At 46.4% G+C, this 136,037-nt stretch overlaps 2 protein-coding genes across 5 annotated transcripts; one reads left to right on the top strand and one right to left on the bottom strand.

The window, feature by feature from the left end:
• The first annotated feature begins 19,428 nt into the window (after positions 1–19,428).
• Positions 19,429–83,524, top strand: CLSTN1 (calsyntenin 1). Of its 4 annotated transcripts, XM_055001204.1 has the most exons (19): positions 19,429–19,771; positions 41,305–41,427; positions 52,587–52,616; positions 54,184–54,379; positions 59,841–60,049; positions 61,941–62,090; positions 62,200–62,385; positions 64,537–64,785; positions 66,756–66,877; positions 68,107–68,269; positions 69,606–69,656; positions 72,650–72,807; positions 74,299–74,447; positions 75,534–75,760; positions 76,048–76,218; positions 77,173–77,318; positions 78,751–78,889; positions 79,798–79,982; positions 80,818–83,524. In XM_055001204.1, exons 1-19 carry the CDS (start codon positions 19,699–19,701, stop codon positions 81,013–81,015), a joined length of 2,925 nt encoding a protein of 974 aa, XP_054857179.1. In that variant the 5' UTR covers positions 19,429–19,698; the 3' UTR covers positions 81,016–83,524. The 4 variants fall into 4 exon arrangements, with proteins under 4 accessions (XP_054857179.1, XP_054857180.1, XP_054857181.1 ...); XM_055001205.1 differs by lacking the exon at positions 52,587–52,616; XM_055001206.1 differs by lacking the exon at positions 69,606–69,656.
• A 1,101-nt stretch (positions 83,525–84,625) lies between these two features.
• On the bottom strand, positions 84,626–121,084 carry PIK3CD (phosphatidylinositol-4,5-bisphosphate 3-kinase catalytic subunit delta). The gene is made up of 23 exons (XM_055001955.1): positions 121,004–121,084; positions 115,842–116,005; positions 114,595–114,823; positions 112,432–112,661; positions 109,870–110,049; positions 108,461–108,610; positions 105,814–105,903; positions 105,034–105,255; positions 100,844–100,940; positions 99,518–99,648; positions 99,153–99,212; positions 98,411–98,578; positions 97,137–97,258; positions 95,690–95,833; positions 95,302–95,401; positions 94,255–94,433; positions 93,430–93,539; positions 92,583–92,661; positions 90,631–90,798; positions 88,952–89,075; positions 88,354–88,499; positions 87,808–87,940; positions 84,626–86,681 (listed from the first exon to the last, which is right to left on the bottom strand). Exons 2-23 carry the CDS (start codon positions 115,980–115,982, stop codon positions 86,544–86,546), a joined length of 3,141 nt encoding a protein of 1,046 aa, XP_054857930.1. The 5' UTR covers positions 115,983–116,005; positions 121,004–121,084; the 3' UTR covers positions 84,626–86,543.
• Between the last annotated feature and the right edge of the window lie 14,953 nt (positions 121,085–136,037).

The raw sequence follows: 136,037 nt of genomic DNA, 5'->3' as shown, positions 1-136,037 counted from the left end.
GAGATGAGGCAGGGGACTGTTGATGGAACGAAATGGCAGCTGGTCTTCACTGCTGACTCTGCATCTGTAATCCAGTTCCAGCTTTGCAGAAAGCCACTTAATTGAGGGTGTTTAGAAAATGGCCTTGCTCACAATGAAAAATAAGGAACTTGGATTAAAGCTTGTCCTTTCCTGCCTTGTGGCCTCTGGTGTCCCTTTGCAAAAGGCTGCCAGTGCTAGCAACAGACTCAGCAGCTCCCTACCTGGTTCTCCAAGTGATAGATTGCGGTGGTGAATTGTAGTGTAGCACTTCCAAAAAGAAAGAGAAACCATACAATGCAGCATAATTTTCTTTGCTGCTTAGAGGGTGTTTTTTAAGGACTGGAAATGAGACTGCAGGAGGGTAGTGGGGCCGGTCACAGACAGAGAACCAGCTGGAAGAAAGGGGCTGCACTACTTCGGAACGCAGGTGTAGGGTTCTGATTTGACCACATTCTAGAAGCCCTACAAGTTGAAAACTAGCACAACAAGGAGAGACATCCTACCCCTTTTCTTATTGTGCTAGTTTTCTGCTTGCATGTTTGTATGTTTTTTAAACAAAGGTCACAGTGCCTTCTAAAACACTTTGTTCTCTTGCTGGTATGAATCAGACCTGAGCTATTTTTCTACCATGTTCTAGGGAACCCTGGGCTTTCAGCTTCCTTGATGTTACTTTGTAACCCTTACAATAGCCATGGAAGGTAGGCTTGTTTCTGATCCCCATATTGTAGATAGAGGGGAATGCTAAGGGGATTTCCCTAAGGTGTTCTATTCATGGATCACGGCCTGCTGTGCTATACTGGTTCCTTGTGCAGCTCCTGCCTTCAGTTACTTTGCTAGCAGCTGATAAAAATTGGATTGGTTGTAAAACTCCTTCCATCCCCCCACAGGACTTTTCATATCACCTGTTAGCCCACATGATTCAGACCCCTGAATGGCCTGCAGTGTGAAAGAGCACTTTGCAGCAGGGGCTTGTGCTGCAGTAGCCAGCAGTCCAAGGCAAGGCAAAAGGCTTGCTTTGAACACGGTTCCCCCACCTCTTTGGCAGACCCAGTTTTCCAAATGGAGAGACGGGGCTGACTTGTGCAAGTACCTCATTTTTAATGTTCCCCTGTATTAAGAGAAAATGTACACCCAGAAGTAGAAAACTAGCACCGCAGGAATTTGACTGGGCTACCACCTTTATCCCTCAAGCACTAGGTATTTATTTGTAGGGAGTGAGATACTGGAGCATAACAGTAAGCCTCAAAAAGCTACAGTTTGTTGTTTTCCGTTCCACCGCGTTCCTGCTGAAAAAAAGCTCTGGGCATTCCCATTTTGAAAGTTTAAAAGCCAGCAGTTAATTAGAATCCCTCCAGCTTTTCCTGAAACACACAGTTCCCTTGCAGCACAGAAAGTGGCAAAAAAAAAAGTGGGAAACCTTATACATGGTAGCCATAACAGTAAACAAAGAATATGGCATCACCATCTAATAAGATAAAATCTGCTGCATAAAATAAAAACAACGCCCGGCCAACATCTTGTCTGTATTGTTGTCATAGCAGCCTTAGGTTAAGACAAAATTCCCCAATCTGAAAACTTTTAACCAATTTTCTGAAAAAGACATGGAAGGGGGAGATGCCTCATGAGGTATAGAGTTCCACAGACTTCACCATGCCTTCAGATCTTTGCACATGTTCTGGGGCCCAGCGATTTTGTAAGCCCTGGGTGGAGTTAGTTAACATTCCATTAAGAGAGATTGAAAACAAAAATGTATCCTTTTTTCTTCTGGTGTGCTTTTTTTCGCACATTTCATAGGCGAGTAGCCAATTATTTTAAAAAGAAGGCGGAAAAAGTAATCCCAGATGGTGTTTTTCTAGAAAAGGCAGTGCAAAAAAAATCTTTTTCCCTCTTTCCCTGCTGGTATTCTGTTCACCTGCTGGGCCTTCATTTCTCTCCTTCCCCGGGGGTTATTTTCATTTTAAAAAATTTACTTCCCAAGGACATTGCAATGGCATCATAAAGCGAACAAGAACACAGTGATCTCCCACCACACAAGACAGCAAAAAACAAAAACAGAGCTGGAGATCACAGCGCAAGCGAGAGATGCCAGTGATTAAGTCACACCATTTATCGATGACATTTATTTCTCTTGAAAGAATAAAATTAATTTTAAGACTGATACACAGAAAGAAAAATAGAGGAGGAGAACTGACAGAAAAATATTTCTGCCAGTCTTTGGAGGATTACTATGTCTATTCCAATAAAGACAAATACAGCTCCCTTTTCTCCCAAATGGACTGGAGAGATGTGCCAGTTTCTTGGATGATTTTTTTCTTCGGCTAAGCAGCGCACGCATCCAGATTAGTATCCCAGGGAGCTCTTGGGGATCCAGGCCTTGGGCGGGCCATCTGCTGTGCAGTAGAAGCTCTTGAAACCTGTCCTTTTTCTCTGGGGGGGGGAGGAGGTGCTTGGGAGCACCCTGAAAGACTTGCCCCAGATCCAACTATTAGCACACTGAGGTGATCACCTCTAGCACCAGAGGTGCAGGGTACCAAAATCAGCTCTATCACTATCCCACTGGGCAGTGAAGTCATTTGACTGCAGTGCCAAAAATCATTGGTTCAGCCTTGCCTTGGCTTTGCCCTGTGTAGGATTAGGCCTGTTTCCCATGACCAGATAGTCTGAGGGCCAGCAGCAGCACTGGGATGTTCTTTGCAATTGACCACCTTTTGCTCTCTTGTCCGAAAAAGCAGCAGAAGGACGGATGGGTGAACAGCTGGTGGCTGCTCCTTCGAGCAATATCAGCAACTAGTTTCCTTGGGCAGGAAGCCAGCAGCTAGTAGCAGCGGCTAATCACACGCCTGCCCTCTCTCACCCTAAATCTGGGCAGCATCTCACCAAGAATCCCAGCCCTGTTTGTTTGTGTGTGTCTCATCTCCGACATCTCTGGGATGTTAATCAGCCGCACATCTCTTGCAGGCTTTGCTCATGTCTTTCAATATCAGGCTCGCCAAATGTGGCAGCCAGTTCAAGTTAGCAAAGCAATAACTTGCTGACAAATGCCCAGACGGTTCCACAGGACAGTCTGTGGGCAAGCCCTCAGTGTGATGTTTGATTGAGTCTCCCCACCGTGAAGTGAAGAAGAAATTTCTGTGCTCCTTTTCCTCCAGCAAGTCTTACATAAGGACTGTCTTATTTTTAATGACACAGCAACCCTGTAAGGTAGAGCTGGCATACTTAGGCCTGGTCCACATTATGCACTAGAACTGCCGCCTTTTTGATGTACCTTTAGATCAAAAACTGTACAAGTAGACAACGAACACAGTAGTGAGAAAGGTGACATAGAACCCTTCTTGATATCCTAGTTTTCTACCTAAAGGGAGGGATTTTTAAAAATATAATAGAGCATTCAAAATGGCATCTTCTACCTGTACTCTGAAGAGATAGTTAATTTTATTTCTGCTGCAACTGCAGCTTAATTATAGAATTTAATTATAGAATTTAAGCCCCATCTCTCGAAGTTCCTGGGCAGCTGTGTGAATGAACGCCCCCTTAGCTGTACCTGAAATACAACCCATAAGCTTCCTCGGGACTGCAGAGCGCAATTTCGACGGCATAAAAAGCCAGGCATGAGGGAGGAATTTGGAAGGGTGTGTGAAAAAGACTTATCATTGTGCTAATAAGCAGTACAGCAAAGCGTGCAATTAATATGCCAACCGAAGAAAGGGCACACATGCTAATAATAACACATAATTGGGTTTAAACGGCACTCTCGGTCACGGGCTGTGTGACAGGGCGATGGTGTTTATGCTCCTTTTCGAATTAGCAAAATGGAATAAATTAGCACCCCCCCAAAACAAGCCACTCTCGTCAGCAGGGCAGGAGAGACAAAGCCTCCACGTTCCAGTACACCTGCTGCAGGCAGCACTCCTGTCCAGGCATGCTTAGTAAATGTTTCTCACTGCTTTTCAGGGGAGACGCGGGAGTGCTGCAAACAGGGGTTGGCACACTTGGGCTCCCACTGGAGTACCAGAGCCCTTCCTAATACCCACTCTGACCTCCTAACCAGATCCCCTGAGCTGCGTTCTTCCGCAGCGTCTCAGAGAGTGGGGGCAATGCAGTTTCCTGCTTGGATGGACACCTGGGAGGAAAGAGCAGTGCATGACTGTTGCCCTGAGACCTACAGACCCTGAAAGCATGCAAAGAAATTCAGTTATGTTCCCTCCTCTGAGAAGGGAGTATGGATATGTGTGGCATTGCTACTGAAGTTCATTGTCCTTGGAGAGAGGAGAGGAGAAATGCAAGGAAGGACAGGTGAGAACCAAACAGATTTCTAGTTGAAGCAGCAGGACCTCTGTTTGGATTCCCAAACAGAAGTCTCCGGTGAGGACATAAACTGGACCTAACCCAAGTAGGCAAGAAACAGGCCAAAACTTTGAGGGCCTGGCTTGGCATTCAAGCTACAAGTTGGAGAAAACAGGTTGCAAGTTTTCTACACATCTCTTTTTCTGTTATCATCACTGTCCCGTTGCTTGTACAAAAAGAGTACCTTTAAAATGGTATGCCTCATAACATTTCAAAATACAGTCTACTTTCTTGCCTACTTTTCTTGGGAGGGTCAGTACATAAATCTCATGGAATGTTCCCTTATCAAATAAAGGGTGTAATCTGGAGTGCTGGAGACCCAAAGAAGTAACAGGATCCCACTGTTGGCACCATGCAATGTTCCCTTCTGCTTGCAAGTCAGGAATAGGGTATTCGCTCTGGTTCCTGCTCTTGGTTCACACAACAGACACAACAACAATATCTTAACAAGAAGCTACAAGGATGGAGGCAACTGATTTCAAGACGAGAGTGCTCGTACAATCTACCATTCCAGCTAGCGAACCAAACCCAGCAGGGCCTCCACATCATGAGACCAAACCAATTCACACAAATATCAGAGGGGAGAAGCAGGCTGTTCCATTGTAACATATGCATCTGCATGTTTCAAATCTGCCCCTCCATGGCCAATGTAGGCAGCTTTTTTGGAGCACTTCCTTTCTTGTTCTTTTTGCAATGCCTAAGGCACCACATGGTAACCTAACATTTCCTGCTATCCATTTGACCTCTGTTGCTCCTGTTAAATTGTGTCCTGCAGATTGCCACTGCAAACAAAAAAATGTGGTGGGGGGGACAAGAGCTTTTCCGGAGCTGTCATCAACTGCCCTTCAGAGAATCTCGGTTGCCCAGGAGCAACAGCAGGGAGTATTTCTGAGGAACGCAGAGCCTCGCAGGTGACACATTGTGGCTCGGAAGAAGCTTCCTATTAATAGACACCATATGGATCCTCCTTGGAGTTGTCGATGGTTTATTTAAGAGATGCAGGTGGGGTATTCTCCGAAGAACCAGCTGGGAAGGAGACGAGTTCCAGCACTGATGGAAGCCTGCCTGGACTGGATTTCTTTCTGCCAGGGGCCTTATCTCTGCCTTGCACCTTTTGTCCCCCTTGCTCCTTTTTATCACTATTCTTCTCCAAGGTCTTATGAGAAGGGCTTTTCCTGCTACCTGAGATCATTGAACATGAGATGCCAACAGCAGAACTTGGGTGTTTCTGCATGCAGAGCTTATGCTCAGTCCGTCAGTGATGGTCCTGCAAAAAGAAAAGGCATCTAGATTCAAGTCTTTGGATAGGCAATTTGAATATGAAACTGCATTCTACCAAGTTGGCCTGTCAGGTAACTTAGGCCATTTCCACACACCCTTAAAAGGACAGCCCGCTCACAGAACACTGGCGACATCTTTGTTTGCAAAACGTTTGTGGACCATTTGGCTTCTGTTTTTCCATGCTTTTTTTTGCGACTATGGAAAGTGCATTCCCAAGAAAGGTGCTGAAAAAACGGAAGCCAAACAGCCCACAAATGTTTTGCAAACAGACTCCTGGACTCCTGGGGAAAAGCTGCCAGCATTCGGTGAGTGGGCCGTCTCTTTAAGGGCGTGTGGAAATGGCCTTAGAATTGTGTCTTCTGATGGACAGCAGCTCTCCAGAATATCAAGTAGATAAAAGAGTTTCTGGCCTCTCGCTGCCTGAACTCCCTTAACATGGGACTGCCAGAGTCTGAACCTTGGACCCAGGTTTGAGCCCTAGTCCCCCAGCTGCTAGAAGTCCTACCCTTTGGCTTCTGGATCTTCCTTGCAGTTGAGATTTTGCTGGACAGCTCCCATGCGTTTCCAAGCTTTTGAGGACTAGCAACTTGCTGATGATGTTAAAAGAGCATATGGGTGCCTCAGGATGACAGTTTCCCACATTCTGTCCTTGCGTGTTTCTGCGCTCTGCAATGCAGCATGTGGGAAACAGACTGAAAACCTGAAAACTGGAGAAACACAAAGCAGGATTCGTTGCTGTGTTTTCCCCCATGTCAAATGCTTCTCTGTGTTCTGTTCTTTGTTGTCCCTGTCTTCTTGAATTTTCCTGTTTTCTCTTTCCATTCTCCCCCCACCCCCTTCTTCTGATAAGCCTGCACTTCAATGGCTTATTGAGAATTCCCCCAATGCTCTCCAAAACGTCAAGGGAGATGATTTTCATCTTCCGAATTGCAGAGGCCTTCATTTGCATCCCCTAAATCAGTCTGTGGAGATGATCAAAGCACAAGATGGAACGTTTCAAACGGGTGGGCGGTGAGGAGGGACTGGACTAATCCTCTTAAACGCAGCGCCCACCCCCACCCCCAGTAACACATGGAAGAAATTTTAAAGAGTAAGAGAGGCTAACGGACCGACTGTCCAAAGGATCCAAGCACTTTGCCTTCCTCTGCTTCAGTTTGCACTTTGTCAACACTCAGCCAGAACAATATGCATCTGTGAAGTCACTGGGCCGAGTCCCCTCCCTGTTCTAGGAAGGGTCTAAAACTGACCAACTGCCCTTTAAAACATCCGACTGTCCAAAGGATCCAAGCACTTTGTCTTCCTCCGCATCAGTTTGCACTTTGATAGCACCCAGCAAGAACAATATGCATCTGTGACATCACTGGGCCGAGTCCCCTCCCTGTTCTAGGAAGGGTCTAAAACTGACTGGCTGCCCTTTAAGACATCCGACTGCTACAGTTTAAAGTGAAAGAGTTTTATCCTGTTGGAGAAGCTGCATTCAGACATCAAGATAAATTGTAGCTTGATCAAGCATCCTGATATCTGAATGCAGGAAATTAGTGTTTCAAACTAGCAGGTTCATTCACTGCCGATTTTATGAACGGTGGTTTCTTGCTATATCTGACTTCCCAAGCCATGTTGTGTTGAGCTGCAAAGCTCCTTGCACACATTTGGCCACCCAAACAACTGTTAGGAGCAGATGCCCTCTTTGCCGGGAGGCAGAGAGAAGCAGACACACTGCTTACCAACCAGACTAGCCAGAGCTTGTCTGCACACACTATGGTTGAAAACAAACCACCAATTACTGAGGGATTTTTTTTTTAGCACAACCACAGTGGACACAAATGGCTTTGTTGGAAAGAGGGAATCTATGCCACTGTGACCCACATGGGAAGCAGGTCCTCCATCCTTCCGGAGCTTCAATGCCACCCTATCTCCTCCTTCCTGTCTTAGCAAAACAGAGTGGTGGAGCATATGTTTTGCTTGCTGGTTCAGTCCTTGGTCTCTTTGGCTTCTTTGCCAGAGACCTTTTGCATATCAATGCAAAAATGAAGTGACCTCAGTCTCTAGACAAAACTACAATTAGGAGAGACCCCCACTGAGGAAATACCACAATTAAACCATGTACAACTTATCATGGAATGTGCTAAAGTGCTCTCAGTGCAACCCCCCCAATACACTAAATACCCCAATAAATGCCTATAAATATTCCAGTTTACAAAAATGTCATTCAATAAATAAAGTCCAATAATACAGCAGTTAACATCAAATATGTCCTTTTTTTACAATCTTAAACACCAGAGAAATCAAGTCCCTTTAACCAACAAGGTAGGTGTGTAATAGACAAACCAACAGGTAAGTCTTTGATAAGTGCTCTTCTTCTTTTTTACTGTTGTGGGTAGACTTTTTCAATTTTTTTTTTTTTTACAGAAGTCAAGCTTCACAATGCAACAGTCTTCACTAGAATGCCTTCTACATCCACTGTTTTACATGCCCTATCACACACTCTTATTCAGTCAATGCTTCTCAAAACCTTGTTGGTCAGTTGCTGATGGAATTTCCTCGGTGGAGGTTTCTCCTAATTGTAGTTTTGTTTAGAGACCTCTTGCAGTCAGAATAGATTCCGGTCTAAGTGGTGTGATTCTCTCGGAGACAGATACGTGTACAATCTCACACAAGGAAGCTAAATGGACCCTTCACATTCAGAGGTGATAATAGCCCCAAACACCAGACTTTGGCGCTACTCAGTGAGGGAAGGCTGTTTGTTTCTTGCCTGTCTGTGAACTTCTTGGCCACTGTTGAAAAGAGGATGCAGATCTCAATGGACCCCTCGGTCTAATGCAGCAGAGCTGTTCCTGTTCTTATAATCTTACATATCACTGGTTATTTGCCAGGACATGTAAATAGAACCTCCATGTATAGAAACAGTCTACCTCCAAATACCAGGTACAGGGTCCAATCAACAGGGGAGGTCTGTCACTTTCTTGGCATGCCCATGGGTTTCCCAAAGGCACGTGGATGGTTACTGTTGAACACAGAATTAAGGACTAGATGCATCTTGCATTGGGGTCAATAGAGGTGGTCTTAGGTTTTATTTCTCTGCAGAAGATTCCACACGTAGTAGGGACCAGTCTCTGGGACCCTGGTTGTTTGATTGAGAGGTTATGGGACAGAGTGAGGGGGCACTTTTTAAAGCCCACATGTGAATGGAGAAGGGAAAAGAGAGTTACCTATTGCTTTTGTCAGATGGTTTATTTCACTAGAGGATGAGATTCATTGGGAGGACAGCTACAGGAAGTTTTCTGTTCCATTGATTTTAAAGGCCAGGCTGCCTGGGGGCGCCTGCCATTCCCCAGTGTGAAAAAGAGGCCATGTGACATGTTTAAAAATAAAATCAAAGCTGGAAACAATAGTATCCCAGAGGCATCACCGTGTGTTTTTTGTTTTTGTTTTTTTCCCTCCAAGGGAGGAAAATGTCTAAAGATGTGCATGGAAAGAGAATAATAGTCAAGGAATAATTTTTTGGCAAATCTTGAAGCATCCCAGGTCATCTGCTTTGCGACATTCCGTCATAGTAAGATGGTGGTTGTCTATCAACAACTATCAAATGCCTAATTGATCCCCCTTCCCCCCCACCTTTGCTCATTATAGAAGACCGGGAGACAAAGCGCTCGTTTGCTAATGAACAAGTTGGAGGCACTTTAATTATTTATACCAGCAGGCTGGTGGAAGTGTGCAAAACACATCGTGCTTTCCACTGAGAGGACCCAGCAAGAAGCCTTTGCAAGAATGCAACTGGCATCCCTATGCAATTGCTTCTTTTCTAGGCCTTCTGTTCTGGGACGTAGGTCCCATACAGTCAGAAGGGGCTGTGGCTCAACAGTAGCTCGGGAAAAAGAAGACTGGATGAGCAAAGAGGCAGGAGAAGACTGGTGTTGGAGGAGCAAGGGCTTTGGACAACATTTGACCAACAAAGGACCTTTTTGCACCATCTTGTGGAACGAGCGATGGTCACGAACCGAAATACAAACCAAAGTTTGTCACTAACCAGGCCAGTTTTTGGTTCGTGAACTGGTGGTTCGTCGGAGCTCATTTCTGACAAACCATGATGAACCGCTACGATTTTTAGAGCAGTTCGTATGATTCGTTTTTCGGTTCGTCACTGCCGACAGCCAGGCGCCGATCAATCTGTTACCTAGGCAACAGGGGGGTAGGCTTTCTGTAGACTTTCTGCAGCCCGGGAAGTGACAAATCAATGTCCCAAACGAACCGGTTTGGAAATGCGACTAACCACGAACTGCAATGAACTGCCATTTCCACAATTCGTGCCTGCCTATGTGGAACCCACAGCCACTGGAGAGGAGGGAATGTGGTTCTCTGGCAGAATATCTGCTTGGCGTGCAAAAGGTCCCTGGTTCAATCCTTGGCATCTCCAGTTAAACAGACCAGGTAGTAGGTGATGTGAAAGACTTCCACCTGAGGCCCTGGAGAGCAGCTGGACATCTGAGTAAACAATACTGACCTTGATGGACTGATGCTCTGATGAAACTGATAAGGCAGTTTCATGCATGATGTGCAGATGGATCCCGAGCTAGAGGGCTTTAAACGGGGGCTTAGACAAATTCATCTAGGAAAAGTTCATCAATAGTTATTAAGTTTCAGGGCTAAATAGAGCTTCTCTGTTCTCCAGGGAACATACCTCCAAATATCAGTTGCCCAGGGACATCAGCAAGGGACAGTTATGGCTTCTGTGCTCTAGCTTGTGGGCCCAACTGTGGCAATTGTGAGAAATAAGGCTGGCCAGTAGTCTGATGCAGCAGGACTTTTGCCTGTCCTGAGTCTTACTGTCCACCCACTGTATGAGTGACCCTGAATTCTTTATTACGGAGAGGGACAAAAATTCTCTGTCTACTTTCTCCACACCATGTATAACTTTATACACTTCTATCATGTTCCCATCCACCCTCCCTCCCAATAGTATACCTGGTGTGAAAAAGTAGATGGGGATTTTCTAAAATGCAATAGGCTTTTTAGTTTCCCCTTATAGGAAAGCTGCTTCAGTCCTTGAATCTTTTTGGCTGACTTTCCCCCCGTTCTACAGTATCTTTTTTGGAGATGGGATGGCCAGAACTGTGGACAGTGTGCAGGTTTAGAGTTCATGACTGTGCATTTCCACACGTGTGCGCTAGAGACCAGAGACATACATCCGTCAGAGAATTAACTTCAGAAGCTCAGAGGACGGCACTGAGACGGGAAGAATGGAAATGCGCATTACAAATATCCAAGTCTGAAAATAGGGACATATGCCAAAGAAACACGGACTGTCCCATGGAAATAGGGAGCATACAGAAATTTTCCACTAGCTGCATTTGTGAATTTTAAATGCCACGCAGGCTGGATGGTGGCACGCATCGAGCGCAAAGTCAGCTGCGTGTCTTTTTACACAGTTGACTGCAAACGCTGAATTGGTGATCTTGCATCCATTTCCTCTGCTTTGTCACTTCTTTCTTGCTCTGTGTGCCCAACTGTGGCTATCTGTCTATTTAAAATGTTTCCATGTCCTTTCCCACACAAATAGGGTCCCCAAGGCAGTAAGCATCAAGGCATTAAAACAGTTAAAACAGAATTTAATAGGTATATGTAAAATATTTAACAACACAAAAACATGTAGAGATACAAATACAACACAACCAGGAATGAGGGCCAATAAGAGTTTACTGGGGGTACGCCAACCAAAAACGGACAAGTCTTCACCCACTGACAGAAGACAGACAAATCTTCCGAAGAAGAAAGTTGGTGCCACAACCAAGAAGGCTTTGTCAGATAAGCCAGGGTTTTATGGCCACATTCTCTCACATTCTGGTATCTTGGAGGTTTTCTTATGATGATGATGATGATGATGATAGATCCAGAGAAGTTATCATAAAATCATAAGGTTGGAAGGGATCTCTAGGGTCATCTAGTCCAACCCCCTGCACAATGCAAGAAATTCACAACTACCCCCCCCCCTCCAACTGCCCCCGTGACCCCTGCTCCATGCCCAGAAGATGGCAAAACACCTCCAGGATCCCTAGCCGAACTGGCCTGGGGAAAATTGCTACCTGTCCCCAAGGCGGCGATTGGCATTACCCTGAGCATGTAAGAAGGCCGTGAGAACTAAGCACTGATGGAACCCATTCTGCCCTCCCCCTCATGATCTGCCCAGGTTCCCAGAATCAGCATTGCTGTCAGATGGCCATCTAGCCTCTGCTTAAAAACCTCCAGAGGAGGAGGGCCACCACCTCCCGAGGAAGCCTGTTCCACTCAGGGGCCACTCTAACTGTCAGGAAGTTCTTCCTAATGTTTAGCCAAAAGCTCTTTTGATTTAATTTCAAGCCGTTGGTTCTTGTCCGACTTTCTAGGGCAGCAGAAAACAACTCTGCGCCATCCTCTATACGACAGCCCTTCAAGTACTTGAAGATGGTTATCATATCACCTCTCGGTCGTCTCCTCTCCAGGCTAAACATACCAAGCTCCTTCAACCTTTCCTCACAGGACTTGGTCTCCAGACCCCTCACCATCTTCGTTGCCCTCCTCTGGACACGTTCCAGCTTGTCTATATCCTTCCTAAATTGTGGTGCCTAAAACTGACCACAATACTCTAGGTGAGGTCTAACCAGAGCAGAGATACCATTGCTTCGTGTGAACTGGACACTATGCTTCTGTTGATACTGCCCCAAATTGCATTTGCCTTTTTAGCTACCATATCACACGGCTGACTCATGTTCAGTGTATGGTCTACTAAGACCCCTAGATCCTTTTCACACATACTACTGCCAAGACAAGTCTTCCCCATCCTATAATTATGCATTTGATTTTTCCTTCCTAAATGCAGAACTTTGCATTTATCTCTGTTGAAATTCGTTTTATTTGTTTTAGCCCACTTTCCCAGCCTGTCAAGATCACCCTGTATCCGTACTCTGTGTTCAGCCGTATTTGCTACCCCTCCCAATTTAGTATCATCAACAAATTTAATAAGCATTCTCTGTATTCCTTCATCCAAATCGTTTATAAAATGTTGAACAGAACAGTTAGTCATGTTAGCCTGTAGTTGCAAAATAGTAAGGAGTTCAGTAGCACCTTTAAGACTAACCAACTTTATTGTAGCATAAGCTTTCGAGAACCACAGCTCTCTTCTTCAGATGCATCTGACGAAGAGAGCTGTGGTTCTCAAAAGCTTATGCTACAATAAAGTTGGTTAGTCTTAAAGGTGCTACTGAACTCTTTACTATAATAACAACAACAACAACATTCACTTTATATTCCGGCCTTCAGGACAACTTAACACCCACTTGGAGCTGTTTACAAAATATGTTATTATCCCCACAGCAACAATCACCCTGTGAGGTGGGTGGGGCTGAGAGAGCTTCAGAGAACTGTGACTGACCCAAGGTCATTTAGACAGAGGAGTGGGGAATCAAACCCGGCTCTCCAGATTCGAGTCTTAACCACTACACCAAAATGGCTCTCTTGTGTCCTGTAACCTCCTGTCTGAGCCAGAGAAGGACATCCTACCTAAAGTGTAATTAAATAAAAAGTTAGTTACAGCAGGAAACAAAAGGCTCAAACAGAAATGCCCAGCAAATGTACACATGGTGCAAATATCCCCCAAGGGCTGGTGTGTGGAGTAGTGATTAGACTAGGACCAAGAACACCCAGGTTCGAATCTTCTTCACTTGGCCATGGGAGCTCACCAGGCGACCCTGAGCTTGTTCCAGTCATTCAGCCTTATCTACTTCACAAGGTTGTTGGGAGGATTAGCTGAAGAAGGGAAGAATGATATGAAAAGCCGCTTTAGGTCCTGATCAGGGAGAAATAAAAATAAATTTCTCCATCCTCTTGAAGGAGACTGCGATTTTGAGCAGATATGGGGCGGATTGACTTCATCTTGAGCCTTTGCAAACTTGCCTCTAGAACCCTGCAAGGGGAAGCACAGGCTGTGCTATGTGTGCGGAATTGCAAGGAGGAGAAAAAATTGGTGGAGAAAGGAGGTATAGCACACACACCCCCTCATTTGTCCAGACACTACTTGCAATTCTAAAAAAAAAGTCAGGCCTTTGTGGCACATAGCAGCCTGAGCTTTGCCTCCAAGGATACTGCAGTGCAGCATGACTGAAATGCATCCAAATTTAGCAGCCCCCTTCTCCAACATCATCTATCTAAAGAGAATTTTGGAATGCTATTGTTATTTACAAGGAGCTGTGTCCCCTGGGCCACTAGCTGTAGCTTGACCCACATCTTGCATAATGGGGCATCTGTCAGCCTGTGTTACTCTACCCCTCCATCAATGCAAATATCACATGGGCTCCTGAGGGCCTGCCAAACTGATGGAGCACCAACCGTCTCCCTCTCACCTGCCTTCCTTTCTCCACCTTTCTTGGCAGCCTGCAGACCAGAGATTTCAGATTGGCAAGTTGAATGCAATGTAGGGCGGGGATCAAGTTATCCTCCTTTGAAACAGCAGCCCAGCATTTATCACAGCCTCTCCGAAAGCAGAGGTGTGCCCAAATTGGCAGCCCCTGGAAGGGAAAGGGAGGGCAGGGGAGACGTTGAGAACAGCAGTGCAAATGCCTCCACACTACAGGGAGGTGATTTCTTCTGTGCAGTCATCTCCCCTCCCCACAAACAGAGAAATCTTCCTCTGTCCTCCCCCCACGATCCATTTTTATTTTCTACAAATCTAACCCCCCCCCCGGCCTGGATTACCAGCTATGGATTTCACATACCTGGAAGGGGGTAGACACTTGAACTGGGCAAGGGAGAGAGATTCCAGTTGAGCAACAGCTTCCAGCTTGCCGTGTGAATTCCTGCATGGGGAAAAGACACCGCGCACAAAACGAGATGTCATAGCAACCCCCACAGATGCCAGGATGCCACATGGCTCTGCCAACACCAACCTTGCCTCTATCGGCTCAACACTTGGCTTCCATCGGCTCTGTGACTCACTTGGCAGCAGAGGCAGGGTGAACGCAGCTGTCCATGAAGCAGGCTGCGCATTGGTGTGCCTGGGTGAACGTTGCAGCCTGGTGCCTAAGTGTGCCGGCTGAACACACTGAAGTTCAAGCATGTTGGATATATGAAGTTGCCTTCTGTTGAATCAAAGCACTGGCCCATCTAGCTAAGGACTCTGACAGGCAGTAACTCTTCAAGGTTGAAGGCAGCTGGAGTCACCAGTGGTTGCTTCCAGGAGGCTTCTTAAGGGCTGTCTAGCTGCCACATTTGTATCCCACCTTTCTCCAGGAAGCTCAAGACAGAGTACCAGGTTCTCCCTCCATTTTATCCTTACAACAACTCTGTGAGGCAGGTTAGGCTGAGAGAGAGAGAGAGGTCCAAGGTCAACCCAGGACTTCCATGGCTGAGTGGGGAATTTTAAAGTTGTCAGCCTTGCTGGTCCCCAAAAACAAAATCTCCAAACCCAGGACACAGTCCACGAGCTTGCCTTCTGTTAGGACCAACCAAATGACATACAACAGTGAGCAAGCTTTCAGCTTTTCCAGAACTCTTTGTCAGGCTAGATGTTAAAATGGGAAAATTAAGAAAATAAGCTTTTTCTTTCTGGACGGGGCAAGGGAGAGCGAGGGAGTCCATGCTACACATGGAATTGCTCCGACACTGGTAAGAGTTCAGCGAGGTTCATTGATGGTGTAGCTATGTATGAAACTTAGATCCCTCAGGTTCCCCCTGTGCCCAGATAAGAGACTCCAGACGGTAGTTCCATCACTCCTATCCAGCTTTTTCTCTTTTTTCCTTGGTCTGGCAGAGTCATTCCCCAGGGCTCTTCAGACAGGGTAGCCTTCCTTTCCCCCCTTCTTCTCCATCCTCCCCTGTTCCGGACCCATCTACCTTCCATGCCCACCTCTCCCTTCTTCACGTTCAGTCTTTGCCAGTCTTGGTTCCTCTCCTTTGCAGAGCACAGCCTTCCTGCATTGTGTGTGTGCGCGTGCGTGTGTTTGTTTGTGCGGGGCTACATCCCCATCACTGCATGGGCCAGAATGAGACATGCCTCACCTGTCTGACTTCTTGGGTCTTAGTCTGCTATTTCTGCCTACCTGTTGTTGCATTCACTTCTGCATGTAATGGGGCTTCTTGCCTATCCAAAGAGTCTGTGACCAGAGGGCAACTAAAACCCCACTCCTGGAGGCTGGGACTGACAATGGGCCCAGGAGTCAAGTACCAACTTTATTGTAGCATAAGCTTTTGAGAGCCACAAGTTTCTTCATCGGTTAGTCTTAAAGGTGCTACTGGACTCTTTACTATTTTGCAACTACAGACTAACATGGCTAACTCCTCTGGTTCAATCACCGTGCCATCCTAACTCTTGTAAGTTATGCTAGTTTGCTCCAGTTTTTAAGACTAGCCAGTTGACTATGGAATACATTTCTGTGGATTAAAGCTTACTTTGTCTGATGCAGGCTCTGCTAACCATAGAAAAGCACAGCCTCTTTTGCTGTCTACCAGATTCTCTTTACCTTGCCATGTGAATTCATCAACAGGGATCACTAAATGGGAATAGGTTACATCAGTTCGGATTACATCCTGCATTCATTTGTGTTCTGCATAGTCATTTAACCTACTGCTTAACTGTTGCATTGGTGGTGGTGGATCTCACATGGTAAAAAGAAAGGAGACTTCCCCTTTTCGTCTTCATTGTGCCCATTGTACATCTACCTGGTCAGTCAAGGAAACATGTATGGGAAGGGTTTTCTGGGCCACAATATATTGGTTAGTCATAAAGGTGACACAAGACCTTTTCTTGTTTTTGCAGCAATATTCACAAGGCTCTGGAAGTTTGCCAGTCAAAGGATCTCAAGGCAACAGGGCTGGACAGGATTCCTCCTGCGAGACTTTGCAGAGCCGTTTGCCAGCCAGGGAAGATTATGCTGGGCTAGACAGATTCAAGGTCTGACTCAGCAAAGTGCAGCTTTTGAATTATAAACATGCATAGGATTGGTGCTGCAATCTTATGTGCATGCTTGCATGCAAATAAAACCCCTTGTGTAGGTTTTACTTCCCAATCAAATATGCATAGGATGAGACACGCTTTACTTGTGAGCAAAAACCTCATGAAAAACACATTTGGATGAAAACTGTGCGGTACCTACAATTCTTAGGTGTGCTTACATGGGAGTAGAGGGCCCCCCCCACACACACACTTTTGAACTAACACGTCTATAGTATGTGCTAAAAGTCTTGCTTCTGAGTAAATACACATAATAGGGTGGCAATCCTAAACATACTTGATTTTTACTTGTGTGGAAAAAACGCCTGTCCATCATCAGCAGACTTCAGATTGTTTCATAATGATGACAGTCTTTGCCTGAGCAATCAATTAGGCATTTTATTTGGCTGTTCCTAACAAGTTTCATCAGACCATAACCTTGTTAGGTTATCAGTGAATTTTCACTTAAAGATCAGACTACTCCTTGAGTAAACTTCATCCCCTTGCTTATCTTGTCTGCACACAGAATTTACACCTGACTCATGACAAAATTCATACCCAGCCCTTCTGACTCAACCCATCCTCACCTCTATGTAATTATCCCCATAAGAGAAATGTGTAAGATTAGGCCTGGGGTAGAGAAAGTGGATCAAGAGAGCTTTTCTCCCACTCCCATAATACTAGAACTTGGGGGCACCCGTATTACAAAAGATGAAAATTTCATCAAATAGCAAAGATCTCTCTAATGAACAGAGGAAAGCAGTGGGGCTAAGACTGAAGAACGGGAAAGCAAACGGATGACTACAAAGATCTAAGGCAGCAGCAAAGTAACCAGTGTAGGCAAAGAACTACCTAAAGCAGCAAAACTGTCTAAAGTTTGACATACCATACAGAGTTAAAAAAAACTAAGGTGAGAGTGGGGGATGTGAACCTCCAAATGACAGAAAGTAGTTGGGGAAAGGTTTGCTTTCCAGAGTGGATTGTATGGCATTATCCCACACTCAAGTCCACCCCCTCCTCAGGCTCTGCCCCCAACTCTTCCAAGAATTTCCCTACCCAAAGTTGGCAACCCAAGGTGACAGCATTAGCGTAGTGTTTAGGGTGTTGGAATAGGGTCTGGGTCACCCACCAGGGTTTCAATCCCCACTCTGCCATGGAAGTTTGTCACACTCAGCGTTACCTACCTCACACGGTTGTTGTTGTGAGGATAAAAATGGAGAAGGGGATAATGCTGTAACGTTGGGGAGAAAAGTGGAGTTTAAGTGAAGTAAAATAATATAAAGTAAAAATAATAAGATAATAATACTTTATGTATGTATAATGCTTTATTATTTATTTATGTATTTATAGTCTGCCTTTCTCACTGAAACCCAAGGCGGATTACATAGTGTGAGATTAGTACAGTTAGTAGCTATATTGTACAGTTACTAACTATATTATTTTTACTTTATATCATTTACTTCACTTATTACTTATTATTATTAATATGTAATATTATAATCCAGAATATTATCATTTTATTATTTTACTTAATATTTATAATGCTTGTTAAAATGTTAGAATAATAATATTCAGTATTATATGTATGATTAATAGTAACAATAGTAAGTCAGGTGTGGGGGATCATTTATAGGATCGCCATAGGACAGAGGTGACTTGATGGCACATAACACTCTGAATGTTAAAATAATATTCAGGATTATACTATTAAGTATTAATACATTTTATTTATTATAATATGATATAATTTTAAGTATTATGTTATTATTCATAAAAATAAGAAAATAATGTTAAAATAGTATTAAGTATTATAATATGAAGCATTATCAATAATATAACATGAAGCACTATTAATAGCATTATTATAATATGGCATATGATTAATAATATGGCACGTGATAATATTGAGTATTATTAATAAGTACTATGATATTAAGAATTATCAATAATGTTAAGATGGGTAGCCATGTTAGTTGGGCTGTAGCAGTAGAAAAGAGCTAAAGTCCAGTAGCACCTATAAGACAAACAAAATTTGTGGAGCTTTTGTGAGCCACAGCTCACTTCTTCAGGTACACTTCTTCAGGTATCCAAAGAAGTGAGCTGTGGGTCTAGGGTTTCCAGCTGCAGGTTGGGAAATTCCTGGAGATTTGGGGGGTGGAGCCTGGAGAGGGTGGGGTTTAGGGAGAGGAGGGACCCCAGCAAGGTAGAATGCCATAGAGTGCACCCTCCAAAGCAGCATTTTCTCCAGGGGGAACAGATGCCTGGAGATCAGTTGTCATTCCAGGAGATCTCCAGCTACCACCTGGAGACTGGCAACCCTAGGCTCAGGAAGGATCATACTCTACCCCTAATTTTGTTAGTCTTATAGGTGCTCCTACTGGACTCTGGCTCTTTTCTGTATCTGAAGAAGCGAGCTGTGAGTAACTCATGAAAGCTCATACCCTATCACTAATTTTGTTAGTCTTATAGGTGCTACAGGACTCTTGCTCTTTTCCAATAATATTAAGTATAATATGAAGAATTATTATTAAGTATTGTCATATCAAAAGGAGTAAAATAATCTTCAGTGTTTTAACAACATTTCGTGAAGTGAAACAGTCTTGTCATCCATAACCTGAGGCAAGCGGGGGCGGGGGAGCGGGGAGAGGGTTCCTCCCCCGTCCCCAGAATGGTCTCTCCCGCCGCCGCCGGCCCCGCCCCTCTCCCGAGAGGCGGCTCCGCTCGCGGCTCCCCCCGCCCCTGCGATGGTCTCTCCCTGGCCGCCCCCCCCCTCCCCGCGCCGCTTGGTCTCTCCGCCTCGCCTGGCAACCGGGGCGGGCGGGCGGGCGGGCGAGCAAGAGCCGCGCAGGGCCGGAGCGCCGCCATCTTAGCTGGCTGCTGCCGCTGCGCTCGGCTGAGGGGAAGGCGCAGGAGGCGACCGGCGGGCGAGCGAGGGAGGGAAGGCGGCGGAGTCGGCGTCGCTCCCCGGCCTCTTCCCCCTCAGGGCTGCGGTCCCCGGCCGGCGGCGCGGGAGAGCCCCCTTCTTCGTTGCGCGGGGGTGGGTGGCTCGGGGGGCGGCGGTGGGAGGGGAGGAGAAGCCGCTGCCCGGGCCGGAGATGCCGCGCGCCCCGCTGGCCCCCGCCTGCCTCCTGGCTGCGCTGCTCTGCGCGGGGATCCGCGCCGCTCGAGGTGAGGAGACTGGCCGGCGCGGGGAGGGGCTGGGCTGGGCTGGAGGGCAGGGGGAAGCTGCCTCGCCCCCACTGCGGTGGCCGGGCATGCCTTGCAGCCGCGGGAGGCGAAGTCATGAGCCACGAGAAGAGGCATGCCGTTGCTGCCCTGCATTGTGGCTGTTATTGTTATGAGCAAGAAGATGCAATCTCTGTAATGCATTCTTATTATTTATTATTATTATATGCAGGCGCTGTCATGCGTTATAAGAATGTGCAATGGTTCTAATGCATTGTTATGATGAGATGCAATCGCTGTAATGCATTATTATTTATTATTGCTGTAAAGCGTTATTAAGAACAAGAATTTGCAGTTGGTCTAATGCATTATTATATGCAATCGCTGTAATGCGTTATTGTTATCATCATCATCATCATTATCATTATATGTAGTCGCTGTAATGCATTATTATGAACAAGAATATGCAGTGGTTCTAATGCATTCTTGTGAGCAAGAACATGCAGTCGCTGTAACGGGTTATTGTTACTGTTATGTGATGCTATCCTGGTCCACCAGATGTTTGGGCTGGAATCTTTGGGTCCCTCACCAGCTCAGATTTTATCCAACCATCTAGGAGTCAGTGAGGTATCGCTTTAGTATGTTGCATCTATCTACCTACCTTATCTACCTATCTGTCTGGTTGTTGTTGTTATGAACAAACATATTGCAGCGTGGTGGTGGCGTGAGTGAGAGGCATTGAGGGTCTCGGGAGCACTGCAGTCCACCCCAAAAATGTGTTGCTAAAACTGGCTTCGGTGTGTGGCTACTGAGTCGATCTGGTGTTCATGCAGCACATTTATTTACTGGCTTGAGGCAGTGTGGTGTGATGTTGCTGATGAGGAGCTTTCAAAGGAACGCAACGCATTCGTTTTATTGACAAGTGTCATGGCCACACAGCACGATAAGTCCAAATTGGACAGATGGATAAGTTCAGAGCAGCAAAAATAAAGCAGGAGTCCGCTGTCTACGTAAGGTTGCTGACAACGATATCTGGTATTAATGCAAGACATTTACGTGGGTTTGATGCAGTGCATTAACAATGCAACCCTGTGCATAGTTATTTCAGTCTAATCCCATTGATTTCAGTGGGATTCGACTGGAGTATTTCTGCATAGGATTGCACTGTGAGTGTGCTAGGGAAATGAAGATATTTAATATTAATGCAATACACTTATTTGGTATTAATAGGTTTATTTACTGGCAAGGTTGTGATGGCTTGATAATGCTACTTGCAGGGATTTTGTAATTGAGTATCATTCATGAGAACTTTGTCCATGCTTTTCACAATAAAATCACATTATTAAGTGAACAAAGATGATATGATTGCCCTAATGTTGTACTATGTAATATCCTTGTTAATAACATTGATATGGTATTATACTATTACTACAGCATTGAATTATATCTTTGTTAGTGACACATTAACATCCTTGTTAATAAATAATATTGATAGCTTACTATTACTAGGACACATACAGTATCTTTAATAGCATTACATGTTATTAAAATTATGAACATTTTAAACTTCTCCACAAGGATGTTAGCATTTAGCAGTCATCCTTATAAAAATATTCCAGTACATTGTTAGTACACATTAAAGAAACAATAACTTAATGTGACATTTTTAAAGAGGATTTAATCTTAGAATTTATTTTAATGTATCCTTGTGCATCATTATTAACAGTGTAATGTTATTCTAAAATATTAAATGTATTGTAATATGTTGTTACTTAAGGCACGGTTATAAACACATCTCCTTAGGGAAGCAGGAAAAATTACCCCCGTCTCTTGCTGTGTGTGGTTTAATTACCTCGCTTCTCCCTGTTCTCCAAGCTTCACTCCAGAGAACCATCCTATTGGCACACCAATCCCCTTCCCACAGAGGGTATCTTATTTATATATAGATCTGTCTGTCCCTGCGCAGGCCAGGGCACTGTTTCTGCCCCATGTTACACTCCCCCCAGTAGCAATTTTCCAGTTTTAACCTCCCCAACATCCTGATATTCAACCCTATCCCAGGATAACATTCTGATATTCACCTACTTCTGTCTATTTCTCCATCCCTCCCAAGGGAAAGAGCATCTTCTTACATGCCTCCATCACTGACGTGGTATCTCTGGGTATGCCAGAAGGAGCAGTCGTCCCCTTCCTCCTTTCCCTTTAGCAGCTGGTCCTCATAACCTCCCCTCTTGAAAGCTACACCTCTCTTTCTGGCTCCCCCCAATAACTTCCATCCCAGTCGGATGATTCCTCCCTTCCCAAATCCTTGCACTTAAACCAGAGCCTGTTTATTCATACTTCTGTTTTAAACCTGCATCCTGCTTCTTCTTCCTTCTAATATTTCATCTTAGGCGCTAGCCCTACCACTTTACCCCTAAATACTCTAGAAGTTGGTTTGTGGGGCCAGGGGTCTTTATCTCTCTGCCTCTCAGTATTTATTGCTCATTATCCTCTCGGGTAACCTTGTTCCCCAAGAGATTAAGCAGTCTCTGACCAGCACGTTTTTCCCGACTGACCGTGTGCCCTTTTCAGGGATTTTTCCTCCCATAGGCTTGCTAAGCCCTTCATCCAAGGGCACCTCTTCTAAGAGGTTGGCCGCCTTGGAAGATCTCCCGCCCCTTCCTCCTTTCCAGTGGCGGAATGCCTCCCCTGGCTGTATGTTTCTGTGGCACCTGCCCCCTTTCCCTCCCTTTCCTTTAGTGTGTTTTTGACAATCCTCATTTTCCTCCTCTGTGCCCACCAGGAAAGGGCCTTAAATTTAACCACCAGCACCCCTTCAAGTACATCCCTGCTTTTAATCCTTCTCTTCTTGAAGGATGCACTCTTGGATCCATGTTTAAGTTCCCTGTTGGGATTTAATTCGACACAATGGTGTGTCGTCGTTCCCCCCCCCCCCCCATGAGATGTCCTCTTCTGCTAGGTCAGTGCTTAAATGGGGAGAGGATTTCTGCTCTCCTTTCTGAGTGCTGCCATGTGGCGGAAATGTATGTGATCCCCACCCCAACAAGTATCTCAGATGCACCCCCAAATATGTGTGTGTGCACACTGTCCCACATTAAGAGATGCTGTAGGCGAGGTGTTTACACGCACAACATGGGCAGTTAACTCCCCACTCCTCTTGCCTCTCTGCTCTCCCCTCCGTTTGCATCAGTGAAGCTGAACCCCCCCCTACATTGTTGGGTGCTGGGCTGTGGTGTTGGGCCAGAGGGATGTTCCACTGCCAGTCTGGAGGAGGTGCATTTTGGGGGGAGGGAAGACTATTTTCTGGCAAAAGCTTTGATCTGTTCTTGGGCAAGTCAGGCTAGGGCCTGCAAGAGTGTTGGTCGTTTTCTGGGATTGGAAGGCAGTGTCCTTCACTGCTGCCCGCTTTGGCTGGAGCTCTGCATTATTAGGGAGGAATGGAATGTGTGCGCCAGAATGCTTTTTGGGTGATGGGGAGTCTGCAGCAGCCACACATGAATTGCATTTTCATGCACAGATGCAGGCTTGCACTCATGTTTTCTTTGTTTGGTTCTAGAGAAACGGGTTTCTCGCCCTCTCCTGACCCACATTATCTCTAACAAGGGTTCCTTTTCTTTTTGTCCCTTTGGAGACCGAGGGGGAGAGGTTGGAACTTGTCCCGTGAAAAGGTTAAACTTTACAGAGGCAATAAGATTAGCCGCTGAGCTTCTCTTGCACATTGTGAATGCTGCCTCTCTTCTTCAGGTGCTTGAAAGATTTCCGTGTACGTGTTAAGATCAATTCCCCCCTCTTCTCTCAAACAGTGATGGTATTTTAGCTGGTGGAATTGAGTTTTTGATCCTCGGCTGTGAATAGATTCAAGAAATCAGATACCTCATTGAGTCCTGGCCACCTTTTAACCTGTGTGATTTCACTGAGAATGCTTTGTGGTGTTCTCAAAGTAAACATAGGTTTTCCTCGCGCCATTAAGCTATTTAACCTTTGAAGGACTGGAATGTAGCTTGGCCTTGCAAAATGGGAAGACTGTAGACAGTCGTTTCTTTCCTTTTGAGTATGGAGCTGGAAGCTAAAAATTTCCAGCCTTGCAAAAAAGTTTAATTTGCTTCGCTGGTATGGTATTTAAAATGACTGTATTGATTTTTAACTGATTTGTTTTTAAGAGGGCATAGGCGAAGGTAGGTTCTTGAGGTGTAGTTTCGGCAGTGGAAAGGCTTTTTGTTCATAATTGGAAATGTTTGAATTTCACCCCGGTTGATTTAAAAATGCTTCAATTTCTGTTTTTTCCTATCTGCGTGTAGAATAGTTGCCTCTGTTAATCCTTTTTCATAACCAAAACTTACCTCAAAGTGCTGCCCTTTCTTCTGCCTGACTCCTGTGCATGCTAAATTGGATGCCTTATCTCTTTTGAAGCTGTAGTAGAACTGTGCCCTCTGTTAAAGGTTATGGATGTAATAAAGACAAAGACAATTGTCTAGAAAAGTGCTTAGGTTTTGCCTGTGACAGTGGTGGGCATAGTCAAGGAAGGTCAAGGAATATCAGAAATTACTTCTGTCGAAGCAGCCATGTGCTAGGAGGGCTCTTGAATGCCACATGCACAAAATCTCTGGTTCCCATGATCCATGATAATTGAGAATACCAAGTTAGTAAATAACCTTCCCACTAGAGATCAGGCAAGTGTCAGCCGCGTACACAAAATCATTGCAGGCAAGCCTGGGGGGTTGGTTTTTCCCCTACTTTAATAGTCTTATTTGTATCCCATAAGTGATTTAATGCTAGCATATGTGGAAGGCAGGCTGGGAAAGAGTAATGTGGACTATCAATTTTTTGTGGTGGTTTTATTTTCAAAGCTGAAATAATTATTGCTTTCTGCTGGCTTTGAATCTATGTGAATTAAGACTGTACCTCATGCATTTAAGGTTCGGAGAATCCCATACATCGTCTTCGTCCTTCTGTGCAGCCCCACATTGGGACTGCGCAGGCGCAGGCCAGCCGCGGAAAAGATTTTTCTAGCTCTAAGAGATGTGAGGGGGACGTTCGGATCCACCGCGCATGCGCGCCGGTGTTCCCGCCAATTTTGAATGCATATATATCCGAACGTCCCCGGCATTCCCTCAGTTCCTTTTTCGCCGCCGTCGAAAAGGTTCTTATTGTCTAGCGTTCGTTTCCAGCGTCTCTTCGGAGTTTTGGATCGTTTCTTCTGCTGGTCGGTATTTTCCCCTTGTCATCTGTCGGGAGATACCGTTCATTATGTCGCAGACATCTTTGTTTAAAAAGTGTCATAAATGCGGCACTAAGATGACCCATTCGGACGGCCATGAGCTCTGCCTCATCTGCCTGGGCGAGGGGCATGTTGTCGAGCGCTGCTCCATTTGTATGTCCTTCACTCCGAAGGCAAGGAGTGATCGGAAGGCCAGGCTCCGTGCCTTCTTGTGGGATGCCAACCTTCTCCCCCCCAAGCCATCGGGCTCTTCGGGAGATAGGCCGCGCTCCGCCGCTCCGTCACCGGCGCCGTCTCGTAAGTCGCCAGAGCCGCTCCCCTCGGAACCGACGGGGCAACCCGTTCCGGAGGCCCGACCTGATTCCGGTTCCGGGGATCGTCCTTCGAGCCGGAAGGCCAAGAAGCGTTCCGCTCCCAAGCCGAAGTCCTCCTCCAAGCCTTCGGTTCCGGAGGCTGTTTCGGAGCCCCCGTCCAAGAAGGCCAAGGCGAAGTCGAGGGCCAAGGGCCGTGCATTGTCCCCAGCTCCGACTGTGCTGCCTGGTTCTCCGGCCGAACCAGTCCTGATACCCGACGATGTGGTGAGTCTCCACACCCCGTCGCCTCCTTGCACGCCTCCTCCGTCGGTTCCCGAGGAATTTATGCCGTTTCCGCCTTTCCCGGAACCGTTCCAATCTTTTGAGCGCTCCCTGCCGTCCGCCCCGGCGCCTTCAGAGGCCTCCGTTCCACTGCCGTCTACCTCGTCGGTTCCGATGCCTCTTCGCTGGCCTGCCCCGGTGCCTGCTCCTCTGCCCCCTTGCCAACCGGTCGCGGGGGTTGGGAACATGACCTCCTGGCAGGATTTTGTGGCGTGGTTCCAGCAGTCGCTGCCCTTCCTGCAACATCCGTCGGTTCCGATGGTCTCCGTTCCGGCTCAGCCAGTCGGGCTCCCAGCACCCGCTCCTCCACCTCCGGGCTTGCCTCTGCGACCGCCGGTTCCTGCAACTTATCCGTCGGCCCCGACCGCTCACCGGTCTTCGGTTCCGACGCAAACCTCGCCGGAGTTTTCGGATTCCGAGGATGATGAAGGTCTGGCGTCACCGTCGGAGTGCTCTTCAGACGCGGCCTCGGATCCTTCCCCGGATGACACCGTGGGTGGGCCCCGCTCATCGTCCCCGAATGACGATTACAGGCTATTCTCCGAACAAATGGTGCGGATGGCCGCCGCGCTGGAGATAGACGTCTCCTCCACGACCTCCAAGCCCAAGAGTAAGCTGCTGGAGGCGCTGTATTCCGGGTCCCCCGCGTCGGTGGCGTTTCCCCCTGTGGAGGATTTTGTTGATAACGCTCTCGCGCTCTGGCAGACGCCGGCGTCCCTGTCCGCGACGGCAAAGAAGGTGGAACGGTACTACCGTTTAAAGCAAGATGATTGCCCGTACCTCTTCAATCACCCGAAACCCTCGTCGATCGTGGCTGAGGAGGGTCAGGCTCGGTTCCGTTCCGGTTCCTCGTCGGCCCCGGCGGACCGAGAAGGCAGAAAGCTGGATGGCGTGGGCAGGAAACTCTACTCATCCGCGTCTCTGGGATTCCGTATTGCCAACTTCCAGGCCATAATGGGATCCTATAATCTATTCCTGTGGAAGAGGCTGTCCTCTTACCTCTCCGACCTCCCGGAGGATCGCCGCCACCTGGTTAAGGCCCTCCAAGCCGAGGCCGTGAAGCTGTCAAAACAGCAAATGACAGCTGGCAAGGACGCCGCCGACTCTGCAGCGCGAGCGATGGCAACTTCGGTGGTCTTGCGTCGGCACGCCTGGCTCCGGTCCACGGCCCTGCCTCCAGAGAAGAAGGCGAAGGTGGAGGACTTCCCGTTCGAGGGGCCCCAGCTCTTCTCGGAGAAGACGGATGAGTCCCTCTCCCTGATGAAGAAGAATCAGCAGACGGCCAAGTCCCTCGGGGTCGCCCCCTCAGCCCAGTCGTCGGGTCCGAGGTATCGTTATGGTCGGTTCCGATCCTACCAGACCCCTTACCAGCCTTACCAGCAGCGTCAAGGGCGCTTCTTCTCGGGCCAGTCCTACGGTCACCGATCCTACTCTGCCCAGCAGCGTCACCCTTCCAGGCGCTCCGGCCGGTCCAAGGGCAGGCAACAGCCCTCTTCGCCCAAGCCTTCAACCTCGGCGCAGAAGCCCTCGGTCTTCTGACTACGCCTGGACGCTCCCCCGTTGGCCTCCGAGGGTGCTTCCTCTGCTGCCCAGTTTCTGGACAGGCTTCGACCTTTTTTGCCCTGTTGGCAACGTGTTACTTCTGACGCTTGGGTCCTGTCCATTGTGGCCCATGGTTACAAGTTAATGTTTACGGATGCACCCCCTCTCTCTCTCCCTCCCCGTTGTTCTCCATGTTGTGATGTTGTGTTACACAATAATGTTATGGAGTTGGTTACCAAAGGTGCTGTCCGGGTGGTCAATGTCTCTACTTCCCCATGGGGATTTTATTCCAGATACTTCCTTGTGGATAAGAAGGGTGGAGGTTCCCGGCCTATCTTAGACCTTCGAGGCCTCAATGGTTATTTGAAGGCTGAGAAGTTTCGCATGCTGACCCTGGCGCGAGTCATGGAACTCCTGGAAGTGGGCGTCTGGCTGGCCATTCTAGACCTGAAGGATGCCTACTTCCACATTTCTATATTTGAGGGCCACAGGAAATACCTGCGGTTTGTGTATGGGGATTCTGTGTATGAATATACAGTGTTGCCCTTCGGGCTAGCCTCTGCACCCAGAGTGTTCACAAAGTGCATGGCCACCGTAGTGGCATACCTGCGGTCCCAGGGTTGCTTTATCTACCCGTACCTGGATGACTGGCTCCTGGTGGGACCCTCACCTGACTCTCTCCAGGCCCATATTGCCCTCACTTTGTCCGTGCTGGCTAGGCTGGGCTTGGTGGTTAATGGGGATAAGTCTATCCTGACCCCAGGCATGGCCATTAGGTTTATTGGGGTCCATTTCAATTCCCTGCTGGGTAGAGCCTACCTGCCCCCAGACCGGTTGGCCAGGCTTTCCGCTTTGGCCCGGCATTTTATGCATTGCCGGTATCAGACTGCCCTTTTGGTTCAGACTCTGTTGGGCCTTATGGCCTCCACCACAGGGGTGGTTTTCTTTGCGCGCCTGCGTATGAGGCCTCTGCAAAACTGGTTTGTCCGGAGGTACAACCCCCTCACCATGGGTCAGCACCAGAGGTTTTCCATCCCCAGGGTGGTGCTGCGCTCTCTGGCCTGGTGGACTGTCCCTGGGAACCTGTCTGAAGGTTGTCCTTTCGGCCCCTTCCTACCTGAGGTCACGGTTTATACCGATGCCTCCAACTTGGGATGGGGGGGGCGCTGTGGACAGCTTTCGGCTCAGGGCATCTGGTCCCCATCTGAGGCATCCATGCATATCAACCTTCTTGAGCTTAGGGCGATCCGTTACTCCCTCGCTTCTTTTGCAGATGCCATTCGGAACAGGAGGGTTCAGGTCCTGTCGGACAATACCACGGCCTGCTACTACCTCAACAAGCAGGGAGGGACGGTCTCGCTCAAGCTCTGCAAGGAGGCAACGACTCTATGGAATTGGGCCATGGTCAACAACGTCCTTCCCAGAGCCGTGCACATTGCCGGGGATCTCAACACCTCGGCGGATGCGCTGAGCAGGGTGTTTCTGCCTCAGCACGAGTGGTCCCTAAACAGGGTTTACCTCGACCAGGTTTTCCGCACATGGGGCACGCCGTTGGTCGACCTCTTCGCCACTGCCCGCAACAAACAGGCCCCGCTGTTCTGCTCCCGGGCCGGCATTGGCCGCCACTCCCTAGGGGATGCCTTCCAAATACCTTGGTCCCCAGGGCTCTTTTATGCCTTCCCGCCCTTCCCGCTCCTGTACAAGGTTCTTTCCAGGGTCAGGGCCTTCCGAACCCACTGTATCCTCGTTGCCCCTCGGTGGCCTCGCCAGGATTGGTTCCCCCTTTTACTTTCCCTGTCCCAGGGGCGATGCCTCTCCCTGCCTCACGCCCCGGACCTCTTAACCAGGGACGGGGTGTGGCATCACGATGTGGCTGTACTGAATCTGACTGCCTGGCTTCTGGGCACCCGGGAGTGAGCCTCTCTTCTGGAGTGCTTGGGGTGATCTTGAATGCCCGGAAACCGTCCACCAGGTTGTCCTATCAGAGGAAGTGGTCACGTTTTTCCCGGTGGTTGGCCCTGAAGGGGGTTTCTCCCTTTAGTTGCCCGCTTCCTGTCATCCTGGACTACCTCCTGGAACTCTGCTCCCAGGGCCTTGCGTTTTCCAGTGTTAAGGTCCACATGGCTGCAATCTCTGCCTTCCATGAGCAGATTGATGGGAAGACAGTTTTTACTCACTGGCTTTCCAAGCAGTTCCTGAAGGGCCTGTTCAAGACCTTCCCTCCTAGGGCCCATCCCATTCCGCAATGGAGTCTCTCCCTGGTTCTCTCCCGGCTGATGCTCCAGCCCTTTGAGCCTCTATCTTCTTGTCCCCTACCTTTGCTCACTCAGAAGGTGGCTTTCCTGGTAGCAATCACGTCCTCTAGGCGTGTTGGGGAGCTGTCTGCCCTGCGGTGTGACCCTCCCTTCCTGCAGTTTTTCCCTGGTACTGTCATGCTCCACACTGGCATGGAGTTTCTGCCCAAGGTAGTCTCAAGGTTTCACCTACAGCAAAAGGTGTTCCTCCCTTCCTTTTTTCCAACACCTTCATCCCTAGGGGAACGAGCACTACACACATTGGATGTAAAGCGTGCTTTATTGTTTTATTTGCACCGCACCAAATGTTTCAGGAAGTCTCCTGCCCTGTTTGTGTGTTACTCTGGCCCTCGCAAGGGCTCACCTGCTTCTGCCCAGTCCATCTCTCGCTGGATTGTGTCTACGATTAAACTTTGCTATCAGCATGCTGGAGTCCAGTGTCCCTTGTTGGTTACCGCTCATTCCACTCGAGCGCAAGCTGCTTCTGCTGCCTTCCTACGAGGAGTGCCGCTCCGGGACGTCTGCCAAGCTGCGACATGGTCCACTGCAGACACTTTCATCAAGCACTATTCTGTGGATGTGCATGCACGACGTGACTCGGCTGTGGGCACAGCTGTCCTGCAGTCCTTGTTCAAGTAGACACTCACACCCGCCCCCATTGGTGAGATGCTAGTTACTCTCCCAATGTGGGGCTGCACAGAAGGACGAAGACGATAAACAGGGTTTCTCACCTGTAACTGTTGATCGTCGAGTCTCTTCTGTGCAGACACACATTCCCTCCCGCCTGCCCCGCTGTGAGTGCTTGGTTTCTTCCATTGTTTCTCCGGCGGCTCAGGTGAACTGAGGGAATGCCGGGGACGTTCGGATATATATGCATTCAAAATTGGCGGGAACACCGGCGCGCATGCGCGGTGGATCCGAACGTCCCCCTCACATCTCTTAGAGCTAGAAAAATCTTTTCCGCGGCTGGCCTGCGCCTGCGCAGTCCCAATGTGTGTCTGCACAGAAGAGACTCGACGATCAACAGTTACAGGTGAGAAACCCTGTTTTTTCTGAGCTTGTTTAGTGGTTTTGATTTGCTAGAAGAAAAGTGCTGTTAAAGGCAGTGGAGAGGGAACTGATCCTGTCTTGGCTGCAGTTGCTTCCAGAGGACCACGGAAGATTTGATAAGTTTCAGGAGTTGCGGATAGCAGTAGAATATGTGCTTTGCATGCAAAAGGCCCCAGGTTCAACCCCTGACAGCTACAGTTACAGAATATCAGATAGTGGCTGGAAGGCCCTTTCTCTGCCAGAGACCCAGGAAAGCCGCTGCCGGTCAGAGTAGGAAATATTGAGCTAAATCAGATTCTTTCAGGTAGGTAGCCATGTTGGTCTGCAGTAGAGCGTCAGCATTTGAGTCCAGTGGCACTAACAAGATTTTCAAGGTATGAGTGTTCAGGAGTCAAAGATCCCTACTTTATATACAAAGAGGCGCGGAGGTCCCTGGGCCTTTGTATCCCAGTCAAGATAGCACAGAAGGGAGTCAGGATGTAGAGGGACAAGGCAGCTTGATTAGAGCAGAAATTAGCACCTGCAGTGAGACTTGAAAGCTTACACCCCGGAAATGTCGGTCTGTGAGGCGGCACTGGACAAATTCTGCAGATCAGATTCTGACTTGGTATCAGGGCTTCACACGCTCGAGTAATCAGTGCAGCACAAATGAGTAACACACAGAGGGCTAGTAACTTTAATTTACTTGTTTGTTAGGCTAGTAACTCATGGCCTTTAGCTGCCGTGTCAGTTTTAATTAGATTTTCTTTAATTAATTTTAATTAATTTTCTTGTTTGATTCAAATTACCATTCTGAGTCTCTTGGAAGAAAATTGGGGTTATTTTTAGCTTGCAGTTAGAATGTAAACATTTATCTAACCCCCCCCCCCCCCCCCCGTGACTGGCATACATGAATGGAATTCCAAGCTACTGATTTTTTTTTTTTTTTAGTTAGTTAGTTGCGCCTGTTAATGCTGAACCGGAAGTGCTGTACACAGTGCCATGAGAAAGAGAGACAAGGTGCCTTGAGATTCTGAGCAACACCATCTTACACTGTGTCCCACCCACGCCAGCAAAGTGCTCCCCCCCCCCCCACCATTGAGCATCAGTCTTCATATAGCCGAAGCCATCACCTCTGCAGAGTTTGCTTCTGCCTGGAGGGGGTCCTAATACTTGATGAGAAATCTGGATGGGGTGCTTTGCTCAGAAGGCTTATTTGAAACAAAAGAAGCCCATTCATGATTCTGTCTGTACAGAGGCTTTCGCTTCATTGGTACATTTGTCTCTCTGATCAGGAGCAGTCTGGGGATTTTTCTGATTGAGCACACTCAGCCTGGAGGCTATATGATGTGTTTAAATCATCAAAATTGCCGTATGCCTTTATGGAGCTCGCAAAGAGTTATACAGATTCTTCCCCCCCCCCATATACACGAAAACTACCCAACGGCTTCCTCTTCAGGGTCCTGTAATATCTTCTCAATTTGGTGCATTGCTAAAGAACAGGCCGCAAAGCGTTGGCTGCTGGCTCTGAATCGCCCGCGGGACTTGAACACGTTTAAACGGACAAGGCTGTTCACTGTTGGTTGCTTCATGGTGATAAAAAAATCAGTTCTGCTCAGGTTCCCTTCTTTTGTTTCTGCTCTTTCGCTCCTTCAGTTTTTAGCACAGCAGGAAGGCGACGGGAGAATGCTTTTGTTCAGCCTGAGAAACTCCCCCCCCCTCGTCCTTTGAAATGGCACTTTAAAGGGGACAGTCTTGAGCATTTTAAAGATTTTCGGTACACTGCAGAGGTGCAAATTAACTACGTTCCATGGGGCATTCGTTAAACCCACCCAGTAGTTTATGTGGCCTTGCAGATAACTCCACAAGATGGTGGCCAACCTGCCCTCGTGTGTGTCCAGAGCACCGATGACTGGTAAAGTGGAAAGAACCAGCCTCTGTGAAGCATCCTTGCCTCTTCACTGTCAGGTCCAGCTCCAGGGTCCACCTTGTATGAAAAGGTTTCCTTTGGGCTCACACAGAGAGGGGTGGGGCGGTTAATCAGCTCTGCTCCCTTCTGAGCTGTGAGCCAGAGCTGGTGCACCCTCCATGGTCTGGTAAAAGCCCTAGCCATGCCTGCAGCATGCTTAATAACCTCACTCTCCACCAGAGCCCCCTGGGAGGGGGGGGGTGGCCACATCCATTAGAGATCAGTAGTTGTCTCTTCCTAGCCACTCCCCTTTCCCACTCCAAGGGTGGAGCCACCAGGCAGCTGATAGCTCCAAGGGCTGTCATTGACTGGCTGACTCTTGAAGGTCCAGCTGCCATTGGTTATCTGGCTGATATGTGGCTGTTTAGAGCATGTGTTCGTAGCCCTGCTGGGCCTGGCAAATGCCGCTTTGGTAGCCAGAGCGTGCCCAGGAGAAGGGGGCTGTGGAGTCATCCAGCCACCCCTGTCATTTGCCTGGAGGAGAGCCAGTTTCGTGTAATGCTTAAGAGTGGCAAGACTCTAATCTGGAGAGCCAGGTTTGATTCCCCACTCCTCCGCTTGAAGCCAGCTGGGTGACCTTGGGTCAGTCACAGCTCTCTCAGAGCTCTCTCAGCCCCACCCACCTCACAGGATAATAATAATAACACTTTGTAAACTGCTCTGAATGGGTGTTAAGTTGTCCTGAAGGGCGGTATATAAATCGAATGTTATTATTTTATTCGCCACAGGCAGTTAGGTTAATGGCTATTTCAAGTCTTGGGTGGTGTCCATGTTTTTATGTTATTTTACTTAATTTTATTTTTATGTTCCTTCATATATTTATCCTGCCTTTCTCTTCAGTGGCCTACGTCGCTCTCCTCGCCTCCGTTTTTTCCTCAAGTGGGGTAGGTTAGGCCGAGAGAGAGAGCGACTAGCGACCCAACATGCTTCTATGGCAGAACGGGAATTCGAACCTGGGTCACCCAGATCCTAATCCATCCCTCTGACCACTACACAGAACTGGATCTCAGTCTTTTTGAGACTGACTCTCATGCTTTTGTGAGAAGCTTGCTTAACCAACTTTCACGCTGCCACGTACCAAGTCAGACCCATTGCTTCATTTAGCTCAGTATTGCACAGTCAGAGGTGGGTCTGCTTCCTTTAACTGCAGATGCCAGAAATTAAACCTGGGTCCTTCTGCATGCTGTGCCAGTGAGCCACGTTCCCCTCTCAATTCCTTAATTGTGCAGCTGTGCCTCTGTAAAAATGTCTGACTTTGGGGAGGCAGTCACCTTTGTAGAGCAATTGTTACGTATGGGTGTGTTGTTGATCTACTTAACAAAAGGAAATTTTTTTTCCTAAGGGTGGTGCTTGATTCTGTTGTGTAGGGTGACATGAGGTTGCAGATTGGGGCAATAAAGCCAGCATAGTAGCAATACCTAGGAAGTTGTTGCTGACTCTGTGCAATTCGTGAGGTTTCCAGGGAGTGGTTTTGTTTCTTAGCCCAAACCGCAGACAACTTTCTTATCGCCATGAACCTTCAATTTCTGGGGATTCTGTTTCCTTGACAGCTTGTTATATTTCTGTAGAAGAGTTGGGTTGATTTGTCTGGGGAAAAAAACATTTGGTCGTGCCACAAGTTTTACATGAGTGGAGTTTGTCAGTGTTGTTTGATATCAGTTGAAAGGCATGTAGGAGACACTTAGGGAAGCAGAAGAAAATGTGCCAATATTGTTTTCTGCAGTCTTTCTATAGCAAGTCTTTAGTTTGTATTGTGTCCTACAGTGGTGGAAGTTGCTGATTTTTTTGTACTAGAGGAATGCTTTGGGATTCCTAAGGACCACTGGCACGTTCCTTTCCCCTTAGCACTGAGTCGCTGCTTTAAGAAGGATTGAAATGATTTTCAGCCAGTCTGCCTGATTTTATTCTCCTTGCGGTGCTAAAACATCATCATAAAATAGAGAATAAGGTTATGAATTAGATGAGAGGGTTTGATGAAGCAGCAAGGATGATGTGTAGAGTGGAGTGGCCCTGGAGAGGGCAGGAAGAGGGGATACATGCTGGTGGAAGGGAGTTTTAAGGCCATTGAGTGACAAGTTGGATTCAATTCCTGGGGGAGACTGGGTTGGAAGCATCTTCAACTATAGGCTTTCTCCATGACCAGCTGTGAGTGAGATAACTTGCAGTAAACGAACAAACAAATAAATAAAGTCAAGCTCCTGATTCTTTTGACCTTGTGGAAGCCGTTCAGGATTTAATCTAATCGATAAGGATTTTTACCCATTTCTAAGGAGTGTGTGAAACCTCTATTTTTTTTAAAAAAGAGGTAAAACCTTGATGAGAACAGTCTAGAGAATATGATCTCTGTCTCCACACCCACACCTCCAAAGATGTCATTAAACCTTAAATGCAGAACTTATCTGCAGGGCATGCGATTTTTGTTTTTGCTTTAATCTCTGAGATCTTATTCCGGTTACAAAAATGGCAGTATTTCAACTGGCACGTCATCCTAAGAACGCACCGTTTTTGTAGGAACTTGTCCTTGCTGCTGTCGATAAATCTGCTTCATATCTGAGAAGTTTGCTGTAGGAAAAATAATCCCACCCTCTTCTTAAGTGCTTCAGTCAAGGACTTGCATATCCATGTTCTTTCCTAACTTATTTTCTCACCGGTTCCTCCATGCAGCAAGACCATAGCAGGTGCTTGGTGTCTGCTGGTATTTTTCACACTCTCTTCCAAGGAGGTTTCACACAGCTTCAAGCTGCTTCGCAGTAGGTTGAGATAGTGCTAGGAAGTTTCTGAACATCCCTGGGTTTCTTTGTGTGTGTTTGTGTAAGAGCTGTAAAAGCAATTTTTCTAATTCCTAGATACTTGTAAAGCTATGTTTTGCAAGAGGCAAGAATTCCTTAAGGATCAGGGAGGCAGTTTTTTTAAAAAAATCTCTACTCGGAATCTCAGTGCTTTTTTCTGAGCCCGTTTATCGGGGCTTATTATAAAGGTTCTCAGGCTCACAGCTGTGTTGAAATTTCTCAACCTCTCTTCCGCCAGTTAATCGTTGTGGGCAATGGTTTAGACTCATCACATGATCCCAGTAAAATATTATGGATAAAAACAACAGTCCAAAAAAGTAAAGTTCCAGAGTAGTATAATATATAAAAGAAAATGTGTCAAAATAGTAGCACCTCTACTGAGTTCCCAACTTTGCTTTAAATTTCTGGACACCCCTTCTAAATGCAATTTGGGGCAGTATCAACAGAAGCATAGTGTCCAGATCTCACGAAGTGATGGTATTGCTCTACTCTGCTCTGGTTAGACCTCACCTAGACTATTGTGTTCAGTTTTGGGCACCACAATTTAAGAAGGATATAGACAAGCTGGAACGTGTCCAGAGGAGGGCAACGAAGATGGTGAGGGGTCTGGAGACCAAGTCCTGTGAGGAAAGGTTGAAGGAGCTTGGTATGTTTAGCCTGGAGAGGAGACAACTGAGACATGATATGATAGCCATCTTCAAGTACTTGAAGGGCTGTCGTATAGAGGATGGCGTGGAGTTCTTTTCCACTGCCCCAGAAGGTCGGACCAGAACCAATGGCTTGAAATTAAATCAAAAGAGCTTTTGGCTAAACATTAGGAAGAACTTCCTGACAGTTAGAGCGGCCCCTGAGTGGAAGAGGCTTCCTCGGGAGGTGGTGGTCCTCCTCCTTTGGAGGTTTTTAAGCAGAGGCTAGATGGCCGACAGCAATGCTGATTCTGGGAACCTGGGCAGATCATGAGGGGGAGGGCAGAATGGGTTCCATCAGTGCTTAGTTCTCATGGCCTTCTTACATGCCCAGGGTAATGCCGATTGCCACCTTGGGGTCAGGTGGCAATCCCAGTTTGGCTAGGGATCCTGGAGGTGTTTTGCCATCTTCTGGGCATAGAGCAGGGGTCACTGGGGCAGTCAAGGGGGGAGGTAGTTGTGAATTTCCTGCATTGTGCTGGGGGTTGGACTAGATGACCCTGGAGTTCCCTTCTAACCCTATAATTCTATGAGTCTATTAATACAATATATTTATTAAACGTTTCAGGTGATGCATAGACTCCAAGGTGAAAGCAGTAGCCAAATGTGGGCTAATTCAGGATATTTCTTGGCAAGCAAACAGAGCCCTGTGGCGCAGAGTGGTAAGCTGTAGTATTGCAGCCCAAGCTCTGCTCATGACCTGAGTTAGATCCTGGCGGAAGCTGGGTTCAGGTAGCTGGCTCAAGGTTCACTCAGCCTTCCATCCTTCAGAGATCAGTAAAACGAGTACCCAGTTTCCTGGGGGTAAAGTTTAGATGACTGGGGAAGGCAATGGCAAACCACCCCGTAAAAAGTCACATCCCCCCATGAGTCAGTAATGACTCGGTGCTTGCACAGGGGGACTACCTTTACCTTTTACCTTGGCAAGCAGCCTCAATAGCCCTTCCTCCTTCCCTCTTTCTAAAGTTTCCAGTCAAAGGAAGAGAGCGCTGTGTAACTTGAAAACTTGCAGAGAACATTTTCAGAGGAGTTAGCCGTGTTAGTCTGTAGTAGCAAAATCAAAAAGAGTCCAGTAGCACCTTTAAGACTAACCAATTTTATTGCAGCATAAGCTTTCGAGAATCAAGTTCTCTTTGTCAGATGCATGATACAAACTGTCCTGACAGAGACAGAGATCTCTCAGTGTCCAGTGTCTTTTGGTGCTACACCTCTGAAGATGCCAGCCACAGCTGCTGGCGAAACGTCAGGAACTACAATGCCAAGACCACGGCAATGCAGCCCGTAAAACCCACAACAACCATCGATCTCTCTTGTGTTTGGGAGATGCTGTCTTCTGTGAGTGTCTCCTTGGGTTCTTCGATGTCCTAACCTGAATGCGGTAGATGGATCTCTATTGTTGTAGCTGTGGATTTCTTTTAAAAGGTGTGCCTTTTAAAGCACTTTTTGTGGCTATACAAATACCAGCTTAAGCTACTAACCCATATATTTTTTTAATGATCTGACTCTCCGGCAGATCTGTGTTAGCAGCTTGTGCCATAGTGACAGCTGGTATCTTCCCCCCCTTCCCCCATTCTTCCTGGCTGTCCTGATGATTAGAAAACTTCCTTGATCAATTGGGCAGGTGTGAGTCTTACCTGCCACAGGTGGCTAGGAAAGAATTTTAGAGCCTGCCATGCATGGTCTTGAATATTTTTAATAAAAAGGTAATTTGTGCAATTTAAGGCTTGGCCTTGCAGAGGGTTTTTTTTTTTAATTGGCACCTGTATATTTTTGCCCTTTAAATACTTATTTTAAAATCAAGCTGGGTCTTCCTTCTGTCAGGTTTAGACTCCATTTTCAAAATCGTCAACTCCCATTGCAAGTCGAATTTAGGTTGCTGCCACTCATGTGTCGAGGAAGATTCTCTTCTTCAGTGGGATTAAATGTGAGCAGGGCTGTAATGCTGTCACGTCTTATCATGGGATTTGCAGCAGATTCCAACAGGGTCTCTTGGAGGTAGGGTGAAATACTGTATTCCGAGAAAACCTCCAGAATTTCTCCTTGCTTATGTGACAGGAGCTTAACGGAGGTTAAGTGACTAAGTTTGTTAATGTCTTTGAGGTGGGCCCTGCTTACTCCTGGCTTCTTCTCAAATGTTTCAGCAATCTTAGTGTGGGATTATTTGAAGAAACTTTGGGAATACAAGAGAGGTTTTCAAGCGGCTTCTAATTCAGATTTACTTGTAACAAACTTATAATTTTCCTTCCCCGTTCCCTGAGGAACAAAAGGCCTGAAGTATGACAGGTTGATAGTTAAAATTAACCTAATTCTTATAACTTAAAAGCCTGAGCCACCCCTGTATGGTGGAAGGGGTCAGTCTATGGCCTAATAGAATGCTCTTCCCTGGGCGGCTCTCAGGACATGCATGCGTGGAAGTCTTCCTGCTGTGGCAGGACACTAGATGCATGCATGCATGCTTCCAAGCAGTCACCTTCCTCTCTGATGCTTGTGATTGCCAGTTACTTGCGCTTAGATGAGTGTTGGGAAGTGCAAATGAAGCTGCCTCACATGTCAGATGATGAGTCCATCCAGCTCTGGTCTGGCAGGAAGGATTTCAGACAAGTTTTTTCCCCCACTGGTAGGTCCCAAGTTTCTCTCCTCCAAGGAGGAGAGTTTTGCGGATACCAAGGATGGCCAGAAGGACAAATAAGTGGATACTAGATCAAATCAAGCCTGAATCCTCCCTAGAAGCTAAAATGACAAAACTGAGGCTATCATGCTTCGATCCCATTATGAGAAGACAAGATTCTCTGGGAAAGTCAATAATGCTAGGAAAAGTGTAAGGCGGCAGGAAAAGAGGAAGACCTAAAATGAGATGGCTGGACTCAATCAAAGAAGCCACGGCCTCCAGTTTGCAGAATCTGAACCAGTCTGTTAATGATAGGATGTTTTGGAGGCGACTTAACGGCGTATAACACAGGTCCGAAAGTCCATTCCTGGTATTTTTCTGAAGCACGACTCTCTTTTTTGCTCCCCCCAAAGATTTCTTCACATAGAAAATGAGTTTTTTGGGGAAGATGTTAAGCCAGAACCCAGTTAATATGCAAAACTGCCTTTGTGCAGAGTTGGCCATTTAGCCCAGGGTCTTTTACTCTGGTTTGCAGCAGTTCTCCAGGTTTCCATGCACAGAGCGGCCTTTCTCAGCACCTGCCATGAGCACCTGCTTTGGGTACCCATTGTGGAGAAAGGTGGAGTATAAATGAAGCAAAATTGAAAAAACCAGTGCACACTTACGGCCTCCAATAGCCCCTGAGGAGATGCCACCCCTCCACGCCCCCAAGTTCTTTGTGACTTGCAAGCAGATGTCAGAGCAACTTCAAAAATTTGTTTGCCCTCTGCTACTACAGCTAAGGTTGGCCCTTGGAAGACACATGCTTTCCAGAAGGAATGCCATTCATTAGCTAGAAACAAGGGCTGCTATTGTGGGTTTTTTTTAATCTGAAATGGGTATTTACCATCCTCAGGAAAAGGTTGAATTAGAAACTCCGACCTCCAAAAGTAAAAGTTCCCCCTAACAATTTTGAACGCAAGCAGCTTCTTTCGAATCAAGTTCAGAATTCAGCCTACTTACTCTATTCTGTATTGGAATAAGCGATAATTAACATGTCTTGTGTTTATATCCAGATTGCATTTTAATAGGCTTTCTGTTGAAAAACATCAGAAGCTTCAAAAATTAATCCAATTTAAATAACCAAAAAACCTCTGGTTCTTTTTCATTCATTATTCGTCCCGAAATACACTTAATCATATTAACCTTCCTAAAAGTCTACTTATTAGTCAAACTGTAAGGCCAAGATAAGAATTTCTAAATAATAGACAATTGTTCTAATGTTCTCCTGTAGGTAACTTCAACTAGATAGCTTGTTTCTGTCTGACAGGGTTTCTCTTTTCCGTGTAATGCTTTGTGTGCTAATGAAATATAAAGATGTGACTTTCTGTGCATGTTTGAGCCTGTTTTTCTATAATAGGGGGGGGGAGGGGTGGCGTGTGTGTGAATTTTCAAGATTATTACTTGAGCAGAGTTCAAGCTTTGCACCAACCCCAAGGCATAATTTGTAACTCAAACAGTTGTTTGAGTTCCCAAACGTGCAAGCAGTAAGCCCTGCAAAATGGTTTCTAATCCACCTTACTTCTTTAACTGGGGATGTGGCGTGATGTCTGAATTGACCTATATGTCGGATAGCTGGCTTGGGTGCTGGATGCTTGGAGGACAGCTGGGGTTTGTGGCCCACCTGATCAGGAATGAGTGAGCCTGTGGGTCTGTTGATATAGCATAGTCAAGTTTACTTGCTTGCTTGCCTTTCGCATTGCTTCCGCCCTGGATCAGTAGATGGATCAGTAGGTGCTTAACGAGCGTGGTTGTGCGCGGTAACAGCTCTTAAGTGTTTGTGACCCACTGGCCGAGAAAGTGTGGCCACCACAGTCGCTACACCTGAAGAGGAAACAGAGGCCATTCCACGCTCAGCTTGTGTGGCTGTGTAATTCTTCTTGCCCAAATTACAGTTTGCAAAAACATGAAACGTTTTGTTGACTTCTTTACTAGGGTCAGGAGGGCTGAAGCTATAGGAATGGGGATTTATGTGGGCTAGTCTGATCTTGCAGGTGGGCCACAGCAATCACATGTCGGTGTGTGGAGTGCGTGCAGTGCTTTTAAGAGTATACGTGTCTACACAGATTTAGGAACCAGTCTCACTGTTATCACGAGATATGTTTCTGATTAAAATCCCATCAGACCGGGTCATGTTTACGAACAAGCTGTATTAAGTGGCACCATGCACGTTACTTAACTTGATGAAATTCACAGCTGGGTGCTTTAATCTGGACACAAACTGAGGGCTGAGTGTCTGACCTCCCTGACATGCTGTCTAAGACGGGTTGGCTGAGCTTCTGGGTCCTCGTGCAAAGAAAAAAGGCTTCAAGTAGATGAGGCAGGATCTAGGAAAATGCCAAAAGTAATGCCGTTCGTCAGTTCAGCAGATATTTTAGAGAGCACATTTGCATTCTATTTTGACGATGGCGTGCCTCAGCCTGTGTGAAAGGTCATGTTTGTAGAAAGCTTTGTCCGAATTTGTCACGCTCGCAGTACATAGCGCAACAATGGCTCCTGTGGAAGCAGTCAGATTGTTTTTCTATGCTGGAACTGAGAGGTGTGACTTAATATCTGAATGTCATTTCTCTGAAGCAGACGTCGGGGTAAGAATTCTGCAGAATGGGGGCGTCCGGATTGGCTCTGCATCCTCAAACGGAAGGCTGGATTTTAAAGGGTTTTTTCCCCCCTTTATAATGAAATGACATTTTAAAATTTGCTTTCTCTCCCCCCCCGCCCTTCCAGTTAACAAGCACAAACCATGGATCGAAACAACTTACCATGGCATAGTTACTGAAAACGACAACGCAGTACTGTTGGATCCTCCGCTAATAGCTCTGGACAAGGATGCCCCACTCCGTTTTGCAGGTATGTGGTGCTTTTGCACCTGCTTTGTTCTTGATTCATGACCTACAAGGAACTCTTGCCCGATGATACAGTGCTTGGCTTGAAACAGTACTGTTAGTGTGGTTATCTGTGCACCAAGAAATTGGAAAAGGGTTCAAACACAGTTGTGGAGGGGCCCTTCCCGTCATCTGGTGCAGCCCAGTCTCTGTTACCTGTCTCTTGGAAAGAGCAGGTGATACACTAACCAGATTCTTGTTAACACAAGCGTACTGCAAGGACCATTACAATGTTGTAAGTGCTCAAAGCAGTTGGCAAGCTGGGGTGATAACAAATGCAGTGCTTAAAACGCAAATTGTCACCCAGAACAAGAAAACTATGTCCAAGGCTGTGCAAACTCATGTAAGCAGTAGAACTTTTGAGCAGATGTTGAAGGCTAGACTACGTCACAAAGATGCTTTGGGGACCAGTGCCTGTTCTAATGGAAGCAGGAAAAGGTTAATACCTAGGAAGTAAAGTTACTTCCCCTCACTTGATCCAAATTCGGGCATCGCATACTGAGAAAGATGTTAACCTTAAACTGGAAAGGGGGATCCATGTGTAGCTCGGTCAGTTAAGTGGATTTGCTTAAAACCATCAATCACTGCAAACAGTATCCCGTTATTACCAGTATGCTGAAAGGTTATGGTACAAAAGAAATGGAACAACCAGGATTGGGTGGGTGGGAGTAGGGCATCGATACTGTATGAGAGTGGTTAGGAGAATGTGCGACAGACCAGTTGTGGAAAATGGCATCGACTTCAAACCTCAGGAAACTGGGTAGATTTTAACTTTCCAAAGCAAACACTTGTTAACCCCAACCATTCGACAGGATGCCAGAAGGACTCGGACTGTTAGGGACATGTGAAGAAAAAGCGCTTCCTGTATCGGGGAAAAGGTGCTGGGCTTCATCATTATTGGTGGGGTATCTTGAAAACTCCCCACTGTGCATAGTTTATCTGTGGCTGTTTGTGTTTTTCTTGGTCTGTACCAACATCAACAACTTACATTGACATCTGCTGCATTCAGTAAAGGGATAAAAATCACTCCACAGGTTGTCTCTTTGATCAGTCTGGCCTAAGGAGATTATGTGCAGGAGACTCTTCGGTGTCGAGTATCTTTATTACTGTTCATGTAAGCTTTTAATTAGCAGTCTGTCTCCATGAAATCTTTTTGCTGGGCTGAGTTCTTGAGTTGTTTTTCCATCCTGGGGTATTGGAAGCCAGTTGAAATGTTGGGGAACAAGTTTGTTGCATTCTGTTCGTGTGCGTACGGTATCTGCCACCCAGTATGCTGGCTGGGGAGGGCGGGTCACAATCATCTAGCTTTGCTTGTAGAGCTTGAAGATGAAAACGTCAGATCAGCGTTCGGTTTCTTGTGGCTTCTGAAACGTGCATTTTAGGAAGCCATTCACCATCTGATTTTGCTTAATATTTGGCTGCCTGTGGAATTTTGTGCTTGCTCCTTGGGGAAAAAAGAATTAAGAGATGCTCCATAGCGTAGTGCTAGAGCGCTTCATTCGAGTGCAGAAGGTCCGAGGTACAGTCCATGGCATTGGCAGTTAAAAGATTCTCCATTATTGCTGTGGAAGAAAGCCGCTGCCAGTCAGAGTAGCCAGCCCTGCCTTAATGGTCCAGTATTCTGATTTGGTATAGAGCAACTTCATATATCCATCTAACTATTTATTGGGAGAGGGTAGAGTGTCTGTGTAACATGCACAAATCCCAGGATCAATCCCTATAACTTGCCGTTAGAAATGCCTTGACCAGCAAGGCTGAAAGCGACCGTGGTCTGAGGTCCAGAAGAGCTACTGGCAGTTGAAGCAGCTAGTAAAAAAAGGGAAACACCCTGAGAAACCCAAATACACTACCAGGCGTATGCTAATAAACTTTGTAATTAAAGTGCAAGTGCTCCAACTTACATAACACAATATACGCTGTAATTCCTATAGGTGAAATGTTAGGTGGTCTGTCATAGAGAACAGCAGTCGTCTTCTATTTGAAGCTCCAAAAAGCCGAAAATTCAAGTGTCGGCTGAAGCTCCAGGGAGCCTGAAGATTCCAGTCAGTTGGCAACGAGCCTGCCAGCTAATAAATCCGCTCGTTTCAATGTTTCTTCGTCCCGGCCAATATTCATGCTGTAGGAATGAATAGCTGAGGTTTTAACTATTGCGGACTTTGTTGGACGCTCCTAATTGACTGAATATTGACTTGACTGATTAATTGTTGGTATATTTATCTCTGAGGATATATGAAGTTTGTAAATTACAGTGTATATTGTGTTATGTATGTTGGAGCACTTGCACTTCAATTACAAAGTTTATTAGCATACACCTGGAAGTGTATTTGGGTTTCTCAGGGCGTTTCCCTTTTTTTTGTTAATTGCTGTTTTGAAACCCCCCCTTCTGCAATTGTTTTTGTAGTTGAAGCAGCTAGGCCAATACAGGTGGACATCTCTTGTTGCTTTTCTTGTTGCTTTTCGTTGAAGAAAAATTGCTCTTGTTGATCATGTTATTGTAGCTTCTCTTACCCTGGGGAATTGTGGCTGGGTTGCAGTTTATTTATTTACTTAATTTCTCTCTCCTTTCTCCTCCCAAAGTTGGCTCACGCCATTCCCCTCTGCTCCATTTTATCCTTACAACAACCCCGTGAGGTATATTAGTCTGAGAGTGTGTGACTGGCCCAAGGTTACCCAAGCAAGCTTCCATGATCCTTTTGGCAAAGTGGCTGCCCAGTTTTAGGCTTTGGGGGTCTTCTTTTCTACATATACACACTGGAAAGTAATTGCAGCCATAGTGGTATCGTCTTGGAGGAGAGTAGACCTCTTCAGGGAGACCCCAAAGACCTCTGGGATTCAGCTGCAGCCGGACTGAAGTGTTTGGCCTTGCTTTGCTGTTTGATTAAGAATTAAGTGCTCTCCGTTTCTTGTTCCACATGCTAACTTCTGTTTGTGAGAGCCGAGAATGAGTCTTTGTGGATATTTTGAGACTCCATTTTTCAAGAGTGTGTGTGCATGGCATCTGGAAATCCTCTAGCAACATCTTAAGGCCGCGTGGGTTTCTCTTGGAAGCCAAGCTTTCTGCCAGCCTCCTTCCTCAGATTTCCACGTCGCTCGTGTTCTGGTGAGCGATTACCGATGCCTGGACCTTCTCACTGAGCCGCCAGTCCTTGTTTGTGAAGAGCAAGGGGAGGTGTTTCCATTCTGACTTCAGCTGGAGAATGCGTAATGCAGAACTTGGCTGCGTGAAAGTTTAAAGGGTGGACCAAGGGAAGCGAATGGCTGTACTCGAGTCAGCAATCCAAGAGGGGCGTTGGCTGCGTCTGATCCAGTTGGAGGACAGAAACAGGGAAGTGTCCTGTAAGTGGACTTGCTGGCTAATTCTAAATTCCTAATTTGGGACCCCCGTTTGAAAGGGAGAATGAAAAAGCACATGATTCATACAGAGATTTTGGAGGCATCTCTGTGTTAAGCAAGCAAGCAGGTCTCTGTGCGTTCAGGTTCAGTGTTCCTCTGCCCTTTGCCTGCAAGTGAGTGCTCTCCATCTGTGACTGGGGTCTGGAGTGCGGAAAGAACAAGCAAGCTCCACGTTTGAAGACTAGGCAGCCCATACCTGGCGGCACAATGTGGGAGAAGCTTCTGCCAGGCCCTTTCCTGCCATCTTGAAATCTGTATCGGTGCTGAAGTGCAGTGACTCTCAATTTGTGTTAAGGTGGGGGTTCCACAATGAGTATATTAAATAATAGCCAATTCCCCAAAGGACAGCTTATCTCTTCCTACCAATCCTCTCCTTCACTACTTAGAGAAGTGTGGTCTCGGGTATGCTCTTGGTTCGCATCATGCCAAGCAGGTATAGATGAAGTCCCATGTGAATGGAGAGCATGTCCCAGAATTCTCAGCAACATGCAAGGGGGAAGAATTCCCCAGAGGTTGAAAATGCGCTACAGGGGATATGGGCTGATCTCAGAGATAAGAATGGGAAGGCCCCATAGGGGTGCAGGCCCAAACTTCCTTTGTGGACATACAAAAGAATGATGCCACAAACAGCATACCTGCAGGTCTAGCCCTATACCAGATTAACCCCCCACCCTCCCAGGCAAGCAGCATCTTTGGCACCCCTCTGTTTGTTCAGCTTCTGAATACCTTATTATCGCACTTTTGTAGCCAACTTCCTAACATTGCTGAATTTGCATGTGTGATTTTGGCACATACACACTAGGTTCTGCCATGTTTGTTCATGCTGCCTTCAGCCAGGAAGAAAGGCGGGGTATAAATACTTTTATATAATAAAGAAATGTGTATTGGCCCATTAAAACCTTTATAAACCTTTATTCGGGTTTGATGCTTGTCAGTCTCATGATATTTGATTCATTCTTCTCGTGTTGCTGATAGCGCAGTCTCTTATTTGACAGGGCAGCAACGTTGCAAGTTTCCCCATATGAATGTGCGTATGTGCCGTCGAGTCACAACTGACTTACAGCGACCTCGGAAGGGACTTCCAAGGCAAGTGAGAAGCAGAGGTGGTTTGCCAGTGCCTTCCCCGGCAGAGACTTCCTTGGTGGTCCCCATCCAAGCACTGACCATGCTTCACTTCCAAGATCTGATGACAGCAGGCTATGAATACCATTCCACATCCAAAGTTTCCCCCTATATAAAAATAAAATTAACCCTAGTACACGCTGGCTGCACAGCTTTCACAAGTAGACACAATGAGCAGGTTTTGTTACTGTTTATTGCAGTGGTTGAGGGGGTAATTGAATAGCCGGTCCATGACAGGTGTGTCCCCATTTGCCCGGAAGTCCAACCCTGAGTACCTGGGATTCTTGTGCAGCTGCAGTGCGGTCCGTATAGTGGCTGTTTTCCTTGCCAGGCGTGATTGGTGGAGCCAAAAGCAATCTGTTGGTCCAGCTTTATGCCAGTACTTTCTGGATCCAATGCATAAGCGCTGCTCCATGCTGGATTGTAGTCTGCTAGATTTTACTTTTTTGATCCACACTTTTTTAAAAGCGGGAAAAAAGCTGTTGACTGTGCAGCCTGAGCAGAAACGTTTCATACCCGTTCATTGTGGACCCAAAAAGATGCAGCACATGACCTCTGTATTAATTTAGAATGTAAAAATCAGCACTCTGCAATGTATTTTTTTTTTAAAAAGGCAATCTTCTCTCTTCCCGTGAAATGTTTACTTGGGTGATGGAAGGCTGTGGCTTTTCTGCAGAACGATGAGCAGCCAAACAAATTCCATGCTTTAAAGCCCAGTTAAAGAAATGTGACATGCTTGGAATTTACTGGGCGAAGTGTGCTTTCTCTTCTTCCCCATCCCCGTGAAATGAGGCTGTTTGAGATGTTTGATCCGCATATTCCGAAAACAATTTCTACATCAAACATTCCATTCCCTTCAGATAAAATGTTTTAAACTTACATTTGCTTGATTGTGCATGGTTATCTGTGTATGTGGTTTTGCACGTGAGTGCACGTTAAGCACTGTAAAACATGCGAGTTGCAGAATTCCTATGGACAATGATAGCGAAGGGAAGGGTTATTGCATTAAATCTGATTAAATCAGGTTTGGAACTTGCTGCCACTGGCCCAGCTGGCCACCCCAGCTGGCCACCTGTGGCATTTTGGAGGAAAGCTTTAGTAAATGCAAATACTGGTTCCCTTTTTTGATGTCTCCAACATTGGTGTGTATTGGTGGATTGTGTAGTAAAAATAGCAGGCTGGTAAAGTAATATTTACAAGTCCAGCTTGAACAGTACTAATGGTAGGATGTCAAGAGATTCCTGTTTAAGCTAGGATGTGCACAAAGCCCACTTACTTGTGGTGCTTATGTTACTCGTTGCTCCTTCGTCCCTCTTCCATCTCAGAATTTCCAACGGGTCCCCCCCCTCCTTCCCTATTCTACATTCAGGTATCTTGATAAATTGGTTTTAGATAAAGACCTTCAAAATCTCCACATGGCAGGCAAGGGGGACAGGGCGGGGCCCCTTGGTCTCATCAACAAATTTTGTTTGTAGTGTCTGAACATTGGCTCAGTTATCACTTAAAAGTCACAAAGCTATTATCTTGTATTACCATTCTATTTTTGGTAATTTTTTTTCATTTTGGATGTAAAAAAAAAATAAGGGGTTGGGTATCTGCTATCAAAATAAAACTCTAGTGCTGCAGACCTTTTGACATGCAGTTTAATACTCCCGCAGATGCCTTTGGAGAGATGGGGAGGGTATCATTGGGTGGATGAGTTGTGACAGTGAGATGCCAAGAAATGGGAGACCTGAATTGCCTTCTGGTGAAGGTTGGCACTGGCATTGTAGCTTCAAGCCTAGCTCAAGTGGCCAAGATCTGAACAGTCTGGCTCTTTTTATTTTTTTGCAGCAAGCCCAGACAACTGTCACATTAACACACTTTCCCTTTCCCCCTCTCCCCCTTTCTGTATCCTTTATTGGGCTTTCTGCCATCCTGCCCTCTCCAGCTGTAGGCTTTGCTAGCGTCGTAAATGCTTTCATGGGAACGTTGGACTCGGAAGACTGGGTTATTGGTGGGGGGAGCATAGCGGCTAATTGAAAGCAGGCAGTTGTTGTTTAAGTCGCTCCCGTGGCATTGACCCAAGTGGCGGGCTGCCTGGCATTTTCAGGAGCATTCCTGATTCACCCCGTGGGGGAACTTGGCTGGCTTCCACTCACAGAAGTGGCAACAAGACGCTTGTGCTTGCTCAGCTGATAGCCCTTGCGCTCCCTAGCTCACAGTCCCCGTTGCCTTTTCCTGCAAGCCAACAACTCGGCTTGTGTCTGTTACACCCACTGCTTCCCTTGCATGCCTTTCTGCCTTCCTGAGTGTGTGTGTGTTTATATATATCACTGATACAGCACTTTCTGTGTTTGAAACATACATTCCCTTGTAATCCTGCCAACATCCCTGTGAGGTAGGCTGGTGTTACAACTTTCTTATTGCAAATGGGGGAGGAGGTGAAACAAGTGAGATAGGCTTTGCCTTGTCCAGCCATTTCTGTTGTTGCAGACCCTCCCCCTTTGGAGCTCTTGCCCTGGGAGAGCCATCTGGCCATATCCTTGTTGACATTCTGCAGTGTCAAGGTGACATTTCTAAGCAAAAGTTTTTTTTTCATCTTCCCAGATTGATGCTGATTTTTAAAAGGAGTCTTGGTGCTCATGTCTTTGTAAAAGAAAATTGTGTATTTTGCATTGATTATTTTTTCCATTTTTAATATATTCTTTAATCCCTCAGAGTTTTTAAAAATAAATTGTGAAGTGGCTAACAAATGTTTTAATAGAGAATAGAAGGATCTCATACGAGTATCTAGTGAAATTTCTGGATGCTTTGAAGCCATGGGAGAAAACATTTAAACAAATTTGAGGGGGAAATTAAAATATATATAAGACTTCCCTATCCAACTGAAAACTTTTTTTACTGATTGAACAACAAAATGCATCACTTAATAACTTTATATAGCATATCAAATTTACTATTTGGCACATTTATGGAATTTTAAAATATAAACATCTTCATTTTCTGTAAGAAAAATTGTAAGTATGGATTTGGAAACTGCTGCACCCTGTGTTCTCATATCCCACGGACCTCAATTTCTGCCATCTGAGAGGTAAGGAGAAAAAAAGTTGAAGGTAGAAAATTTTGTAGTAAACAAAGGAAAGTATATTTGGTCACGACTACCAATATGTATAAAACACTGAATTCTTTAATAATGTTTTTTTATTATTGAACATATAGCTTATTGTTGTCTAAATTATTACATTTAAACAAAACAACTTTGAAATATTATATTTGTCTATAGTATAAGTTCCTGACCTGGATAAGCATTTTCCTCATTCTAAAACAGAAAATACCTCATAAGAGGTTCCTTTGTGTTTTCCCCCCAAAAAGACCTCAGGGCAAAATGGAGGGATGCTGCTTTCCCCCAGATTATTTGCCCCCACCCCCCTCAGGCTCTCATATCTCTAGCATCCATTAATCATTCAATTTCTTCAAGCAGCAAGATGTGCCGTTTTTAAAAACGGTTCTTCACCTTTACCCCTCATTTAGCAGTCATGGTCTGTGTCGAGTTGTAGCCTTGGCTGCATTGGACTTACGAGCGGAGTTGCTTGGGGATCCTACTGTAGTTCCTGTCATAAAGAAATGTGTGTTGTTGCCTGTCCAGTGAAACGCACAGCTGCTTTTCACAGAGGAGTTCGAGGAGATTTTGAGCTTGGTGCTTTTTAAAAGTAAGAATCTGGTTATAAATCAAGATGGGCAGCCATGTGAGTCTGCCTGTAGCAGCAGAAAAGAGCAAGAGTCCAGTAGTACCTATAAGACTAACAACATTTTTGGTAGGGTGTGAGCTTTCGTGAGTCTCAGCTCACTTCTTCAGATACAGCTAGAACGTGAGTCCACATATCCATATGTCTTAGAGAGTGGAGTGATTTCAAATGCCAAATGACAATAGTGTGGCATGATTGGATAGGGTGGGATATGCAGAGGGGTAGTGGGTGTGGAGAAATCAGCATTGATAATGAGGTAGGAAGCCTAGGTCTTGATTCAGTCCACCGCTTCAAGATATAAGGAGAGCCCAGTCTCCAAGATACAAGGACATATGGATTCACATTCTAGCTGTATCTGAAGAAGTGAGCTGTGACTCATGAAAGCTCATACCCTACCACAAGTCTTGTTAGTCTTATAGGTGCTACTGGACTCCTGCTTTTCCCAATCTGGTTATAAATACTCCTAAATACTTTTGTGTGAGACCCTCATGAGAGGGTGTCAGCTTTGTAGCTAGAGATCCGCTGGTTAACATGTCGCCAGTATGCACTGTATATTATATATATTATTTTCCATGACACTGAAGAGCATTGGCAAGTCAGCACTTGCTCAGCATTAAATAACCTCAATGTAGAATTGCTTACAGACCTAAAGAGCTAATCCAGCTTCTTTGTTCGTAAAGCAAAGGCAGGAGATAAAGAAAGTAGGATGTGGCTGTTTCCGGCATGCTTCCATCTTGAGTGTTGCTTCCTTGGAGCGGGAGAGAAGGCTGCACTTAATGGCTTGGGGGAGTTGATTTACCATGTCTTCTAAAGTGCTTGGTGGTGGTGAGAAGGAGCTTGTTCGTGGCCTTTGTTGTGGCCACGTGGCTCGACTGTCAGGTGGGATAGATGCTGAGCCTCCTGCAAGCGGCAGGTATCTGGAGGGATGTTGAGACCTTGGCATGGCGGGCGGCCATTCCCTCCTAGCGCTTGCCTGCCAAAAACTGCCATGCTTGTTCCCCATCTCAGGTCTTTTCCCTCATGGCAAGCAAGAGACCCAGATGAGGCCTTATTGCACGCATGTAGAATAGGCAGGGGGTGGAATGGATTGTGCCCTTCTTCAGCCCACAGAGGGAGGACCTTATTTTGGGAGGCCTCTCATGTTAAATACTCCCCGCAAATAGAAAACTAGCACAGCGGGTAGCGGGGGTGGGTGGGAGTGCAGAATCTTGTTCTCTGCTGTGACAGCATTCTGTTTGCGTGAAGCTTGTGTGTGTGTGCTGGGCCACAGAACAGAGGCCAGGTTTGTTGGGGAATGTTCTTACCTGGACAATTTACCACCTGCCCTCTAAAGTGCTAAAGTCTATTTTTTCCCCATTCGGGGGCTCTGCCACTTCATTCCTCTTTCCCAAGTTTTAAAAAAGCTTAATGGCCTTCTGGCCTTGAGACTCCAATAGCATTTATGTACCTTCCACCTCCTACACCTTAACAACCAGCCCTTCAGATTGTGATTTCTTCCCACTCTAGTATCATATGAGTCCAGTTTCCAAACATTCTAGCTGTCGCTTAAAATAAACAGGTGGAAGGTTTGTCAGGTTAAAGCAAAGCTACTGCTATTCTACCCAGTAAGCTTCAGGATTTTGTGCAGATGTGCTGTGCACATGTGAGAATGGCCCTTCCAACATTTTTAGCTAGAGTCCTGCAGCCAAATCCTTGGCTTGTGAGTTCACACTGGTTTGTGAACTTGGGTCCTGTCCCATCTTTTGGCCCCGTTGCCCTCTTAAGGCTGCCCAATCTCAGTGCCGCCTTGATGACAGAAGAAGAGCCTCGATGGAACACCCCCACATTGAGGTCTTAGCCTACCAGCCTTGTGCTTCCTGGCCTGGTATGTTGTCTGGCTGCATTTCTACTTCCTACAGCTCCGTTTCCCTGTCTCTCCTTGTTGTGACTTCACATTCCTATAGACTACTGCTTATTTTGACCCATTACCTTCTCCTTCCGTCAACTTCACTATCGGTCTCATAGTCACAGTCTTAAAGTCTGTGAAGTCTTCTCAGAACCACTCTGTTCTGATCAGCCCTTCTGTGCTTCAATTTCCTGAATTCCGTACCTGCCTTCTTTTCATGTTCCCGTATGTTACCTCATCTATACTTCTTGTTCTGTACCTGCTTTACATCCCACAACCTCTTCCTGGTTATCTAGTGCCTTGGCATGGTCTTTTCATTCCAACCTGACTGACAATTTCTCTTTCCCTCTCCAAACTGGGGCATCAAACTGTGAGCAGTTGACCATTCCGTGCCGTCACAGCAGTTCAGCCAGTCAGTGCTGGAGACCTCACCACCTCCAGGGCAGTATGGCATCATTGGGCATGTTTGGGTGGATAAGGGAAAGCCACTGCCCAGCAACGGTTCACGAGGATTCAGCGATCTTATATAGTTCAGGACAAATATTTAGGGTTGGATCCAAGGATTCCCTTCTGCTGTGGTGAGGGGAGAGGCATCCTCTGACAAAAAGGACTGTTCATTTTGCAGAAGGGAAAATCAGGGAAGAAGGAGGTTAGAAGAAGCAGATTCAGTGGAATCGATTCAGTTGATGCTAACATTGTTTTATCTACAGTACCTTGTGACTTGAAGGATTATATGTTGAAAATGTGTAACTTTAACATGGAATTTTCATTGCCTGTAACCTTTGGAAGTGGGGGAGACCCTACTCAAAATAAGCAGAAAATCTGTTCCATTCATAGTAGCCGTCAGCTGGATTGTAAGTCTTGAAAAAGAAATGTTGAAAGGTTTTTTCTGTGTAATGTCTAAATCTCTTGATCTTTCATTATTTTTTTCCCTTATTTGCTCCCTCTTCAGTCTTTCCTGTATTACTGACTCGGGTTTATCTTTTCTCCCTTTAGAGAGTTTTGAGGTGACAGTCACCAAAGAAGGTGATAAAGGGTTCTTTCTATCCCTTTTATAAATATTAACCCACTAACTTTGGTTATGAAATGGGGAATCAGCACTTAAACAGAAGATCCTGTCATGTTCTTTGACCCCATTTTATTGTCCCAGTACTCTCTCCTCCCCCTCAAAATATATATTATGTATATTGATTTTAAAATGTTATGTAACCAACCCTTGGCTAGAAATATCTGTAAATCAGACATCCATTTGAACTGTGCGCTTACTTGTATTTAGGCTCTGTAGTTGGCTTTTTCAGAAGTGTTTTTTTTTCCCCCTTGCATTCTCTCCGACAGCTTGTTTTCCAGGATGTATTTGTTTACACTTCGGCAATAAGTCAGTTTACCCCCCAGCAAATATGGAAGCCCTGCACTTACACGATGTATAGCAACAATTTGCAGTTTAGCACGCATGCCATCTCGAATGCTTTTTCATCTGAAGTTCTGTGGCTGGCACAGCTGTCGTGTTCTGAATCTCAGACGCAGGAAGCACCCCGTGGACTTGAATGCTCCTTTGCCACCCCCGTGGGTCCCTTTTAGCAGAGTTGCATCTTCAAATAATGCTGGCACTCATCTAGCTCCAGTTTTGAAACTGATCGTTGTTTTTGCCACCCCCCACCCCCCCCCTGAAAGGAAGAGGCGAGGATTGTAGGCAAGGGAAGTACGTGAAGCGAGAAGCTCCAAAAGGTGGTTAGGAGACGGGAAGTGCGCCAGGCCTCTTTTCTCCTTTGGGAATGTTAAGTTATAGGTTGTCCAAGTGCAATGCCCCAAATTGAGGCCCAGGAAGGGGGAGCAGAGGGAAGGTTTTTACGGAATGCAGGTGGTAACAAGTGAGTAGATGGCTGTTGAAATGGATGCCTGAAAAGTTGGTATTTCTACCTTTCTCATTCAGTAATTTCTTTTGATTCCCTGACTCAGGGGTGTTTTTTTTGTTTGTTTGTTTATTTTTGAGAGTCAGGTGCATTGCACAGGAAGACTTAGTCCTTCTGATCCATTGACAGAATTTTTGTTAATTATAGTGCTGAATCTTCTATATACCTTTTTAAGCTTTCTTCTGCCTCTTCTCAACTTCGTAACTGCATTTTTAACCTTCTGCCTCTGATCAAAACCCAACCAGCTGCCTAGCCCATTTCTCAGCAGCTTGGCATAGAAGATAACTCCTGGCGGCCTTGGCTGTTACGCTCTTCTAAGATCTCTACTTGTTCCCCTAGAGTTTGTCTCAAGTGCTCCTGTGAAATGCCTGTCTACATCTCTCTTTTTTCGTATTCCTGCATGACTGGATGCAAAGTAAACCGGTTGCTTGGAAAGCAGATGTATGCTTTTTTTTTTTTTGGTTTTGTTTTTAAAACTACAAGCTCCTAGATCTCACCCATCTTTAAAAGCACAGTGTCCTTTGCTTTGTCCACAGACCCTCACAAAACCCTTGGCTGCAAAAAAATTAAGTGATCTTTGTGTTGTTATTTTTTTTTCAAAAAAGCAGACACGATACACCCAATTTGCCTTATATGCATTTGTTACCAGGAAATGCTAATCAGACTTGCTTTGAATCTCTTAGGTGAGATTTGTGGATTTAAAATTCACGGGCAAAATGTCCCCTTTGAAGCCGTGGTGGTGGATAAAACCACTGGCGAGGGCATGATACGATCCAAAGAAAAACTTGACTGCGAGCTGCAGAAGGACTACACATTCACCATCCAAGCTTATGACTGCGGGAAAGGACCAGATGGAGCCAACGCGAAAAAATCCCACAAGTAAGTGCTGTGTGGGTGGGCGGAGGAGGAGTCTGGCTTGAGCGTTCCAGACCGGGATGTGGTTTCCCATTTGGAATGAATGAATGAATGAAAGTCAGATGCTTAACCATGATAGATGTCCAAGGAATGGTCTCGGTCCTAACAGTGACAGGGGAGGGGGCATAGCGGCAGGGAAACCTTAGGGTTCCTCCAGTCCAGTTCTAAATTAGCTTTTGGGGGGGGTGGTCCATAGACGGAATCTCCAGAAAGATTAGCACTTCAGAATCTCTTTTTTAACTGTTAATTTTTTTTTAAAGTCCTGTCTGTAATGTGGCATGGAAAACTGTCCAGTTCTGGTGCTATATTTTTCTGTGTAAAATGTTCTGCCCCGCATATGTAAGTATTGTCTCTTTCTCTCTAGTTGACAGGGCTGTTGTGCTACTAATCAATCACATTAAATGGTCTAAATGTGGGTTATGAAGCATGAACAAACCCCAGTGTTTGTGCATGGCCCTGGCTTGTACATGGAGTATTTACCTTCTTTTGCTAAAATAATTTAAGTTTCTGTTGGCGCATTTTCTGATTCAAATTTTCACAGAAAACCCACATTGCTGAATCCTGTCCAGTGTAATGCTTTATGTAACTGTGCCAGTTGTGGTGTACATGCGCCTCCAGAATTTGCAGTGTAGTCTCCCCCACTTTGTGGAGTAGGAGAGGCCACCGCAGCCGGGGCACTTAGTCCAATAGCATAGCCTTCATGGAATGTTAACAAAGACCTCTTCAGAGAGGCACAGCACAGGGCAGCTGTTTATGCATCGCAAGCAATCCACTGGTTATCCTGCTGCGGCTCAATGATACCCAAAAGAATCCAGCCCAGAGAATATCCATGTGTGGCCTGTAGGATGAGCGGAACATTCCCTGATTGCCTCATTTGGAGAATGGAATAAAGCAGACACCTCTGTTGGAGTAGACTTTGAACATCAGCTCAGCAGGAGGAGAGAGCGCTCCCCTTCTGGGGCTGCCTTTGCAGTTGGGGAAAATTTAGCTGCCGTGAAAAAAGGGGAGGGGCCGCAGCTCAGAGGTGGTGCATCTCCTTGGCATGCAGAAGGTCGCGGGTTCAGTTCCCAGCATCTCCAGTTAAAAAGGGTCAGGTGGTAGGTGATGTGAATTGTGAAATGCCTCTGCCTGAGACCCTGGAGAGCTGCTGCCAGTCTGAGTAGATAAGACAGACCTTGGTGGGCTGGTATAAGACAGCTTCATGTGTTCAGAAATAACACCGTTCAAGACAGATTCATATTGTTGTGGAATGGTACAGGGCAGCTTAGTCCCTCTTGGCAGCTGTGTTCAGTCTGGGGGTCAGCCATAAACTGCCTCTGCTGAGTGCTCTTTCTGATGCACCCCTCCCCCCCCCCAAAGCCCAGAGTAATTGGGAAAGCTTTGATAGCTTTACTACCTCGGCAGTGATGCATTAAAGGAGGGGGGAGTTCAAGTGATGTCCTCATTTGTAACCAGTTTAGAATCCCTAAGTGGACTCAATGATCAATGCAGCGGTTAGTTAGGTCATGAAGAAACAAAGAGATGCTGCATTTGAAAATCCTTCGTGAGAAGGTGAGGCCCATGGAAGACCTCTGTGAGAAGTGCCAGGCAGGGTCAGGCTTCTTGTCTTCCAACCTTGGAAGCACTCTGTTCATCAAATCTGCAGCGTGAACCTAGGAAAAAGACAACAGTCAAACGGCAACACCCACAGCAAAACTAGAAGAGTTGGTGCATGTGGAGTAGCGAAAACAAGAAAATAACTACCCCCTCCCCAGCTCTGTTTCGGATGGAAAACAGGTGAGGGGGTAGGCAGGAGCCCTTTGTTCCCCCCAGGGCTTTTTTTTCTGGGAAAAGAGGTGGTGGAACTCAGTGGGTTGCTCTCAGTGAAAATGGTCACATGGCTGGTGGCCCCGCCCCCCCGATCTCCAGACAGAGGGGAGTTTAGATTGCCCTCCGCACCACTGAGCGGAACGGAGGGCAATCTAAACTCCCCTCTGTCTGGAGATCAGGGGGCGGGGCCACCAGCCATGTGACCATTTTCAAGAGGTTCCGGAACTCCGTTCCACTGCGTTACAGCTGAAAAAAAGCCCTGGTTCCCCCCCTATGTTCTGAGCTCAAAGGGGGCTCTGCTGTATTGTTTAATAGCCATTCCCTGCAGCTGCTGTGTGGTTGCAGGGAACCCAAGTTGGGACTGGGTTCTTAACAAAAGCAAATGTCTAGTTTGGCTCCTAGCCCCTACCCACAAAGCTGCTGAAGGGGAAGCCTACTAACAGCTTGGTAGGGGAAGGGAGGGGAGAAAGCAGAGCTTGAGGAAAGGATGTACCAAACAAGGTGGCCAGAGCTAGTACTTAGCTGCCCTGTTAAATCCATCCACCTCCCAGTCCTTGTCTATAGTGTCTCTCTCAGCCCCCAGGTTCTGAAACGGCATATATTCACTCTGTGGTTTGGCAGAGGTGGCAGGGCAAATGCCCCAGGCTCTGCAGTCACTAATGTGGAGAGACATGGGCATCAGAAGGTCTGGTGGGCATGGGAGGAGGAAGATGGGCCTTTGCTTGTCGGAAAGATAGGCCGCTTCTCTGCCCTCCCCACTAAACACATGGCACAGTGTCTTGTGCCATCAGCGCTGTCTTCCACGTGCCCAGGAAGCTGATCCCCTGGGCCACTTTTAAGTCCCAGTGGAGAAATAAAAACAGGTACGAGTCTTGGTTTTTAATTCCTCCTACAGGGGCTAAAAGCAGCTCAGGAGGGAATTTTGATTGAGGAAATTGGTGCATGTGTAGAAATGAACTCCACCCAGTGCTGTGGCCCCATTTCCACCACCCCACACACCACACCCTTTCCCAGAAACTGCTTGTTGGAAGTTGCCTTTGTACACTTCCAGGGTAGATTAGCCCACAGTGCTGTGCATTTGATAAAAATAAGCAATGCATTTAAGGGCTCTAAAATATGTAGATGGTTCTCCCCACCCCCACCCCTTTGTGGAATGCTAACTCAGCAAAATCAAGGCTCTTACCAAAAGCAAAACTAATGTGTGAATTGAATCAATGCTCCAGAAGGGCAAATGAGTTTTGTTTCCAGACAGCATCTACATTTCAGATATTTGACCAGCCATTGATTTTATTCTGGTTTTGCTTACTAATCTAAAAAGGACATATTTTTTTTTCTAATAACCTTCAAGTACACGTGGGAAGGATTGGCAATCTGAGATTTTCTTGTAGACTTTTCTGGCAAACGTGAAACGCTGTGGGTGTTTGGCAAACTGTCACCAGTTTTTTCTTTTTCTTTCCATCTTCTGACTTTTATTTCTTTCCTGTCTCCAGGGAATAAGACTGTATGTGTCTTGATTCAGATCCTGGGTCGTAATAAAAATCTATCTTAACTCTGAATGAACCTATCATTTAAGTTCCCATCGTTCAGCACTTAATAAGATGCAATTCATAAAATGTAAACTGCAGTATCTGACAGCATCCACACATCTGACGCTTACAAAGAAGTCTGGGTCTGGCCAATGAGCAAGAGACTCTTGTACCTTGTCTTCCTTGATTGTTTTGTGTTCCTATTTTATTGTGAATTAGATGCCCATGAGAAAGAGAAAGGGCCCTTGCATGCCTTTGCTCCATCCCAACACAGGAAACTGCTCTGTGTCACTCACTGTCAAGACGCATCTCGTAGCTGGATGAGATTGAAAACTCGTGATTAGTTTGTTGCCTGTTCTTGGGAGAGGAGGTGGGAAAGGGGGAAGAAATGGGGTGGAGGGAGTCATCAGTACAGCATTTACTTACTTACTTACTTACTTACTTACTTACTTACTTACTTACTTACTTACTTACTTACTTACTTACTTTCTTTCTTTGGATTTCTATTCCTCCCTCCCCACGAAGGGCTCAGGGCGGATTACAACATATTAAAACACATCAATTTATACAGTTAAAAACCACGAATAGATTAATGAAAAACATAGTATGTTATAACATATTTCACATATAAAAATATGTATTCAGTTATATATTTAGATATATATTTAGATGGCGGCAATCGATAGCAGCAGATACAACTCGACACGATAAGGTGGTGGGCAACCTTAGTAGGGAGGGATTCAGATTATATTTTCATCATTTCCTCCATTTTTCAGCCAGTGGAGGCCAAGCCTGACCTCAGCCATATGCCTGGTGGAACATCTCTGTCTTACAGGCCCGGCGAAATGATAACACATCCTGCCAGGCCCTGGTCTCAGTAGACAGAGAGTTCCACCAGGCTGGAGCCAGGACCGAGAAAGCCCTGGCTCTGGTTGAGGCCAGGTGGGCCTCCTTGGGGCCAGGGGCCACTAATAGGTGTTTTTCTCCCGATTGGAGCATCCTCTGGGGCACATATAGGGAGAGGCGGCCTTGCAGATATGCTGGTCCCAGTCCGCATAGGGCTTTTTAGGCTAATACCAAAACCTAATACCATAACCTGTGTCTCCCTGTCACTATCCATAGTTGCTAGAAGGGTGGAGTGGCAACTAGTCCTTGCTTATGGGATGATCCCAAACAAAACAAAACCACCCACTGTTTGAGTATTTGTCAGTATAGCTGGATAAGAAGGCTTTGGGCTCTATTCCCTCCTCCTACCCAAGTCATGAACTCCTAGCCTCAGTTTCTGAATCAATGAGAGAGGCAAACTCTCAGGGAGGTATGGATATTTGCACAGGAAAAATTCTGAAGTTTTTGGAACTGAATGTTCAGTATTTTCTATAAGTGATAGTCCTGTATGGATAGTTTCAGGTGGGTAGCCATGTTGGTCTCCAGCAGAACAGCAAGATTTGAGTCCAGTAGCACCTTAAAGACCAACATGATTTCCAGGTAGAAGCTTTCAAGAGTCAAAGCTCCCCTTCATCAGATACAAGTGGGAATGCAGATCCCTGAGCCTTTATATCCCAGCCAGAAGGTTGCAAGGAAGGGCATCAGGGTGCAAAGCTTGATTAGAGCAAAAATTAGCATCTGTAGTGAGAATCCTATTTCTCTATTAACCCCAGGGCAGGTGTGTGTGTGTCCATTGTTCTGAATTTTTGAACTAAATCAGTTTCAGCAATCTCACGTTATAATCTTCAGTTGCATGAATAACATTCGTGCATTCAGTGCACACTGGGTGGGGGCAGGATCCTGTGTTCTGTCCCTGTTCCCTGACTGCTCAGCTGGATGTCACAGTGGAGCCTCTGTATGCAGCGGGAGACGCTGTGGAAACGGCACAGTCCCCAGTCGCTCAGTGGTCCCTGGCTGCACAGGCCATTTTCTGCCTTTTGACCTCAACCTACAGAGGTTGGGAGTGAGGATGTGCAAAATCTCTCTTCCCCCTGCTCAGCTTTCCTTCGGTGCTCACACGAAGAGGGGCTGTATGAAAAGCTTGCAGTGTACTTTTTATTATTTTAGTTGGGCCAAATGTTAGCGAGGGCCTGTTCTGTTTCCAGAGCAACGGTGCACATCCAGGTGAACGATGTGAACGAGTATGCGCCTGTGTTTAAGGAGAAGTCTTACAAGGCAATGGTGATTGAAGGGAAGAGGTACGACAGCATCCTCAGAGTGGAAGCCGTGGATGCCGACTGCTCTCCCCAGTTCAGCCAGATCTGCAGCTATGAAATTGTGACTCCAGATGTTCCTTTTGCGATCGACAAGGATGGTAAGGGGCCAGGCGGTCGGTCTTATTCTGTGTCCCTGGAATTGTGTCCAATCAGTCCTGTACGGCACATGCATTTAAATCGTGTCCCTTTTATCGTTGCGGCCGTACGGGACAATAAGAAGCACAGGTTCGTTTGCTTTCTTTGGTGGTTTGACTTCTTTTTTTGCCTACACAAATAAGAGGGTTTCACTGTGCTTTCTGGTGCCCTAATTATGCTCACAAATATATCTCAGGTTCTCCTTAAAGACCAAACATTTAGTGATAGATAAGCATCCTTGAAAGACACCTTGCCAGTCACTGTCATACTTCAGCTGAATCTAGAACATTTGACATTGACATTTATTTCAGTCCTTGTTCTGCAACCTACAGCCACAGAAGAGTGGTACAGGGGTGACAAAGGTTCATGGAACTTTCAGTTCACGTGGGGTGACGTGCTCCAGTGGGCATGGCCACGCTCTTGTGTGAAGCAGCTGTGCACTCTGGAACACGCGCCAGAGCTCTGACTTGGGAGACCAGGGGTTCTCCGGTAGATATCAGTGAAGGATGCATTCCCTGGAGGTAGAAATCACAGGCCTGTATTACAAAAGGCAAATCGTAATTTGGTTCAGGAGTTTGTGTAACAAGCCAACCTTGGAGAGTGGCAGCCAGTCAGAGTAAATGTTGGTTGAACCAATTTTCTGACTTTATTGGCTTGGTCTTCGGGGATGTGCTTTGAATCCGGACATGTCCCACATTTATTCCCTAGCATTTACTAGGGATCTTGGGTAACAGGCATGGGGAAAAACCTTTCTCTGCCTGAGGTTTAGGAGAGCTGCTCGGCGTCGGAGTAGGTGGCACTAGCCTACTGGACCAGTGTTGACTTGTACAAGGCTGTTCCTGTTAGGGGAGGTCCATCTCTCCGTAGCAGAGCCCCTGCTTTGCAGGATGAGGGTCCCAGTTTTGATCGTAGGAACCTCCAGTTATCTGGGAAGCATAGTTTAAAAAGACAAAGGCTCTGTCAGTTTCACCTCAGTTTGCCACATTGCATCTTGGCCAGACCTTTGGAGTAGCTCAAAAGAAAGGGGGGCTGAAGCTAGAGAGAGAGAGAGAGAGAGAGAGCCTTTCTCAGTGCAAAAGAGAGGGGGAGAAAAGCGCTGCTCACCGCGGTGCCCACCTAGATCCACTGTGCTGGGGAGGCAGCGAAGAGGGCCACACGTTCAGCCGCAGCCTCGCAGCCAGCAAAGCACTCGCTTTTGCTCTTGCTTTCTCTGAGTCTTTGTTAATTTCATCTTCGCCTCCCAGGAGCCATCACTGCTCTGTCCTTTAAAACTACTCTCTGGTAGAGTGGTGAAACTGAACTACTCTTTGAACTACTCTTCCCTGCCAACCTTGTGTTCCCCTACACTTGAGTGTCCTCGTGTAAGAAGACTCACGTAGAGAGACTCTCAGTGCCCGTCCTTCAGCCTGTACAGGATTTACGTGTCCATTCCGTGCTCTCTGCTGTCACACGCCGGCTTTTATCACGCCCTCTTCCCATTTCCTTACCCACCTGTTAGTGTCCAAGGACCACCGTCTGTGGGTCCTCTCTCTGGAGAGCCTCTGCCGGTCAAAACCGAACACTCTTGGTGAGATGGTCTGGCTCCATGCAAGGCAGCTTCCAGTTTTTATATTTGGGTAGGCTGTAACTCGGCAGCAGAGTCCACGTTTCCCATGCAGAAGGTCCCAGGTCCATCTCCCAGGAGGTCCAGCTTCAAAAGACCTTGGGTTGGCAGTGTTGGGACCCTCCTCTCCTCTGATTGGCGGCAGCAGAGACTGCTAAGCCCGAGAGATCTGCCTTCTGACTCGGTAGACGGCAGCTCCGTAGGGTTAAAATCTGTGTTAAAACCCAGTCCTTCTGAAACATCTATTTCAGGTTACATTAAGAACACGGAGAAACTGAATTATGGCAAGGAGCACCAGTACAAGCTCACTGTGACGGCCTACGACTGCGGGAAGAAACGGGCGGCTGAGGACGTGCTGGTGAAGATCAGCATTAAGCCAACGTGCAAGCCTGGCTGGCAAGGTCAGTGCTGTGCCCCCACCTTTGCTACCAGCCGTCCCGTCGTGCTCCAATTACACTCTCACCCAGCAGTGCAAGGGTGCCTCATTCTTCTCTTTCTTTCTGAGCTCAGGCTGGAGCAAAAGAATGGAGTACGAACCCGGGACGGGCTCCCTGGCTCTCTTCCCCAATATCCATCTGGAAACGTGCGACGAGCCCATCACTTCTGTCCAAGCCACGATTGAGCTGGAGACCAACCACATTGGGAAAGGCTGCGACCGAGATACTTACTCTGAGAAATCCCTTCACAGGCTGTGCGGTAAGATCTCACTTAGCTGGCCTGGGAGAAATCACAGTGTGTGGTGGTTTCATTGTCCTTGCGATTCCTTAGACTCTCACCCACTCAGCACAATTGGGAAGAGTTGTCAAAAGGGAGGAGATGAAGAAAATAATGTAGGTGGGTGGGATTTCTCGCTGTGGGGCTGTAAGAAATCGAACCTTTTGTTTAACTTGCTGTTTGAAAATGGGCAGGGGGTGGGTGGTATCTCCGGCAGCGTCTTCAAGGCTGACAAATTTTCTCGCATCAGCTGTTTGTTATAATTCATTTGCGGATTTATAACCTACTTTTTAACTAAGCAAAATGCAGTGAGTGTTTGAAATGTGTCATTTAATCATTAAATTCCTTAGTAACAGAACCAGAGGAGCAGGGGGGACAAAATCTGTAGTTCAGACTCCTGCTTAGCAATTAACAAATTGCTACACCTAGAAGTATGCACCAATTGCCAGCTCTTTGAAGCTTCAGACTGCCAAGACCTCATGAAGGACATCCAGGGGCGTCATCAGGCCTGCAAAGCGCTCCCCGTTGGCGTACACTCCTGTTCCTCGCGCTTTGACCTCCCCCTTCCTCCAGGGAGCTCAGAATGGCATGCATGAATGGGATTATCTCAATTTTGTTTGCCCCACAATAACCTTGCCAGGTAGGGCAGGCTAAAGTAACTAGCTTAAGGTCACACGGTTGGCTTCATGGCCCAAGCAAGACTGGTGTCCCCAGTCTAAGTCCAGCACTCTGACGGCTAAACCACAGTGGGCTTTTTGCAACATAGCCAGAAGGCAAAGCAATGGAAGAGTCACAGGCTGTGATTGTTTCCCTGCAAAGCTCAGTTGGGCACAAGATAAGAACAGTGACTGTCCACAGTAGTAGCAGTTGCAAATGGTGCCATCGTTGGAAAGGCTGTGTCTTATTTGATTCTGCCCCCTTCTGAACTGCCCAGGAATTGAAGGCTAAATCCTGTAATGTGCTGGAGGCTATGTGGGTGCACAGGATACACAGACAGACAGACACATAGCTAGCTTGATTGATAGCTAGCTTGATTGATTGGTAGCTAGCTGGCTTGATTGATTGATTGATTGATAGCTAGCTAGCTTGATTGATTGATTGATTGATTGTGATTTAGCCATAGGCCATCACAAGATTAAAAACAACACAAAACCCCCCATGCTTCCTCTAGAAACAGTTACATCCATCATCATAGTTAGAAAAATTAAACTGTACAAGGAATCATACCGGTCTTACAAGTTCCCCATTTGGAGAAGCCTTGGATCTGATCTTCCTGGCTTGCTAATGCAAATTGTGAAATTCTCTAGGATCCATGACTATCGCTGTCTGCTAACAGGAACACGATTTAGAGTGGTTTCGTTTTCATTTTTCAAAAAGAGAGCCAATTTTCCGCCACCAGGTGGTTATTGAATAAATGAAGGGTGGGCCTGAGCAGGTACTCAAGGGGAATCTGAGTTCTTTATCGATCTGCAAATGGCCCGGGAGCCTCGGCAGCATCAGGGGATGGGGTATTGGCCTTTCTGATTAGCGGGACCTGTAAAACAAAAAGGGATAACTTCTTTATTTTGCGTTTTTTCCCTTGAGACGCCAGCACAAGTCACCACTGCAAAAAGCAATTGCTGTAATTCAATATCGTGGCCTGTCCTAGGAAAAAGGGGTTCCTAATGGGAACCCAGAGAGCTGGAGCTGGTTCTCTGCACTGCTGGGAGGAAAATGGCGGGTGGGGGAGTAATTCTAGAGCTGAGTCCCTTCCTCTGCAGTTGACAATCGGTCTCTCAGGGCAGCAGCAGCAGCAGCAAAGGCTGGTCTTGGAGGGCAGGAGCTGACAACCGACGGAGTCATCCTTCGTCCTGCAATTAGAATTCAGCAACTGAAAGGCAAAGCACACGTAGTACGGATTCTCAGCCCAGAATGGGAAGGGAGAGGCTAAAGCAAAATGCGAGTCACAGAAGCGGGATCTTGACCAGTAGATTCAGTCATGGGCAAGTGACATTTAGTGCTGTACGTTCTCTGCAATACTTTGCAACAGCGCCGATGCTAAAGAGTTAGGATTCGTATAAGACAAGTAACCGCGTTGACTTCCTTTCTAGGGAATTGACTAGTGCGCAGTTCATAACAGTCCTTCAATTACAGGTGCTTCCTCTGGCACAGCTGAGCTGCTTCCCCCTCCGAGTAACACTGCCAACTGGACGGCCGGCCTTCCTACAGACAATGGCCACGACAGCGACCAAGTCTTCGAGTTCAATGGCACCCAGGCGGTGAAGGTTCCAGACAACGTCGTCACAGTCAACATGAAAGAGCCCTTTGTGATCTCCGTCTGGATGAGGCACGGACCTGGATCTAGGGAAAAGGAGACCATCCTCTGCAATTCAGACAAGACAGGTTGGGAAAATCTCACCATTTGATGAGCAAATGTGCAGCATCCTGGTTTTAGTCTTAACTAAACACCCCTATGCTATTGACTAGTCTTCCTTGATTGCCATAGAATGGGAGTTCTCAATCTTTTTGAGCCTGTGAGCACCTTTGGAATTTTGAGGGAGAGTGGTGAGCGCCACCCCAAAATGGCTGCTATAGAAGCCAGGGCCAAACCCAAAATGGCTGCCTCAGGAGGTGGTGCCAAATGGAGTACCTCCCTCCTCACACCTCCTTTGCAGAAGGAGAGCCAGAATGAGGAATGGAACCACGCACTGACTAAGGAAAGCCCAGGTGTTTACTAGTCCTTATCTTCCAGTGAAAAACCCTTTCATTTGAATGACGGCAGCCAATAACAAGGCCTACCTTACAGTGGCCCCACCCACTTCCTGAAAAGCTGAGCAGGCCCCAAGGAAAGTAATAGTGGGCACCCATGGCACCATATTGGGAACTTTTCCATAGAATGTACACAAATAATACTCTTTTAAAAAAAAAAAAAACTTCATTTTCATTTTACATAATAATTGTATCTTTATCAAACGTAAATACAGCTAAGTAATTTTCAGCCACTGTTCCTCCATCCAATGATCTTTCCTCAGTCTCTCTCATTATTTCCAGCCTTTTGTGACAGATTGGGTGCTCCTGCCTTGGCACGATTCTGTTCTCTATCGCTGGAATACAATTCTTCAGTATCTTCAGAAAGGGAGCTGAGCGCACAGAAGTCTTGATTAAGTTCCAGGAGAGCATATTTCTTTCCCCTCTTTTCCCCTTCGCCTTGCCCTGGTGTGAATAGCTTTCTCTGTGAACACTGCAAACAGGAATTTTTAAAGATTGTATCAATACTCAGGAAATGTGATAATGTGGATTCCATAATTGTACCTTAGTGGAACCAAAGAATTGTCTCTTTGTTCCTCCTGAGAAACAGCAATTTTGATTGATTTTTAAAAAAGAAACCTACTTCTCCTTTCTGACACCGTCTCTTACAGTTTTATCCCATCCTTTTCCCAAGGAACTCAAGGTGGAATACAAGGGTTTTCCCCTCCGTTTTATCTTTGCAATGCCCCTGTGAAGTAGGTCCGGCTGAGAGAAGGTTCATGTTCCTCTAGCAAGTTTTCTGTTAGAGTGAGGATTCGAACCCACATCTCTCAGATCTGAGTCCAACACTCTGATTGCTGACATCACACTTGGGTGTCTGAGGAGACCACAGCCAAAATCCGAAGCTAAGCAGAACAGTCTCTTGAGTTGGAATATATCAGCTCTGTTCACAAGCCGTCAGACCTGATCAGAGGTGCCAGTCTAATATCCAAGATCACCTTTGAGCTTGGTAAGAATTGGAGTGAGGCCAACTAAGATTTCCCTTCTTAATTAAAAAATGTAGAGCTGCTGGAATCTTGGAGGTAATTATATTGGAAAGGAGCAATGAAATTAGAAGCTCACGTCCTTAGATGTGGCTCGTCAACAAGGCCACCTCAAAGAATTTACTTTCTCAGCTACCAGATGTTCATTTGCAAGATTTTTTTCTTATTTTGATGGCAGTACTGTAAACATGGACCGCCCCCCCTGCCCCCACCAAGTTCAGCCATGCCTAGCAAAGCGGACCTCAGCTCACTCTTTCCCAATTGTTGCTTTGTTTCTTTTCATTGTATCTTCATGCAAAATTTGAATGAATGATTGCATGCAAAAGGGATATTTTTCCAAAGTGCTGAAACACCAGTCCTGAGTTATCAAACTGTAACAACTGTGTTACAGTTTGACAGTACATGGCTTTAACTTTTGGATTTTGCTGTGGACCAACATGGCTATCTTCTTTTTGCTTGTTTGTTTCCTTCTCCATTTAAAACGTAATGCAGTAGCTTGACTAACAATGATTAAAACAAACCCCATGCCTTTGGGAATGGGGAGAGACAGGAGAAATGGTAACATATCTCTTCTTTGCACAGACATGAACCGGCACCACTATTCACTGTATGTGCACAACTGCCGACTCGTCTTCCTCTTCCGCCAAGATCCTTCCGAGGGGCAGAGCTACAAACCGGCAGAATTCCACTGGAAACTGAACCAGGTGTGTTAGAGAGGAGGCAGACTTTATCTTCTGTTACATTTATATCTTGACCTCACCACCCCAAATGGGAACTTCAAGATGGCTAACAAAATAAAAATGGGGTGAGTCCAATTAGGCCAAAGGGAAGGCTCTTGTGCTTTCATACCTGGAGCTGTAGTCCCGTGGCAGAGCACCTGCTTTTCCCACAGAAGGCCCCAAGTTCAGTCCCTGGTACATCTGGTGAAAGGATTTGGGGTAGCAGGTGGTGGGAAATCATAGAATTGTAGAATCACAGGGTTGGAAGGGATCTCTAGGGTCATCTAGTCCAACCCCCTGCAAAATGTGGCAAGTTCCCAAATACCACCCCCTTCACTCCATGCCCAGAAGATGGCAAAACTCCAAATGGCCTCTCTCTGCCTGAGACCTTCAAGAACTGCTGCCAGTCAAAGAAGGCAGGATTGAGTTAGATGGACTAGTAATTTGGCTCTGTAGAAGGCATGTTTGTGTATTCATATGGCAAGTTGCTGTAAGTTGAGGGATCCTAGAGAGGAGGACGTGGAAGACTAAATTGCTACCCAGATCGAGGTTCAAAATTGCTACCTGGATCAATGCACATTCGTAGGTAAACCATGCCCTTTTAAAAATTTCAAGAGCCATTAGGCATAAAAACAATTGAAAATTTAGGGTACCTCTTCATATCCTTTTTTTCTTTAAAATAGGGGTGTGAATATTGTGCCTTCTTCCGCGGAGACAGCGTTCTTTGCAACTGGCCGTTTCCTGCTGGTCTCACAGTTGGCAAAGCCATTTGTCTCAGAGGACTTGACTTCTTGGTCATGGATTTGCAAATCCCTGTTTCTTGGTCTTTGCTGCCCATGTTTGGAAGATAAGAGCAACCATGCCCCATCTCTCAAGACTTCACAGAGCTATGATAGAGAGCGTGGTTGCATAGAGGATAGCCGCCCCTTGGCTTAGACAATGGGCCAGAGGTCCGGCTTCTTACTGGGCAGCTTGACACTTTAATTATGCAAAGACCGCTCCGAAGCACTCCTTTATATTAACAACTGAAATTGTGACTATGATAAAGCAATGTTCACGCTCTGTAGCTCCCTCCAGTTGACTCTGAAGGGGCTTTAGGTTTTTGCCCACATCCTTGAAAAACGGGGCATGTCCAAAGAACTCTCTGGGTCTGAAGTGCAGGAGAGCAGGCCCATCTTCATTCAAGAATTGGACGCTGTTGTTTTATTCCCCAGGTGTGTGACAAGGAATGGCATCATTATGTCCTCAACGTAGAATTGCCCACAGTGACTCTCTACGCCGATGGTGTTTCTTTCGATCCTTTCCCCGTGACGGAGGATTACCCGCTTCATCCTTCCAAAATAGAGTCCCAGTTGGTGGTTGGAGCATGCTGGCAAGGTAAGACGAACTTGTTGAAACTCTGGGCAATAGTTAGCCCGTAGTTGTGGCAGGCTGTAGGTTGATTGCCTGCAAGCCCTTTGCTTGTTGGGGGGGAGGGGGGTGCGTTACGGGCCTCACCCATTGCCTGCACCAGGCGATGAGGCATAAGCAGGAATGAATGATGCAGTGTCAGTTTTTTCCTAATTATTTGTGGAATGTTGTGGAAATAAATTTTTGCTGCAGTTACAGCAAAGCCAACGAAATAAAGCACAACCCTCACAAAATAAAACCTCACCTTTTGTGTTCTCAGACTGGGTTGGAAAGCCAGAACTCACTGCACACTTGGGGCCTGAGTCGCCCTTGAAGGGAACCTTCCTGGAGTCAGGCCCTTTTGGTTCTCTCTGGTTAGTCGCGCTTTTTGTTTTAAGATGTTTCCCAGAGCCGTTCTCCAGGGTTCCTGATATTTTTTTCTTAGTAAGATCCTGCTACTTGTAACTATAAAAAGAAACGCGGCAGCAGTGGTTGGTTTCAACATGCAAAGCAGGTTTAAACCGCCATTCTCCAGAGATTGCACAGAGCTGAGTCATAGTGCCACTGAAGCTTTTCTTGTCAGCATGTCGAGAAAATGGATCTTGGGATTCGTCTGAGGAATGACAAAAAGGATATAGGTTACCAGCACTTCCTGCGCAGGGTCTTTCTCTCTTTCCACTTCTCGACAAACCTTTTGAAGGTTTGCTGACCAGGCCAGAAAGGAAAGCATTGGCCTTTTTTTTTTCTTCTTCCAGTGAGGCATCGTTTTCTTGTGTGGGGGGGTGTCAGTTGTTGGTGTTGAACAGTAAGCTTCCCCGAAAGGCATCATCATTCGTGAGCAACGTGCAGCCATGGCCGAATGGCCTAGAGTGCTCCCTTCTGGATTCCATACTGCACTTTTCCGCTCCATGTCTGCAGACTCAAGGAAATGCCCCAGAACTTTGTTTCCATCTGTCCATCTTAACCTTTTTATCCCAGAAGCTCAGGGCAAGACTGAGAAAGAGCACGGCTAGCCCAAGGTCACCCTCTGAGTGGGGATTTGAACTCAGGTTGCTCTAGGCTTAGTCCAGCACTCTGCCCATGAGACACACACACACCCCAGCTCTTGGAACACGGTGGCAGATGTGTAGCGGTTGCTCTGCAGATGAGTGCCGACGCTTCTTTTGAAATGGGCTGGTAATAGAGTGTGGTTTATACTGAATGGGGAAGCATTGCACCAGGTGAGCATGTTGTCCAAGCCAGGTGTGATGTGACAGATCAAACAAGTCCTAACCACCTGGTTCCTTGTTTCTTCTTCCTGTTTCTTTGTCTTTCTGCTCTGCAGAATATTCAGAAAATGAGAATGACACAGAAAAAGCGACTGAGATCCCTGCAGGTTGCTGGTGTTCTTCTTAACTTTCTTTCTTTTCATTTCTAAGCCGAGACATCGCTTCATCTTGCACATAGCATGAAATGACAGCATTGCATTACAGCCATTGAATCAACATAATCCATTGCTGGGCTTGTGTTTTTTTTTTCCTCCTATGTTGCTTGAATCTGATGTGTTCCGCCTCCCCTCACTCTCTTTTGCTGTTAACACTCAAATGCTATTTTTAGGCAGACTTGCAAACCATTGACCTGGTTGAAATGATGGAGGGTGGGGGATTTTACTGCAGAAATGTACAGCTTCTGTCTGTCGTCTCTCTGTCTCTCTGTCTCTGTCTCTCTCTCTCTCTGTTTCTCTGTCTGTCTGTCTGTCTGTCTGTCTCTCTCATATGCCCCCCCTTCTGTTTTCCTCTTGTTCAACCCATCTCTGCATGCATTGCCCAGAGGAGGGGAGACACTGCTGTCTCTTGCAATTCTCTAAGAACAATTAATCCCCATCCCTAAACTGACTGATGGCGGGCAGGGTGGGGTGGGGTGGGGGAGGAGGAGATCCACCACTTTCTTAAACTAAGTAAAAATAGAGGGTAGTATTGGGGGTGTGGAAAGCAAGCTTTGGAATGACGTGCTAGTTTGTACGTCTGAGTGGCCTTTTGCATAAACCTTTCCACGTGTAAAAGGGCTTTAGTGCGTTAAGCTTTTTGCAAACGTTTGATATGTAATCCTCACAACAACCCTACAAGGTAGATCAGTATTGTTATTCCTGTAATGCCGATTGGAGGATGAAGAGGGAATGTTGTCGCTTGCCATAAGGCCATCTGGTGGGTTCAGGTCGAGATTGGAACCAGCAGCTTCCCAGTTCTCTTAGCCACCGGACTGTCCGCTGGCGTGCATTGCAGCCGTGTGCTTTCGTCAGCGCAGCAGATTTTTCTAGTTATTGCTCACTGGGGTTTGCCTCTCAGTTAGAGACCATTTTTTTAAAAGTCTCCTTGCATTCATTTTAAATTGTACTTTTGAAAAAATTGCTAATACTCTAGAGAGCTTTGCCAGAGTCGGAAAATACCTTTTAATTATTCATCACTTGAGCAGTGAAGTTCCAAACCAGCTTAGAAAAGAATAGCTAAACAGTAATATTTAGTTCTTTTGCCTGAGCTGTCGTCCCATTTTGAAGAAATCTTAATTGATTTAATTGTACCTTCTGATTTAAAGCTGTGTATTTTTACATATGAATAAAAGCAGTCATTGGGGGGCGGGGAGTGTAAATTTCTTATGTTTAGGTCAGGCAAGTGCATGTTGGAAGAGGCATGAGTCAGAAGGGACTCTTCTAAGACGGTGTATTCCATGTCTGTTTTTTTTTTTAAGTACTTCTAGTTTTTTAAAAAAATCTGTCTGATTAATTGGAAACATCTTCTAAACTCTTTAGAGGGTTTTCGGTAGTTTAATATAACCCAGTGACTGCCTAAATATGCAGCCGTAATGTATATAAAGCAACAACCCTGTAAAATAAATCTCTGTTGTGTGGTCAGGAGTGGGGGCAGATGTCAGGACTGCAGCCAGATGTTAAATGAGGACATCTCTGGCTCAAAGCATAGTCTCTTAGCTCTAGGGTAAGTTGAAGGAGGGAGCAGGTTTGTGGTGCACCTAGGCTTCTGGTTCTGGCTACAGAATTTGGGCTCGGCAGTTCTTGCTCTGATCCATCATGCCGCTATTCAAGCTCCTCTGAATCACTTAATGAAGGTTAGTTTATGTCTTAGCAGTGACAAGATCCTGAGGATGTACGCTTGTGTGTTTTAAATTTAAAAAGCGTCATGGGGGTGCTGGCAAGGGGAAGAGGAGACCAGGTGAAGAGGAGACCACACCCATCAGCCACTACATGGCTTTAGATCGGTGTTACATTGTCAGCTAAATTCTTGTAGGTGCCAGGAGGAGTGGAATTGCATGTCTGGGCTCCTAAAATTGGGGGTGGGGGACAAGGATGATGAAGCCAGAGATGTTCTTAGGAGGAGCTTTTAAGGCCCATAGAGGAATTTCTTCCTCCTAGCTGCATTGAACATGGAGATCTACTCTGCCAAAACGTGGCTGTGCATTTCTCAAACCAGCACCTTAAATAGCTTTTCTCTGGGTTTCATTCCAGGAGTTATTCAAGTTGTTCACAGTGCTTATTTGGGTACAGTCGCCATCCTTGCGCAGTTTTAGCAGGCAGAACATTCCACTTCTTATAAGTGATATTTGAAGACTTAGAATCATAGTCCAACCCCCTGCACAATGCAGGAAATTCACAGTTACTGCCCCCCCCCCCACCACCACACACACACCCAGTGACCCTTTCCATGCCCAAAGATGGCAAAACACCGTCAGGATCCCTAGCTGATCTGGCCTAGGGAAAATTGCTTCCTGACCCCAAGGTGGCGATTGGCATTACCCTGGGCGTGTAAGAGGGGGCCACAAGAATTAAGCACTGATGTAACCCTTCCTGTCCTCCCTCTCATGATTTGGTGCTGTTCTCTTTATGTGTTTCTAAGGAACATAGAAATGGGGTTTTTTTTGTTGACGTTGTCATCCATAATCCATTCCCTCCCGCCCCATTTTCACAGCGACGGAGTCACAGTTTGCCCTGGTTTGTTCTGTTGCATGTGTATGGTGTAAAGTTCTCTCGAGTTGATAGGAGATGTGTGTTTTTTTTTGGTATGCCTGTTCTGTATTGTAGCCGTGAAACCTCAAAGCGGTAAGGGGGTGAAAATCACTATCGGTAATGGCTAGAGGCTTAATTTCCACAACTGAGCTGGGTCATCCCCTTTCCCTCCTTTTCTCAAGGGCCACCTTGCATGAGTGAGCTTCTTTTTAAGTTCTCTCCCCCAAACAGTGCTTGAGCGTAACTGCAAGGTTAACACAAGAATGGACACTTGCTAACCTGCATGCCGATGTAACAAGAGCAACGATCAGAGATGTCCCTCCCCGAAGGAGCTGATCACATTGACCACTTCTGTCTTCCCTTGCCCGCTAAAGGTGGCGAGCATCGCATGGCTCAGTTCTTCCGAGGCAACCTGGCCGGCTTGATGATACGCTCGGGTAAACTGGAGAACAAAAAAGTGATCGACTGTCTCTACACCTGCAAAGAGGGGCTGGATTTGCAGATGGCCGAGGACAGCAGCAAAAGCCTGAAGGTAAACCGGCCCCAGAGGGACCTTCCACTTCCACTGCAAAGTTTGGCTATGGAAGTGTAGGGGAGGACAGAGCTTAACAAAACAGAGCTGCCTTCTCAAGGTCTTCCGCTCTCAGCACCATCTGGAAGCCCTCGGGATGTTTTTACACTCCACTTGAGTCTGTTAAATGTTATTTCTGTTGAAGAGTTTCATAACATACGGTTTATTTGTGGACAAGTTTGCAAATGAGGGATAAGTGTCCCTTCTGAATACAGTAACTCAGAAGTGGGGGGACGCAAGGCAGAGCAACGATTGTAGAGGGCAGACATGGAATGTGAAGGTCCAGGCGAAATGAGGCAGCGATCATGGAAACCCCAGCTTCTCTTAAAGCTGAATTTCATGTGGATGGGACCGCGGCTTGGACTGGGGCCCAGCAAAGCAGGATAAGGAGAGTTTAATCCTTCCACCCCTGCCTGGTTTCTCCTTTGAAAACTGCCACCTCCTCACCCCTTCCTCCATTCTCCTGGACAAAAGGTGGAAAGGTGGACTTCTCAAGTCTAACAGAAGGGGGGAATTTCAGTGGCAAAACCGTATTGGACCGGGACAATTGAAACCCCTTGCTATTGGCCCTGATCCAAACTGAGCCAGCGGACACCTGAAATGCAGTTTTAAAAGCACTGGAAGATCCTGGACTTCTTATCTAAAGTAGCCGAGTTTTAAACTACTCAAAGCAAATTTTGAAAATGTAGATGAGCAGCGCAGTTGAAATGTTTTTGTGGAGGAGGCAAGTGGTGATCTTGGTTAGATTTATTTATTTATTTAGCCATTTTGACCATATTTTCAAGATACAGTGCAAAGGAAGGAAATCCAAATGCTTATACATTTGGTTATACAGCAACTAACCTGACTGTCCCCCCCCTTCCCGATTTTTACAGGCAATTAACATTTAATAAACTGGCGTTTTCCCCCAGGAATCTCAGTACTTGTACTGTAAGTAATTCCCTCTAAGCGCTTTGTGTTTGCCTGTATTTTATCAATAATTGGCTCAATAATTTCCTTGAAATTCTCCGACATAAAAAGCAAATTCTGTAGGTGGGGGAAATGCGTCTGTTTTTTCTCCTATTTTTTTTTCTCCTCCCTGCAGCAGGAAGCATTAATCACTTCCTTCTGCAAGAATATTTCCCATTTATTTAGGAGCTAGCATAACAGCTGCAGGATGTTGCCTAAAGTGCCTGCCAACTGCAGACCTGGTGGTGGCAGAAGAGAAAACTCGAACAGTCAGTTTGGTTACTGCAGGATTAAACAAAGACAGCCAGGTTCCTAGGATGTTTCTAAGATGGTGAAATGAAGTTTAAAGTTTGTGTGTGTGTAATAAAAGACCTTTCTGGCATTCACAGCAAGAGGCTTGGCTTCATTGTGATGAGCCTCAAGGTGTACTGCTAATGACTTCTAGCTCTTTCCAGACCTGACTTCTCCTTCCTTCTGCCTCTGCACTGCTGCTGGGCATTTCAGATCCAAATGAATCCAAGCCAGTCGGTGTTGACCTTGGAAGGAGATGACATTGACCAGTTCGACAAAGCCATGCAGCGCATTTCCTACCTGAACTCTCGCCAGTTCCCAACACCCGGGATCAGAAGGATCAAGATCACAAGTGCGGTCAAGTGAGTCTTGTCACCCGCACGCTGCATCCATAACGGTTCTGGCACTCCGAGAGACAGAAGTCTTCTTTTAAGGCAACTGGTTTCCTGAAGGCTGGGTGTGGGTGTGGGAGACGCATGCCGCTCGTAGCTCAGAAGTAAAGCACGTGTTCTGCAAGCAGCAGGTCTAAGGTTCAGTCTTCAGTTAAATTGTCTCAGGGGAGTGGGGAGAAGCCCTCTGGGTATCACTGCTGAATGGAATAGACGTCACTGGCCCGGTCCAACCAGTGCTGCGATTCAGGTATGTTCAAGTGGGAAGATACTTAGCGGGCTGCTGCAGAGTCCATGCTGCACTGGTGAGGCCTGAGTGCGCGGTCCCAACTCCTTCCCCCCCTAATGGAGATTCCCACATAACTCTTCTGCAGCCTGGCTGTAACATAGTGTCCTTTTATGATCCGGCCATCTAAGGTCACGATAAATGTGTACTAGATTTTGTAAAAGAAACCGTCTTTAGTTAGATCCGTACATTTTATAATCCCGCTTCCAAAGTCCTCAAGGACTCCAGGTACATAAGATTTGCCAAATGATTAAAAAGCATAAATTGGCATATTAAATATACAAACGTGCATTAAATATACCACCGCTGAAGTTTTGCATGCCTTCCCGATCCCTTATTTTTGGTTTGCTGGCATTGGAATGGCCCCTGAGCAGCACACCATGCAGCTCGGACAACTTGCACTGTAGACCCAGAAACGGGGCTGGTGGTTGGGGAGACCCACTGGAGTTGCACAGAGAGCAGCTGGCAATTAAGTTGCTCCCTGTGGTGGCTGATGTGCGCCCTTTCCGTTCATTCATGCTTTGTGCTGTGTGGATGGTACACTTGAGGGCTGGTCTTGGAGAGGCCAGAGACTGGAAGAAAACCAGGGCCAGCATTCGGCTTTGGTGATGATCACCAGCCATGTTAAAACAAGCCACATAGAGCTGAAGGCAACACGGTCCCCTTCCCCACCCACTAATGCCTGCTTTGTGCATCGAGCGCCCTGTGTTTATCTTGGTGGTGCGTGAGCTTCTTGGGCTGTAATGGCAGCCAGTCTCGGTCCCCTTCCGCAGGTGTTCCAACGAGGAGGCCTGCATGGCCATTCCCTTTGTCGACGGCTACGTCATGGTCTTGCAGCCTGAGGAACCAAAGATCAGCCTGAGTGGCATCAACCACTTCGCCCGTTCTGCTTCCGAGTTTGAGAGCCCCGAAGGGGTCTCCCTCTTTCCCGAGCTCCGCATCATCAGCACCATCACTCGGGAGGTTGAGCCGGAGGGAGACGGTGACGAAGATCCCACAGGTGAAGCCTCCATGCATGGCGACTGAACCTTTAGCGCTCAGAAGTGACATGGCTCCTGTGGGGGCAGGGGTGACGGAGTGGACGGTGAAGGGTGGAGGAAGGGTAGGAGATGCTACATGGAAACACAGAGGCCTGTTGGTTAAACTCATTTTCTAGTTTTCCGGAAAAAAACGTGGAAGCGGTTGAGCCGCCTGTCTGGCAAAGGTGTGCAGGCTTTCTTGTTTCTGTTGCATCCTTTCCCACCGCCCCCACCTTCCTGACCTCTGTGCGCCTGTGTTTGTTTGCAGTCCAAGAATCTTTGGTGTCCGAAGAGATCATGCACAACCTGGACACCTGTGAGGTGACCGTCGTAGGGGAGGAGCTGAACCAAGAGCAGGAGAGCCTGGAGGTGGATCTGGTCCGGCTGCAGCAGAAGGGAATGGAGATGAGCAGTTCCAACCTCGGCGTGATCATTACGGGTGACTATAACGCTCTGCCTTCGGTGTGCTTGTGATCCCAGCAAAGACCCCGTGGTAACCAGAGAGCTCCAAAATGTATTTTTCTTGGCATTTGATCCCAAGTAATCTTCATTTAGGATCAAGGTGGTAAGCTCCACATGTGTCTCGTACTTGATAACAGAGTTCTTGGAATGCTTCTGGGATTCTAAATGCGGACCTTTTTATTATTGAACCAGCCATCACTCTGATTCTAAATAAAACGTTTTGAGTTGGGTAGATCCTATCTGAGCCCAGAGAATAAATACTTCTTTAAGACTTGAAAGCTTTCTACACCTTAAAGGCTGGAGGAATCGCCAGCTGTGGGGCAGGCACTGGCACAAGTCTCCGGTCCTCTGGCGTGGCAGCACTAATCTGTAAACCGGGCTGTTGAGTTTTATTTGGTTCCAAGAGCCTATTCAGGTGGGACGTATCGTTGGAGTCAGCATGAAGCCCCCTGCCAGCCACAGATGCTTGGTTCATGTCCTGACATGAGGAAGTGGGAGATTTCCCCCAGAAGTCCCTAGAGCCTCTTTCTGCTCTGGACAGTTAACTCCCAAAGAAGGTCTGAGCCAAATCGTGTATTGCTTGGCTATCTCTGCAGCTGAGCCTCGAGGAGTCTCTTTATTGGGAGCTCTCACTTTCTCACCAAGAGGTAATCTTTTTCTAGCTCAGGCTTGGGAGGTACCCCAACGAATGTTGGTGCCTTCTCTAACATTCGGTGTCTCCTTTAAAGTAAGTAACAGCCTCCAACACAAATTTTGAGCAAGAGCAAATCAAATACCTGTTTTCTTCGATTCAGACTCTCTTAAGTGAGCCACATAGAACAACTTTGAAGGCCTTCAGGCTAGCATTTACGGGTCGGGAGGGGTGATAGAGTAGCGGCCCTATCCCAATCCTTCCTTGCCCCTGACAGCAGCTGCATTGCTCTCCCTTTAGGGGTCGACACAATGGCCAGCTATGAAGAGGTTCTGCATCTGATACGCTACCGCAACTGGCACGCCGTGGCTCTGTTTGACCGGAAGTTTAAATTGGTCTGTTCGGAGCTCAATGGCCGTTACGTCAGCAATGAGTTCAAAGTGGAGGTACGTCAGCAGATCTTGAGGAATGAATGGCCGGGCTTGCTGAGAGTGAGCTTGAGTGGAGTGGGGCATAGGAATCCACCCCTTACACAGGGTCCAGTTGTTGGTCCCAATAGTCTAGTGTGGTTCGCTGAGACTGGCAGTGGCTCCCTAGGTTCTCAGGGAAAGGTCTGTTCCCAGCAGTTACTTCCTGAGATTCAGCTGGCAGAGCCCGGGATTGAATTTGGGATCTTCCAGGTGCAAAACCAGGGCTCTGCCACAGAGCTCTAGCCCCTGGTCTCCCTGGTAGCAAACCTTGCTTTCTTTCCTTTCCCTGTAACTTAACAGTCTACAAGCCATATGTCAAGTATTTTATAAGTAATTTATAACTACATAGATAAATATGGCTAGATCATATGTACATTTTTTAATCTTTAGTTTCTGTTGTTCAGAAATATTCTGTAGATGTTCAGTCCAGGGAGTAATATATTGATTGTGGAGTAAGTTGTAACGGGCAGTTAAGAAGGATATGGGCAATTGAATCAGCTTGATCCGTACAATGGATACAATAGCGCTTCTTAGGGGGAATTCTACTAAAACGGCTCTTCATCTCAGAAGAAGGTAACGCATTGCATCTGAGTAACATGAAAGAACATCGGTATTTTGGAACTGTTAAGTGGGAAAAATATTTAGCAGTTCGAACATTTTCTGATAGGATAGATGAAAATAAATTGGAGAACATTTCCGATAAGCTCTCTTCTCCTCCATTTGAGTCTTCCTGGTAGCAAAGTTGATGAAGGGCAGCCAGCTGAGTCTCTGGTAGATCTTGGCACAGCTGTTAGCTGGCGGCACTCTGTTGGTGCCTTCTCTTGAGGACACCGAATAGCTTGCAAGATCGAAGCAGCTGTGCTCAGTCATTTCTCAGGCCTCTCCAACCTATCCAGCATAGGACAGATAAAACCAGGGGGTTTTTTTCAGCGGGAACGTGGTAGAACGGAGTTCCGGCACCTCTTAAAAATGGTCACATGGCCTGTGGCCCCGCCCCCTGATCTCCAGACAGAGGGGAGTTTAGATTGCCCTCACGGAGGGCAATCTAAACTCCCCTCTGTCTGGAGATCGGGGGGGGGGGGCACAGGTCATGTGACCATTTTCACTGAGAGCGATTTAAACTTTAAAAAACTCCCCTCTTGTTCCAGCTGACCCAAAGTGACGTCATTGTGCGGTCTTGAGTTCCACCACCTCTTTTCTCAGAAAAAACTGGATAAAACTAACCACTGAGGCTCCCCAGACTACTAGGAGCTGCACAAAAAATGGAAACTGGCTCTGCCCAAAGACTTGCAATCAAATGCAATTTGCAGAGAATTGGGGCAGCTTCTTGCTAACTCGCTCAGCTCTTGTTAAGAGTTTTTACTTCCTGTTTCTCTCATTCTCTCCTGCCCACACCTCTGTCTGCCAGGTGAACGTCATCCATACGGCCAACCCTGTGGACCATGCCAGCCACATGGCTGCCCAGCCTCAGTTTGTCCAGCCTGTCCACCATTCCTTTGTTGACCTCTCTGGCCACAACCTGGCTAATCCGCACCCTGGGTTTTCAGGTAAGGACTTGACCTTCCTTCGGTCCCTTCCTTCCCTTCAGACTGAGATGCTCCTGGCTAATGAGAATCGGCATCTCTTTGGCTCCCTTCCCAGAGGTGGCTGCATTGCAACAAATTGTGTCTGAGTTGCACTTAGTGTCTGGGAGAGTGTGGAGGGCATGTGAGGCTGAAATTACCTGGCTGGATTTCTTATCATGGAGGAGAGGCAGCCTGTTTCTCCTCGGCCTCCGGGGAACAAGTCGCTTCCTCCCCACACACACTTTTGGTTTCAAAGGAGGCTCAAAGGCAGGGGTGGGTTTGAGGTGCTACTTTCCCTTTGGCTGAAAGGTGTCTGGATTTTCCCTGGAGTTGGAGGCCCTCCTAGGTCTCAAGCACCCACCTCCAACTCCCATTCTCCCACTCCAGAGTGCAAGCTGTCTTGTTTTCTTGCCGCACCTGAGACGGACCATGGGTAAGAGAAGGCTGGCAGACTTTTTGGGCAAAAAGCTGAAGGCTGTTAGGTGTTGGTGGTGCGGGCGGCCGTTGAGGAATAGCTAGACCACTGCACCCTGCTGGCTTTCTCTTGGTCTGAGAAACAGACGATTTATCTTGAAGCAAAGCGATTTGGAACTTGCTGCGTTTCAGAGATTGCAAGGAGCAGATTAGGGGACAAAAGCAGGCCTGCACAGCGTGGTTATTGCTGCAGCCCTGTGGAATGCGGCTCAGCCCGTGTTTTGGTAGTTAAGAGCTTCCTGGGCGTAATTCTCCGAAGGGGTCTGAGTGATCCTGGGGAAACCACGCTAAACTTCCCCAAGACTTGCATAAAGGGCCACCTGAAACACGTTGCTTGGAGCTCCCTCCTTTGCAGGTCCCGCATGGCTTGCTGTGACCACCATGTGAGTGTATTGATCTTTCTCTGCCTCTCCTAGTGGTCCCAAGTACGGCCACGGTTGTGATCGTGGTCTGCGTCAGCTTCTTGGTCTTCATGATCATTCTGGGAGTGTTCCGCATCCGAGCTGCCCACCAGCGAACGATGCGAGACCAGGATTCTGGGAAGGAGAACGAGATGGACTGGGACGATTCTGCTCTGACCATTACAGTTAACCCTATGGAGGTAAGGCATGAGTGTGTTTCCTTCTCAGTTTATGGTAAACGGCGCTAGTCCTCAGTGTGCCAGGTGGGGCTGCCCTTGGCCCTGTCCCTGAACTAATGTCCTATAGATTCCATCCTGCCTGCAGAACATCTAGGACTGGTCCAGTCCTCCGTCTTTCCCCCCTGCTGCTGCTCATAGTTGCTACCGGTTTTACTTTAACATCCCGCTACGATCACTTGGTGGTTCCTCTCCGGAGTAGCTGTTGCAGATTGAAACGCGTAGCTCGGGGAAAGGGTCTAGGTTTCTAGGATGCTTGTGCAAGCAGCGTGCATTGCTAGTTTCCGCTCCGTTAGCACATCTCCCCTTCCCCCATGATTTAGTAGTTGTTCCTTGACCCTTTGTCCTGGCCAGAGCTGTCCGAATTGCCTCTTTCTAGCAAGGGGGAAAGAGAAAGGGGGAGTTTCGGTCATCCAGCTCTCTGGAGAATGATTGTTGGTGAGCCCCATCTTATGGGCCAGGGTCGGCATTGATGAGCAAGACCCGTGGACTAGCAAAGAGGCCGCAGCGAACCTTTGTAACCATCCCCCTGGCATTGCTGCTTCTCTTTGCTGCTGCCGCCGCCAGCTCATTCCCCTTGCCCTCTGGGCAGCAGTGGGGAGTGAGCCCGGGTGGAGTCGCCAGGAGGGAGGAGGGCCCTGGGCACCTCACCCAGGAGCCCCCCCCCCATCCCTGCTCCCAAAACACTGTCCTGAAGGAGGGAGGGAGGGAGGGTATCCCTGGAAACAAAAGTCATAGATAGGGAATCAGGCAGAGCTTTAAAGAGGAATCCTTCTAACACATCCCTCCGATATACCAGACGTACGAGGACCAGCACAGCAGCGAGGAGGAGGAGGAAGAGGAGGAGGAGGAGAGCGAAGACGGTGAGGAAGAGGATGACATCACCAGCGCGGAGTCGGAAAGCAGCGAAGAGGAGGAGGGCGAGCAGGAAGAGGACCAGCAGAACGTCAGTCGGCAGCAACAGCTCGAGTGGGACGATTCCACGCTCACCTATTGATCCCAGCCGTTCCCACAGCCGCCTATCTTGTCCTTCTCTTCCAGAAGACTCCACAACAACCCACTCCATCGCTCCCGAGGATCAATGGCGTAAGCAAATCGCTTGGGCCTGTAGAGTCAACCAGTGCACCCCGACTCTCACCATGTCTCTCTCTCTCTCTCTTTCCTGCCTAGCTTCCCCGAAAGCTCTGTCTCTAGAAATCTAGCTCGCTGCTCCTCCCTCTTCTTTATCCCACAGTGACTGGATGGGCGGGGGTGTTTTTTTTTTATTCTGCAAGGAATTGCCTTGTGTGCACTCTCTCCTCACCTCATCTTGTTTTAAGAGACTCTGTAACAAACACACAGGCAAGACTGTCTGGCTTTTTACATTTTTATTTGGGGGGTGGGGTGTAGGGGAGGCATTTCCCAGCTTTGTTCCTCTTCTCATGCTTTCTTGGAGAAAACAATTCCAGGACTGTTCGTTGATGAAAAGTAACTTGGGGGCAGGGGCGTTTTTATTTTTTCCTCCCCCCCCTTTTTTTTTTGCCGCTCACTTCATCCCCGTGAATCTTTTAAAGTCTGTTCTCACCTTTCCACCTTCTAGTGCATGTGTAAAGTGGCAGAATGAGGTTAATATGTAGAAGATTAACAAGACTTTTTAATATTTTGTAAATATATTGGAATTATGTAATTATGTCCTTCGTGGTAGTGAAAACGGGGAGGGAGGGGATAAAACCATGGTAAGGTTTAAAAAAAAAAAAGAAATAAATAAAAAAGTCACACAGCATGATATAGAAGTAAGCTTTTTTCCTGGGGTCAAGGTTAATTTAGTGAATTAGAAGAATTAAGTGATGATGCGGTGGCTATCGGACTCCGCTACCAACTCCACTCTCGTCCAGCTCTGTTGATGGGTTCTCCCCTTTCTTAATTTTATTTCAGGGGCAAAACTTGTCAGCAAAACTGCAAAGGTCTTTTCCACGAACCTTTCTCGGGGAGAGGTGGGGTGGGACCAGCTGCCCTGGCTTTTGCCATTTCAGCCGTGGGTTCTTTGTGCATTTGGCTTGTAGGGAGAGGGAGGCAGCTAACCTCCAATGAGGATGGCAGGTCTGTTCTTTTTGCACGTGTGGAGAAGCCGGGGCTTCCCGATTTCACAGTCGCAGCTGCCACAGGGGTGGCTCTGTCTCCTGTAATGAAGGAGGCAGAAGGGCCCTGCATGGTTTGTGTTTTGCCTTGGCTACTATTCTAGACAGGTGAATGCAGTTTGGGGAGAAGGCCCGGCAGGCTTGGGCCTGGTTACTGGCATCATTCCTGTTTGAAACACTCTGTGTCATTCCCTGTAGCTCCTTGTACTTCGGATATGGGTGTCCTGAGCTCTTTTTTTGTTTGTTTACACAACGGCCATAGGTCCTTCCTAGTGAAATCAAAGAATAAATGATCCAAGATGACCTTGCAGATCCACTTACTGAGGTTCCAAGACCACAAGGTTTGGAGTGGGGTGAGGCCGCCTCAGACAAAACCTCACTGGGGCTTGGAGAGGACCAGAGAGCCCAAAGGAGGTGAAAAGCGAGTTATGACCCCATTTGCAGGGGGTGAGTGCTAGGCTTTTCGGAAGGCGAGCTGTGTTCTCCTCTGTGTGAACTCTCCTGTGAGAGAGGCTCCGGTTTTGTTGCTTTCTGGTCGATTATGATTATTGGGGGGGGGGGGGATGATGGTGATCTTCAACTACAGAGAAAACCTTGATTTTAAGCACAGCACTGCTTAGGCGCTCCTCCGCTGGGTCGCTGACGGGGGGTAAGCTGAATTCTGTCTGGCTGATGTTACGTGGGGCATCTTTAAGTGTGGGTGCTCTTGTCTGCCAGACTGGCCTTTTGCTTTTTGGGCTCCAGAATCACTCACAGGGAAGCCGGTAAAAGCCCTTGGATTCTTGCTGTTCCCAAAGTCAGGCAGTTGGAAGGGATTACAGACATTTCTTGGATCCTTTGGAAACTAAGCTATTTCCTTTGTTTCTTTTTTTTCCCCCTCTGCCCTTCTATCAAGCAGCCTAGTTCTTGGGTTTCTGTGGATGAAAATCTGGTCTCTGGAGTGCCTTTTACAATAGAGGATTGGTTTGAAGGCAGGCAAGGTTTAACCCACACAAATCAGCATAACCTTTTTTTAATGTAAAAAAAAAAACATTTAGAATTTTTTAAATGGGCAGGGAAAAGCCAGTCTCAGTTACTTTTACATGGTATCAAAACTGCTAGATTTAAACCTGGGAAAACTTTTAACTTATGTCCGAGTTGTCCTGTGTTTCAGTGTCATTGTGTGGAAGATTTTTAACCCCTTCCATTATGCCATCACTGTAGCGGCTGTATTTTTAAGACTGTAAACTTGATCATGAGTCTCTCTCTCTTAAAATGCTAACGCTGAAAGGTTGTAAACTTTTTTCTGATGCCGTTTGTAGCCATTATGGGTCTAACATTTCAGATGTGTATATTGGTAAATAGGTTGAGTTTGGAAAGTCTGAGCTACAATAAATTTCTGGTTCTAAACCTTGACTGTTGTGCTATAATCCTTCTAAGGAAGCGAACTGAAGATTAAGTAACTCTGTTCAACTAAATTAACCAGTGTGTTTCTGCTGAGCAGTTTAAAGAAACCAAGGGTGAGCAATTACTAGCTGGTTTAATTGGTTACCAAAACCTGTTGTCATGGAGTGCTGCTTTTTTGCTGTTTCTCCGAGTCTGTCTACGCAAGACACGAAGAACACCTGTTGGGAGATGCAATGTTAGCTGGGAAGGGTAGTTTAAAAAGACAGAGCTGGCGGCAGGGCAAAGGCTTTGCTATACACTGGAGCTGTGTGACGGGGCTGTGAAATGCCAGAAGGGAAACTTCAGCCCATTATAACCTCTCCAGGTCCAAGGCCGGTTCTGGAAGGCAGCTCCAGCCCATTTCCATTCCTCGCTGCCCTCTGGTTGCGATTCCACACAGTTTTAGACTAGAGAGGTGAAATTGACAGAGCCTTTGGGGATGCAAAGATGAAATTAACAAACCCTCTGAGCAGTGATCACTACTTCTGTCTTTTTAAACTACCCTTCTATAGTTCATGTATCCGTCTTTTAATACTACGCTTCCTGGCTAACATTGCATCTCCCTACACTTGAGGAACATGCGCCGAATCATCTTGTGTTGAGAGACACTCAGTTGCCTATAAAAGCTCATGCAACTGAGAAACTGCAAATAGCGCCGCCTAGCAACAGAACGAAGTACTGCAGCATGCATATGTTAATAATAGTAGCAATAATTATAATAACAACTGCACTTGTATACTGCTCATTTAGACAGAATTGTGCTCCACTTGGAGCAGTGGACAAAGTCAGTGTTATCCCCACAGTACAGCTGGAGAGCTGGGCTGAGAGGAGTGGCTTACCCAAGGCCACCTGCTCTATAAGAGTAGCCATAGCTATCCTGCCCTATCCTACCCTTGCAGCAACCATGTAAGAACTTCTGGCTCAGGCCAGAGGAATCGGACTTCTGAAGGCTTAGGTGAAAGTCCACCTGCTTCCCTTGTTCAGCAGCTCTTCTCCTTGCCTCTTTGCAAAATCCAGAACGGATTCGGTCATATACCACCAGGCAGACAATGACTGCAACAGAACTTAACAAAACTGCTTTTATTTTAACTCCAAGAAGCACTTGGAGTAGAATGTAAACATTTTTTTCTTTAGAAAAGCAATGATGCGGCTTAAACACCAACATCGTGAACAAAACAAAGAAATGCAGAACTGACTCACAGGTAGTACCACAGTAGTTATTTCTTTACAGTTACGAGAGTATATAAAATTACATTGATTCTGACCATATAATATTGCTGGAGGCAGGAATGGGTGATAGTTTTGATCTTCCCTGTGAAGTCTCTCTCCAGCTTGGGATAATGTCCTCTTTCTTTTGTCCGGGGATGGATGCAAAGTTGTAGGGTGGAATTTTTTTAAAAAAATGTGCAGAAACTTCGCACGCTTCCCTGGGAGCTGAGCTGTAACTATTTGCTCTTAAAACATGGAGCACCAAGACTTACAGTGCAATCCTATGCAGAGTGACTGAAATCAATGGGCTTAGACTTGTGTAACTCTGCATAGGATTGCACTGTTAGTCTTTTCAGACCTGCAAGAAAGAGATCATGCTGGGCTGAATCTTAGAGAATGTTTTCGGGGTCCAGTCAGAGACCCAGCCTGTAAACCAGTTCTAACTCCTGTAGTTAGTTCCCAACTCCACCCTGTAGAAGAAACACTGGCCAGATGGGGCCCTCTCCCAGTGTTCTCCACCCCGTTATGAAACTACAGTTCTTGGTCTGAGGGGTTCGCCTAAAGGGTTGGAAGTGCTCCATGCTTGCTGTAGAGAAACAACTTATATACACTGGTCCTTGTAGCATTGCAACCAGCAGGCCTTGGTGTCGCACACAAGTATTTTGTCCCATGTGTCCACTGGTTGCCATACTCAGCAACTACAGCCATGGCTGTAGGGAAAAAAAACCAACCTGACCATTTATGGGGGACTGCAGGAGAAGAAAGCATCACTCCTTTTGCTTTGGCCAAAACTGGCCAAAGTCCCAGAGCCACAAGAGGGGTAAAATGCCATTCGTTCAAGAAGCAGTCAGGGTATAGCATTTGGGGTTCAGGAACAGAACCATGTGAAGTTTTTTTTTCAAAAGTAGAATAAGCTCAGCTGTCCCCTCCAAGGCTGAGGCACCAGGTAACTTAGCATCCTGACTCAGAAAATTCAAGCGCCTTGCTGGTTACCTTATCTAAAAGGACCGCCAACTGAGTTACCAAACAGGCAAGAGAAGCCGCTCTGGCCATCTTTTACTAGAAGCGCATGATAGCATTAAAACAGATCAATGGCAGCCTGATGCTAAACAGGGGGAGGGGACCCTTTTCTTCTCCCAGTGAAGTCCAAAGCAGTCAGGAGAGAACAGGGAAGAAACTGGGCTTCACTAGGATATTAGGGGTTTTTTTAGGTCTCCTGAACACATGAATCCTTCCGATACCCATGCAGTTCAAAGGCAATCTGCCTTGCTTCTGCACAGCATTGGCCTTGAACAGTATTTTTCTTACGGGGATCCTTGAGGTCCTAGCATACAAAAGCAGAGTGCATTTCTGAGAACAAACAGAAGGACAACACCTCTAAACTTTTCCTAAAGAGCTCAGCTCTTTTTTTGAGGCAGCCCTCCTTGCTGAAGGGTTCTGTTCAACCAGCGAACAGGTGCTTATTTTACACACACGCACAAACACAGAGTCCTACGCTGCTACAGAATTGTGCTAACCAGTTGCACAGGCAGCTTTCCTTGCAGCCAGGAAGATCATTTGCCATTCTGTTAGTGGGCTCTGACTGAATGCAAAATGCCCCCCTGCCAGGGCCACAAGGAATAGGCCGGACAGTAAGACTTTCCACCTCGCCTTTGCAGTGCCTGGGGGCTGGATGATGCAGCCATGGTGCTCGCTGCTACAGGCGACAGCTCTGCCTCGGACTCGCTTGGAGCGAGTAGAGGAGGTGGGGATCCCGTTTCTCACTGCAGCGGCCCTACTGCCTGTTGTCCTTGGAGACGTTGTGTGCCAGCCAATTCACCTTGGTCTTCCAACTCTCTCGCAGGGCCTCGTTGAACTTGAGGTGGAATTGCTTCCTTGCTTCTTCGTCTGCTTTCCCTAGAGCCAGTGAGTCCTGGGGGATGGGAAGAGGGGATGTCAGGGTCATGGTGAAAGGCTGCTGCTGTGAGCATCCCGCTACTGTGGGTCCATCATGGAACCCAAGGGTGGGGCATGTTAAGAATCCCCCAACTAAGCCACTGACCTCCTTTGCTTCAGCTGGGGAGTGTTAGCTACCCTGGAGAAGGGCGGCAGGCAGGGCTAGAGATATGGGTAAGACGGAGGCAGCGGCTCATGTTCCTGCAAAACTGCCACCAGCATTTTTAGCTTCTCTCATTGTACAGCCAGCCCTCCCTGTCTCTTTCTCTACTGCTCCCCTCCTGCACACACAAGAGCACAAAGTTTTAACTGCGGGATCACACCCATCTCCTGCCCCATTCTGTTTCCCACGACTGACCCCAGCACCCGGGAATGTTGTCAACCAAGTAGGTTCACCTGCCTCCCTTTTCTTTTTAACCAAAGATGCCAGGGATACGCCGGGGGGGGGGGGAGGATGTTACCCCCTGTTCTGTTAACATCTAGTCGTTGGCCATCCGGCCCCACGAATTGCTCTTTGGGTGGCGCAATATGTGTGCTGCTCTCTCTTAGAAATTGTATTACATATTTATTGATGCTTTTATCTGGTTTTAAATTAACATGTTTATGCATTTTATATATGTTGTTTTCCGCTCTGATCCCGTTCGTGGGAAGAGCGGATTAGAAATGTAGTAGTAGTAGTAGTAATAATACAAAGCAGAAGTTCTCCAGGGCGGGCTATTGGATCCCTGCCTGCGGGATTATCCCATTGTGGCCCCAGCCCCCGCAACACCACCCTGTGGCTGAAAGAGGGTGACTGGAATGAAGTCGCCCAGAGAATTTCACAGGCTTAATGGAAAATCTAACTTGGGTCTTCCCGTAGGATGCCAAACGTTCTTAAGTGCTCCGGGTCTGGTCACTGCCTGTTAGCTGCCTTGAGTATCCCACCCCACTCCACACACCCCAAAACCTAGATCTGCATGTAGCCAATAGCTCATAAAATGTGGACAACAGGATTCCAAAGCCTCCACTCCAGTAGATGAGAAATTAGGGGATGAATGCCTCCCCTCCAGAAGCTCAGCTTTAGGACATGGGAGTTGTTACCCACCCACCCACCCCTCTCTCACCTTGAGGTATTGGATGTCTTTGGAGCAGCTGAGTTCTGGCAGGCCGGCTGCTTTCATCAGTGCAAAGAGATGCAGGAAGAGGAGGCCGTGGCAGCGGAGGATCATGTACGCCTGCTCACAGTAGCCTCGGAAGCTGTTTGGCAGAGAGGGAAGAATATGAACTCAACGAGGGCAGGAGGCAGCTGCCTGCCGCAGGACCATCCGAGACACTGCAGTGTTCCAGCTGCATCTGAGCCGGAGATGGGGGAATTGTTTCATGCACAAGGCAGGGAGCCACCGTCCGTGTCTCCTGCAGGCCTGTGCTGTGGAGCGCTGAACAAATGAAGCAGCTCAAGAGCCAGATGTATCCCGCCCCCCCCCAGGCCAGGATTTGCTCACTTCTGATGTAAGCTCTCGTTTGAGGTGATGTTCCAATCGAGTCATTACACAGATTTTGTACTCAAATCTCAGTCCCCTGCCCGGTCCTCTGGCCTTTCCACGCCTGCTCCCCAAATACAAACCCTGCTCTTCAGGAAGGAAGAAAATCAATCGCCCAGCGATCCTCACCGTTCAAATTTCTCACTGTTGTTCGTTTTCCCTTGCTGGATCACATGGACAAAGTCGTAAGTCAAGATGAAAGGGACTCGTTCACGGTTGATTCCAAATTTGGTCTTGAAGTTGCCCAGAAAGTGACCAAAATCAATATGGAACAGCTGGAGAGGGAGGGCATGGGAGGGCGGGGGGGAAGGAAGGTTAAGGCTCTTCTGTGTCCAGCCAAAATACACCTTGAGGCTTCAGTTCTGAGGGACTAGCTAAGCACGAACAATCCAGGTTCTATACTTAAAATAAACACCCGATAAATTAAGCAGGCACAGTTTAATCTATATTGTGTCTTAATTACTTTAAAATCAGTGGAATAAATGATGCACCTAGCTCTTCCATAGTCAAAAAGGCTAGCAAGGATTTTTTTAAAATGAAGCACCCGTAATGGTAGCTATCTTATTCACCCACTTTGGAGTTCGGGATTCTATCAGGCATGTTTTCAAGCATCTCGGTCTGCGATCGTAACAGCCAGAAATGTGCTTTTTCATTCTTATTACTTGAATTTCTACATAACCCTAGCAAAAGGCAGCTATTGATTACTGCATGTGCAAGTGGTCCATACCTGGCCGTTCTCTCGGATCATGATATTGTCGCTGTGGCGGTCGCCGATCCCCAGTACATATGTGGCCACACAGTAGCCAGCGCATGACAGCGTGAACTCTTCGATGGCATGTTCCAGCGCATCGCTGCACAGAGGAAAAACCCCGCAGAAGAAAAATTTAGAGATCTACCCAGCCTGCCAGTTAAGTAGTAACTGCCAAGCAGACATCACCTTGCAATGGGTTTTACTGCACAAAGCCTCCTCAAATTCTTTGGGAAAGCCTTCCCCCTATCTTCTGGCCCTGACCTAAACTAAAACTTTCTCTCCCTTTCCACATACTTGTCATTTAAGAGCATCCCGTTTCTTCCACCAACCAGCTAGATGCCTCCAGGAAACCAACAAAGCAAACCTGGAGGCCACACCCTTCTTCTAGAAGCTGCATCCCAGCCTCTTGTATTCAGAGCAGTTTATCTCTTCAGAACATGGAGGTTCCATTCAGCTGGCATGGTAGATGTCCATAAACTCGTCTAATTCACAGAGCTCTACTATGAGTGGTTCCGCATACGCAGGATAATGCACTTCCAATCCTCTTTATAGATCATTTGAAACGGATTTTTTTGTGTGCGAAACAAAAAATCCACCTCAAACTATTGATAAAGTGCATTGAAAGTGCATTATTCACCATGTGCGGAATCAGCCTATGACAGCTATCCACTGGCCTTTAAAGCCATCTGTGCCGGAGACACAATAATTGCAGCAGACCGTTCCAGAACTTAACATAGAAATTTCAGTGTTTTGGGCCCTTCTGTACCATTATTGCCGATCAAAACAAAGCTGAAATGCCCAAGACATCTCACAGGATGTGCTTTATCACTTCAAAAGGTAAGTAATTTGAGACTGGCTGCAGAAAGTCTGCTTTGTTCATATTTTATAATCCACCTTGAGTCTCAGTGAGAAACATAGTTAACGACAGCAGTAGTTCTCCTTCGCCAAGGCTGGATCCAGAGAAGCAACGCTACTGCATTCAGATGTCACAACGAACCAGGGCTTGTTTAAATCAGTTTCTGTGACAAACTTTGTGTCAGCACCCAGACAGAAACAACAAATTCCAATTTATGTGTATCCACCCAGAAAGTCCAATATCCTCTCTAAACGGCTCTTTGTAGCTAGGATTCTTATGAAGCTGCAGTTTGTGAATTCAGACTTCAGAATAAGCCACATTTAATATAACCTACAGTTAACAAACTAGCTAGTTTTTAAAAAAAAACTCCAGTTCAGAAGCCTGAGTTTGATGTCCACCAAGAAACCTCAATCTGTTAGGCTGCCTGAATTTGGACATGACAACTAACCAGGGTTCGTAAGCCATAGTATATTGTGAAGGTAAATGTGGCCAACCCCTGACATCAGTTGCCCAGACATGCTCGATCTCGTCAAATCTTGGAAGCTAAGCAGGATCTTGGAAGCTAACCAGGATTGGTTAGTTATTGAATGGGAGGCCTCCAAAGAAGACCAGGGTTGCAGAGGCAGGCTATGGTAAACCACCTCTGTTGAAAACCCCAGAAGAGGTCACCATAAGTCAGCTATGACTTGACAGCACTTTCCACCATCACCAAACGTGGCCAGTTGGGTGAGGAAAGAGGATGCCGGCAAGAGCCTTGCAAATCAAGAAAGCCAAAAAAGAGCAGAGCCACAAAACCTACCCAGGATTCTTGGATTTCAGCCAGTTCAGTAAGGCATCCTTGTTGAAGGCAGCGGTGGCCGCCATGTTGCTCTTGTTGAGCTGGATGTTGGCAATGGTGTCCGAGTGCATGATCACTTCAATCAGCCCTGTCTTGTCTCCGGTAGAGAGGCAGCCGTATGGGGACATCCTTTGGAGGAGAGCGTAAAGATGCACTTGGATTATGTTTACATAATAAAGAGGGAGCGCTGCCACTTAACCTTCCTTGGACATCCCATCCTAGAACTGCAGGTCCACTTCCCCTTCAATCCCACATGTAGCTACAGTCATTCATGAATGGAAGGGGGAGACAGACTCTGTACATGCCCAGAAACAAGCAAGCTATCGTGTCATCAACTGTTCCACTGCAGAGTCATTTGTTAGATGGGTATGAGAGAAAGAGATTTGCAGAACACACAAAACAAAATCCACTCTCACCACTTTTTATTTATACCATGCATTCAGCCAGTTATTACGGTTCTCACGGAGATCTACAGTAAAACCAAAATCATAACAGACCTTCCCATAGAACTAGTCAAAACTAGCAAAGTCTTTGCCATTTTAAAATTAAATTTTATAACAGCAGCAAAAATCCACACAGAAAGCATAGATAGCAGAAGCATAGGATTAAAATAATCACTTAAAAGCAGGCAATCTGATGGCATCAAGTTGGTATTTAGAAAAGACAAATACAAGAGAAGAGAAAGAAACACAAACTGGTCAGCTGCCATGTCAATCTCAGAAAGGTCTTTGAAGTAAAATAAGCCACACACTGTACGGGGCAGATTCACACATTACACAACAGCAAGCCCGTGTTTGCCACCCATTTCTCCACCCTATGGGGAAGCTGCTTTCAGTCTCTTCATCGCATTTATAGCATTCAGGGAGGATATTTAATCTCTGTTGTGTTTGAGGTGTGCTATCTCTCTCTCTAGGTACTTTGGTCACATCATGAGAAGACAAGATTCTCTGGAAAAGTGAATAATGCTAGGAAAATGGAAGGCAGTAGGAAAAGAGGAAGACCTAAAATGAGATGGCTTGACTCAGTAAAAAAGCCACATCCTCCAGTTTGCAGGATCTGAGCAAGTCTGTTAATGATAGGACATTTTGGAGGTCTTTCATTCATAGGGTCGCAATAGATCGGAGGCGACTTGATGGCACATAACACACACAAGTAGGCTAAACAGCTAGGAAACTAGTTTTTCCATATTCGATTTCAATTGGGAGATGGGAAGGAAACATCAAGATGAGGTGAGCCAAAAGATCTCCCAGGGAGATGGCCGATTATCATTCCTTGATGAAGCTGCTAGAATTGGATGGAAAAGGTATTATGGGGGCGGGGGTGCAGGAATGAAACTCTTCTTTGAGGTTTGGTGGTCAATCCCTCACCCCAGTAAATCAGTCATTTTGTCATAGATCGGTTTTCTGTTTTTTAAGCAGGCACCTTTAAAAAAAAAGGTTATGCTCTCAGGAAGCAGCTTTTTAAGGACCTTTTCACCATGCTAGTAAATAAAGACTTGTTCTGATTGTTATCATGTCCTTATTGGTGACAAGTTTTCTTGGTCATAGATCCAGAGAAGTAAGCCATGTTAGTTTGTAGTTGCAAAATAGTAAAAAATCCAGTAGTACCTTTAAGACTAACCAACTTTATTGCAGCATAAGCTTTTGAGAACCACAGCTCTCTTCATCAGATGCATCGTCTTAAAGGTGCTACTGGACTTTTTACAAGTTTTCTTGGAAGGCCATTGTGGGGGGCTGGTGAAGAGCTCTGCGACAGGCACCCTCCACCATGCCCTGAGCCCTGAATACGCCTTTCGGTAAATCACAAACCAGCAACGCCCCCTTCCCATAGAGCATCTTGTAACATCCCTCAGAGGCTGGATTTGATCCCAGGTTTTCTAGGGGCTGCCCCCCTTTTGCAACTGAATGCCTCACCTCAAATCGAGGCCCTCTTTCTTCCACAAAATGTCCATCAGATGAATCATCTGCAGGGTCAACATGTCCTGGCGGAGATCTGAAAATTGAGAAAGGCAGTTTTTTAAAAATATACATTTTGTCATCATCTTCCCCGTCTTGTTCCCACGCCTCAGTTTCTCCCTCTTCATGGACTCGGCTGATGAGTTTTGGTGCAACATGTCCTTTATCCAACCACAAGAGGGCACACTCACAATCTCGCCCTTATCTCAAGCCACACCGCTGGTCCCTCGAGCTTGGCCTTGTCTTCTGACTGGCAGCATCTGTCCAGGGTCTCAGGCAGGAAGGGCTCTTTTCTAAGATCTGTCTATTCTCAGGGATCGCATGCGGAGCCTTCTGCATTCAAAGTATGTGCTCTATCGCTAAGCCACATTTTTTCAAACCACAGCTGCTTTTAGATTGGATCCACATATGAAGCTACTTCGTGTCCAGCCAGACTAACAACAACATTTGATTTATATACCTCCCTTCAGGACAACTTAACGCCCACTCAAAGCGGTTTACAAAGTATGCCATTATTATCCTCATGACAATCACCCTGTGAGGTGGGTGGGGCTGAGAGAGCTCTGAAAGAGCTGTGATTCAAGCGGAGGAGTGGGGAATAAAATCTGCCTCTCCAGATAAAAGTCCTGTCACTCTTAACCACTACACCAAACTGGCTCCAGTGGTCCTCTCAGTTCTAACAGCCTCTAATAAAATCAGGAGGATCACTCGTACTCTTGGAAATACGGGCTGCTGAAATTCAAAAGTAATTTCTAAGCCCTTCTCAACTCCAACTCCAATGCAGGGAACTGGGTGGCCTTCTTACCGTCTCCATTCTTGAAAATGATGCCCACGTTGGTACCCCCTATTTCTTCATTGTTAAAGACAATCCATAGGGGCTTCATCTTGGAGTCCATGAAAGTGCAAAGGTCCACACTGGAGTCACACAAAATAAAAGGAGAGTAGCCTTTTCAGTTCAAGAGAAGAAACTCAAGTTTCTAGTCCTCATCCCAAGACCTTGCTGATAGCTGGCCAAAAAAAGGTACTTGAAAAAAGTAAAATTTTGTTGCTAGGAATACCTACCATGAGAAATGGTTTCAGACTTTATGAAATTAAGCAAAAGTGTATGTCTGTAAATACAGTTATTGGTTCTGGGTTTGCTAGTTCCAGGAGAAACCATAGGTAAGGCACTCAAATTACATATGAGACAAATTGCTAAAGGAGGAGGTGATCTCTACCAACATCTATTAACCACAATAACTAATTTCACCCTCCGTGTTCATTGGCAGGATACCTCTGGACTGCCAGGGGACAGACAGTTCATGCCCTGCTTGAGGGCTTCTTGGAGGCCCCCACTAACCAGTTCTGGAAACATGATGCTGGACTAGATAACTCTCTGCTCTGGATCCAGAAGGGCTGGTATTAAATTCACTCTCTGCCCTCTAGAAAACTTTCATACCCTGCTCTCTCACTTCTGTCTGCTGACATTTCAAACCACTGTTGGTAACATTGAGCACTAGAAACTTTCTCTGAAGGGGGTATTAAATCAACAGGTTGCCGATAACCTCCGCTCATCAGAGTCGCATTGCTTGGAAACTTCTTTGGCCATTGTGAGCAGCCCTCTCTGGTCCAAGACAACTGTCCGCCTTACCTGACTTTTGACAGGATGATGCTGGGGTTCAAAGGGGACTGGAGGTTGGAAAGCGCCTCCAGGTAAGTCTCTTGCCGCAGACAGGTATGCATGAACTCCTTGGTCTGGGGTTTGGGATTCTTCTGGGCACTCGTCTTGATGATGTCGTTCAAGGCCCTCATCTTGTGGAGGGCTTCGCCCTGGATCCAAAAAGAGATTTTTTAAAAAGAGCTATCCATTGACTTGCTTTCCTAGCCTTCCAAGAGCCCTGGGCAGCGCACAGAGTTCTCCAACACGGCAGGGAGATCAGGGTTGTGTGTTTCTTCTCCATTTGCCTCTGCAACTAAAGAGACTTCATGTTCAAATTACAGAGTCTGGTCTGCGATCCCCCCCCCCTCCAGCCTGATTCGGAACCCAAATTAAACCAGAATTTTAAATCCTGACTTGGAGGGAAGGCGGCAAGCCAGAGTTTGTGCTTGATTGGTTTATTTACTTACTTCATTTTTACTCCATCTTACAACATTCTCCTCTCCTCCATTTTATCTTTACAACAACCCTGTCAGGTAGATTAGGCTGAGAATGTGTGACTGGCTGGTGTGATTCAGGCATGGCACCAAACTATGGCTTTCCAGAAAGACAGCCTTCCATTATGAAGCCACACACAAGAGGAGGGAAGAAAGAGCACCAAGACTGCCCCCCCCACCATGCTCAACCAGAAACAGACCTCCTAAGTTTCAGAAAGAAAGCAACATAAGAATGACGTTTTCTGGATAGCGCCCCCTGCCTCGAGCAGAAGTCCAAGCATTCTCTCACACTCATCCTAGCTGAACTCCCATAATATGGTCTAACATAACAAGTAAGAACAACATCCCAGTTTGCCCTGAGCATTAGCAGATGTGTCCGTGTTTGACCATCACCAACAGATTACATTATGCAAAAGATGTGATTAGAAGCTTATTTTGTTCACTGGCCAAGGGTGCGGTATTCATCTATTCATGGTAGAGGACCTGTCCGTCAATCCCTCTTCGTTCCAAGAACATGAGATGGGAGAACCTTGCCCCATCCTACCTGTTTCATCAGAGCTTTCATGTGATGGGTGCTGCCTCGGCAGTAGGCTTCCAGGATCAGGCCAAACCTCAAGGCAACGGAAGGGACGTGCATTTCTGATCTAAGAGGGGAAGAAAACAAATTAGAGTTCAAGGACAGCTGGCACTGTGGGGCAGGATCCAAAGAGTTACCGAGAGAAAAAGGGAAAGACTTCACAGATCAATTTTTGAAGGAATTTGCCCTTCCTGCCCTGAACCCCTGCCACTGGAGACCCAAATTTTGCAAGAAGCCCTGCTTCAAAAAACGAGTTACCAGGTTTCCTTGTGTGGCAACCTGGTCAGTCAATCAGGCTGGAAAACTCGTTTCAGTTGATTGTGAAAAAAAGTTTCCCCCCAAGGTCCCTCCATACCTGAGATGCCAGAAGAGAAAGTGCCCTATTTTGCGATTCGATAAGGCTCTGTCCAATAGGAACTTGACTAATTCACACTCCAAATAGGATTCGTACTTCAGCACCTGGACCAGCTGCAGCAAATACTGGAACAATTCATCATCCCTGGGGAGGGAAGTGAAGGAATCATTCCCCCCAGCCATCAATTGCCATTACTGGAGCCATCAATTACCATTGGAGCCATCAATTCCCATTACTGGATTTCACCGCCCAACTAAAGCCCAAGCTGCACACATTGCCTGGAGATCCGAAAGCACAACTAAATGTGTCATTTAAGAGCAAAACCAGCAGGGACTATCTGGATTAGGGCCACAGTGCTTGCTAAAGGGGCAAGGAAGATTTACTTCTTCCCACTTGCATATCATTCATTTTTGGAAGTCACTGATGTAGTGATGGAATAATTCTGATGGCTTCCAAAGAGGGTTAGACAAATTCAGGGAGAATTAGCAGTTGCTGCTGAATGGAACCTCCATGTTCAGGAGGCGTATACCTCTGAATACCAGTTACTGGAGGAAAAACCAAAAGGGAAAGACTTGGGCCTCTGAGCCTCTGAGGCTAGCCTTTTGGGGATATCCAATTTGCTCCTATCAGAAGCAGGATGCTGAACTAGATAGGCCAGCGGTTTGAGCCAGCAAGGAAACTCTGCTTTTATCATCATCGTCAACAACGTCTATCGCTTGCTTCTCTAGCCAGGGCTGCATTAACCCATGGCCGGGCCCCTAGGCTTTCAGGTATTTGCCCCCCCGCCCCGGCACTTCAGTCTTTCACCCCACTACAGCTGACAGCCTGACCCTGGTACGGTAGGTCCTAGACCACAGTACATAGCCCTAGATCCATTCTGAGGGTCTCCTGAAGAATTCTGTTCCCAATTTTTGAAGTATTTTAATTGCGCAAGTAGAACTCTTCAGGAAAGCACATTCTGGGGGTATAATTGTTCAATACTGTAATATTTTGAAGTGAATACATTTTTTTATTATTTATTTGAAAATATATAATTTATGGATAATTGTTTTAATATAAGAGACAATTTGTTTCACTTCAGTAAGGAAGCAGTTAATTATCTTCTTAATAGAGGTTATATAAGAGAATCAATTGTAATTTATATGGGGGTGTGCCTCAGCAAAAAAAAATTGACAAGCCCCTCGTCCCTGCGGGGCCCCTAGGCTTCGGCCTAGTCAGGAATAAAACGGCCCTGATCTAGGCTTCGGCCTAGTCAGCCTTAGGAATAATACAGCCCTGTCTCTAGCACTACCTATGCTTCTGTCACAATGATCCCTCTCCCCAGGTTTCAAGCTTAACAGTTACTAAACCGCAAACGCTGCGCCAAACCCCAAATCTCATCTCTCTGTCAGTTGGCTGACGATGCGGCAGTCTGCCCCTCCACCCGGCTGCTCCCAAACCAACTCACGTCAGCTTTTTCAGGGAGTTAACGGTGAAGGCGCCCACATGGCAGTCTGGGAAGCAGAAATCCAGCAGCTCTAGAGCATTGAGGACTGGCAGCTCTGGCCAGGTTTGCAGCAAGTGGATCATCTGCGAGGGAAAGAGAAGGATGGATGAGGCCCGGCCCGGCCCCAAGGGGCTAATCCCCCCTGCAGAAGTAAACGGGGAGGCACAGTCAAGACACTCATACACTCTTGAGTTGAGTAGGCTCTTAAGCCAGGTATGCAAACATGCCCTGATCCTGCTGCCACTAAATCTGTGGTACTAAACAACCCTAGCCGGATCAGACCAGAAGTCCATCCAGACCTAGGCTCTCCCAATTTCCAGCAGCCTCTTGACAGCTTGCAAGCGGAGCACTGAAGCCAACAATCCTTCCGAGTTGTTTCTCCCTAGCATCTGATACTCAGTGGTATACTGCTCCTGAATGTGGAGGTTTTGTTTGCTTACATGGTCCGTGGCCATTGATAGTCCTGTTCCCCATAACTCCATTCATTTGTCCCCATCCCTGCCAAAGGCGGCTACTGCTTCACACCGACTAAGATTTTTAAAAGTTGAAAGCAGTTTGAAATAGGATTCGCTTCCCACAGTGTAATTAAGATAACTTCTTTTATCTCATGACTTTGCCCCTGTCCAAACACTGCACAAACCTGTTTATTGGAGCTGAGAATGAGATGTCCATGTATTTCATGAGAGGCAGTTCCTCATTCAAGCCATTTCCCCCTCTAGAAAAACAGCAGGATTTGAGTCCAGTGGCACCTCAGTGACCAAGATTTTCAGAGTGTAAGGTTTCAAGAGTCACAGCTTCCTTCTTTGTTTCTGAAGAATGGAGCTGTGACTCTCGAAAGCTTACTCTCTGAAAATCTTGATGGTCTCCAAGGTGCCACTGGACTCAAATCCTGCCGTTCTACTGCAGACCAACACGGCTGCCCACATCTTTTGCATTAACTATCTAGAAAAACAAACTCTTCTGTCTCCAGTTTTCCTGAGTGCTGCATCTCGCGCCATGAATAAGGATGCCTTCCTTCCAGAATTTTGGGATTACTAAATAACAGGTGATGGCATTAATATATATATACCCCAAACTTAAATACAGCAGTTGGGCTTGTATAAATTCTGCAATTGTGCGCTATTCTTTCTAAACCAAGTGTCAAGTTCTTGCGGATGCAAAGGTTTAACTTGAAAACCGTTGGGCAAGCGGTTTTGCTTCAGAGATCATAACCAAGACTCCCTCCAACCCCTCACCTGAGCTACATCTTCATGTTTGTTCCACTTGGTTACAACCAGCAACTTTGCCAAGGCTCCTGGATACTGGTCCCGGATCTGGTATCTCATCTTCCAGACCAAGTCCTTCTCATGCTCATAGAGCTCCACGTGGGATCTGCGCTCCAAGATCTCCTTCAGCTGCTGCTTCTATACATGCGGAAAGAAGAGGAGAAATAAAGAAATCGAGTGAGCCTGGGAACAGCAGGAAGAACAGAGTAAGGCTTTTAATGGGGTGCGCCAAGCTGGTGTGGGAATTCTAGATTATGGATAAGGCAAGGCTCAACAAATCCCAGGCACTAGGGCGCCATGGCACCTAGAAATTTCATTGTGGTGCCTATTATTTTCAGCATTTATTGCAAGTACTTCTTGGTGATTCTTAATAGAAGTATGAAGTTTATTTTGGTGAGGAATAGAGGTTAGCTTTTTGTTGTGATGACAACCAAGTTTACCCCATATTTTATACAGTACAACACTTTTGTTACAGCTTTTTTTTAATGACAAGAAACAGTGAAGAGTTTAGGATTAGGTTTTGTGGCAGCAACAATGAGCAAGTATTGGTCACTAATATAAAACCCTGAAAGCTGAAAAATAAATCTGGCTCCCTTATTTTGGGGGTAGATCATAAAGCTGAAGAAAATTTGTCAAGACCTAGGGCAAGGAAGGAAGGAAGAGAGATGCACAAAACGAGTCTCCAAAGGGTTGTGATCCGTTCCCTCCTTACCTCATCTGGATCCTCTACCATGTAACGGGGACACAGTGCTTTTCTTCCCTCTTCCAGCACCTGGAACACATAAAGAGCAGAACTTATAAGGATGGCACAGGAATATAGAACGCTGCATTATTTATACGGAGTCAGGCCATTGGTCCATCTTGTTCAATATCCTCGGCTCTGATTGGCTGCTAGAGAAAGTTCTTTCCCAGCACGTGTAAACGGGAGATCCCGAGGACCCTAATAAACACGACACAAGTGCTCCCTTTATTGGGCAGATTTGGAAGTTTTAACTGGCAACTAAACGGAATTGCTAGACTGCATATTAGCCTCCCGAGAAAGCGGACAAGATTCTACCGAGGCAGCTGCCTTCTTACCTGTTCAAGGCATGGATAGTACACGGGACAGAATGCAACGGTAGGGAAGCGGATGATCAGAGCTGCTGCACTCTCCGTGTTGGGGTTGGTCTGGACAGTACCCATAGGGTTCAGCAACTCATCTTTCTCATCTGGAAATCGAAGCACACTTAGAATCTGTAATGAAGCTGGTGCCACCTGGTGGCCACAGAACGTATCTTGAATTACATTCAAGTTGACATCACATTTTGCAAGGTCTCCAGTTCAATTTTGCTTCTCCCGTCTGAGAAACAAATCCACACATCATCTTTTTCCCCACACCTCTTTTAGGTTTTTGCGTTTTTTTAAGCTGTTGCACATCACCACGTTACTGGATTTCAAGTGGTGCTTTCTCATCCATTGAGGTGGGCCCATTAGATTTTATGCCACTTCTCATTTTACCTGTGGTTTCATTTTAATGGAGTTATTGCATTTATTAAAGATGCAATCTGAGTGAGACATGGGAAGAAGTGCCAAACAGTTTCGCGGGCTAAACTTGACCTGAAGACCACTAGTTTGGCACCCCAGAGCTATCTAAATCAGAAGGAAAAGAAGACCTCATTCATTTCTAGGGTTCAGGATAACCCAGCTTGGAACAAATTCGCAGGGAAGAGATTTGTCAACAGCCATTTGCTAAATGGAGCCTCCCTATTCAGAAGCAGTCTATCTTACATTGTTAATACATCCCTTTCTCTGAGTAACTCAGGGTGGCAAGTACAGTTCTTCCCTCCTCTGTCATCCACACACCAACTCTGTGAAGCAGGCTAGGATAAACAACTGCAAGCAGCTCAAATTTAATGACTGAGTGAAGGATTTGAATTGAGGTTTAAGACTTTAACTACTACATTAGTGTGCAACAACTATTATTCCTCTGGGTGGGAGGGGGGCGAAGCTATGGCCCAGCGGTAGAGCATCTGCTTTGCATGCAGAAAGTTCCGGGGATCAATTTTCTAGTTCAAAGGATCAGGTAATAGCAATGTGAAAGGTCTCCGCTGGAGTCCCTGGAAAACTGCTTGCCAGAGTAGACAATGTTGGCCTTGATAGATTACAGGTCCGACTCAGAATAAGATAGCTTTATGTATTCTTCCAAGCTAGCTAATTGGATCCTCCATAGTCAGAGGCAACGTACCTGTGGGTAGACCTTGGTACCCAATTGCCACAAAGTTGGTGTCAGAAACAACCCCAAAGAATTCCAATGGGATCCCAGAGAGATGAGGATAGAGGCATCTGGCTGCCTGCCACTGTGAAAGAGAATAAGCCTGCCTCCCTCCATTCTAGTAGCAAAAAGAAACAAGACCTCTGTCCTACCTGGGAAGGAGGACCACATGGGGAGGAAACATTCCCCCGTTTTCAGCTGGTCTTGGTAGTCAAACAGCATGATGTTCACCCAGGCAATCGGGCAGTCCTGCATTGCAAAGGGGGAGAGAAAGGGAAGGGGATAAATCACACAGGTTTAAAACCCTTTTCAGCCAAGTCAGTCACCGGAGGAATGATATGTACGCTGTTTACTACTGAAGAATACTTGGGTACATGTCAAAGCATCGAGGAGAACAGGCTTTTTCCTCCAGCTTGAATCCCACATCAACCACAATGTGCCACTCACTTCTACCCCATGGCAATCTGGCAGCCTGTGTGAGTGCAGGATTAGAGCCCATGCCAATGTTTTAAAACCAAAATTTCCCAAAATACTTATGGGTCTTGAACTTTTAAAAACAAACCATTTTGGCTCCAGTGTGCTACTGTAAAAAAAGAAAATATGTCAAGATCTTCCTTCTAACTAAAAGTGGAAGCTTTCATTCATTATATTGATTGTTCTCTTGCACTTATGAGAAACTGTCCTTACTCCCGGATGCCCACAACACAATTTGTGTTGCAGTCTCATGATATGCACATCACATCAGTTTGCAATCAGCTGCATTGAGTGACAACTGCTAAAAATCAGTGCTGACAAACCGTATTTTTTTTAAAATGCTGTTTAACTATTAAATGAACTGATATTTAGTTATTAGTTTAATTAACTGATAATGTGGCAATCGGCTTTCCAAATAACACTTTTTTATTGTCGAAGGCTTTCACGGCTGGGGAACGATGGTTGTTGTGGGTTTTCCGGGCTGTATTGCCGTGGTCTTGGCATTGTAGTTCCTTTTTTTTAAAGTTTTTAAATTATTTTTTAATATCTAACATAAAAAACTACAAAAGACTACAAAAGTATAAAGGGGAGGGGGGAAAAAAGGGAAGGGAGAACTGGGAAAAGGGAAAATCAACATACAAACAACAAACACTACACTACATGTCTTGTATTCCCTTCATGCTGCAATTTTTCTTAAAAGTTAACTTTCTAATATGCTATCAGATTGGTAGGTCTTATACAACACAGATTATATTCAGGATCAGGACTTCTTCCCCCCCCCCCTTGCGTCTCGGTCTCAATTCTCTCTGCGCAGCTGGAGCAGCTGCGCCCGCTCGGCATTGTAGTTCCTGACGTTTCGCCAGCAGCTGTGGCTGGCATCTTCAGAGGTGTAGCACCAAAAGACAGAGATCTCTCAGTGTCACAGTGTGGAAAAGATGTTGGCAGGTCATTTCTATCTACTCAGGAGGGGTGGGGTTGAGCTGAGTCATCCTGTAAGAGTTTCCCAGGGTGTGGAATGCTAATGGCGGGAGGCTTCACTGTATCCTGAGGAGGTTCTTTTGCATATGGATTGGTGCTTGATGTGCTAATCTTCTCTGCAGGGCTATTGTCGGGTATAGAGTGTTTTGTTAGCCTGGTGTTTTTCAGAACTGGAAACCATGCTCTGTTCATTCTTAAGGTTTCTTCTTTCCTGTTGAAGTTTTGCTTATGCTTGTGAATTTTAATGGCTTCCCTGTGCAGTCTGACAAAGTAGTTGGAAGTGTTGTCCAGTATTTTGGTGTCCTGGAATAAGATACTGTGCCCTGTTTGAGTTAGGCTATGTTCAGCCACTGCTGATTTTTCAGGTTGTCCAAGTCTGCAGTGTCTTTCATGTTCTTTTATTCTTGTCTGGATGCTACGCTTTTTGGTCCCAATGTAAACTTGTCCACATCTGCATGGTATATGGTATACTCCTGCAGAGGTGAGGGGGTCTCTACTGTCTTTTGCTGATCGTAGCATCTGTTGTATTTTTCAGGTGGGTCTGAATACTGCTTGAAGGTTATGCTTTTTCATAAGCTTTCCCATCTGATCAGTAATTCCTTTGATATATGGCAAAAACACTTTTCCTGTAGGAGACTGTTTTTCCTTGGTTGTTTGATTCATCCTGGGTTTGATTGCTCTTCGGATTTCATTTCTGGAGTAGCCATTTGCCTGAAGTGCATGGTTTAGATGATTAATTTCCTCATTGAGAAAGTGCGGCTCACATATCCGTCTTGCACGATCCACTCATGTTTTCATTATGCCTCTTTTCTGTCGGGGGTGGTGATTGGAGTTTTTGTGTAAGTACCGATCAGGGTGAGTTGGTTTCCTGTAGACCTTGTGACCTAACTGAAAGTTTGCTTTGCGGATGACCAAGGTATCCAGAAATGGGAGTTTTCCCTCGATTTCTTTCTCCATTGTGAATTGTATGTTCAGGTGGATGTTGTTGAGATGATTCAAAAAGAGGCATAATGAAAACATTAGTGGATCGTGCAAGACGGATATGTGAGCCGCACTTTCTCAAAAACAGGTATTCCTCTGCTCCTTTCAAGGCGATGTCCACGCTACCATCTCTTTCAGAGCACTGCAATTCTGCGACAGAGAGCACAAATCTCTAACCGAAGAAGTCTTAGCACCCTCATCAAACCAAGATTCCTGCCATAACAGTTAAAGCAGTAGAGTTTACAGTACATTTGTCTATACTGTAAACAGGGCTTTCGAGACCAGCCTAGCTACATGCGTGTTTTGGCTATTTTCTTCTGCTGTGTTCATTTCCAGCACATGTCCAAAGGAAGGAGAAGTGCCTTCCGGAAAGACATTCAGAAATGACCTACACCAAAATACACAGGAAGAAAGCTGGCTGCTGACCAAGCACAGACCGATGTGATGGTGGATGAAATCCAAGAAGCTGATGACTCAGCACTTGGGCGGATTGCTGTTGCATGACTCAGCAAGCAAGAGGCAAGAACGTGTAAGCAGCCGGCCTGCCCAATTCCTGGCAGAGCCCTGCCATGGCCCCATTTTTTCTTGGTAGTGTGTACTTTGGAGGCACCTCCCCAGCTTCCAAGCAATGAACACGTCCAGACAAAATTGCTGCAGACAGTTCAAATCTGGCTTTTTCCAGCAACTGCCATTTATTTGAGACGTCCAAGAGTCTTGTGGCATCTGGAAGCTTAACTAGTTTGCCAAAGCTTGACTTTTCATAGGCAAGAACCTATCAATGTCAGATGTGTATTTATTAAATAAAAACACTGTATATTGGCTTAGGTTGCTTATGAAAGCTCATGCTTCAGTCAGTCCGTCTTCCAGGTGGCACAAGTCTCTTCATCTTTTGTGCCAAAGATGATCGCAGCTATTGTGCTGCAGTCTCTCCAGCCTCTATGTGAAATCTCTCTCTCACTGACCAACAGCAACAAAACAACTTGAAAGATATACCCACACAGAAGTATACCCACACAGCAAACGTATGAAGGCTGCCAGATTAAAATCCTCCTAACCAAAATTAGCAAGGAATCCTGTGGAATATTAAAGACAAACAAACTGACTGGGGTGTAAGTTTTTGAAGGTTAGAAGCATCTTTTACCAGATGCATCACGGTACCCACAGTAGTCCTCTAGACTGCGAAAGCAACCTGAAAAGCAGCCGTAAAAAATTAACAACCCGACTGACAAGCATACGACAGCCAGTGGTGAAAATGAAAGCAGCGTGCACGAGAACTCTGCCACTTTGGTTGAACTGTCACACTCTTTCCCTGGAGAATTCTGATGCTGTAAAAGGGGAAGGAGACTTCCATTTCCCAGGTCGGATCTGGCACAAGGTGTCACAACCAGGGACACTGGCACCAAACACTTCACCCCGGCTCCTCTGAAGAGGCTTGCCAACCAAGAAAGCAGCTGACCCAATCCCTTCTGCTCTGCAGGTGGCCAGAATAACAGCTTTTGAACTGGCTGCAGTCTGGGAGTCGACAGGATTCCATCTGGCTTTATTTAACTCTTGACTCTGGCCTGGCCTCCGCAGAACTCAGACTGAGCTTGCTACACTGGGCTCAAGCCTGATGAACGGCTGCCTCCCATCCTAGTCGGATTCTCTAGGGCAACAGTCACAGTTAAAGAGAGACCAAACTGATACAACTTTGCAAAGGAGATGTGACGAGAAGGTCAAAGCAGGTCCTGGTTTTTGCACTTGTGAGCTACTTTGCTGTTCGCTAGGTTTACAGCCCCTAGATTTGTAAACCATTCTGAGCGTAGCATTAAGTTGTCCTGAAAAGCGGTATATAAATCAAATGTTGTTGTTATTATTTTTCAAGAAAGGCTCCTGAAATAAAGACCATTGTTAATGGCGAAAGACTTACGGCTTTCTTGGACTTCTTCTTGGTAGACCTTGCCTTCTTGGCCTTCTCAACAACCGCATAGAGGGCCAGGCACAGTCGGGCCATGCGGGGAAGGTCGCAGACATTGATCTCGAATTCCAGCCTCTGACCCCACGTAGGTTCCGAGCAAACATTGACTTCGGAGCTGGACACCATTTTGCACAGCATCTCGTTGCCGTGGTACAGGCCTGCCTGAACCACCAGCTGAAAGGAAGGAAGGCCAGCAGTGGAGTTTCAATCCAGCCTCATAGCAGAGAACTGAACTAAGGGAAGAGATAACAGATAACAGGAGCAGAAGAAACAACTAAAGGATCCCGAACACGGGAAAAGCAAGGAATGCCATTTTTAAATTCTGACCTTATTTTTCTAAAATCTCCCTGCAAGTAAACATGCAGCATGTTTGAAACAAAAGTTATAGCCCTGCCTACTTCCTCATTTTCTACTTGCGGGGATTTTTTTTTTCAAAATGCCAAAGAGCATTCAAAATGGCGATTGCACATATCTGTGGCCTAAAGTTTCTAAGAACTTGCTTTTTGCACATTACCAGGTGCCTCTCGACTTCCTGTAGTGAGGTTGCAAGGCTAACCTGAGAACTGAATGAAAAAGGCCTCTGTGGGCTTGAGGTGGGGGGGGGGATTATCACATGACTTCTGGCTTTTGATCTACACTTCTCTTTTTTTAAAAAAAAAACACACACAAGCTGTAAACAACCCTGATGCAGGAAAAGAAAAAGCCGCGGTGTGTCTAGCCGAGAAATCCTACCTTCATCCGCTCATCTGCATTCACCTTGCAGCCTCGCAATAAATCAATAGAATAGGGTTGATCTAGTGACCACAGCGATGTAGAAGTTGGCTAGTAAGGAAGAGAGAAACAAAAAAAGAAGAGCTTAGAGTTTAGTAGAAACACACAACAACTTTTCTCACTAGTAATTCTAGGAAAGATTTTTTTTTAATCAACAGAAACATATGGGTTATGGTTTTGTGCAGAACTGATTCTGTGGCCTAGTTCAGACACAGTGTCAACCCCGGACTCGGTGCTACGTGCATTAACTCTGCGCTTGCGCGTTCCATTTGAGCACAACCCGTCGCTCGTTGTGGTGCCCAAGCTGGCAATCTAGGATTCGTTCTGCAATCCTGAACTGCAAACCATGTCGCTTGTTCATACTTTACAAACAACGAAACGTAGACTTCTGGTTCAGTTGTGAACCCAACCATGCTTTGTGCAAAAGAAGAAGTTATGAATGGTCTCTGACGGCACAGGGAAAGAGGGCACACAAGCACAAGGTGTGTTTATTTATTGCATTCCTCTCTTTCATGGACTTCATGGCAATATCCAAGGGATTCTCAGGAAGCCTTCCATCCAAGCACTGGGCAAACGCAGACCTGCTCAGACCTGATTAGTTCTCTAAAATAGTTGCACTGTTAGTTTCTTTAGTCTTGGGAAAGGGCAAGAGAACGAGGCAGGCTGCTGAAGCCCACCCCCTTCACCACCTCACATTCTGAGGCCTGATTCAGACATAACGTCAACCCCTAACTTGGTGCTATGTGCATTAATTCTGCGCTTGCGCGTTCCATTTGAGCACAACCCGTCGCTCGTTACGGCACCCAAGTTGGCAATCTAGGATTCATTCCGCAATCCTGAACTGCAAACCATGTAGCTTGTTCATACTTTACAAACAACGAAACGTAGATTTCTGGTTCAGTTGTGAACCCAACCATGCTTTGTGCAAAAGGAAAAGTTATGAATAGTCTCTGACGGCACAGGGAAGGAGGGCGCACAAGCACAGGGTGCGTTTATTTATTGCACTCCTATCTATCATGGACTTCATGGCAGTATCCAAGGGATTCCCATCTAGGCACTGGGCAGAGGCAGACCTGCTTAGTTCTCTAAGGTGGTTGTGCTGTTAGTTTCTTGGGAAAGGGCAAGGAAACAAGGCAGGTGGCTGAAGCTACCGCCTCACATCAGTCAGCTTCGCAAGATTTCACTTGCGTGGTTTATACTTTCAAACTATCTCTCTAGCACTACTCATACGGCTATTGCCTTAAGCAGAAATTAAAATGGGAAGAACCTTACTTGATATCATGTCTCTGATGTTTAATTATTGCCCCTATATATATGCCACGGAAAAAGTAACGGAATCATTTGTATCTGATAATTTCAAACATGGATCTTTGCAAACCTAAGGACTACCAAAAAAAAATAATTTAAAGGGGAGATTTTTCCTAAGTAGAATTATAGTCTACTAGAGCATCATGACAACTTAGAAATACAAGCGCTGCCTCTTTTTCTTTTTAAAGTCTTTCTTCCACATTTTACTTAACCAGAACTGTTCTGTCCTCTGCATTTCCTTCCATGTAGGCCTTCATTGACCCATTTAGCAAAGGTCAATTTTTGTTCCAGCTGCAGAAGATATATACACACAAACTGTGCAGGCTTAATCTTTTGTTCCTGTTGTTCAACATAATCTTTAAGTTGTTCAGTTCTCCACCTCACCTGGGGCTGGCTCAGTTTCTTCCACGGCCGACAGCAACACAACATTGTGTGTAGCATGCTAGGAATCTGCATCCGTATTTATTTAAAATAGTTATATTCTACATTCTTAGCTTTTAGACTTCAAAGTCAGCTTCCAAATGAACAGACAACAAACAAGCATCAATAATCAACAGGCCGCAGTAAGAAAATCACCGCTGAACAAAACCAACTGCAATCGTTCACAAAAACCCAGGGCAAAAAATAGAATCAGAGAAACCAGCTTTGGAAACAGTAACAGAAGCAAACCAGGCAAGGAAAAGAACAAAGAGAACCACCTCACGAGAGAGCCAAGCAAGATTGCAGCTGCTTCCACATGCTAAGGGTCAGGGCTTTTTTTCAGCAGGAATGCCGGGGAACGGTGTTCCGGAACCTCTTGAAAATGGTCACATGGCTGGTGGCCCCGCCCCCTGATCTCCAGACAGAAGGGAGTTGAGATTGCTCTCCGCGCCGCTCAGTAGCGCGGAGGGTAATCTAAACTCCCCTCTGTCTGGAGATCAGGGGGCAGGGCCACCAGCCATGTGACCATTTTCTCTGAGGGCAACCCACTGAGTTCCACCACCTCTTTCCCCAGAAAAAAAGCCCTGGTAAGGGTTCACTGCTGGAATTCACCACCACTGGACATTAGCGAGGGAGCTTTCATGCAGGAATTTTCTGCACACTTCCCTCCGTGAGCATAATTTCTCCTGCAATTTTTCCCAACCACACTACCAGAAGGCTTCTGGAGGGCTTTTTTAAAAATAAAAAAAATGGCTACAGCACTGGAGAACCATGTCAGAGGAATGCTGCCCCTCAACAAAGTGCACCGGTTTAGATGTTTAAGTGAAGAAAACCCTAATTTGTGCCCTTGCAGTTGCCAAGCACCAAGACCACACCTTACCTTTTTCTTGGGGACTGGAGGTGCTTTGGTGATCACTTTGGGGGGGTGAGGGATTCCATTGGTCTGCTCCTCCCGCAAAGCCAGGATGGAGGACGAGTGCACCACAGTGAGGTGAGGCAGCGAACCACAGTGCAGGCATTCACAGATGTACTGGGGGAAGGAGGAAGAGCAGAATTAAGGTCCATAAGCAGGGCAAGACAGCTCAACAGCCAGCCGCGGGTGAGAAGAATAAGGCAACTGATACAGGACACTGGAAAAGAAAGGAATGCAGGAGGGAACCAGGAAATCTCAATTGTGGCACCAGAAGAGCGGTTCAGTAACAGCAGCAAAATCCTGAGAAAGCTCTATGAAGATGTCAACCCGGTATGCAGGAGCAGTGAAAAAGGCAAATTCCATACTAGGATTTATTAGGGAAGAGACTAAAAATGAAACAGCCACTATTGTATAAAACGATGGTGTGACAGCATATTGAATACTGCGTACAATCCCTCCCCCCTGCAATTTTTAAAAAGATCAAGTTTCTAGTCCTTTTGAAGAAAAGGCTGACAAAATTCTAAGAAATACTTTTCGAAAAGAGAAGTACTGGAACTTCTCCCACCGCGGTTTCCTGCGTATCTTCAGTTCCCAACCGAAATGAACCAGTGATCATAAGAGCCAGAACCTTAGCTGGCTTTGCTGAAATTTAGAGATGTGAAGAGGGAATCTCAGTACTGTGCCAGACTCCAGAGTTGGTGCCCACACAGTAAACATGGGGGAGTATAATGTGTTCATAACTATGTTTTTTGGTACACATTTCAAGATTAGAATAAAGGGTATTTTCTATTCCTTCTTCCCAGGAGCAGAACTTAATTTGAAGCTGTTTCAAATGCATGTGGCTTCATCTTTGGAAACCGCAGCAGCCTCTGAACATGTGCAGAGTTTTCCCCTCAATAAACAATCGTGGCCAGCCTATGTTTAAGGAGAACTTCTACAGAAATTGAATGCAGTTTCCTAGAAGGGACCTCCAATTCTGGTCTCAGGTCTTTGATATCACCTACTGGTCATTTTTAAAAAAAAGCTGGATATGCCACGGATTGGACCTGGGACCTTCCACATGCCTTTCCCTAACCACCACCCCCCCTCACTGATCACAACCCTGTCTCTTAGCTACAGAAGCTCTTATACCAGTTTAACTATCATGGCTTCCCCCAGTGAACTCTGGGAATCATAGGCTGATGAAGGAACGCTTTCAGCTAGTAAGGGACAAAGGGAGCTTTTGACTCTCAAAAGCTCATACCTTGGAAATCTAATTAATCTTTAAGGTGCGACTGGACCCAAATCTTGTGCTTCAGCTACTAAGAAGCAGTGCCGTTTCAAAATCGACAACTTGCCCCGCCAAGAGAATGCTATAAAGAGAGAGAAAAACACACCTGGAACTGATACAAGGGATAGTGCCCATAGAGGTATTCACATTTCCCGTTTACTTGCAGAGTGTAGTCCTCGGGGTTTTCCACTCTTTGGTGGCGGAACACAGTGGCTTGCTTCTTGATGGCATAGCTGATGAGCGTCACGGGGAATTCTTTCAGGGAGATCTGGAAGGTGAAGCTCTCCTGCAAGCCCAAGAGAAAAAACACCTGAAGTCAGAATTGGAATTAAACGTGCATGAAGAGCCCTGTTTCCTTAAATGACAAGCTGCTCTACTGGGGGGCTAATTTTGGCAATACTTAGGACTAGAGGTGGGCACGATCCAAAAAAAATTACTGATCAAGCTGATTGTGGATCGGCGCCGGCGACGATCCCGAACTAGCGATCCACACCGCTCCCATTTCCGATCCGGGGATCGGGGAGGCCAAAGCGGAGGGACGCCCTGCTGTTCCCAGTTATGTGGGAAGGTGGGTGGTGGCAGCGACCTCCAGGCCTGGGGGGCACGGGAGGTGGCGGCGAGCTGCCTCCCCTCAGGGGGTGGGGGGTCTGGCCACTCAACAGCGGCACCCCCCATGTGCCCACCTGCCAGGCCAAAAAGGAGCGTGCTGGCGAGAAATGAACGGTGGGTGAAGATGGCGGCCACCGGGCCCGGCGGGCACGGGGAGATGGCGACGAGCCGCCTCCCCTCAGGGGGCGGGGGGTCTGGCCGCTTGTTTGTGTTTGGCCGTCAGAGCTGCCTCTCAGGGTTTGCAGGGATGAGATTGGAGTGCCCATGGCTACAGAACACCCCCTTCCCCCTCCCTCCCCTGGGTGTCTTCTCCCAACTGGTGAGTGCTTTGCTGCTCCGTGGTTGGAAGGAAGCCCTGCTGATCAAGGCAAGCTGGGCTTCCATTCAGGTTTCCAGGATGACAGAAGGAGGGCAAACACAGCTCAGGCATTCCCCTGGCTCCATTGCCAGGGGAATAGATTGCTAGTGCCTGTGTGTCTGGCTTCCTAATCCGAGCCCGATCGCCCCGATCAAGCACACACACCCCCAAACGCTGGATCAGTCGCCGTGGACGGCACCAATCCGCCGGGTCCCGATTGCGCGATCGCCATTATCGTGGGTATTTTTCTATCGTAATGCCGATCGTGCCCATCTCTACTTAGGACCAATTTACACTGCAAACTCATATTAGCCATCTACCTGTTTTACTGCCACGGCTTCCTCTGATGGACTTTGGGAATTGTAGTTTGGTGGAGGTGCTAGGAATTCTCTATCGGAACCCTGTAGCTCTCTCTCCGAGAACTCAACAGCCACTAGGGCTGCAATCCTGCGCACCCTTTTTTGTGGGTTTTACTTCCAAGGAAAGATGCAGGGGCTCTGTCCATAGATCCACTGTGATCTTGATATTCCTACTGAGTTGTGAAGTCTGCATTCCTTGGGTAGACCTCATTGAGTTGAATAAGACTTATTTCTCAAGTCAGCCTGCACAGGAATGTAATGAATGTTGTGGAATGTCTTGCCCAGTAAGTGATGCCAAAAATGCTAGAATATGTTAGAGTTTAGGCAGAAATGCCTCCCCATGACCTCCTCACTGGGTGGAAAGCTTTAACTTGTTATAATTAGTTCATTCTAACATTTGAAGCTGTTCTAATGTTGCTTTGTATCAGCATTGGACTCTGCCTTTAAACCTCTTAGAACAAAAACTGTATATATGTTAAATGAGAGCACACTTTCAGTGCAATCCTAAGCATGCTTATGCTTTTTTTAAAAAAAAAATTTATTGGATTAGAAATCTCTATAATATCTATTGCAATCAATTTCCTTTAAATATTCCAGTTCTAACCCCCTCCCTTCCCCCCCCTTTTGTTGACTTCCAACAGTTTTCCAACCCCTTATCCATATTTTCCCCCTACTGATTTCAAACTTATTTTATTCTATTAAACATATACTTTCACTCTCTTCTAAGCTTCTATTATAACACAGTGCTATCTCTATTCCCTTTCCCACTTAACTTATCGACTAAATGTTACATTCCTGGCATATATTCTTTAATAATAACAGTCATTTGTCTACTTTTATACTCCATATTCTATCTTATTTCATTCTTGTCTCGTCAATATGGGGCAAACAATTTGTCCCTTATTCTGCATACTAAGCATGCTTATGCTGAAAGCAAATACCGCTATGTTCAAGGGGGCTTACTCCCAGCAAGCTCTCCTCTCTGCATCACGGGGCTTGTTTGGTGATGGCCCCAGAGCTAAGGAATTGGCTGCTTCAAGAGATTTGCCTCTTGTTCCTTCTCCAAGCATTTCCAAAGCAATGGAAGATGCTTCTATTCACAAGGGGTCTTTAAAAAAAAATAGATTTTGAAAGCTAGCCTTCCAGCTTTTATAACCATTTGTGGAAAGTGACTTGTCATATTTTAGCCAATAAATACATTTGTGTACATTTTAGCAAATAAATACATTTGTGTGCATTAGATCCCAGTCTTTAATCGCAAACCTCTGACTACCAAACTCCCACAAAAATCTGCATGCAGTTTTAATGAGTTGAGTTTTTAAAAGAAGGCTCGTGGCTTTACCCCTCCAGATTCGAATCTGACATTGATGAAAATGTTCTTGTTGTGACCGCGGTGGGGGCTGGTTCGGAGGCCGTTTGCCAAGGGTTCCAATTGCACAGGAAAGCTGTACTCCATCCAGGCTTTCCAACTGAGTTGCTGCCGTCTGGCTGCTCTCTCTTCACAGAACTGCTGCATTTTGGCACGAAAACTGTTGACTTCGGGATCACGCAGGGAGTCAAACTCGTGCAAACCTGAATAGTTGATAACCACAAGGCCTAGAATTTTAATTTTTTTTGTATAAAGTAGAGATTGGAGTTCATGTGAGAATTTGCCCCATCCATACCACAGAATTCATTAGCACTGTCAATATGGAAAGAATGGCATATTTTATTAACTTTATAAACTTAAGTTCCAAGTTCTCATGGGCATAGAAGAAAAGCTTAAGAACTGACAGATCGTGCCAAAGTAGAGTGGAGCATGGGTGGGAGATGCCATGCATATAAATCCTTCCAATGACCCTTTAGCCCTGACGCATTTACAAAAATAAAAACTCTAAAAACCACTTTACTAATCAAATATCGGGTTGCAAAAAGCCTCTTTTCCTGTTAAAATGGGATGTATTTGACAGGGATTCTAAAAATACGGAATTTTATTAAGGATTATTATTTACAGTACACCTACATATTGATGGTATATCTGTATTTAAACCCAGTGTTAGCAGCCCTGTGGCGCAGAGTGGTAAGCTGCAGTACTGCAGTCCAAGCTCTGCTCACGACCTGAGTTCGATCCTGGCGGAAGCCGGGTTCAGATAGCCGGCTCAAGGTTGACTCAGCCTTCAAATGTCATGATGCGACATGGGTCAGTAATGACTCAGTGCTTGCACCTTTACCTTTTTAAACCCAGTGTTAATTCCATGGGATCTTGTAGATCGCAAATAATAATAATAATTGTGCTTATATACCACTCTTCTAGACAGATTAGTGCCCTGCTCAGTCCAGTGAACAAAGGTGATGTTATTATCCCCACAATGCAGCTGGGAAGCTAGGCTGAGAGGAGGGGCTTCCCCAAGGCCACCTGCTGAGCTCATGGCAGGAGCGGGGGTCGAACCAGCAGAGTGCTGAACTGCAGCCCAAGCACTTAACCACTATACTACAGCAGCTCTTTACCTCAAAACCTCCGAATTGTAAAAAAAATACTGGCCAGTTAACATCTTCTCATATTAATTGGGGAATCAATATAAATTAATTGGTATGTTGTTAAAAGGGAGTTTTCATTTACATGGAGGCACTTAGGCCTTAGCTATACAGTGTTTCATTCTCCCAGTCATTGTAATTGAAGCCCTGTGACCCCGATGCCATTATAATAATGCTCTCAAAAGAAAAAGAAATACAAAATGGAATTAGGTATAAAACGTTACAAAGCAATTAAGCCCTTTGTTGTATACACACAGTATAAACTGACAGCCATTGTGGTGGATTGGTTAAAGTGTCATGTTATGGAGGTCTCTGTTTGAATCCACGATCTGACATAAAGTTCATGAGAAAACTTAGGCCCGTCACTCTCACTTCAACCTACATTACAGGGTTGTTGTGAAGATGGGAAAGGAGAGAAACATGAACCCCACCCTGATCTTGGATGAATAGCCCGATAAAAGTATGAGATGGGTAGACAGAGAGGGAAACATCACATATTTTATACCCCTCGGGGGTCATTTATAACCCCCAAAGCAGAGGAAGTCTAGACATCTACTCCATATCCGACAAGTTCCCTTTGCTCCAGCCTAATTCCTGTCCAAAACAAGCAACTTGGACTGTGTTAACACAGGTCGAGGCACAAATGAGCATGGAATGCACATGACTGCTGGCATGCTCTGCACAACCACAGCATTCCACGTGCAACTGATCTCAGAACACCAGAAGCGGTTTTACACTTTGCCTTGTACCCGGTTCAAAACTAATCTGCACCCTTGTAATATTTTTAAAATTTTTAATGGCATTTGATATTTGTATTTCTGTTATCCGCCCTGAGCCTGCGAAGGCGGGGGGGGGGGGCAGAATATAAATGTAATAAATTAAATTAAATTAATTGTGCCAGAAACAGGTGGAGCCTCCCCGTCCCTGCCCGCCCCCGCTTTCATAAGCCAAGACTAGCAGAAGGCGACTCCTGCCAGGACGGTGGCCTCACCTTTGCCGATCAGGAGACTGATCTGAGAGTTGATCAGCTTCTTGACCCGGTCTCCTTCGCGAGCCACAAGCCGCAAAACTGGCAGGAAGGGCTGAATATCGCAGAGGCGCCGCTGCTCATCTTCCAGCTCTTGCTGCTCAGCCGTCTGGTTGATGCAGGTGAAGACGTAGGCCTCTGGGTCGCTGAGCATCTGGAAGAGGGGCTCGTACTGGGCATGGTGCCAGACCACCTTCCACAAACACAGAACTGTTAGAACTCGCCTCTTTGGCCCTCGCCCAGCCTACGCAGGATGGGACCCACAGACCTTGGAGCCTTTCATAAATATCAACCCTCCAACATCTTAGTCTATAGGATCAGCAGCCACTTTATTTGCCATCACTCTACATAACCATCACCATCCCTCCCTCCCTGAACTACAATTCCCAGGATTCTAAGGGGGAGAGGAAACGACATTGGCTGCTACAAGCAGAGCCTTCACAGTCATGCCCCCCAAACTGAATAAATATCTCCTTCTATAACTTAGGAACTGTTCTTCTTTTTGCCTGCATTCCAAAAGGGCTGCCAAACCTTCCTTTTCTCTGTTAGACCTTTGGGTTTTAATTTAATTTAAAAACTATATATTAGCTTCAAAGAGAGAGGTAAAGGTTGATGCAAGCACCGAGTCATTACTGACGCATGGGGGGACGTCGCACCACGACGTTTTCTTGGCAGCCTTTTTACGGGCTGGTTTGCCATTGCCTTCCCCAGTCATCTACATTTTACCCCCAGGAAACTGGGTGCTCATTTTACCGACCTCAGAAGGATGGAAGGCTGAGTCAACCTTGAGCCGGCTACCTGAACCCAGCCTCCGCCGGGATCGAACTCAGGTCATGAGCAGAGCTTGGGCTGCAGTACTGCAGCTTACCACTCTGCACCACGGGTCTCAAAGAGAGAGAGAGGCAATGCCCCCCCCACACACACACACAAAAATAGCAAAAGAGAAGTAGTTGGATAAGGTTAATGCAGGTTAAAATCTCTCCCTGGCAATTAAGAAGGTCGCAGGCTTGAGTCCAAATCACTTCTCTTTTCTATCTATGCACAAAAGGCATCTTCTACTCCAAAAAAAGAGAAGCTGCCTCCAGGTAACTCGTATGTGTTTTCCAGCCCCTGAGAGCAGCATCAACTCACGCCGTCAGAAGCATATTTAAAAAAAAAAAACAGTTGCCAAATTTTGCAAATTCCAACCAGGTGAGCACAAATTAGGATACCTGTTTGATGACGCCCAGGCTTGCATTGCAGGAAATGGGGAGCCTCAAATAGATTCCAGTAGGTAAGAGGAAATCCACTTCAATATTCTGGTTTGCTTGCTGGGACCAAAATTCAAGTGGGCAGTAACTGCCGGGGGGCATCCTGCTCGCTTCTCAGCTACAACCTGTGCCAAAGAAAAGGGCAGCAAAGAAACTCACTCATGTCCCTTCCAAGGCCCAGAGGTAAGCTCTTGTCCATTTGTCTACAAACACACCACCCAAGTGCAGAATTCAGCCACTGTTATTTCGAGTAACCTGGTTTTACCTTTAGAGAAGTCAGTTTGTAGTCTTTACGACAAAGCTGCGAAAGCAATTTGAGTGCAGCTTGCTAAAAACATCACTGCGAATGAGGTGGCCGCTAGCCCCTGAAGGCACCGGACCACAGCTTGGGGTGCATCTGGAACCGAGGCCAATGGTGAATAAGTCGGTGGCAGCTGTGGCTGGGAGTGCCTTTTACTTTGACTGGTTAACCAGCTGCAGCTTTTCCAGAGCAGAAAAGATCTGGGTACCGTGGCACATGCCCTGATAACATCTAGATTAGATCACTGCAACAAAGTCTACATGGGGCTGTCCTTGGAAAATGCTTAGAAACTTCAACCAGAACAGAAGGCTTCGGCCAACCAGACTGGGTCAAAAGGACCGTATCACTCCATCTAGCCTGGCTCCCAATTGGTTTCTGGGCCCATATGAACCTACCCAACTGCTGCATTCCTTTCCTGGGGCCATGCTTTGGTTCCCCCCCCCCCTTTCTGGGCTTAGATGGGTGGAACTGGCAACTCAAGAGAGGCCTCCTTGGTCACAATGCCAAAATTATGGAACTTTCCCCCTCATCTGTTCTCTTCTATTGCTGTTTTCAGACACCGACTGACTGCACAGCTTCCACGATCTAATGAGATCAATCTAGTTTGGGGGTGGAGAAGAGCTAAACAGACTTCCATCTCTCCCTCCCTACTGAGCAATGCTCTTGTACCTTTAACAGGTACGTGACAAAAATTCTTCCTGGCATTTTACCCTTTGTGCATTCAATGAAGGGCCAGACCAAGAACTGACACTTGTAACACTCGGGTGTGTTTTTCTATTGTCCCTGCACACAGCTCTTATCTGCCAGTTTCCCCAGAGCATGACATTTCCCCGTGTGCAGCTAAATGGGGGCAAAGATTCCCAGAAACGCAAGCAGCTCCGTTTATCTGTCAAAGCCCACATGCTATCACTCCAGGCCCAGATGCAAAGACCACAAACCACTGAGCTCAGTTCATAGGAAGGAAGAGAAAGGAAGAGCAGGAAGATGAGCTGAGGACGATGGAGGCACCCGAGCGAGGCGGCTGCTGCGACAGCCAGTTTCAGCCCACACAAAACTCAGAGGCTCGCAGGGCAGACTGCACTCCGGAACAGTTTCTTTGGTGCCAGAGAGAGCCATGCATACACAAAGCAGGGCCAGCTCCGAAGCATGGCAAACCTGGATGTTTGCTAGCGCTCCAAAATACTGAAGATTGCACCCCAAAATGTTCCAATTTCTTCAAGCAGCACTCAAAGAGAAAAGGCATCCACTCTGTTTCTCAACAATAACTGCAGAATTCCTTCATTCTTCTTCGTCAGCTTCGTTTATACCCTACCTTTCTCCTTAGTGGGTACCTAAAGCAGCTCGCATTGTTCTCCCCTCCTCCATTTTATCTTCACTACACCCTTGTGAGGTAGGTTAGACTGAGAGTGAGTGACTGGTCCATGGGCACCAAGCAAGCTTACATGGAAGCGAGAGGATTCGAACTTGGGTACCCCAGATCCTAGTCTAACCATTACACCTGCACTGCCTCTCGTCTTCCGTTTGCCTGGCTGTGGATATTGTCAACATTCTGCTTCTTTGGAAACTGCACTGAACCAACAGAAATATTTCCCAGCAGCATTTTATTACCTTTATAAATTGTGTCCTTAATATAGGCACACCCTTACCTGGATAACCCAGGTGAGCCTGAGCTCGTCAGATCTCAGAAGCTAAGCAGGGTCAGCCATGGTTAGTAATTGGATGGGAGACCTCCAACAAAGACCAAGGTTGCAGAGGCAAGCAATGGCAAACCACCTCTGTTAGTCTCTTGCCATGAAAACCCCGCTAGGGGTCACTATAAGTCAGCTATGACTTGAGGGCACTATCCACCACCACAATATATGCATAACTATGATTTTCAGACTGGTTTGATTACACTGCATCGAACACCTATTTTGCAATACAATGGTGAACAGTCAGATATTGCAATACACTGATTTACCATATCCAGTTGGTTTCTGACCTTTTAAAAAAATTTAGTGGATGATCTCATAGCCTATGGGAACCCCCTATCTGGCAAGGGCCTAAACTATGCTGTCCATTCTTGATCTGTTTTACAGCCTCACCCCAGGCCTTCCCAGATGGGATACTTTGTCCAAGGCTCCCAAAATATTATCACCAACATATTCTCAGTACTACTGTTAACCTCCCTTGCCAAGAAGGACTCAGTTCAGTAACTTGTGTAAACAAGACCCGTTTCCACTCTGTTCCGTTAGTTTGCATAATTTGTTCTGATGGTCCTGAGCTGAGACACCTGTGCAGCTAAGTCCTGCTTCCAAATGGCAGGAATCTGGACTCAGTCCCTCGGGGACTTTCGGCTTTTGAGATTTCAACAGGCATTGCCCTCCATGAGGGCGAAAAAATAAAAATAAAATGACAGATTGCAGATGAAGAATCTGTGTGGCCCAGAAAAACATCCAAAGCCTTTCAGCAATAAAAAGGGGGGAAATCCAATGTTACAAGGAAGAATTGCAGTTGGAACGAATACAGAAAAGCAAGACAGAAAGGAGATAGTTAGGGAGAACCTGAAATCCAAACTGGATCTTTCCCGCCAACTCTGCTTTTCCGAGCTGAGCCTGCAGCCATTGGTCATCTGCTTGGAAAACCCTAGTCCAGGAATCTCTGTTTCCCAGCCCTTTCTGCTAGCTTGCCATTGCTAGAAAACAGCAGGCTTCTGCATTTTGTTGGAGACAGATGTGTGTGCTAGCAACAGAAGTAGCTATAGGTCAGTGCCAGTGATGTCACTGCTGAAAACCGAATTACTGAATTTTGTACTTTCCCCTCTGCTTTTCTGTCCCCCCCCCCCCAATCTCCAGCGCTTGTGCACACAACTGTTAGGGCCAAAATTGTATTCCACTCCCCGAACAAAGATTTACCCTCTCCCAGCAGGAAAGACCACCTGTCCACCTCCATACAAGGAGACAGGGATGCTGTTCAATTTACCCGTTGCTATCTCCATGCTAGGAAGTAGAATCCTGATCTGCCGAGCAAAGGACAGAGTCGACCCTTGGCCAAGTGCTTAGGATTTGCCACACCACAGGCCAAATCATTGCTCACAATCACCTGCTTTAATGCCACTAGGGCAGCTAAAACACCTCCCCAGCCAAGAAGAAAAGAAAGCAGTGAAGCATTTGCAAACAAGCATTTGCAATAGAAGTTGAGAGAGTAAAGGCTAAGAGGAAGTGGGCAAATTATTCCAGCAAGCGATAATGAGGTTGGGAGGCAGGCAGCCAGACAGCCAAATGTACACATGCATACAGTTATGCATAATTCAGAAGCAATTAAACCGCTTTCCATTCACTCTAGTGACCAAGCCTTCGGCAAACACGGTACGCCCTCTTCTCAAGTTTTTTTCTACTACATCAAGGACTAGGTTCTTGTCTGCAATGTCTCTTGTTTCAAACACATGCACACAAAACTGAAGCGCCCAAGATGCTGAAATTTGCACCAGAATCCAAATTAGGGGCAATGACCAAGCGAAAGATGAAGCATCATGAGGCACCTGCCAAGCCATTTCATTTTCACCCACCTCATGAGTAGAACCACAGGGATGTGACAACACATAGAAAATAATTGCATGGAGGAGGAACAACATTAACCCCCCTCCCATCAAATTTAAGCTATCAAGAAAGAGTACTGAAGGTGGCTTGGAAGATCAACAAATTTAAGAACTAAAACAACAGACAGGATAAAATTGTAATATAAAATTGTAAACTGAATTTAAAAACCACCAACAGCAGGAAAAAGACAAGGGGAGGAAAAATGACCCTAATGCTGGTAATTTCAGAACCAATAAAAGCAGCAGCTATTAACAAAACCAGCATTAAAACAAAAATAAACGGGGTGGGGGAACCACAAACCCACACAATTCCAGTCAGGAGGCCACCACTGAAAAGGCCCTGTGGCCCCCATGCTTGAAAACTTTGCTCCAGTAAGTGCAGAGCAGGGCACCAGCCACCAGTCTCAGGAATATAAGGAGGCTGATATGGGCAAATGCTCTCAGACGAGGCAGCAGGGAAAAGTCATCACAGATTGGATCTGGGGTGTGTGCACATGAGTTCGCGCGCGCGCACACCCCAAAATCCAGACTGCTCCCCTACTACCATCTAGAGTGAAGCTATCCCCTCACCTGCCTCCATGACATGGAAGCACGAACAGACCCCTCACTTCAGACAACTTCAAGCCCCCCTGCCCTGTTTATTTCAATGCATCGAAGGAGGGAGGGTGGGGCAGGGATTCTTCCTCCAGAGAGAGCTGAGGCAGCTCAGACCTGTTTCAGACCTAGACCCCTCCTCCTCACCTGCCCGAATATGAAGCTGATCAATGCTCTCTGTACATGCCCAGAGACAGAGCGTTCTGTCTCTGTATTATTTGTCCGTGTGTTTATTTTTTTAAATGCTATTTACAGTCCGCCTTCCTCACCAAGACGCAGGGCGGATTACGCAGCGCGAGTGAGCGCAGTCAATTCCAAAGCCCTTTCAACCAACAATGCAATAGGGCACATAAATGCAAACTTGCCAAGATTGGAAACCAACAGAAATCCAATCCGGAGTTGAAGCAGCATTTTTGTTTCCGATCCAGAGCCATCGGGACCCACTCCGCCTTCCCCCTGGCTCCGATTCCCCAATCCCAGAGGCTGAAATTGCCCTGGGAAACCCTTCTCCCCCCAACCTCCCCCAAGAAAGGAGCAATGGGGTAAAACGCATCAGATGCCAGGCAACTGGGGGGAAGAGCCGGGCCGCGTCCGTTCCCTCGCAAGCGATGCTGGCCAGCGCAGGGGCCCCACCCGCCAAGCCCCACTGACCTGAGCCGAGCATCCCCGTCCCCCCAGCCCAGGGGCGGCCACGCGAGCTCTGCACCGCCGCGCAAAGCCCCGCCGGGGGCGGAGGGGGGAGTCCGCGGGAGCAGCGCCACCTCCCTGGCCGGCTCGGCGGCGCGAGGGCCCGTTGCGAAGCGTCCGCCGCGGCCCGGCTTTCTCATGCGCAGCCGGCACATGAGCTCATCGCTGGGGGGGAGCTATGCAAAGCGCGCGGCGTGCGCCCGGGGGCGGGGAAGCCACTCGAGGACAGCCTGACGCGCTCCCGCATCTGCCTTGCGAGCCGCTCCGGCCCTTGCGCAATTTCCCGACACAATCTCTGGCTCCAACACCGCCGGTGGAAACGCGCAAGAGTCCGGTAGCACCTATGAGGCTGACGACATTGGTGGTAGGGGAGCGCTTTCGGGAGTCACAGCTCACTTCTTCGGATACTGCCGCGACATTCCAAAACCAACGGGGGAGGGGGGCATTTTAACCTCCCAGGGCATTCAGTCGCTGACCTAAAAGTAGCAGTTCTCCTGCAGAAGAATTTCAAAGGGAGGTTTGAAAGAGAGGCTGCTGAATTGCAGCTGATAACAAAGCTCAGGACAATGCATCCACCAGGACTGAATCGAGACAAAGACTTCCTGTCTCATCACCAATGCTGATTTCACCGCACCCACCACCCCTCTGCATACCCCACCCTATCTAATCATGCCTGCTGTTGTCATTCACTGGCTATTGTCGTTCACCGGCTATAGTCATTTGGCATCTGAAACCACTTCACTCTCCAAGATATAAAGACAGAAGGACTCACGTTCTAGTTGTATTTTAAGAAGTGAGCTGTGGCTCCGAAAAGGTCATACCCTACCACAAATCTTGTTCGTCTTCTAGGTGCTACTGGACTCTTGCTCTTTTCCACTGCTACAGACAGACTAACATGACTACCCATGTATTGTCGAAGGCTTTCACGGCCGGAGCACGATGGTTGTTGTGGGTTTTCCGGGCTGTATTGCCGTGGTCTTGGCATTGTAGTTCCTGACGTTTCGCCAGCAGCTGTGGCTGGCATCTTCAGAGGTGTAGCACCAAAAGACTGAGAGATCTCTGAGAGATCACACTGAGAGATCTCTGTCTTTTGGTGCTACACCTCTGAAGATGCCAGCCACAGCTGCTGGCAAAACGTCAGGAACTACAATGTCAAGACCACGGCAATACAGCCCGGAAAACCCACAACAACCATGACTACCCATCTTGATCTATCTTAAGCAACTTCTTCTCACTCATCTTGACGTGTTTCCCAACACTGACCTGAACTCTGGGACCAGGGCCTGCACTAAACCAAGATGCCAACTCTGTCTGCATATTTACTTCAACAGCACAATCACTGGACCCAGCAACACCAGTTACACCATCTCAGGTTCATTCACTTGTTCGTCTTCCAATGTGATACGTGCTGTCAAGTGTCAGCAATGCCCTTCCACTCTCTTCATTGGACAAACAGATTAGTCCCTATGCAAAAGAATAAACTGTCATCAAGCTGACATTAGAAATCACCATGCTCAAAAACCAGCAGGAAAACATTTTAATCTTCAAGGCAATCTATTGCTGACCTAAAAGTGGCTGTCCTCAGAGATGCTTCAAGGGGAGATCACAAGGTGAAATGGAGTTCATTCACAAATTCAGAACAATGGAACCCCCTGGGGGCTGAATAGACACAGGACTTTTATCTCACTACAACAGGATTTCAGTCCAGTGACACCTTAGAGACCAACAAGGTTTTCAGGGTAGAAACTTGCAAGAGTCAGAGCTCCTTCAGAGACCAAATTATAAATTATCTCACTGCAAGTGCTAATTTCTGTTACAATCAAACTACATTTTTCCTTTCCATCCTGACTCCCTTCTTTGCTTCACCCTACTCACCTCCTGACTGAGATATAAAGGCTCAGGGATTTCCGCTCCTTGTATCTGAAGAAGGGAGCTTTGACTCTCAAAAGCTCATACCCGGAAAATCTGGTTGGTCTCTAAGCTGTCACTGGGCTCAAAACAAACTTTTTTGTTGCTCTACCTTTTCATGCCACATTCCCATTAACCATGTGCAAAGTGCCCAACTTGTTTCATTCGGCTATGGAAATATTCTGATCTGCATCAGTCGCCCCCCCCCTTTATCAGGGACCGTCCCCATGATACAGAAAAGTCCCTACTTGTTTGCTTTGGGGGAAAAGAAGCCAACCGGCTAATATAAAGGCAATCACAAAGTAAGACTTTTTATAAGGATAAAGCCGATCTTTCAAAGTAGATAGTTTCAGGTAGGTGGCCATGTTGGTCTGCAGAATCTCTCTACGCAAAACGTCTTACACAGGGACGGTCAAGTGGCTGACTTTCTGTGTGGTCTTATATTCAAGTGTACTCTGTCTCCCTAGCAGCGCTTGTGTGCCCACAATGGGAGAACAAGTGTAAGATCTTTCACTTGAACATTCCTGTGTAAGATTTCTTGTGTAGAGAGAGGCTGCAATAAGACAGCAGGAATGGAGTCCAGAGGCACCTCAGAGACCAACCAGATGTTCAGGGTGGAAGCTTTTGAGAGTCAAAGCTTCTTTCTTCGGATACTTTGGTATCAGCTACTTCTTTGGTATATGAAGAAGGGAGCTTTGACTCTCGAAAGTTTACACCCTGAAAATCTGGGCCGTTTCCAGATGGCTTACCTGCACCCGGGACATCGCACCACGTTTCGGATCGTGCTGGGGAAAACGTGAAATATTGTGTTTTCTCGTGAGAGTTTTGTGCGACGTCGCACAAAACTCGCGTGAGAAAACGCGATATTTCGCGTTTCCCCCGGCACGATCCAAAACGTGGCGCGACGTCCCCGGTGCAGGTAAGCCATCTGGAAACGGCCCAGGTCTTTGAGGTGCCACTGGACCCAAATTCTGCTATTCCAAAGTAGGGTTTTACAGGCAGTCTATGGCACCTGTTGAGTTGGCTGTGACAGGCTAAGGTATGAATCCAAAGGAGTGGACTCCGGCTCACACCAGTCTAGGCCTCAATAAATGTGTTAGACTTTAAGGTGTCACAGGCACTTTCCCCCTCTTGCTCCTATTTATGGGATGGCTTTTACATTAATCTATGCAAGATAGTTCATGGTAGAAAAAAACCTTAAAAATGAAACAAGCACAAACAAAACACAATGGACCAATGCGTCTACAAGCAAGCTTTGATTATGAGTTCTGCAGAACTCCCTCCAGATATTTTTGTCATAACTTTGCAACTATAGTTACTAATCCTGGAATGAAAATGCTACCAAGCCATTTCCTACTACAGGCTAATACATGCTCAGTTTTCAGTCCAGCCAAGGAGCATTGGGCTGCATTCACTCAGCTCAACAGAATATGCAATGCAAGTTATCTTTTTTTTTAACTGACTAGGGTTTATTTTTTAAGCCTGTTTTAAAAAATCAGAGCAGGACAAGTGAGGCAGTGTCCTCATATACTGTATTTAGGGTAGGCAGAGGAGAGAGTGTTGTATGTGTACATTCAGATATCTCTGTTTTCATCTGTTAAAACAAGGATTTATAGAACTCTTCCAATTTATCTGACCCTTCCAACAGCCCTGTAAGGTAGGCTAGTAGTATTACGGAGCATTGAAAGTATCAGTTGCATGAAACTCCCACTCTTTCCCTGCCCTTTTCCCTCCCTTGTTCTTCATGAAGCAAGAAGCTAGCATGCTCACAACATTGAACTTGAAACCAAAGAGATCTGAGATCATCTTTGAATTCCTTCCTCTGTTGGTGTGCATACACAAAAGAGAGAGGCAGTTTTAGACACAGGTGTCCCAAGGTTCTGATGTATGAAGCAACAGGCAGTTTTAAAACAGGTGGCACCATGTTTCTGAGTTTATTTGGAAAGTCAATTTGCCAGTTGCAATCCAAATTTTCCTGTACTTTATGTGCAGTTCTGGCTTGACACTCGACTTGGCCTACCTCACAGGTTGGTTGTGTGGATGACAACCGGGGGTAACCAGGTGTGCTAGATGATAAACACTTTGGGGGAGGATTTTAAAAGGTCTGTTAGCTACATTGGTCTGCTCAGAGTTTCAAAAGCCTATATCATGTTATTTTTAAGGTGTCATAAAACTCTTTTAAGGTGTCATAAAACACATACTCTCTTTAATTTTCTATCTGTTCACATTATGCTTTATGCCACTGCTGACTTTCTCTTTAACATATTGTTTAAATCATTTATGCTTTATGCTTTTTGCCACTGCTGACTTTCTCTTTAACATATCGTTTAAATCATTTGCTGTTTTTTTTAATAGCTGCTTCGAGTGTGCTATTTTAGTAACAAAGAGACTAGATCTAATTCTTCCCTCAAAATACATAAATTAAAGTTGGTGAATTTAAATACATTTGCATATAACCAGACCCTCGTTATATAACCTCAGCAGCAGATACTAAAGTCTGAGAGAACTTAGCATTTTGCAAACAAAGATATTACGCGCTTTAAGAAAGAAAAGCTGCCCCATCGTTTTCTGTTTCAGTCTCTGTTACTGTAGCACACCCGGAACCAAACAGCTTCAAAAATGAACCTGGCATGACCTTAACTCTCTGGCTCTGCTACTTATAGATTGAGCAGGAAAATTTCAAATTGATTGAACTATGCCTGTGTAAATTAAGGATGGCAGAAATTCAATGCTTTCCATTAGAACAAGTATATCTTGTGAGAAAGAATCATACTTTACAATGCATTATTCTATGTTATAAAAAAAGACTGGAATTTTCCTTTTTAAAAAATCACACGTTCTGCATTCTGTTGGGATTTCTTACTAGGAATGGCTATAAATAACAACGGAAAGCTGTTCCGTTAATTCCAGTGGGCTTAGACTGGAGTAACTTTGCATATTATTAGCAAACTATTGTTTTGTTAATTAAAAAAACCCTTTCCTAGTAAGTATTAATAAGATAGTCAATTCATAATGTAAAAACTTTATCATACACGTCATGCTAGTTATCTCTACAATGTGATTTTTCCAAGTATGTTTTAATGACTCCTGCAAATGGACGTTTCTCTGGGTTTTTTTAAAATCAAACTTCACTGTATATAGAGATATTTCTGAAACTCTTTGTTTACTGCTAAGTCTGCTTTCTGTTCTGCTTCTTTGCCAAACCTGTTTTGATTCACTGCTTTTGAAAGTCCCACAGCGGGGTTGCCCATATATTCTAACATGGTCCAGGTGCGCATACGTCATCTCAGAAGAGAACATGGCAACCGGGTTGCGGACAACTGTTCAACTAGACACTGTAGCTGTGCTTTAGCCACCAACAGGTGATTGTCTTTGTTGCTCCCTGCTGAGAACAGTTGCTGAGTTCTGCATATCAGCCTGCTCATAAAGATACCAGAGCAAAACAGGCTGAGAGGGTTGGGGTTTTTTACTGGCCAGTGGTAAAAACAGGAACAGAGCGGCAGGTTAGAGCTCTGAAACAGCCTCCCAACTTCACATTTTCCCTGAGTAACAGGCCAATGAGTTGTTACCAGATAGTCCAAGCAGAGGCCGAGTTATTTTAAAATCACACAATGGCTTGGTTTAGGCATGTCTTAGCCTGGCCAGTGATTTGAATAAGCAAAGAAGCATGGATAAAGAACCAGGCTTTGCATGGGCTGCAGTCCTTAAAAGTAGGTAAATACACAAACACACATTGAACATTTAACCAAAAAACATTATTCTGGCTAGGATAAAACAAACAGGCATGCACGACAGCTGTAGGATTTTGACTTTTTTAGAATACAAGAACAGCACATTCCCTCAAGGGTATATCCCAAACCGCTTTTGAAAATCTCCTTTTCAAAAGCAGTTTGCCCCACATTTGGGAAACAAGTGCAAACATCCCCATCCCCGTGGTTAAATACCAAAGGTTTGCATACAGCTTTGGAGTCCTGCTATGGGACAGCTTTCCTCCCTCTAAAAGAACTCAGCAAGTTAGCACAAAACAATAAAATATTCTGTATTCTGATCTTATATCTAGACCACTTCAGTCCTGCAGTTACGCTTCCAAAAGCACTCCAGGCGCCTGACGATTACAGGAAAAGATCCAATTGCTTAAAAGCACAAAACAGAAATACACAAAATGAAAACGTTTTCCAAACATACAACCCGAGGCCTGGAAAGCTCAGCTCTGCAAGAATCACCACTTTTAGAAAAGGAATAAAAACTGTGTTTACATACAATGCAGCCGAAGCCATTTTTAAAAATCACCCTGGAGGTGTGTCTCCACGCTTCGGACTGGTGCAGAGAATTCCACTTTTCCTTTTCAGCTCAGCCAGTTTCTATTCCTCAGGATTCAAATGACAGGCCTGAAGGTCAAGCCTGTTGAAATCTCAGAACTCAGAGCCCGGGTGATTTGAAGAAGAGTTGAAGAGTCGTCTTTCCTTTTCCTTCGCTGTGATTAGCAAAATCAGAATGAAGTATACAAAAGGGCAATGTCAGCCTAAGTTATGCAAAACTGCTTCATGCGCATCAGTACACATTTCAGAATGGAGATTCTCTCTGCCTGGAACTGCCATTTACTTCGGGCCCTGTGGTAAATAATTTTGTTCTGCAGTTACGGGGACCTGCAAGTTGATGACATTACAATAAAAAAATCTTCACCCCAGCAAAAGTCTCTGAAGCACCAGCAGCCAAGTAAATGTTTAAAGCCCCCCCTCCCTTCAAATTGCAACCTCCAGGCAAACAGGAAGCCAGACCAGGCGGGCCGCTACTGAGACACTCCTGGGAGGGTGCTAGCAGTTGCCCCTCGGGGCCGTAAAAAACGGTAGACTCAACACAGGTTTGCAGAGAGAGGCTGTAGATTCCACAGCTGGGCCCGAAGGAGCAACAGAGGTCCGGGAGGCCTCAGGTTGCCACCTCCAGGTTGTGAAGTTCCTGGAGATGTTGATGGTAGAGCTGAGGGGACAGCAGGGTTTGGAGAAGGGAGGGACCTCGGTGGGGTATAATGCCATGACAGGGTCCCCCCTCCAAAGTAGCCATTTTCTAATCTTGGTGGCCTGGAGATCAGTTGAAAATTGGTTGACAGCCAGCGTGGTGATGGTGGGGCAGTGGTTAAAAGGTTGCATTAGGACAGGGAACGGCCTGGGAAATCCCCACTTGGCCATGAAGCTCACAGGATGACCTTGGACTCATCAATCTTACCTACCATGCAGGGCTGTTATGGGGGGAGGGGGAAGGGGGGGAATGGCCATTTACTCCCCCCTGGGCTCCTAGGAGGAAGGAGAGGTTACATTGCAGATATTCTCCCCCAAGCCAACAGCATGCAACTGAAGCTCTCCCCCGGCCACTGGGAAAGTTCTTTGGGCCAGTTGGATGCAGACACTCAACTCCCCCCCGCCCACCATCTTCACTTATAGCTCCCAAAAAGATCCTGGTCGGCTCCCTCTCCTGGTTCCCTCTCCAGATCAGGTGGCATGCATCTAGCAGGGCTGCCAACTGATCGAGAAAAGGCTGCCTGGGCCTGTTCTTGTGCCTTCTCACAGCTGCTGGCCCTGATGCCAGCAGAAACTTGGCCAAGCAAATGCCGTCCCCCTGTGCTGTTCAAGGCATTGCTGGGACAGATACATGCCAAGGTGCCAGCCTTTAGCCCTGCCAAGCCAGCCCCGCCTGCATCTGCAAGCACCCGATGGTCTTCTTCCAAGCTCTCCAAAGAAGCACCTTTGGCTGCTTGCCACAGAAGCCTGAGAGGAACTGGCCATCTCTTCTCCCTGTGCAGCCAGAAGAAAAGCACGCCTTTTTGGGGAGAGCAGCAAGTTCCACATTCAGGTTCCGTAGTCCTTGATTTAACTATTCAACCACTTCCCTTTCCTTGCAGGAACCATTAGCTTTCAGACAAGTGAGCTGTAGGACAGCTAGCCGGGCTCTGCTGGCACGGAATGAGCAGAGATTCCAATCTGATTGATCAGTGGTGCTAAAAATGGTTTTTTAAAAACGTGTTTGCAAGAGGAGAGGAAAAACCCTGGTTCCTCAAGATCAACCCAGAGCAGAAACAGCCTGATGTCACAGCAAATGCAAAAATAATTTCAGTTGTTTGGCATCCTACTTTGCCTTGCCATCGTTTCAAAGCTGCCAAGTTCTTGATGCAAAAACAAAACAAAAAACAGAGGCTCTTGTGGGTATGAGCACAAAAAGTCCATCCCGAGCAAACAACCACTCTCACTCCAATTTGGCTGTCCTATTCTCTTTTTATACTTGATAAAGTGGTATGTGCTGATGGAACAACATACAATCAAACTCATAACCTGAAACGCGCAGTCCACTCCGCACATACACCATAAATCCTATGTCAATACGTTCACAGAAATACTGAAGCTGAGTACAAACTATAAAAACCGAGTGCTGATGTATTCATATCCACTACAGAGTGCAAGCGCATTGCTACCCCTGAAAAATACAAAGAGAGGAAATACAAATACGTTTCCAAGAGGGACCATTATTTTCTAAGGAGTCCAGCCCAAAGTGCTCACATGCGTCAAAGTAAGTAGTCTCAGGTGATGTTTGAAATATGAGGACTTTCTTGTTCAATGTTCCTTTATATTTCCACAGGTATCTGGTCCTATAGGACACCTGGCTCACCAGCTCCTGTTTCTCCAGTGGGGAAAAAGAATGTCAGGGTAGCCCTTCTCCCGACAGGTGGCCAGCTTCGTTCCTGTTTTGTTAATCCTTTTTCAGGGAAATTGCACAGGTCTCAAAGTTCATTTCAAATCTATAGTCATTCAGTGCCCAGCACAGCATTCCCTGGGGTGTTCCTATTGGTGCAGGTTGGCATCCTACTTTGTCTTGCCATCATTTCAAAGCTAGCTTACCTAGCTTTACCTGTTGGATATCTTCCCAGCTTGAATTGTGTACTGTGTGCATACAAATATAAGAATATAGTACTTACCTTGTTTCCGATTGTTATACTGTGGAAGCTTATCTGTTGGATGTCTTCCCAGTTGGGAGTTTCTTGCTGCACCTGTTGAATTGGAAGCTTACTTTTCAGATGTCTTCCCAGCTTGAGTTGTTTACTGTGCCTGTTGAACTTCCTTGTTAATAATTAATGATAACACATAGATTTTGCATTGAATTGTTTTATAATGGTCCATGTAGCTAAGTGCATGTATAGAAGGTAATGTGAATTCTATACACTTAATATATTCAATATATACCTTCACTTTGACCTTCATTGCTTTTTCGTTTATTTTTGCCTCCCTACACATGTGGTTCTCCACATTCTAACAGGCTGTATTTGTTGGTAGGAGCCTCTTTGTATTTTTTATCATTTCAAAGCTGCCAAGTTCTCAACGCAAACAAAAGAGGCTGCCTGACTCAGGGTGGGCATTGCCTGGCAGCTGCCAAGGTCCAATGGCCTCAGGTGGGCCTGCCACTAGATGGCCCATTCTCTCTGCATAACAGCATTGTCCGTCCCCCACACAGAAGGACTGGACTGGACTGGGCCACCCCTCCTCTTTACCCAGGCAATCCAGGGGCAGGGGGAGATTTTTCCAACCGTGCCCAATAGTGAATGGGCAGCCAGCAAGGGGGGGGGCACATGCCGCTGGGAAAGCTCCTACTTGAGCAAGCAATAAAGGAAAGACACTGTTCCTTTAAGCAGCCGCCGCCGATGCCGTTACACCTGGGAAGGTGAGCGGGAAGCAAGGGACACCATTCACCTACCTGTCGTTTAGGACTGGGCCACAGCTGCACCGGGGAAGAGTCCTAATGGACAACATTAGCCCTACAACTCTAGATCTGACCCTGGCAAAACATACTCAAGGCTTCATGTAGCCCTATCCCTACAGATGCCATTCGACACACACAGCACCCCTTACAGTCCAGGAAGCTGCCAAAAGAGGACCGAGTTTGTGTGTCTGCAGGTGCACCATGCAGCTTACCTTGGGGGCTGAGCAAAGCAGCTTTCTGGACTGTCTTCAGATCCATAACCCAGCCTCAAGGCACTTGCAGCCAGTCGTGTCACATTAAAACAAATTCATGAAAAGAGTTTTAAAATACCTATTTCAACAGCAAACAACGAGCGAGGAACGTTGTCCTCCCACAACTTCAGGAGGGGCCACTCCCAGGGCTAGAAATAATTCATTTACGGGATTTTTCAGACTGCCACTCCCTGGCCAGGGCCAGTGAGAATCAGGGCCAGGCAGATGCAAAAGGCTGTGTAAATCAGGGAAGGTGTTTCCTCTTTCTTTTGGCTGATGTGCTCCAACCCACCACACCACTGTCGGAAGGCCTCAGTTGCAGCCACGTTGCTGAAGCTCACTGGGTCTGAATCCATGAAGGGTCGGGACAAAACGTTTCCTGGGAATCTCACAGAAAAGGTCTTGCAGACTGGTTGCTTTCATGGACTTATTTCTAAGGCGGTGGTCATCTCTGAGCGTAAGAGAGATTATGGGCTCTGATTCTGAATTATTTATGTTGCATATCAAAATGCGTGGCTGCAAGAACGCAGCGTCTTCCGGGCTGAGCGTAAGAGTACACAAGCGAAAGCAGGGTCGTATTAACCCATGGCCGGGCTCCTAGGCTTTCAAGTATTTCGGCCCCTCCTCTGGCACTTCAGTCTTTCACCCCACTACAGCTGACTGCATGACCCTACTACAGTAAGTACTAGACCACAGTACATAGCCATATATCCATTTCGAGGGTCTCCTGAAGAATTCTATTCAAAATTCTTAAAATATTTTTATTGCGTGAGCAGAACTCTTCAGGAAAGCATGAAAGCTCATACCCTACCACAAATTTTGTTAGTCTTATAAGTGCTACTGGATTCTTGCTCTTTCCTACTGCTACAGACAGACTAACACGGCTACCCATCTTGATCTAAAATATTTAACATCATCTACCGGTTTGGTGTAGTAGAATGAACACCACCATGTTTTAAGCTACCAGAAAGCAGGTCTCCATTCACGTAAGAAAAACCCGTTTCTGAAGAACTGTTTGGCCAAGCAATTCATTGCCTGAGAGCTCTGTGGAATTTCCAGACAGAAAGGATGTTGCAAAGGCTAATCTAAGGTCAATTAACTGGTTGGAAGAAATGTTCTAAAAGTCCGTTGGAATTTTTATTCTGTCCCTTGGTGCTGGTATTGAGAGGTTCTCTGCTTCTGAACACAGAGGTCCCCTTTAATCACCTTGACCAGTAGCCACTGATGGGCCACTCCAGAAATCTGTCTAATCCCCATTTAAAGCTGTCTATGCCTGTGGCCATAAATCCCACATCTGGCAGTTAATCCCACATCTTAATCACTTGTCGAGTAAAGAAGTTTTTCCTTTTGTCTGCCTTGACTCTACTGTCCATCAACTTCACTGGATAACCTCAAGTTCTAATATTTTGGCAGGAGAAAAGGGTCTGTCCTCCATCCCTCTCCCCTATGCACAATTTTATGAACCTCTACCATGTCCCCCCCGCCTTAGCTGTCTCTTTTCTAAAAAGAAAAGTCCCAGACTTTTCAGCCCCTCCTCATAGGAAAGGTGCTTCAACCTCTTTGTCTCGGTTGCCCTCTATGGCACACGTCCTTTGGCAGCCCATTCTATAACTGAAAAGGCCCAAAAACTCTCCCAGTAGGGATGGACATGGTACGGAGAGGTAGGGTCGCCAATCTCCAGGAGGAGCCTGGAATTCTTCTGGGAGTATAAGTGATTTATTTATTTATTTATTTGATTTATAGTCTGCTCTTCCTGTGAGCAGGCTCAGAGCAAATAAAGTAATTTATACACACACACAATAAAACATACAATGAAACAATAATATTATCATATAAATATGGTATGTTGATCCCAGTCCACTAAGGGCTTTAAAGGTTAGAACCAGGGCTTTTTTTCAGGGGGAACGTGGTGGGATGGAGTTCCGTCACCACTTGAAAATACTCAACAATACTGCTTGAAAATAATATTATTTCAAAGAAACCCATGTGTTTCTTCCTCATTTCCCTCTTGAGAGTTCCGCCACCTCTTTTCCCAGAAAAAAACCCTGGTTAGAACCAAAATCTTAAACTTGATCTGGAACTCCACTGGAAGCCAGTGCAGCTGGCGCAAGACAGGTGTAATATGTGACCGGTCAAAACATGCACCGCTTGTGTTCTGGACCAATTGTAATTTCCAGAGCCAGCCGAAGGGTAGCCCAGCATAGAGCGAGTTACAGTAATCCAGCCCAGAAGTGACCATTGCATGGATGGATCCCTGCCGCTCGATCACAGGCCGACTAGACTATGACATTGTAACCTAGGGCATTTCAAGCAGGAATGAACCTATTTTAAAAAGTTTAGGCAGCTTACTTTACTTTGCAGTTGATCACTTTGTGGGGGGGGGCGTGGAATGACAGGAAGCAGCTTTGGACTCAAAAGCTCTGATTGTGGAACTCCTGAGGGTGCCTCACTGGCCACTGTGGGATACAGATCCTGGTCGCTAGCAATGATCTTCCCCTACAGAAAGCAGGCAGGTACCTTATCACTCTCAGAGTTACTTGTTGATTTGGAGAAGTGTGGCTTTTTTTTAAATAAAAGAAACAGGAAATCAGACAAGGGGGAGGGAGAGAGAAAATAGCATTCTCCCCCCCACCACCCCAGTTTTACCACAAGCCTCTCGGGGAAGGAAAACTCACCAGCAGTGCTGGGAAACTGTTGGCCAGAGAAACCACGAAGAGGGGGGAAACCCAACATCTTGAGAAACAACACAGGTTTCGGAGGGTTTTGCCCCGAGCATTAGGTGAGATAAACAAAGCAGAACGGCTGCCGCAGGGCCCTTGAGGATGGGGCCATGTGTATTATCAGTCATACAGTTTCAACACCCTGCAAATTTCAGCCATTTTTTTAAAAATTAAAAAAAGGAAAACATGTTTCTAGTCCTCCAGGCCGATCCTCTAAACAATGCAGTGTGAGTAGATGGCAGCGACTGCACTCTCAAGCTGAGCAGGTGCACAGATATGGGAATTTTAGTTCATGTAGCTTATCAGTGGGGGCATGGGAGGAAAGCTAGTCGTTCATGAAGGATGGGTCTATCAATAATTATTAGCCATGTCAACAAAATGGAGCCTCCAAGTTCTGAGGCAGTGTACCTCTGGATACTAGACACTGAAGACAGGTAACAGAGAGACATATTCCTGCTTGTATGTTTCTCAGAAGCATTGTATCGGTCACTGATGGAAGCAGGAGGGACCTTTGGTCTTATCTGTCAGGAAAATGGTTACATTCTTACAGCCTTAAGGCTTTTTGTGCTGTTGTTGGCTTCCTAGCATTCTCTGTGTGTGTGGTGCTCTTGAGTCAGAGTGGACTTATGGCGACCCCTGATGGGGCTTTCATGGCAAAAAACTATCAGAGGTGGTTTGCCATTGCCTGCCTGCCTCTTTGCTGGAGGTCTCCCATCCAGTTACTAACCAAGGCCGACCCTGCTTAGCTTCTGAGATCTGATGCAATCAGGCTCACCTGGTGTATCCAGGTGAGGGCCCCAGCATTCTACAGTTGTTTAATTTTGCATTGTGCTAAATCAAACCGTCTGGTTTGTAGACAACCCTTTTGATTTAAATTCTATTTAAACCTAGTTTACAGCAGAACAGCTCTGGTTTTGGGGAGGGGCATCGTATGCAAAAGCATGTTGTTCGTTTTATGTAGGGAAATATTTCACTTCTGCCTTTCTGTTTGCAGATAGCTAATCTCCAATTATTTTTAAAAAACTAATATAACAAGCAACCAAACAAAAAAAAAAAACCACAATAAAGCAGTAGAATCTCTTAAGAGCAGGATGGCAAAGCTAGCTAGGAGCATTGTGAATCAAAGCCCACTTGGGGTAAAGAGACATGGAAATAACAACACTTTGACCTGATGTGTAGAGGTGAGCAGATGTAAGGAGTGCAAGGAGAAGACTACAGACCAGTTCAGCACATATCACATTTACAGAGGACAGATCATCACTTGGAAACTCACCCAACATCTCAGGCCTGCTGCTTTGGCAGGTTCCGTTCACACCTTCAGCAGGGAATTGCCAAGAATCAGGAAGGCATTGGTGCAGATGTATGTGTGAAACATCCCCATTAGCATCTTGTACTGTGAGACAGTGGAAGAGTTCCCCCTTTTTAAAAAAATCCCCCACCCACATAAAACGCCTTCTGGGACCAGTAATTTAACTGCAGGGAGTCAACTGCTATGGGGAACAACTTGATGTGGCCTCGATGTGGCGCCTGATTCATGCGCACCTGCCCCAGAGGGTCTGTGGCATCACCTTGATTCAGCATTTCAATACCTCGGTGGGTCAAAGGTGCCACCTAGTGGTGACTGAAGGTAAAATGAGAAAATATTACTTTTTAAAAACACCAGCATGTAGTGCAAAAATTGTAGACAGCCACATCGGTTCTTAGAAAAATTTCAAAACATATCAAATGGCTTCGTTTTAGGACCAAATTATCACAAGACCAAATTTTGAATTCTTCAGAACTTTCCACCAGGATGGGTATTCAGTACAATAAGGGGAGGGGGCAGGGAGAGAAGAAAAAAAATAGATGACTAAAGGCATATCAGAAAAATCTCCTGTCTGCACCTTGCATCTTCTGGCATTTCAGAACAGCGTACAAGATGTGCCCCAGACTTAACTATGGCTGATTCCGCACACGTTGGATAATGCACTTTCAATGCACTTTATCAATCGTTTGAGGTGGATTTTTTGTTCTGCACACAAAAAAATTCGTTCCAAATGATCTATAAAGAGGATTGGAAGTGCATTATCCAACATGTGTGGAATCACTCTATGTTACCTTGTGTTGGGGGCAAATCAAATTTCCAAAGCAAAAAAGGACCTCAGGCCCTTTAATGACAGAAATACCAGCTATTGGTCCAGTGTTTTATATTCCAACAACAGTCTCGGATCTAGGGAAAGTTTGTGAGGAAGTGACAAAAATTAAGCTCCTTTTTATTATACAGGTCAGCCTGCATTAGGGGTTGCTTTCCTCTTTCCAATGAAGAGGGAGGAAATTGTCATTAAGCAACTAGTTAACGTTCAGGTATGTCTACACTAAAAATATAAACCAGTTTCA

Source organism: Eublepharis macularius, chromosome 17 (genome assembly GCF_028583425.1).
Source record: "Eublepharis macularius isolate TG4126 chromosome 17, MPM_Emac_v1.0, whole genome shotgun sequence".
NCBI lineage: Eukaryota > Metazoa > Chordata > Lepidosauria > Squamata > Eublepharidae > Eublepharis > Eublepharis macularius.
The sequence above is the reverse complement of the archived record's forward strand: the minus strand, read 5'-3'. Positions and strand labels throughout refer to the sequence as shown.

Excerpts from the sequence above, each read along its gene's own strand:
- CLSTN1 (XM_055001204.1), top strand. The coding sequence starts at position 19,699 with ATGCCGCGCGCCCCGCTGGCCCCCGCCTGCCTCCTGGCTGCGCTGCTC. Across the intron at positions 78,890-79,797 it reads TCCGCACCCTGGGTTTTCAG|TGGTCCCAAGTACGGCCACG; the intron begins GTAAGGACTTGA and ends TGCCTCTCCTAG. Across the intron at positions 79,983-80,817 it reads TTACAGTTAACCCTATGGAG|ACGTACGAGGACCAGCACAG; the intron begins GTAAGGCATGAG and ends CCGATATACCAG.
- PIK3CD (XM_055001955.1), bottom strand. The coding sequence starts at position 115,982 with ATGCCCCCCGGCAGTTACTGCCCACTTGAATTTTGGTCCCAGCAAGCA. Across the intron at positions 112,662-114,594 it reads CAGTCTCCTGATCGGCAAAG|GTTTGCACGAGTTTGACTCC; the intron begins GTGAGGCCACCG and ends TCAACTATTCAG. Across the intron at positions 87,941-88,353 it reads AACAGTGAGAAATTTGAACG|CTTCCGAGGCTACTGTGAGC; the intron begins GTGAGGATCGCT and ends TCTGCCAAACAG.